The sequence below is a fragment of the Panicum virgatum genome, chromosome 7K (assembly GCF_016808335.1).
Source record: "Panicum virgatum strain AP13 chromosome 7K, P.virgatum_v5, whole genome shotgun sequence".
NCBI classification, from domain to species: domain Eukaryota; kingdom Viridiplantae; phylum Streptophyta; class Magnoliopsida; order Poales; family Poaceae; genus Panicum; species Panicum virgatum.
Genome location: NC_053142.1, coordinates 2,798,741 through 2,942,919, shown reverse-complemented (window position 1 = coordinate 2,942,919; position 144,179 = coordinate 2,798,741). Strand labels below are relative to the sequence as shown.

Genomic DNA, 144,179 nt, shown 5'->3' with positions numbered 1-144,179 from the left:
CGACGGTGCTGGAGGATGGGGCGGCACGACCGGAGCGGCACCGGCAGCGGCGAGTTGCGGCGGCGGGCTCCTGTGTGGTGGAGCAGGGGCGGGTGGAGCGCTAGGGTTGCGGTGGCGGCTGAGGATGGGAGGGTGAGGGAGGCGCAGGGCTGCGGGGCCAATTAAAGGGGGCCCCGGGCATCTTGGGGAGGCGCGCACAGGGAGAGGCCGGCGGGAAACGCGGCCGTGATCGCGGGCGGGCGTTGCGGGAGGAGGAGGACGATGCTGACGGCTGGGCCCGGGCTGGCAGGGGCGGGGCGCGTGCTCTGCGGGCTGCTGCGCGAGCGGGAGCGCGGGGCGGACCGGGCCGCGTGACGCGGGGCAGGCCGGGGAGCGGGCTGGGCCGGGGGAGCGGCCGGGCGCGCTGGGCCTCGCGGGATTGGGCCGCGCATGGGGTTTGCTGGGCCGAGCGGGGAAGAGAGAGGGGTCCGGGCCTGAGTTTGGTTTGGGTTGTTGGGTTGGGTTTTGGGTTCCTTTCCTTTTCTATTTCTTTTCCTTTCCTCTCAACTCAAAACTATTTGAATTCAAATGAATTTGAATTCAAACTCCTATTCAAACAAACAAAACAAAACCATGCACCAGCATGAATGCAACAACAAAAAATTAAACCTATGATAAATTTTAATTACTTAAGGAACAAAAATTTAGATTAAATGCAAGACTAACACAATAAACCTTAGAAAATTAAATAAAGCCAATTAAATTTATTTTTAAAATGCTGAAATTTAAATTAGGGTGTTACAGACCCTACCCCCTTAAAGAAATCTCATCCCCGAGATTTAGCTGGGCTGGCTAGCAAAGAGGTCTGGATATGTCTTGTTCAGCTCATCTTCTCGCTCCCATGTAGCCTCAGCTTCACTGTGATGACTCCACTGAACTCTGCACATCCTGATGCGCTTGTTCCGAGTAACCCTCTCTGATGTCTCCAGAATCTTCACCGGATGCTCAGTATAAGTCAGATCTTCCTGTACTGTAACACCCTAATTTTTAAATTTCAGCATTTGTTAATAAATTAATTGGCTTTAGTTAAATTTTCTAAGGTTTATTGTGTTTAGTTGGCATTTAATCTAATTTTTGTTCCTTAATTAATTAAAATTTATCATAGGTTTAAATTTTTGTTGCATTCATGCTGGTGCATAATTTTATTTGAGTGTGGTTTGAATTCAAATTCAAATTTGAATTCAAACTTTGTTTGAATTAGACTTAGAAAAGAAAAAGAAATAGAAAAGGAACCCATAAACCAAACCCAAAACTCAACCCAGCCCAAAACCCAACTAGCAGCTCGGCCCGGCCCATCTCGCCACTTCCCCCTCTCCCTTCCCGGGCGGCCCAGCCCGCGCGCCACTCCGGCCCAGCCAACCGCGCGCGCGCTCAGCCCGCTCCCCACTCGGTCCAGCCCATCCCGCTCCGGTCCAGTCTCCTTCGCAGCCCAGGCCGCGCGCACCGTTCTCCCCGCTGCCACTGACCCGACGACCCCACCCTGTCAGAGTCCCCTTCCTCCCGCGCCGTCCGCTCCGCGCAGCGCCCGCATCCATCTCGCCGAGATCTCCGGCGAGCTTTCCTTGCTGGCCCGCCCGCCGAGATCTCCGGCTTGCCTTTTTAACCACCCGCGTCGCACCAGGAGTCCCATCTCCCACGCTATCACCGCCCCTAACCCTAACACGCCACCACCGCCATTGCCGCCAGAGCAGAGCCGCTGCTCTACCGCGGCCACACCGCATCACCCCGCCCCAACCCTTGCAAACCGCCTCCTTGGATTCGCCTTGACACCCCGAAGCACCCCGAGCCTTTGCTCGTGACGCTAAGGCCGCACGCACGAGAATTTCTTGTGGGTTTCCGCCGCGGGTAAGTCGACCCGCTGCCGTAATTGCTCGCCGCCGGCGTAATTCGAGTCGAACTGACCCCAGGCACACCTTCACAGGACCCATCCGGACTTCATCGGTGGATCTGCAAGCCCGGAGGAGCCCTACAGTGCCCTGTCCACGAGCGCAACGTCGATCCCGCCACCGGTCAACGTCGTCGGCACCCCTACACGGCCGCCCCGCTCGATCCCGAGCCTCGGTAAGCACCCCCAGGTCGCCTTGCCCTTGTTGCCATAGATGTTTTGGCCCAGGACGCTCCCTAGGTACTGGTGCGCCGCTCGCCGGCGAAGCGCCGCCCCACCGAGCCGCCCCCACCGCCGAGCACCCTGCTACGAACCCCGCAGCCCCGCGCAACCACTTCTAGTGGGTTACGCGTGCCATGCGCATGCCTCAGAGCCAAACCGCGGCCCGAACCGGCCACGGGAGCGCCGGGATGACCAGCTCCGGCGAGCTCGCCGCCACGGAGCTCTGTTCCGGCGGCCAGCGCCGCCGCCCTCGCGTCCTTCTGTTCTCAGCCATCGGATCCAAAAGCGATGGCCACGATTAGATCTAGATCCAAACTGATCTTAGCCATCCGATCCAGATCCAAGCGCCCAGATTCAAGCGTACCCCTTCAGCCTGGCGTTTTTGTTAAAGAGCCCCTCGGTTTTCTTGATATCAACCCGCAGTCCACCTTTATTCAAAAATAATCTCAGTTAGGTCCTGTTTTTATCACTTTAGCCCCTAAGCTTTCCAGTAATAGTGCCCGCCGTCCCTGTCCTTGTATTTTTTGCACGTTAGCCCCTATAGCTACGCTTTAATTACGTTTTAGCCCTCGGTTTTTGCAGAAAAGCCCCTGGAACTTCAGTTCCATTACAAATAAGCCCCTAGAACTTGTTTTTAGCCTAGAAAATGCGTTTTAGCTCCGTTTTTAGCGTTCTTTATATCCACGCGATCGTTGCAACGCGTAGAATAGTTCTAGAATAGTTTTGTGCGCCGTTTTTGTGTATTGATGTACTGTTTCTTAGTTTTTGTTAGTATTTGCTTGTATGCTTATTTTGTGCATTGTTTTGGCCATGTGTTCGTGAGTAGACGCCGATCCAGTTGAGGAGCCCCAGTACCAGTACCCGGAGCAGCCGTCTTCGGATCAGTTTGAGCAGCAGCAGGAACAGTACGAGGAAGGCAAGTATAATATGAACAACCTATCACTTTAATTACAATTTCATACTGCATTTTAATACTGTATGCCTATAAGGACTTTCCTAGCCACTTTATATCCTTTATATATACCTTTGGGATGCATTTTTTGGTTAGTTGTGCTAGGTTGCTGCGCTATAACACACTCTGGTCCTTTTTAATTAAATTGATTAATGTTTTACTTGAACTTAAATTCTGAGAGTGGCACTCTGTGTGGCTTGAGTGGCTCACTTCTCGTTAAAAGATGTTTTTTTTAGAAACATGGTTTAGGGGGCCAGCACGGTGCTTACTGCCTGGTTGGCCACTCTCCATAAGGACCGGTTCATAGAGCGACAACCTGGGACAACAGCGCTACCACAAGGCTAGAATGGGATAGACTTGGCATAATAACTAGATCTTTTTGGTTTGGAGTAACTTACCTGCGGGGCAAGAGTAGTAAGCTTCAATGGTCCCTGCTCCTCCAGCTTGGTCTGTGCTTGGATTGCGCTCCTGTGCTTGTACCCCCGGAGGTGGGCCCCATCGTCGCCAACCTAACTCTCGCGGTTACGCCTTACCAACGAGATTCTTTTTAAAGGCCTCGTAGTGAGTCGCTGGCCATCTCACCTAAGGAAGTGTGATGAACAACTGGCGTAGCTCACGACTTGTGGGTAAAGATGTGCAACCTCTGCAGAGTGTAAAACTGGTATACTAGCCGTGCTCACGGTTATGAGCGGCCCAGATCCTCCTTTTGATTAGTGAAGTTATCTCCTTCCGACGAGGGAGGTGCTTCTCGGGGTTTACCTTGGTGGCTTGGTTTTGGTTTGGTTTCTCAGTAGTTACATGATTAAACTTGACTAATTACTATGTAACTGGGTTAATGGTAATTCATCAACTCGTAGTAAATAGTTTTAATAAAATTTTGCCAACACTTAAAAGCTAATGCAGTTGAGTCAGCCAGCCTAGAGCCTCATAGTTTGTGTTATACTTGTTGAGTACAAGTTGTGTACTCACTCTTGCCTCTTCTCTACTTTTTCCTCTTGGCTACGCTACTGCTGCTCAGTTCCTGCCGACACGAGGGAGTTCGTCCAGCGCTACCAGGACTACGAGGACTTCTAGGTGCTTCGTCTCCCAGTCGACGTCCCTGTGGCGCCCTGCTTCAGCTTTGGAGAGCTTTTATCGTATTTTGTACTTCGCTTCCGCTGTATCAGACATTTTGTCATTAATGTAATAAATAACATTCGTATTCGCTTTATTATGTCTTTTTACGTGATATGTGCTATGATATACTGTTCATTCTGTTGTATATACGTGTGACTTGATCCTGGCACGTATATGATTGCTCGGTTTATGTTCTTTTATAAACCGGGTGTTACAGAGTGGTATCAGAGCCGTATCGACTGTAGGACGAAGCCTAGATAGAACTGGTCGAGTTTTAGGACTTTTTCTCTCCAATCCTTGTCTGCTGAAACTATTTTACTATTATACCCCTTGAATTCTATGACTTTTTCCCGTCTTGCCTTGATTTCTCTCTCTGAAGAATAGATTTCGTAGATTTTGGCCTGAATCATCTGACCACCATGAGTACAAACTAGGTGACCCTTTTATAATAACACGATAGCACGTTCTGCGACGCGTTGTGTTAGTCGAGTCTTTTGCTAAACTCGGCTAAGTCGTGAAAATTGTCTGCTTGTTATTATGCTACATGTTTGATTTGGATTTTTGAATGATTGCATAGTTTAGTAGTTTAAATTTGTTTAAAGAAAATCACTCAGATGTTAAAGTTAACTAATTAATAAAATGACTTAGATCGTTGGGGGTAAAACCGTCAACTCTATCCTGTCTACTTTATCATGGCTGAGTCTTTTTCCGCTAAGAGTTATCATATCCATCTGAGTTTATTCCTGCAATATCCTCACTCGTGAAATCTTTTGTTCAAATCAGATGGTGAACACCAGGAGCACCGGTTCCGGTTCTGGCCAGCAGCAGGGTCAGAACAACCAGGGTACTGGGATCCCGATGCCTCCGCCCTTGACTCCGGAGCAGTACTTCCAGCTCCAGATGCAGATGATGGCTACCCTGAACAACACCGTTCAGGCTCTTCAGCACGCTCACACTCAGCCTCCGCCTCCTCCACCGCCGCAGCCTCGCGACAGGCGTGCTGAGTTCCTGAGGGGTCACCCGCCGACGTTCTCTCACACGTCCGACCCTCTTCAGGCTGACGACTGGCTCCGTGCAGTGGAGCGTCAGCTGGACATCGCCCAGTGCGATGACCGTGAGCGCGTCCTGTACGCAGCAGGACAGCTGCGAGGGGCAGCTTTGGACTGGTGGGAGTCCCACCCAGTTCACGACCGCGAGTCTCTCACCTGGCTCCAGTTCAGGGAGCGTTTCCGCAGCCACAACGTCCCCGCGGGCGTTATGAAGATGAAGCAGAAGGAGTTCCTTGCACTGAAGCAGGTAATCTTAAGTATAATCATTCAACGGTTTCTTTTGAGCTAATGCCCCTTGTTCTATCCTTATAAATCTTGAGTTAATCTTCCGATATCTATCTGTCTTTGTGAATTCAGGGGACTATGTCGGTCACGGAGTATCGTGATCGTTTTCTTCAGCTGGCACGCTACGCCCCTGCCGAGGTTGCGGATGACCGCAAGAAGCAGGAGCACTTCATGGAGGGTCTTGAGGACTACCTCCAGTACGCGCTGCTCAACCTCCGCTTCGACGACTTCAACCATCTGGTTGACAGTGCGCTCAACACTGAGCGTAAGCACCTGGAGATAGAGGACAAGAAGAGGAAGGTTGTCCCCGTTGCTTCCGGCAGCAACACTCGTCCTCGACTCCAGCAGCCCCAGCAGTACCAGCCTCAGTACCGGCCTCCTCAGCAGTACCAGCAGAGGCCACCGCAGCAGTACCCGCCTCGACAGCAGCAGGCAGGTCAGGGCCAGAGGTTACCGGCACCTCCGGCTCGTGCTCCACCAGCTCCACCAGCACCGCAGGCTCCACGTCCGGCAGCTCCTACCGGACAGCAGGCTCAGGGACCTCCTCGCACCTGCTTTCACTGCGGCCAGCCGGGGCACTACGCCAACGCTTGCCCCCGGAAGGCGCAGGCGGGACAGCAGGGGCGCCCAGCTCAGCCCAGGGCGCCAGCACAGGGCAGGGTGAACCACGTGACGGCCGAGTCAGCGGCCGAGGCTCCCAACGTGGTTATTGGTACGTTCATGGTTAATTCATATCCAGCTACAGTGCTTTTTGATACTGGTGCTACGCATTCCTTCATTACTCAGTCTTTTGTCGAGCATCATGGTATTCATACTAGCACATTAAAGAGGTGCCTGTTAGTATCTTCACCGGGAGGACAGTTGAGGTCTCACACTTACTGCCCGAGAGTCAGTGTTTCTTTGAGGGGAGTAGAGTTCTGTACTGATCTGATGGTGCTAGACACCAAGGGCATTGATGTCATTCTGGGAATGGAGACTCTGGCCAAGTGGGGAGTTCGAATAGATTGTGCTCAGAGGACAGTCTTGCTATCAGCTTCCAGTGGCCAAGAGGTTGTCATCAGTGCAGTAGAGCCTTCTGGATTTCTTCATCAGATGGAGGCTAGACCCACGGACGGTATTCGCGTGGTGTCTGAATTCCCGGATGTCTTTCCGGATGATCTGCCAGGTATGCCGCCTGAACGCGCCATTGAGTTTTGTATTGATCTCTTGCCTGGCACAGCTCCTATTGCAAAGCGGCCCTACCGTATGGCACCTATAGAGCATGAAGAAGTTAAGAAGACTATTGATGAGTTGCTAGCCAAGGGCTATATCCGTCGCAGCTTCTCTCCTTGGGCTTTTCCGTTGTTGCTGGTAGATAAGAAGGATGGCTCGAAGAGGATGTGTGTGGATTATCGGGAGCTGAATGCAGTCACTATCAAGAACAAGCATCCACTGCCCCGTATTGAGGATCTCTTCGATTTGCTTCGAGGTGCTCGTATATTCTCGAAGATTGATCTTCGTTCGGGATATTTTCAGCTGAGGATCCGTCCTGGGGATATTCCGAAGACGGCATTCACCTGCAAGTACGGGCTATATGAGTATACAGTCATGTCCTTCGGCTTGACTAATGCCCCGGCTTTCTTCATGCATCTGATGAACATGGTTTTCATGGATTATCTGGATGTCTTCGTGGTGATTTTCATTGATGATATTCTGATCTTCTCCAAGACAGAAGAAGAGCATGAGGAGCATTTGAGACTCGTATTGCAGAGATTGAGAGAGCATCAGTTGTATGCCAAGTTCAGCAAGTGCGAGTTCTGGATTGACGAGGTTCCATTCCTCGGTCATGTTATCTCTCAGGGAGGCATTGCTGTTGATCCGAGCAAGGTGAAGGATGTGCTCGAGTGGGAGACACCGCAGACAGTGAAGGAAGTCAGATCTTTTTTGGGCTTAGCTGGATATTATCGGAGGTTCATTGAGAATTTCTCCAAGATTGCGAAGCCTTTGACTTCTTTGCTGGAGAAGAATGTGGCTTTTGTATGGACTGATGAGCGTCAGATGGCCTTTGATGAGTTGAAGAAGAGGTTGACTACGGCGCCAGTCCTGACTCTGCCAGACCAGACGAAGAGGTTCACGGTATATTGTGATGCTTCGAAGGATGGTCTTGGGTGTGTTCTGATGCAGGAGGGCAGAGTGATAGCTTATGCTTCACGGCAGCTACGCCGGCATGAGCTGAATTATCCTACTCATGATCTTGAGTTAGCCGCAGTTGTGCATGCTCTGAAGATTTGGAGGCATTACTTGTATGGGCAGCGGTGTGATATCTACACTGATCACAAGAGCCTCAAGTATATTTTCACGCAGAATGAGTTGAACATGCGGCAGAGAAGATGGCTAGAGTTGGTCAAGGACTATGATCTGGAGATTCACTATCATCCGGGCAAGGCCAATGTTGTAGCAGATGCTTTGAGCAGAAGGAGTTATGTCAACATGGCCGTTGCTTTCCAGATGCCTCCAGAGTTATGCGAGGAGTTTGAGCAGTTGAGTCTGGGCTTCTTGCATCATACTTCCAGTGCAGCATTTGAGGCAGTACCGACTCTAGAGTCAGAGATCAGGCAGCATCAGAAAGATGATGAGAAGCTGCAGGAGATTCGTGAGTTGCTCAAGAAGGGCAAGGCTCCTCATTTCAGAGAGGACGATCAGGGTACCTTGTGGTACAAGAACCGGATCTGTGTGCCAGATGTGCATGATCTCCGGAAGTTGATTCTGAGTGAGGCCCATGATACAGCTTACTCTATTCATCCGGGCAGCACGAAGATGTACTATGATCTGAAGGAACGTTTCTGGTGGTATGGGATGAAGCGTTCAGTGGCAGAGTACGTGGCTATTTGTGACACCTGTCAGCGTGTCAAGGCTGAGCATCAGAGGCCAGCAGGTCTATTGCAGCCTTTGAAGATTCCAGAGTGGAAATGGGAAGAAATCACTATGGACTTCATTGTTGGATTGCCTCGTACTCAGAAAGGGTACAACTCCATTTGGGTAGTAGTGGATCGTCTGACGAAAGTTGCTCACTTCATTCCAGTGAACACTACCTACTCCGGTGCTAGACTTGCAGAGTTGTACATCTCTCGGATTGTCTGCTTGCATGGTGTGCCGAAGAAGATTATATCTGACAGAGGGTCTCAGTTCACTTCTCGTTTCTGGGAGCAGCTCCATGATTCGTTGGATACGAAGCTGCGTTTCAGTACGGCTTATCACCCTCAGACAGATGGGCAGACAGAGAGAACCAACCAAGTGTTGGAGGATATGCTGAGAGCTTGTGCTATTCAGTATGGTACTAGTTGGGATAAGTGCCTGTCATTTGCCGAGTTCTCATATAACAACAGCTATCAGGCCAGTCTAAAGAAGTCTCCCTTTGAGGCATTGTATGGCAGAAAGTGCAGGACTCCTCTCTATTGGGATCAGATTGGTGAAAAGCAGCTCTTTGGCCCTGAGATCATAGATGATGCAGAGCAGATGGTTCAGGCTGTGCGAGAAAATCTGAGGATTGCACAGAGCAGACAGAAGAGCTATGCTGATGGCAAACGGAGAGACCTGACTTTCAGTATCGGTGATTATGTGTATCTGAAGGTGTCTCCGATGAGAGGAATCCGCAGATTTAATGTCAAAGGGAAGTTAGCACCTCGTTATGTGGGGCCATTCAAGGTGCTAGAGCGGAAAGGCGAAGTTGCTTATCGCCTAGAGTTACCTCTCAGTCTCTCGGGAGTTCATGATGTCTTCCATATATCTCAGCTGAAGAGGTGTTTGCGAGTACCCGAGGAGCAGGCACCCCTGGATGGAGTCGATGTCCAGGAGGATCTGACTTATACTGAGCATCCGGTGAAGATTCTGGAGACATCAGAGAGGGTCACTCGGAACAAGCGCATCAAGATGTGCAGAGTTCAGTGGAGTCATCACAGTGAAGCTGAGGCTACATGGGAGCGAGAAGATGAGTTGAAGAAGACCTATCCAGAACTCTTTGCTAGCCAGCCCAGCTAAATCTCGGGACGAGATTTCTTTAAGGGGGTAGGGTATGTAACACCCTAATTTTTAAATTTCAGCATTTGTTAATAAATTAATTGGCTTTAGTTAAATTTTCTAAGGTTTATTGTGTTTAGTTGGCATTTAATCTAATTTTTGTTCCTTAATTAATTAAAATTTATCATAGGTTTAAATTTTTGTTGCATTCATGCTGGTGCATAATTTTATTTGAGTGTGGTTTGAATTCAAATTCAAATTTGAATTCAAACTTTGTTTGAATTAGACTTAGAAAAGAAAAAGAAATAGAAAAGGAACCCATAAACCAAACCCAAAACTCAACCCAGCCCAAAACCCAACTAGCAGCTCGGCCCGGCCCATCTCGCCACTTCCCCCTCTCCCTTCCCGGGCGGCCCAGCCCGCGCGCCACTCCGGCCCAGCCAACCGCGCGCGCGCTCAGCCCGCTCCCCACTCGGTCCAGCCCATCCCGCTCCGGTCCAGTCTCCTTCGCAGCCCAGGCCGCGCGCACCGTTCTCCCCGCTGCCACTGACCCGACGACCCCACCCTGTCAGAGTCCCCTTCCTCCCGCGCCGTCCGCTCCGCGCAGCGCCCGCATCCATCTCGCCGAGATCTCCGGCGAGCTTTCCTTGCTGGCCCGCCCGCCGAGATCTCCGGCTTGCCTTTTTAACCACCCGCGTCGCACCAGGAGTCCCATCTCCCACGCTATCACCGCCCCTAACCCTAACACGCCACCACCGCCATTGCCGCCAGAGCAGAGCCGCTGCTCTACCGCGGCCACACCGCATCACCCCGCCCCAACCCTTGCAAACCGCCTCCTTGGATTCGCCTTGACACCCCGAAGCACCCCGAGCCTTTGCTCGTGACGCTAAGGCCGCACGCACGAGAATTTCTTGTGGGTTTCCGCCGCGGGTAAGTCGACCCGCTGCCGTAATTGCTCGCCGCCGGCGTAATTCGAGTCGAACTGACCCCAGGCACACCTTCACAGGACCCATCCGGACTTCATCGGTGGATCTGCAAGCCCGGAGGAGCCCTACAGTGCCCTGTCCACGAGCGCAACGTCGATCCCGCCACCGGTCAACGTCGTCGGCACCCCTACACGGCCGCCCCGCTCGATCCCGAGCCTCGGTAAGCACCCCCAGGTCGCCTTGCCCTTGTTGCCATAGATGTTTTGGCCCAGGACGCTCCCTAGGTACTGGTGCGCCGCTCGCCGGCGAAGCGCCGCCCCACCGAGCCGCCCCCACCGCCGAGCACCCTGCTACGAACCCCGCAGCCCCGCGCAACCACTTCTAGTGGGTTACGCGTGCCATGCGCATGCCTCAGAGCCAAACCGCGGCCCGAACCGGCCACGGGAGCGCCGGGATGACCAGCTCCGGCGAGCTCGCCGCCACGGAGCTCTGTTCCGGCGGCCAGCGCCGCCGCCCTCGCGTCCTTCTGTTCTCAGCCATCGGATCCAAAAGCGATGGCCACGATTAGATCTAGATCCAAACTGATCTTAGCCATCCGATCCAGATCCAAGCGCCCAGATTCAAGCGTACCCCTTCAGCCTGGCGTTTTTGTTAAAGAGCCCCTCGGTTTTCTTGATATCAACCCGCAGTCCACCTTTATTCAAAAATAATCTCAGTTAGGTCCTGTTTTTATCACTTTAGCCCCTAAGCTTTCCAGTAATAGTGCCCGCCGTCCCTGTCCTTGTATTTTTTGCACGTTAGCCCCTATAGCTACGCTTTAATTACGTTTTAGCCCTCGGTTTTTGCAGAAAAGCCCCTGGAACTTCAGTTCCATTACAAATAAGCCCCTAGAACTTGTTTTTAGCCTAGAAAATGCGTTTTAGCTCCGTTTTTAGCGTTCTTTATATCCACGCGATCATTGCAACGCGTAGAATAGTTCTAGAATAGTTTTGTGCGCCGTTTTTGTGTATTGATGTACTGTTTCTTAGTTTTTGTTAGTATTTGCTTGTATGCTTATTTTGTGCATTGTTTTGGCCATGTGTTCGTGAGTAGACGCCGATCCAGTTGAGGAGCCCCAGTACCAGTACCCGGAGCAGCCGTCTTCGGATCAGTTTGAGCAGCAGCAGGAACAGTACGAGGAAGGCAAGTATAACATGAACAACCTATCACTTTAATTACAATTTCATACTGCATTTTAATACTGTATGCCTATAAGGACTTTCCTAGCCACTTTATATCCTTTATATATACCTTTGGGATGCATTTTTTGGTTAGTTGTGCTAGGTTGCTGCGCTATAACACACTCTGGTCCTTTTTAATTAAATTGATTAATGTTTTACTTGAACTTAAATTCTGAGAGTGGCACTCTGTGTGGCTTGAGTGGCTCACTTCTCGTTAAAAGATGTTTTTTTAGAAACATGGTTTAGGGGGCCAGCACGGTGCTTACTGCCTGGTTGGCCACTCTCCATAAGGACCGGTTCATAGAGCGACAACCTGGGACAACAGCGCTACCACAAGGCTAGAATGGGATAGACTTGGCATAATAACTAGATCTTTTTGGTTTGGAGTAACTTACCTGCGGGGCAAGAGTAGTAAGCTTCAATGGTCCCTGCTCCTCCGGCTTGGTCTGTGCTTGGATTGCGCTCCTGTGCTTGTACCCCCGGAGGTGGGCCCCATCGTCGCCAACCTAACTCTCGCGGTTACGCCTTACCAACGAGATTCTTTTTAAAGGCCTCGTAGTGAGTCGCTGGCCATCTCACCTAAGGAAGTGTGATGAACAACTGGCGTAGCTCACGACTTGTGGGTAAAGATGTGCAACCTCTGCAGAGTGTAAAACTGGTATACTAGCCGTGCTCACGGTTATGAGCGGCCCAGATCCTCCTTTTGATTAGTGAAGTTATCTCCTTCCGACGAGGGAGGTGCTTCTCGGGGTTTACCTTGGTGGCTTGGTTTTGGTTTGGTTTCTCAGTAGTTACATGATTAAACTTGACTAATTACTATGTAACTGGGTTAATGGTAATTCATCAACTCGTAGTAAATAGTTTTAATAAAATTTTGCCAACACTTAAAAGCTAATGCAGTTGAGTCAGCCAGCCTAGAGCCTCATAGTTTGTGTTATACTTGTTGAGTACAAGTTGTGTACTCACTCTTGCCTCTTCTCTACTTTTTCCTCTTGGCTACGCTACTGCTGCTCAGTTCCTGCCGACACGAGGGAGTTCGTCCAGCGCTACCAGGACTACGAGGACTTCTAGGTGCTTCGTCTCCCAGTCGACGTCCCTGTGGCGCCCTGCTTCAGCTTTGGAGAGCTTTTATCGTATTTTGTACTTCGCTTCCGCTGTATCAGACATTTTGTCATTAATGTAATAAATAACATTCGTATTCGCTTTATTATGTCTTTTTACGTGATATGTGCTATGATATACTGTTCATTCTGTTGTATATACGTGTGACTTGATCCTGGCACGTATATGATTGCTCGGTTTATGTTCTTTTATAAACCGGGTGTTACATGTACATCCACTCCATCCAGTGGTGCCTGCTCCTCGGGTACTCGCAAACACCTCTTCAGCTGAGATATATGGAAGACATCATGAACTCCTGAGAGACTGAGAGGTAACTCCAGGCGATAAGCAACTTCGCCTTTCCGCTCTAGCACCTTGAATGGCCCCGCATACCGAGGTGCTAACTTCCCTTTGACATTGAATCTGCGGATTCCTCTCATCGGAGACACCTTCAGATACACATAATCACCGACACTGAAGGTCAGATCTCTCCTTTTGCCATCAGCATAGCTCTTCTGTCTGCTCTGTGCAATCCTCAGATTTTCTCGCACAGCCTGAACCATCTGCTCTGCATCATCTATGATCTCAGGGCCAAAGAGCTGCTTCTCACCAATCTGATCCCAATAGAGAGGAGTCCTGCACTTTCTGCCATACAATGCCTCAAAGGGAGACTTCTTCAGACTGGCCTGATAGCTGTTGTTATATGAGAACTCAGCATAAGACAGGCACTTATCCCAACTAGTACCATACTGAATAGCACAAGCTCTCAGCATATCCTCCAACACTTGGTTGGTTCTCTCTGTCTGCCCATCTGTTTGAGGGTGATAAGCTGTACTGAAGCGCAGCTTCGTATCCAACGAATCATGGAGCTGCTCCCAGAACCGAGAAGTGAACTGAGACCCTCTGTCAGATATGATCTTCTTGGGCACACCATGTAAGCAGACAATCCGAGAGATGTACAACTCTGCAAGTCTAGCACCGGAGTAAGTAGTGTTCACTGGAATGAAGTGAGCAACCTTCGTCAGACGATCCACTACTACCCATATGGAGTTGTACCCTTTCTGAGTACGAGGCAATCCAACAATGAAGTCCATCGTGATTTCTTCCCATTTCCACTCTGGGATCTTCAAAGGCTGTAACAGACCTGCTGGCCTCTGATGCTCAGCCTTGACATGCTGACAGGTGTCACAAATAGCCACGTACTCTGCCACTGAACGCTTCATCCCATACCACCAGAAACGTTCCTTCAGATCATAGTACATCTTCGTGCTGCCCGGATGAATAGAATAAGCTGTATCATGGGCCTCACTCAGAATCAACTTCCGAAGATCCTTCACATCTGGCACACAGATCCGGTTCTTGTACCACAAGGTACCCTGATCATCCTCTCTGAAATGAGGAGCCTTGCCCTTCTTGAGCAACTCACGAATCTCCTGCAGCTTCTCATCATCTTTCTGATGCTGCCTAATCTCTGCCTCTAGAGTCGGTACTGCCTCGAATGCTGCACTGGAAGTATGATGCAAGAAGCCCAGACTCAACTGCTCGAACTCCTCACATAACTCTGGAGGCATCTGGAAAGCCACGGCCATGTTGACATAACTTCTTCTGCTCAAAGCATCTGCTATAACATTGGCCTTGCCCGGATGATAGTGAATCTCCAGGTCATAATCCTTGACTAACTCTAGCCATCTTCTCTGCCGCATGTTCAGCTCATTCTGCGTGAAAATGTACTTGAGGCTCTTGTGATCAGTGTAGATATCACACCGCTGCCCATACAAGTAATGCCTCCAAATCTTCAGAGCATGCACAACTGCGGCTAACTCAAGATCATGAGTAGGATAATTCAGCTCATGCCGACATAGCTGCCGTGAAGCATAAGCGATCACTCTGCCCTCCTGCATCAGAACATACCCAAGACCATCCTTCGAAGCATCACAATATACCGTGAACCTCTTTGTCTGGTCTGGCAGAGTCAGGACTGGCGCCGTAGTCAACCTTTTCTTCAGCTCATCAAAGGCCTTCTGACGCTCATCAGTCCACAAGAAAGCCACATTCTTCTCTAGCAAGGAAGTCAAAGGCTTCGCGATCTTGGAGAAATTCTCAATGAACCTCCGATAATATCCAGCTAAGCCCAAGAAAGACCTGACTTCCTTTACTGTCTGCGGTGTCTCCCATTCTAGCACATCCTTCACCTTGCTCGGATCAACAGCAATGCCTCCCTGTGAGATAACATGACCGAGGAATGGAACCTCGTCAATCCAGAACTCGCACTTGCTGAACTTGGCATACAACTGATGCTCCCTCAATCTCTGCAATACGAGTCTCAGATGCCCCTCATGCTCTTCTTCTGTCTTGGAGAAGATCAGAATATCATCAATGAAAATCACCACAAAGACATCCAGATAATCCATGAAGACCATGTTCATCAGATGCATGAAGAAAGCCGGGGCATTAGTCAAGCCGAAGGACATGACTGTATACTCATATAGCCCGTACTTGCAGGTGAATGCCGTCTTTGGAATATCCCCAGGACGGATCCTCAGCTGAAAATATCCCGAACGAAGATCAATCTTCGAGAATATACGAGCACCTCGAAGCAGATCGAAGAGATCCTCAATACGGGGCAGTGGATGCTTGTTCTTGATGGTAACTGCATTCAGCTCCCGATAATCCACACACATCCTCTTCGAGCCATCCTTCTTATCTACCAGCAACAATGGAAAAGCCCAAGGAGAGAAGCTGCGACGGATATAGCCCTTGGCTAGCAACTCATCAATAGTTTTCTTGACTTCTTCATGCTCTATAGGTGCCATACGGTAGGGCCGCTTTGCAATAGGAGCTGTGCCAGGCAAGAGATCAATACAAAACTCAATGGCGCGTTCAGGCGGCATACCTGGCAGATCATCTGGAAAGACATCCGGGAATTCAGACACCACGCGAATACCGTCCGTGGGTCTAGCCTTCATCTGATGAAGAAATCCAGAAGGCTCTACTGCACTGATAACAACCTCTTGGCCACTGGAAGCTGATAGCAAGACTGTCCTCTGAGCACAATCTATCCGAACTCCCCACTTGGCCAGAGTCTCCATTCCCAGAATGACATCAATGCCCTTGGTGTCTAGCACCATCAGATCAGTACAGAACTCTACTCCCCTCAAGGAAACACTGACTCTCGGGCAGTAAGTGTGAGACCTCAACTGTCCTCCCGGTGAAGATACTAACAGGCACCTCTTTAATGTGCTAGTATGAATACCATGATGCTCGACAAAAGACTGAGTAATGAAGGAATGCGTAGCACCAGTATCGAAAAGCACTGTAGCTGGATATGAATTAACCATGAACGTACCAATAACCACGTTGGGAGCCTCGGCCGCTGACTCGGCCGTCACGTGGTTCACCCGACCCTGTGCAGGCGCCCTGGGCTGAGCTGGGCGCCCCTGCTGTCCCGCCTGCGCCTTCCGGGGGCAAGCGTTGGCGTAGTGCCCCGGCTGGCCGTAGCGAAAGCAGGTGCGAGGAGGTCCCTGAGCCTGCTGTCCGGTAGGAGCTGCCGGACGTGGAGCCTGCGGTGCCGGTGGAGCAGCACGAGCCGGAGATGCCGGTAACCTTTGACCCTGACCTGCCTGCTGCTGCTGTCGAGGCGGGTACTGCTGCGGTGGCCTCTGCTGGTACTGCTGAGGAGGCCGGTACTGAGGCGGCTGGTACTGCTGAGGCTGCTGGAGTCGAGGACGAGTGTTGCTGCCGGAAGCAACGGGGACAATCTTCCTCTTCTTGTCCTCCATCTCCAAGTGCTTACGCTCAGTGTTGAGCGCGCTGTCAACCAGATGGTTGAAGTCGTCGAAGCGGCGGTTAAGCAGCGCGTACTGGAGGTAGTCCTCAAGACCCTCCATGAAGTGCTCCTGCTTCTTGTGGTCATCCGCAACATCGGCAGGGGCGTAGCGAGCCAGCTGAAGAAAGCGATCACGATACTCCGTGACCGACATAGTCCCCTGAATTGACAAAGACAGATAGATATCGAAAGATTAACTCAAGATTTCATAAGGATGGAACAAGGGGCATTAGCTCAAAAGAAACCGCTGAATGATTATATTTAAGATTACCTGCTTCAGTGCAAGGAACTCCTTCTGCTTCATCTTCATAACGCCCGCGGGGACGTTGTGGCTGCGGAAACGCTCCCTGAACTGGAGCCAAGTGAGAGACTCGCGGTCATGAACTGGGTGGGACTCCCACCAGTCCAAAGCTGCCCCTCGCAGCTGTCCTGCTGCGTACAGAACTCGCTCACGATCATCGCACTGGGCGATGTCCAGCTGACGCTCCACTGCACGGAGCCAGTCGTCGACCTGAAGAGGGTCGGACGTGTGAGAAAACGTCGGCGGGTGACCCCTCAAGAACTCAGCACGCCTATCGCGAGGCTGCGGCGGTGGAGGAGGCGGAGGCTGAGTGTGAGCCTGCTGAAGTGCCTGAACAGTGTTGTTCAGGGTAGCCATCATCTGCATCTGGAGCTGGAAGTACTGCTCCGGAGTCAAAGGCGGCGGCATCGGGATCCCGGTCCCCTGGGTGTTCTGACCCTAGTTGTTCTGCCCCTGCTGGTCAGAACCACGCCTGGTGTTCACCACCTGATTTTGGTCAAAAGATTTCACGAGTAAGGATATTGCAGGAATAAATTCAGATGGATATGATAACTCTTTGCGGAAAAAGACTCAGCCATGATAAAGTAGACAGGATAGAGTGGACTGTTTTACCCCCAACGATCTAACTCATTTTATTAATTAGTTAACGTTAGCATCTGAGTGATTTTCTTTAAACAAATTTAAACTACTAAGCTATGCAATCATTCAAAAATCCAAATCAAACATGTAGCATAATAACAAGCAGACCATTTTCACGACTTAGCCGAGTTTAGCATACGACTCGACTAACACAACGCGTCGCGGATCGTGCTATCGTATTATTATAAAAAGGTCACCTAGCTATACTCATGGTGGTCAGATGACTGATTCAGGCCAAAATCTACGAAAACTATTCTTTAGAGAGAGAAATCAAGGCAAGACGGGTAAAAAGTCAAAGAAGTCAAGGGGTATAATAGTAAAATAATTTCAGCAGGCAAGGATTGGTGAGAAGAAGTCCTAAAACTCGACCAGTTCTATCTAGGCTTCGTCCTACAGTCGATATGGCTCTGATACCACTCTGTAACACCCGGTTTATAAAGGAACATAAACCGAGCAATCATATACGTGCCAGGATCAAGTCACACGTATATACAACAGAATGAACAGTATATCATAGCACATATCACGTAAAAAGACATAGTAAAATGTATACGAATGTTATTTATTACAATAATGACATAAATGTCTGATACAGCGGAAGCGAAGTACAAAATACGATAAAAGCTCTCCGAAGCTGAAGCAGGGCGCCACAGGGACGTCGACTGGGAGACGAACACCTAGAAGTCCTCGTAGTCCTGGTAGCGCTGGACGAACTCCCTCGTGTCGGCAGGAACTGAGCAGCAGTAGCGTAGCCAAGAGGAAAAAGTAGAGAAGAGACAAGGGTGAGTACACAACTTGTACTCAACAAGTATAACACAAACTATGAGGCTCTAAGGTTGGCTGACTCAACTGCATTAGCTTTTAAGTCTTGGCAAAATTTTATTAAAGCTATTTACTACGAGTTGATGAATTATCGTTAACCCAGTTACATAATAATTAATCAAGATTAAACATGTCACTACTGAGAACCAAACCAAAACCAAGCCACCAAGGTAACCCCGAGAAGCACCTCCCTCGTCGGAAGGAGATAACTCCACTAATCAAAAGGAGGATCTGGGCCGCTCATAACCGTGAGCACGGCTAGTATACCAGTTTTACACTCTACAGAGGTTGCACATCTTTACCCACAAGTCGTGAGCTACGCTAGGGGTTCATCACACTTCCTTAGGTGAGATGACTAGCGACTCACTATGAGGCCGTTACAAAGAATCTCGTTGGTAAGGCGTAACCGCGAGAGTTAGGTCAGCGACGATGGGGCCCACCTCCGGGGGTACAAGCACAGGAGCGCAATCCAAGCACAGACCAAGACGGAGGAGCAGGGACCATTGAAGCTTACTACTCTTGCCCCGCAGGTAAGTTACTCCAAACCAAAAAGACCTAATTAGTAAGCCAAGTCTATCCCATTCTAGCCTTGTGGTAGCGCTGTTGTCCCAGGTTGTCGCTCTATGAACCGGTCCTTATGGAGAGTGGCCAACCAAGCACTAAGCACCGTGCTGGCCCCCTAAACCATGTTTCTACAAAAACCAATTTTAACAAGACGTGAGCCACTCAAGCCAACACAGAGGGCCACTCTCAGAATTATGTTCAAATACACCATTAATCAATTTAATTAAAAAGGACCAGAATGTGTTATAGCGCAGCAACCTAGCACAACTAACCAAAATTCAACCCAAAGGTATATTTAAAGGGTATAAAGTGGCTAGGAAAGTCCTTATAGGCATACAGTATTAAAATGCAGTATGAAATTGTAATTAAAGGTGATAGGTTGTTCATGTTATACTTGCCTTCCTCGTACTGCTCTGGCTGCTGCTCAAACTGCTCCAAAGACGGCTGCTCCGGGTACTGGTACTGGGGCTCCTCAGATGGATCAACGTCTACTCACGAACACATGGCCAAAACAATGCACAATAATAAGCATACAAACAAACTCTAACAAAAAAAAAACTAAGAAACAGTACATCAATACATAAAAACAGCACACTAAACTAGTCTAAAACTATTCTACGCGTTACAACGATCGCGTGGACATAAAGAACGCTAAAAACGGAGCTAAAACGCATAAACTAGGCCTAAAACAAGGTTCAGGGGCTTATTTGTAAGAAAAATAGGGTTCCAGGGGTTTTTCTGCTAAAACCGAGGGCCTAGACGTAATTAAACCTTAGTTCCAGGGTCTAGCGTGCAAAAACGCCAAGGGTGGACGGCGGGTTCAAAACTGGTAAAACTCAGGGGGCTACGCGTTAAAATCAGGACCTCTGCGTAATTATTTTTGAATAAGTTCGGACTGCGGGTTGATTTCAACAGAACCGAGGGTCTCTTTAGCAAAAGTGACAAGCCGAAGGGGTATCCTCAGATCTGATCTGTTGGATTCAGATCTGGCGGCTCAGATCTAAATGGGGCAAGATCTAATCTGGATCGTCCGTTTTAGATCGGGTGGCTCAGGACTTGGGCCGCGTGGGGCGGCGCTGAGTCGCCGGAGACCCAAGTCCCGCGGCGGCGCTGCGCGGAAACCTCGCCGGACTTCGGCGTTTTGGGGGTTCCAGGGCTTGGTTTGGGCCGGGGTTTGGCCGTGGAGCACCACCACGGCATGCGTCACTGTAGCGAAAATGGCCTCTCATGCCATATTTCAATATAATGTTATGGCGATTGATGACACACGCAACACTTGAACTAATGTGTTTGCTTAGATGATATACTCAGGCTTTTAGGTTCAAGTGATGACAAAGAGAAGAGAGGCGAAGCTAGGCCCGAAGGTTAGCGGACGGGGGTCGAGGGGGAGCCGCCCCTCGCGGGTCTCAGGGCAGCGCCCTGAAACCTAAAAGAAATCAAGTCACCGGTTGAACCGACGCCAAGCAAATTACACACGTCGGTGCATTGACTTGAGCACGTCTGGGAGTTTTAGTATCACCGGATGAACCGACATAATTGCTAATGTACTCATCGGTGCAATGACAGAGATGGCCTGCGGGCTAGGGTTTGGCACCGGATGAACCGACGATAGGAAGTTTGAATACGTCGGTGCAATGGCAGAAGCAGACCAAGGAAAATGCATACATCGGATGAACCGATGATGCACCGGTTAATGGCGTCGGTGCAGTTGTCCAGAGAGTTTGTTTTTCAAGGATCAGAGGACAGTTGCACTCACCGGTTAAACCGACGCTAACATTACATACACCGGTCGATTGCGTCGGTTGATTGCCCGTACACGTAACGGCTAGTTTTCAGTGGGCAGTTTAGTATCACCGGTTAAACCGACGATGGCGATTTGGGGAGCATCGGATTAACCGGTGTTAAGCACATTTCTGGCAGCTTTTCTCCAACGGCTATATTTGCTTGTGCTGCCTATATATACCCCCAAGGCCGCACCATTTGAGTGTGCTGGAGTTCAAAGAAATATACAAGAGCTAAAGATCATCTCCAACCACCATAGAGCTTCATTGTACATCATATAGGCTTAAGCACACTTGTGAGAGTGCTTAGTGCTTGTTTAGGCTTAGTTCTTGAGAGAACTAGCTTGAGAGAAAGTCTTGCTGCGGCAAGCAACTTGTGTACTCGTCGTGTGACCCTCCGACTTGGTGTGGAGTGGCAACGACACTTTGTGCGGGGAAGGAGGCCCCTACTTGGTGTTAAAGCTCCAAGATAGTGAAGACGGTGCCGTGGTGACGCTTCGAGATAGACGGTGGCGGTGACCTCGTCTTTGTGACTTGGCGTCACTTAGCCTTTGCTTGTCGGGAGCCTTGGAGGCGTGGCAAGACGGTGATCAAGCGAAGAGACTCGGCATCCCACTTGTTCTTTGTGAGCAAGTGGCCGTGGACGTAGGGAGGGACTTTGGTGTCCTAACCGAACCACGTTAAATCGTGTGTCTTGGTGTCTTCACGGGAGTTTGCATATCCTCTCCCTTACCGCTTTACTTACCGCATTACGTTTCCGCATTTACTCTTTCTTGCTTACCTTTACTTTCCTAGTTAGTTTGATTAGGATTGGCTAGGTTGCAAGTCTTTTGGGGTAAGTAGAGGGTAGCATAGATAAACCTTAGTCATAACTAGCATGTGTAGGACGTGTTAGGTTTATCTTATGCAATTAGATTGAGCCCTAGGATAGAAAAGCGATTAGCGACCCTATTCACCCCCTCCCCCTCTAGGGTCGGACACCCCGGTGATCCTTACAGTCACCCACTGGAGGCAACAGGGAGGCGGTTCGGGGCACGGAACGGCTTGCGCGGCAGCAAAGGCGGCTCTGCGCGGTGGAGCTCACCGGCGCGCCCGCGTTTGCATGAATCAGAGCATAATCCAGGGCGCAACCGGGACAGTAGGTCGGGAAGGGACTTACCGAGGCTCTAATTTGAGCTGGGGTGTTGTGCGGGGCGTTGGCGTCGAGCTCCGGCGGTGGAGGCGGGCGGCGTTCGTGGAGGGATCTGGAGGAGGGCGCCTTGAGGCTTCTGGTCCCGGTGGCTCGACGCAGAGGGACCCGGCGGTGCTGGAGGATGGGGCGGTGCGACCGGAGCGGCACCGGCACCGGCACCGGCGAGTTGCGGCGGCGGGCTCCTGTGTGGTGGAGCAGGGGCGGGTGGAGCGCTAGGGTTGCGGTGGCGGCTGAGGATGGGAGGGTGAGGGAGGCGCAGGGCTGCGGGGCCAATTAAAGGGGGCCCCGGGCATCTTGGGGAGGCGCGCCTAGGGAGAGGCCGGCGGGAAACGCGGCCGTGATCGCGGGCGGGCGTTGCGGGAGGAGGAGGACGATGCTGACGGCTGGGCCCGGGCTGGCAGGGGCGGGGCGCGTGCTCTGCGGGCTGCTGCGCGAGCGGGAGCGCGGGGCGGACCGGGCCGCGTGACGCGGGGCAGGCCGGGGAGCGGGCTGGGCCGGGGGAGCGGCCGGGCGCGCTGGGCCTCGCGGGATTGGGCCGCGTATGGGGTTTGCTGGGCCGAGCGGGGAAGAGAGAGGGGTCCGGGCCTGAGTTTGGTTTGGGTTGTTGGGTTGGGTTTTGGGTTCCTTTCCTTTTCTATTTCTTTTCCTTTCCTCTCAACTCAAAACTATTTGAATTCAAACTCCTATTCAAACAAACAAAACAAAACCATGCACCGGCATGAATGCAACAACAAAAAATTAAACCTATGATAAATTTTAATTACTTAAGGAACAAAAATTTAGATTAAATGCAAGACTAACACAATAAACCTTAGAAAATTAAATAAAGCCAATTAAATTTATTATTAAAATGCTGAAATTTAAATTAGGGTGTTACACCGTTCCTTGACCACCTAGATTAATGTCTGATTTTATTTGGACATTAATCGCTGCTAGAACGCTTAGGATCTTATACACAATACAACTTGTTTTATAAAGAAAAGGTGTGTGTATGTGGGAAGGGATAAAAGTGGAATTTTTCGAAAGATGAGTCTAGACGGGATGGATGGCATTTCTGTGTGATTTGCCGATTGGTGTGCTCGTGCTTGTGTGGCAGGGCAAGGAAGGGAGATATCCATCTTGTCGCAACTAAGGACCGAGTTGGTGTGTCATCTCACCTAACTCCTCTATCGTGCAAACCACTCGACCGTTGTATGGGCAACGGCTTAGCATAAACCCCACTAGTTAGTCTGATAGCCAACAGGGGAGCTGAGAGCAACGGGTGATCAAGGAGAAGGGATTAGCTCTGTGTGACTTATGCCCCGGTTAGAACCTCTGTGATAGGTCGATAACCCCTTTGTGCATCCCGTGATGGCTAGTCAGGTCTAGCTAAGGTGGGTAATGGCTTTGTTGGGATCTGCACCGACACTAAGGTGATCGAGTTACGGTACCCCGCTTGTGGGTAAAGTTGCACACCTCTGCAGAGTTAAGAATCTATTCGAATAGCCGTGCCCACGGTACTGGGCGAGTTACGGTGTGGTCACATAACTAGTGTTTCTTCTGGGAATGGATGGGTTGGTGTGAGTTATTTTGGAAAGTGTCCGGCAATTGTGCCGTGTGCTATGGCGGATGAGGAGTCCGGTAGCAGCTTAAAACTTGGATCCTGTGTGGATCAACCCCTTATGTTACTTGGTATAAGAAAACTGGTTTTTGGAAAAGGTTTTCTTTCACATGAACCCTGCATAAAATATTGCTTTCCGCAAATCAAGCCCTAGCCTTATCCTTGATTTACTCTATGCATTATATTCTGTTTATACCCCTCCGTGGGTGTGGTTGGACTTGCTGAGTACGTTTGTACTCACCCCATTCTTTATTTTTATAGAAGAAGATCCAGACTTTGTACCTGACGACGTTGAGTAGGGGTACCGTTCTGCACCCAGCCTTGCCTGTGGATTAGGGTCACCCGCAGGAGATACCGCATGGCGCAAGACTCTGATGACTTTCTTTTTATATTTAATGTCGTTGCGTGTGTGTGGATTGTAATCCTCGCGATAGTGGCGCTTCTCTGCTCACTACCACGTAGAGTTGTACAGTAATGAACCATCTGATGTGATAAATGTGTCATCAGCCTCCTGGGACTGATGTTTGTAACACATTTAAGTCTTCTCTTATGAGGGGACGCTTCACAAAGCAAAAAGTTCCTTACTGCTGCATTCATGGCAGAGACAAAGGTCATTGGACGAGTGAGTGCCCCCTCATCAAGGAGAAAAAAGAAGAGTTGGATCGAGCCGCAAACACAGAGCAGCCGCCGAAGCCCGTCAACTATACCCACACCAACTAGCCGCAAGGCCCGCCATCGCACATTCAGTGGCAGCCTTCGCATCAACCTCACATTCAGTGGCAGCCTTCGCATCAACCTCATTGGACTTCGGCATATCCCACCCTCTCACCATTCTTCCTAACTTTCCATTATAACCCCACATACACCCCTCCAGCCCTCCCAGCACCTTCGGCGCCCCAATTTCCGCAAATCCAAACCCCATCGGTGCCACATCAAGGGTGGCGCCCACAACCCCAGCCACAAGCATCCAACTATCTCCCTCCACCCCTGAAGCTAGAACCTGGCACGATCCTAGAGAGAGCCAATGATCCTGTCGGAGGCACGGTAAATGTCATCAATGCCATCTCCAGCGGATCGAATGAGCTAGTGCACGAGACAAAGCGTCAGAGGAAAGAATACCTCCGCACCGTCTCGCATGTCTGCGAGGGCACGCATTTCCGCACTCCCTGGTCCCATATCCCGATCACCTTCTCCGAAGCCGATCTCAGGCTTCAACACTATCCGCATAACGACCCCTTTGTCATCCGTGCAAACATTGGCAGAAATTCTGTACACTTCGCAGGAAATGACATAGGACGGATCCTTGTTGACAATGACAGCTCTGCAGATGTCCTCACTTGGCAATGCTTCGTGAAGATGGGTTTCTCAGAGAAGAACTTGCACAAGTCTCAATACCCGCTTATTGGCTTCGGGGGCAAGAAAATCGAAGCCCTTAGAAAAATAGAATTGAATGTAACCTTTGGCGAAGGCAACACCCAGTGAACAGAGCTTGTAACCTTCGACGTGGTAGACATTGCCTACCCATACAATGCCATCTTCGGCCGCAACAGCATCATCAAGTTCACAGCAGTCATCAACCAAGCATACTTGTGCATGAAAATCCCGACAGCTGGAGGAGTCATCACGATCCTCGGCAACCAAGAAGAAGCCAGGAGATGCGAAGACAATGCAGCATGCGCCATGAAAAATGTGCACGCAATCAAAGCCGTCAACAATGATGGCGAAGAAGAGGAAGCGAAGCCACTCAGTTCTGAGCGGCCCGAAAAAGAAGGGGTCATGCCGGCTGAGCACACCAAAAAAGTTTTGCTCTACGAAGATGTTCCGGATCGCACAGTAACGATAGGCAGAGGCCAAGAAGATGTCTTCACATGGTCATCTTCGGACCTGCGAGGAGTCAGTCGGGAAGTCATGGAGCATGAGCTGAGTGTAGAACCGAAGGTTAATCCGCGTAAAAGCAAAGTTCAAAAGTTACTTGATGTGGGTGTAATCCACGAAGTGCAGTACCCAGAATGGCTGGCTAATGTAATTATGGTTCCAAAGAAGAATGGAAGTTGGAGAATATGCATCGACTTCACCACCCTCAACAAGTTTTGCCTGAAGGATGAGTTTCCGTTGCCGCGCATCGACACCTTGGTAGATGCGGCGGCGGGGTCGGAGATGTTAAGCATGCTAGATTGCTTTTTCGGCTATCACCAAATCTTCATGAAGAAGTCAGATGAGGAGAAGACCAGTTTTACTACTCCCTTCGGCACTTTCTGCTATGTAAGAATGCCTGAGGGGCGTCGCAACGCAGGGTGCACGTTCAACAGAACAATCACAGCAGTACTCAACACCCAGCTGGACAGAAATATCTCTGCGTACGTCGATGATGTCGTCGTTCGAAGCAAAAAGTGCGAAGACCATATCTCAGACCTTTGAGAAACCTTTGCTAACCTTCACAAACATGGGCTCAAACTGAACCCAGAAAAGTGTGTCTTCGGAGTCAGAAGGGGAAAGCTACTAGGATGCATGATCACAGAGAGGGGCATCAAGGCAAATCCAGTAAAGATTGAAGCCATTAGAAGAATGCGACCACCTTCGACCAAGGAGGAGGTACAGAAGTTGACAGGCCGCCTAGCTTCGCTAAACAGATTCATTTCGCGGTCCGCAGAAAAATCACTACCTTTCTTCAAGGTGCTAAAGGGCACAGAAAACTTTCACTGGGGCACTGAGCAAGACAAAGCCTTCGAAGATCTGAAGAAGTACTTGGAAAACTTGGCGGTAATGACAAGCCCTTCGCCTGGAGCAGAGCTCTTGTTATACATCGCAACTTCAAGCTGTTATCGCCATAAATTAATAGGGTTAATTTATGGGCCGAAAGCAAGATGGGCTTAAAGCAGAAGATTAAGAAGGCTTGTAAATCGGCTCCTGCGTGAGCATTTGGGCCACATGGGCCATGTATCCTTAGATTTAGTTCAAGATTAGAGATAGAGTCCGATCGGGACAAGATTAGTTTAGATTGTTTCCCAAGTCTCCGGACTATAAATATGTACCCTATGTTATTCATGAAAGAAGAACGTCATCACGTCTCGCAAACAATAACTCTCGGCGCATCGCCACCCCTAATCTTAGGGTTTTCATCCAAGTAAGCGCCATGCTGCCCTGATCGCTTCTTGCGATCAGGGCAGCATTGTTCTTTCTTTTACCTTGGTATTACTCGTACTGAAGCGTTTTTGATGGCGAGTAATGCTAGTTATCTTGATGTTCGTAGCATGGCTTTTAGTAGATCTATCGTGCTTTGTTGCTTATCATCTACGAATATCATGTTGTCTTTACGCGATCATGTCATCATCTTATACTAGCTCTCGTTGCGTAGAGTTAGTTGCGTGAAGGCAACACCCTGCTTCTTTTATGTCTAGTAGATCTAATCTGTTATGATTTGCTCTTATCTTTAAGAGTTGGCGTAATATCTGTTAGATTAGGCCTTGCAAACGGGTTGGATGATCCGGTGGTGTACTAGATGCTTTATCTTAGCCTTAATAGGGATTGTTCCGGGAATCGGCTCTTGCTAGTTCTTAGGCCTCTGTTTTGGGTTATGGTTTAGTTATTTGTTACGTTCATTAGGCCCAGTCACGTGTAGGATGTTCCGATCTAGCAGTGAAGCTTTTACCGTCGTGGATTAGATTAATTAGATTTAATTGAAGCAACTTCACAGTTATTTGCTTTATTCATCAATATCCGGATAGTTGCAGATCCAATCTGACACCGGGACTCGATTGGCTCTTTAAAGCCGATGCAAGAGTCATCCCGGGGAGCCGACCACGGCTCGGACTTATGTTTACACGTGTCTTTGTATGCAGGAAACTGTTTGAAGCACGTTCGCACCCTCCTGATCGGGTATAGGTCAGGTGGCACGCCCGGCTTTCTACGGAATCTCCGGGCGCGTGACGGAATTGCGGGCCGTCGACGAGGGAGCAGTGCCTGCCAGCGCCCCGGTAACCTCCCGGCTCTTCGTGTTGCCTGTCGCTGCTCACCGGTGGGTTTCGACCGACAAAACATTCTGGCACGCCAGTGGGACCTTCATCAACGACATCGCCCACCACAGAGATGACAGGAGCTCAGGACCAAGCATCGGTTCTGCCGGTCACCAAACCTGTCACGTATGAAGAGCTGACTACAGAGCACATGCAAAAATATGATGAGATCAAAGCTCAGTTCGAAGCCGATCTCATCCGCTCTTTTGAGAGGACCCGCAACCATGGCATCAGGTGGAAGGGGTTCTCACCAGAAGGCGCTCTCGACAACGTTGATTTGTCTGTGCCGTCGGAGGAGCGTACCAGGGCCCTACGTCAGGAGATGAACTACATGGTGGCTCACACGCTTCATCGGCACTCAGAAAGCCTGGTAAACGAGCTTGAGCTCGTGGCACATCGCGTTGTCCAGGAGGTGATCAAGAACCAGTACTCCCCATCGGGACCAACTCTGGGGAGTCACAGGGGGGAAGCTGCATTGCAAACCAAGCCGCCAGTGTCCTACTCGCTCGCGGCAGCAGTACAGCAGAATTCGCCGATCTACGTCGTCCACAAGATCGGCGGCGATCCTGGAGAAGGCCAGTTCCTCACCGAGCCACCCAAGGAGATCCCGCACGGCTACACGTGCACATACATTCCTGACAGCGTCAGTCCAACACGCTCGGTGCAGTTGGTAAACCCAGGAGCTTCTGGAGCGGACACAGAGAAACAAGCGTGGTTGGCAAAGTACGCTACCGGGCCGAGTGCTGAGCCATCGGCCCCAGGAGTTCTTAGTGTGGAGCAGGTCAGTGCAATACTGAGGGATCAGTTTGGCATCCTGCCCAAGAGAAAAGCGATCGGCTATTCCAAGCCGTATCCAAACGACTACGACTTGATCCCATTGCCTCCCAAGTATCGGCTTCCTGAGTTCACCTAGTTCAGCGGGTCAGAAGGAGCCAGCTCCATAGAGCATGTGAGCCGATACTTAACATAGCTTGGGATGATCTCCATGTCGGATCCGTTGAGGGTCCGGTTCTTCGGCCAATCTCTTACAGGCCCAGCTTTTGGATGGTACGTGTCGTTGGCTCCGAATTCTATTCGAACTTGGAGGCAGCTAGAAGATCAGTTCCATACCCAGTATCACTCAGAGGCTGCTGAAGCTAGGATTGCCGACCTCGCCCAAGTTAGGCAGAAGCGAGGAGAGACTGTGTCGGAATACATACAATGCTTCAGAGAGGTCAAGAACTGATGCTACTCATCGCGCATCACAGAGAAGGAGGCAGTCGATTTGGCTATTCTGGGACTCGCTAAGCCGATCAAGTATCTGGCTTTCCAATTGGAGTTCACATCTCTGGCGCACCTGGTGCAGAAGCTTACTGCATATGAGCTTTATCATCCTGAGCTGTACCAAGACAAGTTTAAGCGCCATGTGAACATGGCCCAGGCGGATGAATCTGATGACTCTGGCGAGGAGCAAGAAGTGGCCGTGGCAGAGTGGACTCGGGGGGCAAACCCTGTCCCGTGCAAGTGGGTCAAACAGCAGGGGCTTGTGAAGGGCTTCAACTTCGACGTGACCAAAGCAGAGCAGATATTTGATCTGCTCCTCAAAGAAAAACAGCTGAAGCTCCCAGAGAATCACAAGCTGCCAACCGCACAAGAGCTGCAGGGAAGGCTGTACTACAAATGGCACCACTCGTTCACTCATGCCACAGGTGAATGCAAGGAGCTGCGTCGTCAGATTCAATCGGCTATCGAGCAAGGCCGATTAATCCTGGCTCAACACACGATGAAGGTTGACATGAAGCCCTTCCCACAAGCCAACGTGGTAGAGTTGTCAGACTTCACTCTTGCGGGCCAGGATTTTTCATTCCAGATCAACATGGCGGGGCCTGTACGCCGTCGTGACGAGCAAAGGAGAGAGGCCGTTTCTGGCAAACGGCCCCAGGATCAAAATGAACCAGGGCGACAGCATATTACTGAAGAGCAAGTGCGTCACATCCGTAATCAGCTTCCTGCTTCCGATCGGCTTCTAGAAAAATATGAGTATCAGCACAAGCTGCGTCGCCGATATCAATATGAAGAAGAGGAGTATGAGCACCGCACAGGGAGGACGCTGGGAAGGCACCAGGCTGTTCGCGACCACTGGCATTGCCCGTTCTTCAGGTACTGTTGGAATTCCGGCATGAGCCGATTGCCTACTATACATGATTGCTTGGAGTGCAGGCCTCGAGGACGCCAGCAGGACGAGACATCGGTGTTCCAGCGCTTAGGGCCCAGAGCATGTCATGATGACCGTGTGAGGCGGCCATCCAGGGGTGATTCCGAGCCAGAAGAAGAAGACAGGTACCATCGCCCACGGTGGTGTCCTAACGGGCTTAATCGCTCGCAGAAGCGCAGAGTGAAGCGCTTGCGCAATCTCGAAGAGGCAGAAGCAAAGAACCTCGACGTGCTAAGGAAGGCGCGTCCGGATCTCGCGGAGCAAGTCAGGCGATCACGAAGGGAGGAAAGGCGCCCTCCAAGAAAAGAGTGGCGCCCCAAGCAGACAAAAGCCGATGAGAAGCCATCGGCTGATGTGAACATGGTGTTCGTGCTCCCTTTAGAGTTTCGGGCACCCCAACCAGAGGATTTGCCTGTTGCACAGTTGGATCTTGGCCCCCGGCTGATCATCTTCGAGAAGCCAAAGGAAAAAAGCTACAAACATTTGAAGGGGCTGTATCTCAAGGGCTTCATCAATGGCAAACCCGTTAATAGGATGCTGGTTGACACCTGTGCTACAGTCAACCTGATGCCATATTCAGTGTTGCGCCTGTAACACCCTAATCCAAATTTCAATAATTAATAATAAATTTAATTGGTTTATTTAATTTTCTAAGGTATATTGTGTTTAGAATGGCATTTAATCTAATTTTGTTCCTCAAGTAATTAAAATTTATCATAGGTTTAATTTTTGTTGTTGCATCATGCTGGAGCATTGTTTTATTTGTTGAGTGCTTGTGTGAATTCAAATTCAAAATTGAATTCATTTGGCTTGAGTTTGAGTTAGGAATAGAAATAGGAAATAGAGTTAGAATTAGAAAAGGAAAAGAGGTTTGGAAATAGAGAAAACAGTGAACCCAAAACCCGGCCCAAACCCTCTTCGCAGCCCAACCCGCACCCCTCTCTCCCTCTCTTTCCGTGGCCTGTCCCGCTAACCCAGCCCAGCTTGAAACCCGGCCTGACCCAGCGCTTCACCTCTTCCACCCGCGGACCCAGCCACTACCTCACGCGCGGCCCAGCATCCGGCCCAACACCCCCGTGCACCCAGGCCGCTCCCCCAGCGCGAGCTCGCCCGCTCCACCCCGGCCTGCTCTGCGCCCGCGATCCCGCAGCCCGCATAGCCCTCTCTCTCGCTGCGCCCCGGGCCCGCTCGTCAGCTTCCACCTTCCTCCGCGCGCCCCGGCCGTGCAGCAACGACCCGCCGCGATCTTCGCCGTGGCTCCGCCGAGCACGCGTCCCCAAGATCCCTGGCGCCTTCTTAAACGCCCCAGCCCGCACCCCCAGGAACCCTATCTCCACCTCTGCGGCAGCCCCTAAACCTAGCTGCCGCCGCACCGCCCAACTCCGCCGTGCCACCGCTCTGCGCCGGAGCAGAACCAGCACGCCGCCGAGATTCCATCGCTCCGCCATGCTGCAGCCTCACCGGAGCCACACAGCAGCTCCACCTCGAGCCCAAGAAGTTTCCCGAGCCGCAGTCCCCGACCCCGGACCTCAACCGCACCGGGAATTTCTCCGGAGCGCCGCCGTAGGTGAGTCGGCCTCCGCTCGATTCCTTGCCGCCGTGGCGCGCCTGATCCCGCTGACCCCTCTGCTTGCTTCACAGTGATGCCACGCATCGACCCGTGCCACCCAGAGCCCCAGAGGAGCCCCGCAGCACCCTCCTCCGCGAGCGCCGCCCGCGAGCGCCGCACGAACTCGTCGCCGGTTCTCTGCGCTGCGCAATCCGGTCGTCTCGACCCCCGGTGAGCCCCAAACCCACCTCCCCTCTCTGCTACGCGGGTTGTTTTAGCCGTAGTACACCCTAGCCACCCGAGCTCGCGCACTCCGGCGAGAGCCGCCGCCGCAGCGCCTCCCAGCCGCTTGCACGCCCTGCTACGACCATCGGAGGCCCACGCGGATGCCCTAGGTGTTCTACCCATTCCGCGCGCAGTCTCTAGAGCCTAGCCGCACTCGTTTTCGTGCTCAGATGGCCAAGTTTGGCCGGTCCGGTGATCCCCAGCCGTGCGCCGCCGCGGGGACGCCGTCTCCGGCGAGCAGCGCCGCCGGCCCGTGTGCTTTTTTCCCTTGGCCGTTCGATCTGAAATCGATGCACAGGATTAGATTTAGATCTCATCGAATCAGAGCCTTCAGATCTCGATCCAACGGCCCATAATCACAGATAACGGTTCGGCCTGGGATTTTGGTTAAAGAGACCCTGAAGTTTTCTTTATTCAACCCGCGGTCCAGCTCTATTCAAAATTAATTCCAGTTAGGTCCCTGTTTTAACAGTTTAGCCCCTGAGCTTTGTAGATTTCGAACCCGCCGTCCAGGCCCGCTGATTTTGCACTCTAGCCCTTAGATTTAATGGTTAATTACATTTAGACCCTCGGTTTTTGCAGAAAACCCCCTGGAACCTTAGTTTTCTTGCAGTTTAGTCCCTGAACCTTGTTTTTAGCCTAGAAAATGCGTTTTAGCTCCGATTTAGGCGTTCTTTATATCCACGCAATCGTTGTAACGCGTAGAATAGTTTTAGACTAGTTTAATGTGCTGTTTTATGTATTGTTGTACTGTTTCTTAGTTTTTGCTCTTGTTTGCATGTATGTGTATATGTGGACTTGTTTTGGCGTTGCGATCGTGAGTAGATGTTGAGCTACCGGAGGAACCCCAGTACCAGTACCAGGAGCCATCTTCTGAGTAGTTTGAGCAGCAGGAACAGTTTGAGGAAGGCAAGTATAACATGAACAACCTATCACTTTAAATAAATTTTCATACTGCATTTTAATACTATATGCCTATAAGGATTTCCTAGCCACATTTATCCTTTATATATATCCTTGAGATGCATTTTGGTTAGTTGTGCTAGGTGCCGCGCTATAACACATAATGGTCCTTTTAAATTAATTTGATTAATGGTATATGCAACTTAATTCAGAGAGTGGCCCTCTGTGTGGCTTGAGTGGCTCACTTCTCATTTAAAATGGGTTTTTGTTAGAAACATGGTTTAGGGGGCCAGCACGGTGCTTACTGCCTGGTTGGCCACTCTCCATAAGGACCGGTTCATAGAGCGACAACCTGGGACAACAGCGCTACCACAAGACTGGAATGGGACGGTCTTGGCATAATAATTAGGTCTTTTTGGTTTGGAGTAACTTACCGACGGGGCAAGGGTGGTAAGCTTCTATGTCCCTCGTACTGAGTGGCCTCGTCGATGACACCCACTAGACCTGCTCCATAGTCATTGATCCAACCCTCGCGGTTACTCCTTACCAACGAGATTCTTTGTAAAGGCCTCGTAGTGAGTCGCTAGTCATCTCACCTAAGGAAGTGTGATGAACAACTAGCATAGCTCACGACTTGTGGGTAAAGATGTGCAACCTCTGCAGAGTGTAAAACTGGTATACTAGCCGTGCTCACGGTCATGAGTGGCCCAGATCCTCCTTTTGATTAGTGGGGTTATCTCCTTCCGACGAGGGAGGTGCCTCTCGGGGTTACCTTGGTGGTTTCGGTTTGTTTCTCAGTAGTAACATGTTTAATCTTGATTAATTACTATGTAACTGGGTTTATGGTAATTCATCAACTCATAGTAATTAGTTTTAATAAAATTTTGCCAAGACTTAAAAGCTAATGCAGTTGAGTCAGCCAACCTTAGAGCCTCATAGTTTGTGTTATACTTGTTGAGTACAAGTTGTGTACTCACTTTTGCCTCTTCTCTACTTTTTTTTCCTCTTGGATACGCTACCGCTGCTCAGTTCCTGCCGACGCGAGGGAGTTCGCTCAGCGCTACCAGGACTTCGAGGACTTCTAGGCGTTCGTCTCCCAGTCGACGTCCCTGTGGCACCCTGCTCAGCTTTGGAGAGTTTTTATCGTATTTGTACTTCGCTTCCGCTGTATCAGACATTTTTGTCATTAATGTAATAAATTACATTCATGCTCGCTTTATTATATCTTTTTACGTGATATGTGCTGTGATATACTGTTCATTCTATTGTATATACGTGTGACTTGATCCTGGCACGTATATGATTGCTCGGTTTATGTCCTTTTATAAACCGGGTGTTACAGCGCCGGTTGGAGCGTTCTTCTGCCGACCTAATCAAGACCAATGTGATGCTCAATGACTTCAACGGACAACCATCAGAGGCAATGGGGGTTCTTAATGTGGAGTTGACAGTGGGCCGCAAGACGATCCCGACCTCATTCTTCATCGTCAACAGCAAGAGTACTTACACGGTATTGCTTGGGAGGGATTGGATTCACGCCAACTATTGTATCCCTTCCACAATGCATCAGTATCTCGTCCAGTGGGATGGTGATGAAGTGGAGGTGGTCCGTGCTGATGACTCCAGCGAGGTCTCACTCGCAGACATGAATGCTTGGGATGCGGAAGGACAAGAGCCGATCTCAGGGATCGCCCTGGAAGATTGTGATCGGATCGAAGGCCAAAAATGGACTGAGGCTGGTCTTATCCACTGGCCTCACAGAGTAGACGCATCCTGGCATGCTACGGGGTGTAATAGAGATAGAGAGGCCGGTCCCAGCGACCGGCCCCAAAAAATAGAAAAATCCTGTTTGGGGTCGGAATTCTTACATCATGTACATACGATGGCCTGCTCTGGCAGTTGGCCACTCATCGACTATTTGGTTCCGAATGATAATGGAAGTATAGAAGCGGCCAGCCCGTGTGGTTGGCCAAATAATTTTTCTTGTCATCTCCCTGTGTTTGCCACTGATCTTGAGGATAATGAGGACTCGCCTGCATTCGCAGCTGGTTTTTCAGATGACGGCAAACTAGGATATGGGTTCACGTCAGCTGATGATTTGGAAGAGGTTGACATCGGTCCTGGGGATAAGCCACAGCCGACATTTATCAGCAAGAAGTTGGATCCGGTCTTGCGTGAGGAGATGATTGCACTGCTGAAAGAGTACCGGGATTGTTTTGCATGGGACTACACCGAGATGCCCGGTTTGGACAGAAGCATCGTCGAGCATCGGCTCTCGCTCAAGAAAGGGTTTCGGCCGTTTCAGCAACGAGCACGTCAGATGAAGGCCGAAGTCCTAAAAGAAGTCAAGAAAGAGGTGGAGAAGATGTTGGATGCTGGTTTCATCAGGCCGTGCCGGTATGCAGAATGGATCTCTAGCGTGGTACCGGTATAAAAGAAGGATGGCCGATGGCGTGTCTGCGTCGATTTTAGAGATCTCAACAGAGCGACGCCAAAGGACTAATACCCGATGCCTGTTGCAGAGACATTGATCAATGCAGCTGCCGGCCACAAAATGATGAGTTTTATGGACGGTAATGCCGATTACAACCAGATCTTCATGGCCCCAGAAGACGTGCGCAAGACTGCGTTCAGAGTACCAGGCGCGGTCGGCTTGTTCGAGTACTTGGTTATGACCTTTGGATTGAAAAATGCTGGTGCGACGTACCAACGTGCCATGAATTACATTTTTCATGATCTCATCGGCAAACTGGTAGAAATCTATATTGATGATGTTGTGGTCAAGTCCAAATCAGCTGGGGGCATCTAGAAGATCTGCGTCAAGTTTTGGAGCGAACTCGAAGGTTTGGGCTCAGGATGAACCCAAAGAAGTGCGCTTTTGGCGTATCGGCCGGTCAATTTTTGGGATTCCTGGTGCATGAACGGGGAATCGAGATTGGCCTGAAGAGTCAAGAAGCTGTGAAGACGATGAAGCCACCTACTACAAAGAAAGAGTTGCAAAAGCTCATCGGTAAAATTAACTTTGTCAGACGATTTATTTCTAATCTGTCTGGGCGCATTGAACCGTTCATGGGTTTAGTGAAGATCAAATCCGATGATGAGTTTCGCTGGGGGGCAGAACAGCAGCAAGCTTTCGATGAAATCAAAGAATATTTATCAAAGCCTCCAGTGTTGGTTCCTCCTCAGCAAGATAGGCCGTTCTATGTGTACCTATCCGTGGGTGACACTTCCATTGCTTCGGTGTTAGTCCAGAAGCACGACGGCCAGGAGAGGGTGGTTTTCTACCTCAGCAGGCGCATGTTAGACACCGAGACCAGGTATCCTGAAATCGAGAAGCTTTGCCTTTGCTTATTCTTTACATGTACAAAGCTTTGTCATATTTTGCTCTCGACGGAAACAATTGTCATATGCAAATCGGATGTCATAAAGCACATGCTGTCGGCTCCTGTCCTGAAAGGCCGGCTTGGAAAATGGATGTTTGCATTGTCAGAGTTTGATATTCGATATCAGCTTGGGAAAGCAGTCAAAGGACAGGCACTGGCGGATCTTGTTGCAGACAGGATCAGCACTGATATTGATACACTATTTATTCGTGCTTGGGCTATGTTTTTTGACGGATCGGCTTGTGATGATGGGTCCGGTGTGGGAATTCTGTTGGTGTCGCCTCGAGGGGCGACTTACTCCTTTTCCATCAGGATGACTGCCCCATGCACCAATAATTTGGTGGAATATGAAGCCGTTCGCAAAGGGATGGAACTGCTTCTCGAAGCTGGTGCAGAAGCAGTGGAAATTTTTGGAGATTCAAAGCTGGTGATTTCTCAGCTCACGGAAGAATATAGATGTGAGAGCGAAGCTCTTTTTCCGATATGGATGCAGTGCTGTGAGTTGATGTCACAATTCAGGTACATCAATTTCCACTAGATACGCAGGACTCTGAACAATGAAGCCAACGATTTGGCACAGATGGCTTCTGGGTACAAGGAGATAGCCGATGGAGTCGATGTGGAGGTTCAGTTTCTAGAACCCGGAGACTGGAGAGCCGATATCTTCAATTACTTGAAGGATTCGGCTCGGGGGGCACCCAGGAGGATAAGACTCAAAGCTATGAAGTATGTTCTGATAGGGGATGACATATTCTACAGGACCTTAGAAGGACAACTACTTAAATGTCTGGGACCTTCAGAGTCGAATCGGCTCTTGCATGAGGTTCATGAAGGAACCTGTGGTACTCACCAATCGGCTCATAAGATGAAGTGGCTGATTAGGCGATCGGGTTATTACTGGCCCACTATGCTTGAAGATTGCTTCAAATATTACATGGGATGTTAGGCATGTCAGAGGTTCGGCAAAATTTAGATAGTGCCAGCATCAGTAATAAATCCCATCATCAAACCATGGCCATTCAGAGGTTGGGCCATGGACATGATTGGTCAGATCAACCCGTCATCTAGCAAAGGTCACCAATGGGTCTTAGCTGCTACAGATTATTTCACAAAGTGGGTAGAAGTAGTGCCCATGAGGTCAGTAGCATCAAGAGATGTGATCAGCTTTGTCAAAGAGCACATCATTCACAGATTTGGGATCCCTCAGACCATTACGACTGATGGAGGATCGGTCTTTATATCAGAGGAATTCAGAAGGTTTGCCGATGACATGGGGATTAAGCTGATCAGATCATCTCCATATTATACCCAGGCTAATGGACAAGCTGAAGCATCCAACCAGAGCCTCATCAAGCTCATAAAGAGAAAGATCGATGAATATCCTAGGTGCTGGCATGAGGTGTTGTCAGAAGCTTTGTGGGCGTATCGTATTTCATGTCACGGGTCCACCAAGACATCGCCGTACCATTTAGTCTACGGCCAAGACGCTGTGCTGCCATGGGAAATTACGGCTGGATCAAGGCGTGTCGAGTTTCAAAATGATCTATCTGCTGAACAGTATGCAGCCTTGATGAATGATAATGTGGAGGACCTGACAAAGCTAAGACTTTGGTCATTGGAGAAGATTAAGGAAAACAAGGCTAAAGTTGCTCGTGCATACAACAAGAAGGTCAAGCCAAAGAATTTCCAGGTTGGAGACTTGGTTTGGGAGGCAGTATTGCCATTAGGAACTAAAGATAAAAAGTATGGCAAGTGGTCTCCAACTTGGCACGGGCCGTACAAGGTTGATCAGGTTTTGCCTGGGAATGCATACATGCTCGAGGAATTGGACGGCGTCAAGTTTCCTGTTGCTGTCAATGGTCAACACTTCAAAAAGTATTCCCCGAGCATGTGGGAAAGCGAGTAAAAAGAGCGGATGAGATCCATCTGGCTGTAATCATGAAAAGGCCAACACGTTGAGTTGGCCGGTAAAAAATAAAGGGAAAGATATAGGCCAACACGTTGAGTTGGCCGGTAAAAAAAGGGAAAGAAATAGGCCAACACGTTGAGTTGGCCGGTAAAAAAAAAGGAGGCCAACATGTTGAGTTGGCTAGTAAAAATACATATGAGAAGCAAGACAGCCGATGTGTGACCATCGACTTAAGGTGTTTTTAAATGAGTACAAGTTTCAGGTTTTAACAGGCGACATCAAATGTTTTCTGAATAGTCCTACTAGTTCAGAAATCTTTCTATGGCATGGATGGCTTCTGCACGTATAGCGTCAGCTCTTGCTATGATTTCTTCGTCGTCCTTGTCATCGCCTGATATTATCTGACGACTCAAGGTGCTTATTTCTGCAAACTCTGCCTGTATTTGTTCAGTCATTTCTTTTACTTCCTGCTTGGAGTTTGCGATCGAGGCTTTCTCCTCTTGGATTAGTCTTTGGGTATTGCGGACCTTTTCTTCAAGTTCCATCAGTTCCTTTTCCAAGAGGTTGAGTCGTCTTGTGTTCTCGGAGATATCAGCTTTAGCATCCAGAGTTGCTTTCTTTTGGTTGAGGGCTTGGCACTTTTGAGCTATGTCAGTTTTCAGAGAGACTTGAGAACGACGTGCTTCTATTCTTTGTTGAGCTGCCTTCACCTCTGCCCGGAAGAAAAGGAGATGGCCGGCTGGCCAAAGTTTGACTTGAAGTGATTCTGGAAGTTAGGATTCTATCTGCTCAAGAATTTCTTTTATCTTGCTGGAATCATCAATCAGAGTAGTGATCGGAGCAGATAGTAGATCATTGATTAGTTGAAGCTGATGTGCCAAATTAGCCGATTGCTGCAAAGATGATGTTTCTGCTCCAGGGACAGTCAGACCCATTGATGCCGAGTCAAAGGAAAGCAAACCTGAAATATCAAAGCTCTATGGACATATCTGGAGTTAGAGCATGATACATTTATGAAGCTATCGGCTGGTTCAGAATTGGTTCTCATAAAAGTTACCTGTTCTGAGCAGGAAGTGATGATCGGTTCAGGTGTAGCCGATCCGGTTGGATTGGAGGTGACAACAGGGGCTTCGACTGTGTTAGCCTGTTCGTCATGCACATCCGTCAGAGCATTTAAAGTGTCAGTTTCAGGGATGTCTTCAGTTGCATCCTGGAAATAGAACTACAGTCAACCAGAGTACATGTGTATGCAATAAGGAAAGTTTTAGAAAGACGAGTTACCTGGTTGGTGTTCGACTCTGATGGACTTGGGGAAGCTGGTGCTGGTTTCTTGATGACTCGCCTCGTAATCATCTTCCTTTTCTTGGTCAAGACTCGAGGGGCAATGCTTGCAGGAGTTTATCTTCGTTTGGAAGCCGACTGAAGTAAGTCTAGCTGAATGATCATTATCACATTCTTCATTGGTGATGATCCCTTGCAGAAGAGTACATCAGGGGCGGTTGGAAGAAAGTGGAATGGCTCCCCTTTGCTGGTCATAGGTATTGGACCATCTTGTTGCTGCCAACAGGGTGAGCAGGATTAGCCAAGAGAAAGGGACAGAGGACTTGGAAGGAATAAAGTGCACAGATTCAATACCTCTTCCTTGGGGATTACATATTCAGGATCAATTTGCTGCAGTCGAGGACCTAGAGCTTTCCTGAATACATGTGTTTTCCACATTCCCCACCATGTGCTGAAGCCAATTGATGAGGAGGTGAAGGACAGATCGGCTGATATTGGAATATGGAGGTCATCGAACATGCTGTAGCATCTTGAACTGGTGAGACCGTCAGGCAGATCGGCTCTGCTCTCCACCAAGTGGTGAATATGGAAGTGGGGAGGGACCTGTCCTAGGCCAAATTTCCGAGCTGCTATGACTGGTTGGTAATTTTCATAACCTGGTTTGATAATTCTATTGGAAGTGCTGATGCCAGCAGGAAGGAAGCCAGGTCGGATCATTAAAGAATATAGATGCCGAGTGTTGTCGTTATCGGCAAAGTTATCTAATCTGAAGGCAGTTGGGTTTTCAAAGGATTCGGATTTAGTAAATGGGAAATAGAGGGGATTCTCTAAGCCTTTGTAGAAGACTCTGAACCAGTTTCCTACATCTGTGGAATTCAGTTTACTGCCAGGAAGACTGAATAAAGCTTGGCCATAGCTAGTACATCTAATTGGTTTGCCACTCTCATCAGGAAAAGAGTTTTTGGTCAGGCCTCGGAAGTTTGGGATATGGTGCTGAAAGTACAGTTGTGCCCACAACTGAATAAACCACCAAGGGCCTCCAGTTCTCAATTTCTTTTGGTTAAGCAGGTTAGATGTCATCAAATGGAGATATCTGTATGTTTCTCCAAGGAAAAGTTTGCCTAGGCCGGTGTGATTGCCATGGGCCAGGTGATAGGCCAAGGGAAGATAGTTCTTAGTTGGAGCTAAAGAAGGACCACAGAAGATGAAGTGCTCTAGCCAAAGATTTAAGAAGGCTATGTGTTCCTTTTCAGTCACTGGACCTTTTGTTTTCATGTGCTGACTCATGTAAGTGCCCCAGTTCGTGCAGTTTGCCTTGGAAGAAAGTTTGAAGGGGACTTCTGCCATTTTGTGAGCAGCAGGATTAGGAGAACTAATGTCTAGGCCAGTGATCATGGTGACATCTAGCAGAGTGGGAGTCATGGGTCCATGACCAAAGAGGAAACAGTTCAGAGCATCAGACCAAAAATAGCCGATGGTTTTTAGAAGATTTTCATCTTTGTCAAGGGGAGATAGTGATAAGCTAAGTGCATCGGCTATGTTCAAATCTTGCCACAAGGGCATATAAGCTTTTGCTACTCTGTAGTACCATGTAATCCAGCTCTCAGGGGGGTTAGGCCAGGCTCTTAAGCAGTCGGCCCAGAGGTTCAGATCGATGTTTTGACTCACAAAAGGGATCATATTTACTTCACAAGAGATCAAATCTATGGGGTTTTCATGGGTTCGTGGGCCAAGACAGAAAGATTTTGGGTTGGAAGGGTGCGGCAGAAGAATGTCTGACACCTGAAGTTTAGAAATTCAGAAGTATGCATATGGTGTCATGTTTCAGAGTTTAGTGTTTCAGAGGCTTGATAAGCTGAAGAAAACTAAAGGATTAGGCCGAATATTACCTTCAGGCCGCAGATTGCTGTATCATCGATTGAAGAGTTTGTTGTCTGAACTGCAGAGTCTGCCATGGTTCAGATCCGTTGATTTGGGGTTTTGTTGCTGTGGGCTCTGATTCGAATTCCGGGTGCTTGGAGAGTTCTTGCTTGAATTTGTAGAGATGGGTTTTCGAATTACGTTCGGATTTAAGAGTTTGTTTCGAGCTCGGTTCAAGGTGGAAGTGATACTCTATTCTTATGCGGGTTGCTTCTAGTTTGAATTTCGTCAGCTCTTGGATATTTATAGAAGCCTGATGCGTTGCCATCGGCTTTTTTGGAAAGTACATCAGTACACAGTAATTGAAGGAAATTCGATTTCATTAAAAGAAAGGTTTCTTACAAGAGAAAACCGATTGTTACAAAGGAATTAATCCTTCGGCTTTGTGATCCTACCCCTACGATGCTACCTACTTCTACTGCTCGTAGGTACCTAGTACCTACGGCGCTTGGGGCTCCGGGCCGGCGCATCTCCGTCGTCGTCACTGTCGTCGTCGTCGTCGTCGCTGCTGAAGGCACTGCTGCCGCCTTCGGACCCAAGGTCGCTCCAGCCGTCGTCGCCGCCGCTGTTCTCTTCCTCGCTGTCCTCCTCGGAGGACCCGAGGAACCGAAAGTTCTTTCCGCCCATCGGCTCGTCATCGTCGGAGGGGGAGTCGATCTCCTCTTTCGAGGAGGAGTCGACTCCGTCTGAAGAGGGGTTTTCCTCGTCACCGCTCTCTGACTCCTCCTGGAACAGGAGCCGGAGGTCTTCTCCCTCGGTCTTGGGCTCGTCTTCCTCAGAGAGGACCCCGAAATCGAACTCCTCTGCATCCCAATGCAGAGGAGCCAACGCTTCATACGCTGCTGTCGGATCCCACTCCGGCGTTGGCTCCCGACTCTCCGGGATGGAGTCGATGGAAGAAGCAGGGAGGGGGGAAGAAGAAGGAGAAGAAGAGGAGGAAGAGTCTCCGAAGGAGTTGGAGTCGGAGGAGGAAGAGATTGCCATGGCTACTGGTGCTGGAGGACTGGGGTTTTTTTGCGCTACTTGGCTTTGGGAGGAAGAAGGAGTTTGCCGTGGAGAAGAGCCGATTCGGGGTGAGATTAAATAGTGAAAAGATGGAAGACGGATCGGCAATTTCACATTCTACGAGGAGCCAGTTGCAGAGACGTTGCATCTTCCTTGGTGGTTGCAGTGTGTTTAATGAGCATTAATGGGAAGATGAAGCGACGGAGTGGTTTTGGAACTATCATTGCCAAAACCAGGGGGGCATGTGTTATCGCCATAAATTAACAGGGTTAATTTATGGGCCGAAAGCAAGATGGGCTTAAACAGAAGATTAAGAAGGCTTGTAAATCGGCTCCTGCGTGAGCATTTGGGCCACATGGGCCATGTATCCTTAGATTTAGTTCAAGATTAGAGATAGAGTCCGATCGGGACAAGATTAGTTTAGATTATTTCCCAAGTCTCCAGACTATAAATATGTACCCTATGTTATTCATGAAAGAAGAACGTCATCACGTCTCGCAAACAGCAACTCTCGGCGCATCGCCACCCCTAATCTTAGGGTTTTCATCCAAGTAAGTGCCATGCTGCCCTGATCGCTTCTTGCGATCAGGGCAGCATTGTTCTTGCTTTTACCTTGGTATTACTCGTACTGAAGCGTTTTTGATGGCGAGTAATGCTAGTTATCTTGATGTTCGTAGCATGGCTTTTAGTAGATCTGTCGTGCTTTGTTGCTTATCATCTACGAATATCATGTTGTCTTTACGCGATCATGTCATCATCTTATACTAGCTCTCATTGCGTAGAGTTAGTTGTGTGAAGGCAACACCCTGCTTCTTTTATGTCTAGTAGATCTAATCTGTTATGGTTTGCTCTTATCTTTAAGAGTTGGCGTAATATCTGTTAGATTAGGCCTTGCAAACAGGTTGGATGATCCGGTGGTGTACTAGATGCTTTATCTTAGCCTTAATAGGGATTGTTCCGGGAATCGGCTCTTGCTAGTTCTTAGGCCTCTGTTTTAGGTTATGGTTTAGTTATCTGTTACGTTCATTAGGCCCAGTCACGTGTAGGATGTTCCGATCTAGCAGTGAAGCTTTTACCGTCGTGGATTAGATTAATTAGATTTAATTGAAGCAGCTTCACAGTTATTTGCTTTATTCTTCAATATCCGGATAGTTGCAGATCCAATCTGACACCGGGACTCGATCGGCTCTTTAAAGCCGATGCAAGAGTCATCCCAGGGTGCCGACCACGGCTCGAACTTATGTTTACACGTGTCTTTGTACGCAGGAAACTGTTTGGAGCACGTTCGCACACTCCTGATCGGGTATAGGTCAGGTGGCACGCCCGGCTTTCTACGGAATCTCCGGGCATGTGACGGAATTGCGGGCCGTCGACGAGGGAGCAGTGCCTGCCAATGCCCCGGCGACCTCCCGGCTCTTCGTGTTGCCTGTCGCTGCTCGCCGGTGGGTTTCGACCGACAACACAAGCTTCGCGGTGAGTACGGCATTAGTCGAAGAGAGAATGGTCGAAGGCACCTTGAAGCAGTTACCAATCTACTTCGTATCCGAAGCCCTAAATGGATCGAAGTTGCTCTACTCTGAAATGGAGAAGATTGCCCATGCAGTGGTAATGGCAGCCAGGAAGCTTCGCCATTATTTCCAGAGTTTCAAAATCAAAGTTCCAATATCTTTTCCCCTTTGGGACATTTGAGAATAGAGAGGCCTCAGGAAGAATCGGGAAATGGGCAACAATGTTGGCATCGTACACCTTTGATTTTGTCTCGCGAAGCGCAATTAAGTCCCAGGTCTTGGCAGATTTCGTTGCTGATTGGACACCGTGTTGTCAGTCGAAACCCACCAGCGAGCAGCGACAGGCAACACGAAGAGCCGGGAGGTTGCTGGGGCGCTGGCAGGCACTGCTCCCTCGTCGACGGCCCGCAATTCCGTCACGCGCCCGGAGAATGTGTGGAAAGCCGGGCGTGCCACCTGACCTATATCCGATCAGGAGGGTGCAAACGTGCTCCAAATAGTTTCCTGCGTACAAAGACATGTGTAAACATAAGTCCGAGACGTGGTCGGCTCCCCGGGACGACTCTTGCATCGGCTTTAAAGAGCCGATCGAGTCTCGGTGTCAGATGGGATCTGTCTACATCCGGATATGATAAAATAAGCAAATAACTGTAAAGCTGCTTCAATTAAATCTAGTTAATCTAATCCACGATGGTAAAAGCTTCACTGCTAGATCGGAACATCCTACACGTGACTAGGCCTAATGAACGTAACAGATAACTAAACCAGAACCCAAAACAGAGGCCTAAGAACTAGCAAGAGCCGATTCCCGGAACAATCCCTATCAAGGCTAAGATAAAGCATCTACTACACCACCGGATCATCCAATCCGTTTGCAAGGCCTAACCTAGCAGATATTACACAAACTCTTAAGATAAGAGCAAACCATAACAGATCAGATCTATTAAACTTAAAAGAAGAAGGGTGTTGCCTCTGTGCAACTAATTCTATGCAACAAGAACTAGCATAAGATTGAAACGTGACTGCACAGAGACAATATGATATTCGTAGATGAAAACCAACAAAGTACGATAGATCTACTAAAAGCCATGCTACAAACATCAGGATAACTAGCATTACTCGCCATCAAAAACGCTTCAGTACGAGTAATACCAAGGTAAAAGCAAGAACAACGCTGCCCTGATCACGAGAAGCGATCAGGGCAGCATGGCACTTACTTGGATGAAACCCTAGGATTAGGTGTGGCGATGCGCCGAGAGTTGTTATTTGCGAGACGTGATGACGCTCTCTCTTTACGAATAACATAGGGTACATATTTATAGTCCGGAGACTTGGGAAACAATCTAAGCTAACCTTGTCCCGATTGGACTCTATCTCTAATCTTAAACTAAATCTAAGATACATGGCCCGTGTGGCCCAGATGCTCACGCAGGAGCCGATTTACAAGTCTTCTTAATCTTCTGCTTTAAGCCCATCTTGCTTTCGGCCCATAAATTAATCCTGTTAATTTATGGCGATAACACATGCCCCCCTGGTTTTGGCAATGATAGTTCCAAAACCAATTCGTCGCTTCATCTTCCCGTTAATGCTCATTAAACACACTGTAACCACCAAGGAAGATGCAACGTCTCTGCAACTGGCTCCTCGTAGAATGTGAAACTGCCGATCCGTCTTCCACCTTTTTCGCTATTTAATCTCACCCCGAATCGGCTCTTCTTCACAGCAAAACTCCTTCTTCCTCCCAAAGCCAGTAGCGCAGAAACCCCAATCCTTCACCAGTCATGGCCATCTCTTCTTCCTCTGGCTCCAATTCCTTTGGAGATTCCTCTTCTTCCTCCTCCTCATCTCCTTCTTCTTCTTCCCTCTCCGCCTCCTCCATCGACTCCATTCCGGAGAGTCGAGAGCTGACCCCCGAATGGGACCCAACAGCAGCCTATGAGGCGCTGGCTCCTCTGCACTGGGACGCAGAGGAGTTCGACTTCGGGGCCGCCTCCGAGGAGGACGAACCCACGACTGAGGGAGAGGAGGACCTCCAGTTCCTGTTCCAAGAGGAGCTGGAGAGCAGCGAAGATGATGCCTTCTCCTGGGAAGGAGCCGACTCCTCCAAAGAGATCGGCTCCTCTTCCAGCGACGACACGGCGGCAGGAGGAAACCCCCATCAATTCCTCAAAGCCCCCATGGAGGGGAGCGAAGAAGGAAGCAGCAGCAGCGGCGGACAAAGCAGCAGCGGCGGCGATGGCAGCGGCAATGGCATCGGCGACGACGACGACGACGATGATGACGATGGCGGAGACGCACCATCGCGAAGCCCGAAGCGCCGTAGGTATTCAGATACCTATGACTAGTAGATGTAGGTAGCGTCGTAGGGGTAGGATCACAAAGCCGAAGGATTAATTCCTTTGTAAAAATCGGCTTTCCTTGTAATGAACTTCCTTTTAATGAAATCGAATTTCTCTTTAATTCCGTGTATCTTCTTTTACTTCCCAAAAAAGCCGATGGCAATGCATCAGGCTTCTATAAATATCCAAGAGCCGACGAAATTCAAACTAAAAGCAACCCGCAGAAGAATAGAGTAATACTTCCAGCCTGAACCGAACTTGACGAACTCTCGAATTCGAGTGTAATTCGAAAACCAAGCTCTATAAATCCGAGCAATACCTCTCCAAGTAGCCGGAATTCGAATCAGAACCCTCAGCAATCAAACCCTAAGACAACGGATCTGACCCATGGCAGATTCTGCAGCTCAGACGACAAGCTCTGCAATCGATGACGTGGCAATCTGCAGCCTGAAGGTAATATTCGGCCTAATCCTTTAGTTTTCTTCAGCTTACTAAGCTTCTGAAACTGAAACTCTGAAACATGACACCATACGCATACTTCTGAATTTCTGAACTTCAGGTGTCAGACATCCTTCTGCCGCATCCCTCCAATCCAAAATCTTTCTGTCTTGGCCCACAAACCCATGAAAACCCCATAGATTTGATCTCTTGTGAAGCAAATAGGATCCCATTTGTGAGTCAAAACATCAATCTGAACCTCTGGGCCGACTGCTTAAGAGCCTGGCCTAACCCTCCTGAGAGCTGGATTACATGGTACAGCATAGTAGCAAAAGCTCACATGCCCTTATGGCAGGATTTGAACATAGCCGATGCACTTAGCTTATCACTGTGACCCCTTGACAAAGATGAAAATCTTCTGAAAACCATCGGCTATTTCTGGTCTGATACTCTGAATTGTTTCCTCTTTGGTCATGGACCCATGACCCCTACTCTGCTGGATGTCACCATGATCACTGGCCTAGACATTAGCTCTCCTAATCCTGCTGCCCACAAAATGGCAGAAGTCCCCTTCAAACTTTCTTCCAAAGTCAACTGCATAAATTGGGGCACTTACATGAATCAGCACATGAAAACAAAAGGTCCAGTGACTGAAAAGGAAGACACAGCCTTCTTAAATCTTTGGCTAGAGCACTTCATCTTCTGTGGTCCTTCTTTAGCTCCAACTAAGAACTATCTTCCCTTAGCCTACCACCTGGCCCATGGCAATCACACCGGCCTAGGCAAACTCTTCCTTGGAGAAATTTACAGATATCTCCATTTGACGACATCTAACCTGCTTAACCACAAGAAATTGAGAAATGGAGGCCCTTGGTGGTTTATTCAGTCGTGGGCACAACTGTACTTCCAGCACCATATTCCCAACTTCCAAGGCCTGACCAAGAACTCTTTCCCTAATGAGAGTGGCAAACCAATTAGATGTACTAGTTACGGCCAAGCTTTATTCAGCCTTCCTAGTAGTAAATTAAATTCATCAGATGCAACAAACTGGTTCAGAGTCTTCTACAAAGGACTAGATAATCCCCTCTACTTCCCATTCACTGAATCTAGATCTTTTGAGAACCCAACCGCCTTCAGATTAGATAGTTTTGCCGATGACGACAGCACTCGGCATCTATATTCTTTGATGATTCGACCTGGCTTCCTTCCCGTTGGCATTAGCACCTCTAATAGAATTATCAAGCCAGGTTATGAATCTTACCAACTAGTTATAGCAGCTCGGCAATTTGGCCTAGGACAGGTCCCTCCCCACTTCCATATTCACCACTTGGTGGAGAGCAGAGCCGATCTACCAGATGGTCTCACTAGCACAAGATGCTACAGCATGTTTGATAATCTCCACATTCCAATACCAGCCGATCTGTCTTTCACCTCTTCATCAATCGGCTTTGATACTTGGTGGAACATGTGGAAAACTCATGTCTTCAGAAAAGCTCTAGGTCCTGGACTGCAGCAAATCGAGCTTGATTATGCAATCCCCAAGGAAGAGGTACTGAATTTATACATTCATCCTTGTAAGTCCTCCATCCTTTGCATGACTAATCTTGCTCATTCTGTTAGCAGCAACAAGATGGTCCAGAACCTACGACCAGCACTGGGGAGCCATTCCACTTTCTTCCAACTGCTCCTGATGTACTCTTCTGCAAAGGGTCACCACCAATGAAGAAAGTGATAATGACTGCTCAGCCAGACTTACTTCAGTCGGCTTCCAAGCGAAGACAAACTTCTGCAAGCGTTGCCCCCCGAGTCTTGACCAAGAAAAGGAAGATGATCACGAGGCGTGTCATCAAGAAACCAGTACCATCTTCTCCGAGTCCATCAGAGTCCAACACCAACCAGGTAACTCATCATTCAAGAACTTTTCTTTTATACATATGTACCCTGGTTGACTGTAATTTTATTCCCAGGACGCAGCCGAAGACATCCCCAATGCAGAAAGCCTGGAACAACATGAGATGGCTGCAACTCCTGATGCACTGATGGATGCAAACGAGGAACAAACCGATACAGTCGATGTTCTCGACGTCAACACAAGCTCTAACAGGACAATTGCTCCTGAACCGCCCAACACTTCCTCAGAACAGGTAACATTGCAAAACCAATTCTGAATCAGCCGATAACTCCATAAATGCATCTTGCTCTGACTCCAGATATGTCCATAGGATTTTGACATTTCAGGTTTACTTTCCTTTGACCCGGCATCAATGGGTCTGACTATCCCTGGAGCAGAAACATCTTCTCTGCAGCAATCAGCTAACTTAGCACATCAGCTTCAACTCATCAAGAATCTTCTATCTGCTCCGATCACTACTCTAGTTGATGATTCCAGCAAGATAAAGAACATCTTCGAGCAAATACAATCCCAATTCCCGAAGCCATTGCAAATCAAGCTATGGCCAGCCAGCAACCTTCCATTCTTTCGGATAGAAGTGAGTAAAGCACAACAAAAGGATGAAAGCACGTCGCTCTCAAGCTTCTCTGAAAGCTGACATTACCCAAAAGTGCAAGGCCCTCAACCAGAAGAAGGCAACCCTAGATATCAAAGCTGACGTGTCTGCCAACATGAACCGACTCGACCTCCTGAAGAAAGAACTGGCGGAACTCGAAGAAAAGGTCCGCACCACCAAGGAACTCATCCAGGCCGAGGAAACTTCCATTGCAAACTCCAAACAAGAAACCCAGGAAATAGCCGAGCAGATACAAGCAGAGTTTGCAGAGATCAGCACCTTGAGTCGGCAGATAGTTACAGGCGATGACAAGGATGATGAAGCGATTGTAGCACGAGTAGACGCCGTCTGTACTGAAGCCATCCATGCCATAGAAGAATTCATGAACCAGTAGATAGGCTCAAGAGAGAATTAGTACTGCCTGTTAACCTGAAACTTGTAACTGTTTTAAAAACATCTTAAGTCGATGGTTAGACATCGGCTGTCTCACTTTTTATATATATTTTACTAGCCAACTCAATGTGTTGGCCCCTTCTCTTTTCCCTTTTTTTTTACTGGCCAACTCAACGTGTTGGCCTATCATCATCATTTTTTTTTGCGGCCAACTCAACGTGTTGGCCTGTCATCATCATTTTTTTTTGCGGCCAACTCAACGTGTTGGCCTGTCATGATTACAGCCAGATGGATCTCATCGGCTCTTGTTACTCGCTTTCCCACATGCTCGGGAAATACTTCTTGAGGTGTTGACCGTTGACAGTGACAGGAAACTTGACACCGTCCAATTCCTCGAGCATGTATGCATTCCCAGGCAAAACTTGATCAACCTTGTACGGCCCATGCCAAGTTGGAGACCATTCACCAAACTTTTTATCTTTAGTTCCCAACGGCAATACTGCCTCCCAAACCAGGTCTCCCACCTGGAAATCCTTAGGCTTGACCTTCTTGTTGTATGCACGAGCAACTTTAGCCTTATTTTCCTTGATCTTCTCCAACGACCAAAGTCTTAGCTCCGTCAGGTCCTCCACGTTGTCATTCATCAAGGCTGCATACTGTTCAGTTGATAGATCATTCTGAAACTCAACACGCCTTGATCCAGCCGTGATCTCCCATGGTAGCACAGTATCCTGGCCGTAGACTAGATGGTACGGCGACGTCTTGGTGGACCCATGACATGAAATACGATATGCCCACAAAGCTTCTGATAACACCTCATGCCAGCGCCTAGGATATTCATCGATCTTTCTCTTTATGAGCTTGATGAGGCTCTGGTTGGATGCTTCAGCCTGTCCATTAGTTTGGGCATAATATTGAGATGATCTGATCAACTTAATCCCCATGTCATCGGCAAACTTTTTGAATTCCTCTGATATAAAGACCGATCCTCCATCGGTCGTAATGGTCTGAGGGATCCCAAATCTGTGGATGATGTGTTCTTTGACAAAGCTGATCACATCTCTCGATGCTACTGACCTCATGGGCACTGCCTCTACCCACTTTGTGAAATAATCTGTGGCAGCTAAGACCCATTGGTGACCCTTGCTAGACGACGGGTTGATCTGTCCAATCATGTCCATGCCTCAACCTCTGGATGGCCACGGTTTGATGATAGGATTCATCACTGATGCTGGCACTATCTGAATTTTGCCAAACCTCTGACATGCCTGACATCCTTTATAATATTTGAAACAATCTTCAAGCATAGTGGGCCAGTAATAACCCGATCGCCTAATCAGCCACTTCATCTTATGAGCCGATTGGTGAGTACCGCAGGCTCCTTCATGAACCTCATGCAATAGCCGATTTGACTCTAAAGGTCCCAGACATTTAAGTAGTAGTCCTTCCAAGGTCCTGTAGAACATGTCATCCCCTATCAGAACATACTTCATGGCCTTGAGTCTTATCCTTCTGGGTGCCCCCCGAGCCGAATCCTTCAAGTAATTGAAGATATCGGCTCTCCAGTCTCCGGGTTCTAGAAACTGGATCTCCACCTCGACTCCATCGGCTGTCTCTTTGTAGCCAGAAGCCATCTGTGCTAAATCATTGGCTTCATTGTTCAGAGTCCTGCGTATCCAGTGGAAATTGATGTACCTGAATCGTGACATCAACTCACGGCATTGCATCCATATCGGGAAAAGAGCCTCGCTCTCACACCTATATTCCTCCGTGAGCTGAGAAATCACCAGCTTCGAATCTCCAAAAATTTCCACTGCTTCTGCACCGGTATCGAGAAGCAATTCCATCCCTTTGCGAACGGCTTCATACTCCACCAGATTATTGGTGCACGGAGCAGTCATTCTGATGGAGAAGGAATAAGTCACCCCTCGAGGTGACACCAGCAGAATTCCCACACCGCACCCATCATCACAAGTTGATCCGTCAAAAAACATAGCCCAAGCACGAATAAATAATGCAGCAATATCAGTGCTGATCCTATCTGCAACAAGATCCGCCAGCACTTGTCCTTTGACTGCTTTCGCAGGCTGGTATCGGATATCAAACTCTGATAATGCAAACATCCATTTTCCAAGTCGGCCTTTCAGGACAGGAGCCGACATCATGTGCTTTATGACATCCGATTTGCATATGACAATTGTTTCCGCCGAGAGCAAAATATGACGAAGCTTTGTATATGTAAACTATAAGCAAAGGCAAAGCTTCTCGATTTCAGGATACCTGGTCTCGGTGTCTAACATGCGTCTGCTGAGGTAGAAAACCACCCTCTCTTGGCCGTCGTGCTTCTGAACCAATACTGAAGCGATAGAAGTGTCACCCACGGATAGGTACACGTAAAACGGCCTATCTTGCTGAGGAGGAACCAACACTGGAGGCTTTGACAAATATTCCTTGATTTCATCGAAAGCTTGTTGCTGTTCTGCCCCCCAGCGAAACTCATCATCGGATTTGATCTTCACTAAACCCATAAACGGCTCAATGCGTCCAGACAGATTAGAAATAAATCGTCTGACAAAGTTAATTTTACCGATGAGCTTCTGTAACTCCTTCTTTGTAGTAGGTGGCTTCATCATCTTCACAGCTTCTTGACTCTTTAGGCCGATCTCGATTCCCCGTTCATGCACAAGGAATCGCAGAAATTGACCGGCCGACACACCGAAAGCGCACTTCTTTGGGTTCATTTTGAGCCCAAACCTCCGAGTCCGCTCCAAAACTTGACGCAGATCTTCTAGATGCCCCCCAGCCGATTTGGACTTGACCACAACATCATCAATATAGATCTCTACCAGTTTGCCGATGAGATCATGAAAAATATAATTCATGGCACGTTGGTACGTTGCACCGGCATTTTTCAGTCCAAAGGTCATAACCAAGTACTCGAACAAGCCGACTGCGCCTGGTACTCTGAACGCGGTCTTGTTCACGTCTTCCGGGGCCATGAAGATCTGGTTGTAATCGGCATTGCCGTCCATAAAACTCATCATTTTGTGGCCAGCAGCTGCGTTGATCAATGTTTCTGCAACAGGCATCAGGTATTCGTCCTTTGGCGTGGCTCTGTTGAGATCCCTAAAATCGACGCAGACGCGCCATCGGCCATCCTTCTTTTGTACCGGTACCACGCTAGAGATCCATTCTGCATACCGGCACGGCCTGATGAACCCAGCATCCAGCATCTTCTCCACCTCTTTCTTGACTTCTTCTAGAACTTCGGCCTTCATCTGACGTGCTCGTTGCTGAAACGACCGAAACCCTTTCTTGAGCGGGAGCCGATGTTCGACGATGCTTCTATCCAGACCGGGCATCTCGGTGTAGTCCCATGCGAAGCAATCCCGGTACTCTTTCAGTAGCGCAATCATCTCCTATCGCAAGACCGGATCCAACTTTTTGCTGATAAAAGTCGGCCGTGGCTTATCCCCAGGACCGATGTCAACCTCTTCCAAATCATCAACTGATGTGAATCCGTATCCTAGCTTGCCGTCGTCTGAAAAACCAGCTGCAAACGCAGGTGAGTCTTCGTTATCCACAAGATCAGCAGCAAACACAGGAAAATGACAAGAAAAATTATTTGGCTAACCGCGCGGGCTGGCCGCTCCTATACTTTTATCATCATTTGAAACCAAATAGTCGATGAGTGGCCAACTTCTAGAGCAAGCCATCGTGTGTACATGATGTAACAATTCCGAACCCAAACAGGATTTTTCTATTTTTTGGGGCCGGTCGCTGGGACCGGCCTCTCTATTCTTATTACATCCCGTGGCATGCCAGGATGCGTCTACTCTGTGAGGCCAGTGGATAAGACCAACCTCAGTCCGTTTTTTGTCGCTTCGATCCGATCACAGTCTTCCAGGGCGATCCCTGAGATCGGCTCTTGTCCATCTGCGTCCCAGGCATTCATATCTGCGAGCGAGACCTCGCTGGAGTCATCTGCATGGACTACCTCCACTTCATCGCCATCCCATTGGACGAGATACTGATGCATTGTGGAAGGGATACAACAGTTGGTGTGGATCCAATCCCTCCCAAGCAATACCGTGTATGTACTCTTGCTGTTGACGATGAAGAACGAAGTCGTGATCGTCTTGCGGCCAACTGTCAGCTCCACATTAAGAACCCCCATCGCCTCTGATGGCTGTCCATTGAAGTCATTAAGCATCACATTGGTCTTGATCAGATCGGCAGAAGAACGACCCAATCGGTGCAGCACAGAATACGGCATCAGGTTGACCGCGGCACCAGTGTCGACCAACATCCTGTTCGCAGGCTTCCCATTGATGAAGCCCTTGAGATACAACCCCTTCAGGTGCTTGTAGCTCTTCTCCTTGGGCTTCTCGAAAATGATTGGAAGTGGGCCGAGATCCAGCTGCGCGATGGCCAATTTCTCCGGTTGCGGTGCCCGAAACTCCGATGGGAGCACGAACACCATGTTCACATCAGCCGATGGCTTCTGATTGGCTTTTGTCTACTTGGGGCGCCACTCTTTTCTCGGAGGGCACCTTTCCTCCCTTCGCGGTCGCCTGACTTGCTCCGCGAGATCCGGACGCGCTTTCCTCAGCACATCGAGGTACTTTGCTTCTGCCTCTTCCAGATTGCGCAAGCGCTGCACCCTGCGCTTCTGCAAGCGATTAAGCCCGTCAGGACACCACCGTGGACGATGGTACATGTCTTCTTCTTCTGGCTCGGAATCACCCCCGGATGGCCACCTCACACGATCACCATGACGTGTTCTGGGCCCTAAGCGCTGGAACACCAATGTTTCATCCTGCTGGCGTCCTCGAGGCATGCACTCCAAGCAATCATCTATAGTAGGCAATCGGCTCATGCCGGAATTCCAACAATACTTGAAGAACGGGCAGTGCCAGTGGTCGCGTATAGCCTGACGTCTTCCCAGTGTCCTCCCTGTGCGGTGCTCGTACTCGTCCTACTCCGATTCGTATCGGCGGCGCAACTTGTACTGGTACTGGTACTTTTCCAGAAGTCGATTAGAAGCTGGAAGCAGATTGCGGATGTGACGCACCTGCTCTTCGGTCACATGCTGCTGTTCCAGTTCGCGTCCACCCTGCGGCCGTTTGCCAGAAATGGCCTCTCTCCTCTGCTTGTCATGGCGGCGCATGGGTCCCACCATATTGACCTAGAACGCCAAATCCTGGCCCTTGGATCTGAAATCTGACAGCTCCACCATGTTAGCTTGTGGGAAGGGCTTGGTGTCAACCTTCATCATGTGTTGAGCCAGGATTAATCGGCCTTGCTCGATAGCCGATTGTATCTGACGACGTAACTCCTTGCATTCACCCGTGGAATGAGTGAACGAGTGGTGCCATTTGTAGTACAGTCTTCCCTGCAGCTCTTGTGCCGTCGGTAACTTGTGATTCTCTAGGAGCTTCAGCTGTTTTTCTTTGAGGAGTAGATCAAATATCTGCTCTGCTTTGGTTACGTCAAAGTCGAAGCCCTTCACAAGCCCCTGCTGTTTGACCCACTTGCCCGGGACAGGGTTTCCCCCCGAGTCCACTCCACCACGGCCACTTCTTGCTCCTCGCCAGAGTCGTCAGATTCATCCGCCTGGGCCATGTTTACATGGCGCTTGAACTTGTCCTGGTACAGCTCAGGATGGTAATGTTCGTATGCTGTGAGCTTCTGCACCAGGTGCGCCAGAGATGTGAACTCCAACTGAAAAGCCGCATCCTTGATCGGTTTAGCAAGTCCCAGGACAGCCAGATCGACTGCCTCCTTCTCTGTGATGCGCGACAAGTAGCATCGGTTCTTGACCTCCCTGAAGCACTGTATATACTCTGACACAGTCTCTCCCCGCTTCTGCCTGACTTGGGCGAGGTCGGCAATTCCAGCTTCAGCAGCCTCCGAGTGGTACTGGGTATGGAATTGATCTTCGAGCTGCCTCCAAGTTCGGATCGAATCCGGAGCCAGTGATGCATACCATCCAAAAGCTGGGCCTGTAAGGGATTGGCCGAAGAACCGGACCCTCAACGGATCCGACACTGAGATCATCCCAAGCTGCGTTAAGTATCGGCTCACATGCTCGATGGAACTGTCTCCCTCTGACCCGTTGAACTTGGTGAACTCAGGAAGCCGATACTTGGGTGGCAGTGGGATCAAGTCATAATCACTTGGATACGGCTTGGAATAGCCGATCGCTTTCCTCTTAGGCAGGATGCCGAACTGGTCTCTCAGTATTGCACTGACCTGCTCCACACTAAGAACTCCTGGGGCCGATGGCTCAGCACTCGGCCAGGTAGCGTACTTTGCTAGCCACGCTTGTTTCTCCGCGTCTGCTCCAGAAGCTCCTGGGTTTACCATCTGCACCGAGCATGTTGGATTGACGTTGTCAGGGATGTAGGCGCACGTGTAGCCGTGCGGAATCTCCTTGGGTGGCTCGGTGAGGAATTGGCCTTCTCCAGGATCACCACCGATCTTGTGGACGACGTAGATCGGCGAATTTTGTGGTTTTGGAGCCGCAAACGAGAACAGCAATACCGGCCTAGAATGCAGTGCAGCTTCCTCTGTGTGACTCCCCAGGGTTGGCCCCGATGGAGAGTACTGGTTCTTGATTATCTCCTGGATGACGCGATGCGCCATGCGCTCGAGTTCGTTCATCAGGCTCTGAGAATGCCGATGAAGCGCATGGGCCACCATGTAGTTCATCTCCTGACGCAGGGCTCTGGTGCGCTCTTCTGATGGCACAGACAGATCTACATTGTCGAGAGCGCCTTCTGGTGAGAACCCCTTCCATCTGATGCCATGGTTGCGGGTCCTCTCAAAAGAGCCGATGAGATCGGCTTCCAGCAGAGCTTTAATCTCATCATACTTCTTCTTGTGTTCAGGAGAGAGCTCTTCATATGTGATGGGCTTGGGAGCGGGTTCTTGATCTTGAGCTCCAGTCATTGTTGCAGTGGACGTTGTTGCCGAGAAGTGTCCCACCGGGTGTGCCAGAATGTGTTGTCGGTCGAAACCCACCGGCGAGCAGCGATGGGCAACACGAAGAGCCGGGAGGTTGCTGGGGCGCTGGCAGGCACTGCTCCCTCGTCAACGGCCCGCAATTCCGTCACGCGCCCGGAGAATGTGTGGAAAGCCGGGCGTGCCACCTGACCTATACCCGATCAGGAGGGTGCAAACGTGCTCCAAACAGTTTCCTGCGTACAAAGACATGTGTAAACAAAAGTCCGAGCCGTGGTCGGCTCCCCGGGGCGACTCTTGCATCGGCTTTAAAGAGCCGATCAAGTCCCCGTGTCAGATGGGATCTGTCTACATCCGAATATGATAAAATAAGCAAATAACTGTAAAGCTGCTTCAATTAAATCTAGTTAATCTAATCCACGATGGTAAAAGCTTCACTGCTAGATCGGAACATCCTACACGTGACTAGGCCTAATGAACATAACAGATAACTAAACCAGAACCCAAAACAGAGGCCTAAGAACTAGCAAGAGCCGATTCCCGGAACAATCCCTATCAAGGCTAAGATAAAGCATCTACTACACCACCGGATCATCCAATCCGTTTGCAAGGCCTAACCTAGCAGATATTACACAAACTCTTAAGATAAGAGCAAACCATAACAGATCAGATCTATTAAACTTAAAAGAAGCAGGGTGTTGCCTCTGTGCAACTAATTCTATGCAACAAGAACTAGCATAAGATTGAAACGTGACTGCACAGAGACAACATGATATTCGTAGATGAAAAGCAACAAAGCACGATAGATCTACTAAAAGCTATGCTACGAACATCAGGATAACTAGCATTACTCGCCATCAAAAACGCTTCAGTACGAGTAATACCAAGGTAAAAGCAAGAACAACGCTGCCCTGATCACGAGAAGCGATCAGGGCAGCATGGCGCTTACTTGGATGAAACCCTAGGATTAGGGGTGGCGATGCGCCGAGAGTTGTTGTTTGCGAGACGTGATGACGCTCTCTTTTTACGAATAACAAAGGGTACATATTTATAGTCCGGAGACTTGGGAAACAATTTAAGCTAACCTTGTCCCGATTGGACTCTATCTCTAATCTTAAACTAAATCTAAGATACATGGCCCGTGTGGCCCAGATGCTCACGCAGGAGCCGATTTACGAGTCTTCTTAATCTTCTGCTTTAAGCCCATCTTGCTTTCGGCCCATAAATTAATTATGTTAATTTATGGCGATAACACACCGTCAGCACCTTCGCAGAACCCTCCGGTCATTGAAGCAATCTGGCAGTTAGAATGTGACGGAGCCTATTGCGACAATGGCTCAGGGGCTTCGGCAGTCCTCACAGCACCTTCGGGCACTCAACTCAAGTACGCAGCTAGGCTGGATTTTCCAGGATGTACAAACAATGTCGCTGAATATGAAGGTTTGCTTCTAGGCCTTCGCAAAGTAAGAGCACTTGGGGCGAGGAGGCTGTCCATCAAGTCTGACTCCAATCTCATCACAAACCACATTGGCAAGACATACAGAGCACTCAAACCAGAGTTAGCGAAGTATCTGACAGCTGTCCGCAACATGGAAAAATATTTTCTGGGTTTTAGTGTGCGAAGCTTCCCTAGAATACAGAACAAGCAGGCAGACGTCCAGGCGAAGGTAGCAGCAGAGGACGACCCATTGCCACCAGATGTGTTCTTTGAAATAAACATGAGTGGTTCGGTAAATTGTGCCGAAGAGCCAGCAAAGTTTGTCAATGCCATTTCAAGCGAAGTCTGGAGGTCAAAAATAATGGCTTACCTTCGGGGACATTTTGTACCGGAGGACGAAAAAGAGGAAAAACAACTTGCCCTTCGAGCGCGAAGCTATTCGATAGTCAATGACACATTGTACTGAGGGGGTGTCTGTGCACCATTGTTGAAATGCATCTCGCAAGTCGAAGGAAGGCAATTGCTGCAGGAAATTCACGCAGGAATGTGCTCTTCGCACATCGGAACAAGGGCTCTAGTGGGAAAAGCTTTTCGCGAAGGGTTTTACTAGCCCTCGGCCGTAGCGGATGCCCACGAAATCGTGCGCACTTGCCCGAATTGTCAGAAGCATGCCTATAACACCCGGTTTATAAAAGGACATAAACCGAGCAATCATATACGTGCCAGGATCAAGTCACACGTATATACAACAGAATGAACAGTATATCACAGCACATATCACATAAAAGATATAATAAAGCGAATACGAATGTTATTTATTACATTAATGACAAAATGTCTGATACAGCGAAAGCAAAGTACAAATACGATAAAACTCTCTGAAGCTGAGCAGGGCGCCACAGGGACGTCGACTGGGAGACGAACGCCTAGAAGTCCTCGTAGTCCTGGTAGCGCTGAGCGAACTCCCTCGCGTCAGTAGGAACTGAGCAGCAGTAGAGTATCCCCAAGAGGAAAAAGAGTGGAGTAGGCAAGAGTGAGTACACAACTTGTACTCAATAAGTATAACACAAACTATGAGGCTCTAGGTTGGCTGACTGACTACATTAGCTTTTAAGTCTTGGCAAAATTTTATTAAAGCTATTTACTACAAGTTGATGAATTACCATAAACCTAGTTACATAATAATTAATCAGAATTAATCATGAACTACTGAGAACCAAACCGAAACCACCAAGGTAACCCCGAGAGGCACCCCCCTCGTCGGAAGGAGATAACCCCACTAATCAAAAGGAGGATCTGGGCCGCTCATGACCGTGAGCACGGCTAGTATACTAGTTTTACACTCTACAGAGGTTGCACATCTTTACCCACAAGTCGTGAGCTACGCTAGTTGTTCATCACACTTCCTTAGGTGAGATGACTAGCAAACTCACTACGAGGCCGTTACAAAGGACACGTTGGTAAGGTGTAACCGCTAAGGAATCAGGCTCCGCAACGATGGTAACCACCTCGAGGGGTACGCAGACCAAGCCTCGTAGCCTGGCCTCCATTGAAGCTCACCACCCCCCATGCCCTGTCGGTAAGTTACTCCCGAACCAAAATGACCTAATTAGTAAGCCAAGACCGTCCCATTCCAGTCTTGTGGTAGCGATGTTGTCCCAGGTTGTCGCTCTATGAACCGGTCCTTATGGAGAGTGGCCAACCAGGCAGTAAGCACCGTGCTGGCCCCCTAAACCATGTTTTTAACAAAACCAATTTTAACGAGAAGTGAGCCACTCAAGCCACACAGAGGACCACTCTCAGAATTAAGTTGCATATACCATTAATCAAATTAATTAAAAAGGACCATTATGTGTTATAGCGCGGCACCTAGCACAACTAACCAAAATGCAACCCAAAGGATATATATAAAGGATATAAAGTGGCTAGGAAATCCTTATAGGCATACAGTATTAAAATGTAGTATGAAAGTGTATTTAAAAGTGATAGGTTGTTCATGTTATACTTGCCTTCCTCGTACTGCTCCTGCTGCTGCTCAAACTGGATCAGCGTCTACTCACGAACACATGGCCAAAACAAGGCACAACAATAAGCATACAAGCAAACACTAACAAAAGCTAAGAAATAGTACATCAATACATAAAAACAGTACACTAAACTAGTCTAAAACTATTCTATGCGTTACAACAATCGCGTGGACATAAAGAACGCCTAAAACGGAGCTAAAACGCAAAATCTAGGCCAAAAACAAGTTCCAGGGACCTATCTGCAACAAAACTGAAGTTCCAGGGGGTTCTGGGCAAAAACCGGGGACTTATACGCAATTAACCCATAGACTCAGGGGCTAACGCGCAAAAAGTCGGGGGCTGGACTGCGGGTTCTAAAAGGGAAAAGTGCAGGGGTTTAAGTGATAAAAACTGGGCCTAACTGTAATTATTTTTCAAAAGAGGTGGACTGCGGGTTGATACTCAAGAAACCGAGGGGCTCTTCTGCAAAACCACCAGGCCAAACCGGTATCTTCAGATAAGGGCCGTTGGATCATGATTTGGCGGTCTGGATCAAACCGTTACGGCGTTCTAATCTTGAGCGTCAGAGATGGATCGGACGGCCAGGACAGTTGGGCGCACGGGAACGCGGCGGCGCCGTCGCCGGAGCTCTGCTCCGCGGCAGGGGATCGCCGGAGGAAGCCATCCCGGCGTCCTAGGGGTCAAACCGAGCGGGTTTTGGGTCAGGCATGATCTACGCGACACGCGTGATCTACCTGAGGCGACATAACGATGGATTGGGGCTCGGGGCGTGGTGCTCGACGGCGATGGCAGCCCTGGGTGGCGAGATCTCACCGGAGTGCGCGCGCAGGGCTCACCCATGCTGGAGTGGCTCTGAAAGAGGGTCATGGAGTTGTTGCGGAGCTAGGGGAGGCTAAAGCAGGGTTCTAGCGGCACCGCAGAGGGCTAGCTACAGCGGCCAGCATGACGGGCGTCGACGGAGCGCCGGCGAGCGGCGTTCCGCACGCCAAGGTGGCCAACGTGTCCTAATTACCAGCGCAAAAGGAAGGGCGGGTCGTTGTGATGCTCACCGAGGGAGAAGGTCGAACTAGAGGGCCGCGTAGGGTCGACGGCGACATAGACTGGCGGCGGAGACGCGGCTCGATGGAGCGTGCACACGGAAATTCCCGTGTAGTGCGGGGTCGGGGTCGGGGAAGAAGAGGTCGACGGCGCACCTGACTCCAAGGCGAAGTCGTGGCGTCGACTTGCGGAGGTGGAGCAGCGGCAGAAGAGCATGTCCACGGCGGCGCAGGTTCTCTGCTCCGACTCCGGGAACACGGGCGGTGGCGACTTAGGGTTTGAGGCGGCGGCGGGGCGAGGATAGGGGGAAGGAGGTCGCGGGGGCGTTTAAAGGAGAGGTGCCGGGGATCTCGGCGTGGGAGCAAGGAAGGGAAGGCCGCGAGGATTGCGGCGAGAGGATCTCGGCGCAGTTGCGGTGGAGAAGACGGGGCCGACAAGCAAGCCCGGGCGGTCAGTGAGGGGAGGGCGACGCGCAGCGCGTGTGAGGGAGCGTCTGACGCGTGGGCCGGGGCTGTCAGTGGCGGGGCGAGCACGCGAGCGGGGTTGAGCGGGCGAGCGAGCGCGCTGGACGAGCTGGGCCGAGCATGCGCGGGCGGGTGCTGGCTTGCAGGTGGGTCCGGGGGTGCGGCTCAGGGTGGTGCTGGGCTGAGCGTGAGAGAGAGGTGAGCCGGGCCGCGGGGGCTTTGCGTGAGAGAGGGGAAGCGCTGGGTCGGGCCGCGCAGAGAGGTTGGGCCGGCTGGGGTTTGGCAGTTTGGGCTGGTTTGGTGCTGGGCTGGGTTTGGGTCTTCCTTTTCTATTTCTAGTTTTCTCTCTTCTTTTTCTTTTCCAAACTTCACACAACCTATTTGAATTCAAATTTGAATTTGAATTCAACTCTAGCACTCAAACAAATAAAACAATGCTCCAGCATGAATGCACAACAAGTTAAACTTAAAATAAATTTTAATTACTTGTGGAACAAAAATTAGATTAAATGCAAGACTAAGCAAATTAAATCCTAGAAAATTAAATAAAGCCAATTAAATTTATTATTAAATACTGAAATTTAATTTAGGGTGTTATAATGCCCATTATAGCAAGTTCCCACCCGAAGAAGTCCATCTCATACCACCGGTCTGGCCCCTCGCACGATGGGGCATCGATATGTGGGACCCCTGCCAACAGCGCCAGGCAACTTCAAGTATGCAGCAGTCGCTGTAGAGTACTTCTCAAAGTGGATCGAAGCTAAAGCTATCCGCGACATCACGGCCACCACATTGCAGAAATTCTTTTGGCAGAATATTGTATGCCGCATCGGCGTACCCAAAGAAGTCACAGTAGACAATGGCAAATAGTTTGACTGCACAACATTCAGAGCATTCTGCCAGCAATTGGGCACCAAGCTGTGCTTCGCCTCAGTGTACCATCTGCAGTCGAATGGGGTAGTAGAAAGAGCAAATGGAATCATCTTCTCCGGAATAAAAAAGAGCATCACAGAACAACCGAAGGGTAAGTGGGTCGATGAGCTGCCAAAAGTAATTTGGTCTCATAACACGACAGTGTCAAGGGCCACAAAATTCACTCCCTTTAAGCTCCTCTATGGCGAAGAGGCCATGACACCAGAAGAACTTCGCCACGGGTCTTATAGGACCGAAGCACCTGACGAAGACATCAAGCCAACAATCGATACGATCGAAGCTATCAGAACACAAGCGGCAATCAACCTTGGCAGATACCAGGAGGAAACCCGAAGGTGGCGCAACAACAAGGTGAGACCTTGGGAAATTAAGGAAGGTGATCTCGTCCTTCGACGTATCCCAAAGAGCAAGCAACAAGGAAAAATGCACAGCAAATGGGAAGGACCATTTCTGGTCGATTCGATGGCAAGGCCTGAAGCCTGCAGGCTTCGCACGCTTGAAGGAGTAGAAGAGCCATACTCCTGGAACAAAGACATGCTCCAACGTTACTATGTCTAGTCTCACGTTGTTTTTCATTTTTGTAACAAATTGTAATGATATTCAGTTTGAACAATGTATTCAAGGGCCCATACTCTTTTCCTCACAAGGGAAGTCTTCGCGCAATCGCTGTGATTGCCGAAGGTGTGAGGTTTTTAATGAGGCGGCAACCCCGTGTAACCCCTTGTGAAATATAAACAAGGTCCCCATAAAAAACTAGCCAGTGAGAAGGCACCGAAGCATCTATCCCCCTTCGTCGAAGCGAAGGGGGGAGTCATCGGTGCGTTCTGCGTGATTCACACTTCTAGAAATGAGCCCAGGACTCGTGGAGCTCAATGGCCCGCAGCACCCTTGGGCTTCAGTTCTTACCTTTTCCCAGTTGGAAAAGACCTTCCGCGCAGAGCGACGAAGGCATTGAAAGTCCCTCCGTGTCAAAGAACCGAGGGCATGAAAAGTCCTATCATGCAAAACCCGAAGGCCAAGGGCTTGCCTAAACATGCTAAAGAGCCGAAGGCCCCTAAAAATAAAAGTCCCTCCGCGCCAAAGCGCCGAGGTCATGGAAAGTCCTATCGTGCGAAAGCCGAAGGCCCAGGGCTTGCCTAAATGTGCTAAAGAGCCGAAGGCCCCCTAAAAATAAATGTCCCTCCGCGCCAAAGCGCCGAGGGCACGAAAAGTCCTATCGCGCAGAAGCTGAAGGCTAGGGCCACCTAAGCAAGCAAAAGTGCCGAAGGTCCTCCTATCGAAAGACCTTCGGAACATAGTTCCCAAGGCACATACAATTGAATCAACAAATATAGCGCGCCTCACTCCTCCAAGAACGCAAAAAGGGGGGTGATGCTTCGCAAACAAACATGATTACATCCTCGCAGTTGCGAGTCACCTCAAACAAATAACAGTGGCTCTTCGCAAATTAAATTAAGGCTTCGCCAAATAAATGTCCCTCCAAGAGCACAAAAGGGGGGTGGTGCTTCGCAAACAAAACAAGGTGCGCCCTCGAAGGGACGAAGATGGCTTTGCAAAAGTCGAAGACCTACATTTTCCATATAACAAAATCCGCCCTCCAAGAACGCAAAAGGGGGGGGTGGCGCTTCGCAGTTAAAATACAATGCGTCCTCGGAGGGACGAAACATTACATCAATAAAGGTGGCTCTTCAAATACAGAAGTTACACGTAGGGGCTTCCACCAATATTACACAGGGCCATCGGCCACTCACTCTAAAATTACAACAGATTATTCCTCTTCGAATATAATGCGGTCCAATTCATCAATGACATTGCGGACCGCGACGTCTATTATTTCTTCGGCAAGATTCCGGAGATAAACTTCGAATCTTGGCCCTGCAATAAATGAGTGCTCCCATCAGTCGCCATGAACGAAGGCACCTTCTTTGTACATGAAGCAATAGTCCCCATGGAATTCATCCACGGGCTCCGCCTTTGGCTCAAGCAGCCCAGCAGGTGGCAAATATGGAACATCATTATTCAACATGCGCTTGATTTCGCGGCGAATAAAACGTTCGCGAAGAATCTCATGGTGCTTCACCGCGTCACGCGTAAAAGTGTCAAAAAAATGCTTCGATTGTGCGTTGCGTCGGTTATAAGCACGCTTTTTGATCAGCCAGAACTCAGCGAAAGTCAGCCAAGGCCTGTTCGCATTAAACTTGCGCCACATAGCACCAAAAACAACAAAGTTCCCACATTTCATCCGTAAGGGTAATATACCTTCGGCGATCTGCGCAGGTTCCGACGCAGGGTCCTGCGCAGTCACCGAAGGCATTAATCAAAAGTTATAATTACATTTCACTTAAAATTACATCTTTCAAACGGCTCACACCTCTCCAATGTCTCCGCCTAGGCCAGTACCAGTCTCGCCCTCGGCGTCTCCATGATTTCCGGGTGGGGACCTTCGCCTGAGATTCAACACTTCGGCGGCCCATTCTATTGCCTTCTCTTGTAGCTAAATAAAACGGGTGTCAACACCAAGTGGGAAGAGTCGAAGGCAACAACGAGCAAATAGCGGACCTACCTGAGCCTTCATGCATTCGCCTTCATGCGCAACCGGCTCTCGCCCTCTTTCTTGGAAGAATGTAGCCATGAAATTCTTGGCAATGTTGCGAGGAAGAGCTGATAGCATCTCTGGATTCACCTCTTCGGTGGATGGCCACTGCACGCCGGGATCATGAAGAATGCGAAGTTTCGCCTTGGACACGAAGGCTTCGCCTCCCGCCGGGGCTTCGAGAAGAGAGCACACCGCGGCTATGAGCAAGCGTGCGGCGACACCGGCATTCAGCTTACCGAAGAACTGGCTGCCGCAGTCGGTCATGGCCACACAACATCGCAGCCAGCAGAAGAGCTCGATGAGTTCAACAGAGTTCGCGTCCTCGCCAGCCAACAGCGGGGCTTCGATGCCGAAGCGCTCCAGAAGGTTGTGTACTTCGCGTTGAAGGGGGGTGGCTTTGTTGTCCACAGCCCGCCGGAAGGCTCTCACCAGCTCTTTGGCCTTTTTCCGGCCCTCTTCGGTAGTATTGAAGGCATCTTCGACAGCAGTGGCTTGTTTACGCGCCTCATTTAGTTGCTTGATAGATGTCTTTGCCCTGATGCGCACGGAAGCAAGTGATGCTTCGAGATCTTTCTTTTCCCTCTGCAAGGCAGAGACCATCCTTTCAAGCTCCGCAACCCGCAAAGAGGCCCCCACCTCGGCCTCCAACTGCCTTCGGGCGCAGCGGGCAGCCACGAAGGACTTCAAAGCAAGGTCCTCCGCGTACTGCAAGGCATTGGCCGCCCAATCTTTTTTCCATCAGCGGGAAACAGAAGGACCCGCTGGCCTCCGCTAGAAACTCGCGTTCCCGATCACAGCTCTCGAATTGGAGACTACCGACGACCTGGCCCCCAATGAGCTTCGCTCCAGAAGCACCAAGGGCCTCAGCCACCTCAATGAGATCGGCATTGCCGACAAGTAGATGCTACTGTCACCCGAAGAGCTAGAGCTCATGCCCGACGAAGAGACGGCGGCCTTCTCGGGAGCTCCACCCAGAGGTTTGCCTCCGCCGTCGTCGCTGGCCGCCGAAGAAGACTCGGAATCATCCCGGACATTGGTTTCGGCGGCAGCGCCTGTAGGGGGCGCATCAGGGATCGTCTAGGGTGGCCGCGATTCGACTTGGATGGGGGAAGCATTGCACCCCTCGTCCTCATCGCTCTCCTCCACCATCGCACTGTACTCCAGCGCGGGCGCATGCCTCACAGTGATAGGAGCCACCGCAATCAGAGCAGGGGCGGTAGGAGATGGGCGAGGGAGCTCTTCGCGATGCCCCACCTCCACATCATCTTCGGAGCTGCCTTTCGACTGGAGCGGCACCGAACCAAGGATGGAATCCAAAAGCTTCGGACGCTTAGGCGCCCTTGCGCCGGCGGCCTTTCCTTTTCCTCACCGCTTCTTCTTCTCGAGGGCGCTAGTAGCACCCGCACCACCACCAGCCTTCTGCTGCTTCTTCTCTTCGGCCTCCGCCACCACCGCCTCGGCCTCGCGGCGGGGAGGATTGATCTGAAAAAGCTAAAAACTCAGTTCCTCCTAGTGCCACCGAGCTTCTCCACCAATTGCTTGTATTCGACGTTACCTACGGGGCCAACGAATTCGTCAGCGGCAATCTCGATAGCCTTGGGATCAACGTCTGAAATCAAAGGCGAAGACAACGAAAAAAACAACGCACCTTCGCGGCGGAGGCCAAAACACTCTGTAAAGTCAGGCATCGGGATGCCCTCAATCCACTTCTCTTCGGGCGCCCAGGAGCTGACCGCCCACCCCTCCCGAATGGTGAAGCACTGACACGCCGAGAACTCTTCGACGAGATCCTAGGTGCTAAAGCTTTTCACCACCACCCTCAACAATGCCACAAAAGCATTAGCCTCCGCAGTGTCCGGCAATGCAACCACCGGGGTCTTCGGCAGAAGAGGGATCTTCGCGACCCAAAGGGGGCTGGAGTTCGTCTCCGGGTCTAGGCGGATCTGGTGATAGAACCAAGAGTTGGTCCACTCCGCAGGCCACTTATTCCGGTACGCTGGGATGGGGCTCGGGGCTGTTTGCCTAAAGGCGAAGGTTTAACAGCCATACTGGGGCTCCCCGTCGCCGCTGCTGCCATCCTTCTTGGTCACAACAATCGTCTTCGGCTGATAGTGAATGCGGAAGACGCACGCAAAGGCTTCGGCGGTAGGCTCGACCCTGCCTGTCTTCGCAAGCCACACAAAGAGATTAAGCCTGACGAAGGACGTGGGCGTCATCTGATGAAGGTAGACCGTGAACAATCGGAAGATGTCCACGATCACCGGGTCCAGCAGAAAGCGAAGGCCAGCAGTGAAGAAGTCGCTGAACACTACCACTTCGTCCGGTTCGGGCCGCGCCGAAGCATGATCAGTAGGCGGTGCCCGCACCTGGCTTCGGTCGACCAAGCCACGAAGGATCATCCCCTCCAGGACTTCTGGGGTCACGTGGTTGTATCCCAAGGCACGAGTGGGAGGCGGCTTCTCAGTCGATCGAGACGCCATCCCCTCGAGCGAAGCCATGGTGAAGGCACAACAAAGAGCAGAAGGCGAAGGGCAGGGGAAGGCAGAGAGAGCTGAAAGTGAAGGGCGAATGCAAGGAAAGCTCGCGCATGATTCAGGGCTCGCAGAACCCCCCCCCCCCACCAGTCCTTTTATAGACAGGGGCGCGCCCCGGGAAACGCACAATGTCATGCGAAGTTACAAGACTGCCCTCGCCTCCAAGGTCAAATAATAGTGCAGGGCAGCCATCTAACGGTAAATTTAAGGGGCATTCTCGTCTTCACACAAAGCGACGACGCCTCGACTTCAAAAAAAACCCTTGTTTCTTTTGACACTGCAGGAACCTCAAACGCTCGCGGGCGAACGTCCGAGGGGTGGCGCTTCGGGGGCACGACTTCGCTCGCGCACCGGTCGAGGCCTCAGCCGCTCCAAGGAACAGCTGTGGCCTCGAGGGGCTATTGTTGGGGATGCCACCTTCGCCCATCGCCGAAGGCAGTCATCTGCAAGCAAGGAAGTGGAAGAAATAGCGAAGCGAGCTGCAAAGGCGAAGAGGACGCGCGCGGAGGCCTTGGAGCGAAGGGTACTGAGCAAAGGCCGGTCCCGCCCAAAGAGAAGCGAAGAGGTGACGCGTACAGTGAAAGTGCGGCACGCACAGCGAAGGGACGTACGGCGAAGCAGTTCCGAGAGCCTCTTCGCCGATGCAGCGAAGACCCTCGATGGCGAAGGGACGCAAAGTGAGGCGGCCCCACTGTCAGAGATCTTACGGAGTGTCAAGATGTAATTCCACTAAGTTGTGTCGAGTGTTGTAACATTACGAATTTGCCCAGGGAATATTCTCTGATGCTGGCGGTTAGGGGATAGTTAGGGGGATTTTGGCCAGGGAGTAGTTGAGAATTTGGGCTATAACTACCCCTCCCCTGTAATTGTGTTGGATAGATTGAATACAGAGCAATTATTCTGTCACTTTGATTCTCGTGCTGCCATTGTGCTGGTTCCTCCCTCCTCGGGGCTTCGCCTTCCTTCACTAGGGCTGTTGTGACATCTTCGTCCCGGAGAGTGTCCTACACCAACACCGATGACATGTATGCTTGCCTTCCCAGGCGTACAGGCGACGAGGATGCTTTCCATGACGGCATAAAACCAAAGATTGATCCACCACACCGCCCCAATGCGAATCCTCTATACCATCGGGAAGGGAACTAATCGATGAACGCTACAAAAATGACCAAAAATCTAAGAACGATAACTAATGATCAAACAAATTCAGACCATATTACCATGATTAGAGTCATGTAGATTCAGAGCATGTAAAGGCAAAACCCTATCGCATTCTTTCCAAGATCTACACCAGACTAATCAAGCCGAAACCCTAGTGGGGACGATAAAAAAAATAAACCCTAGAGGGGAGAGTAAAAAAACCTCACCGGAGGAACTGGGCTTGATTTGCCAGAATCCGAGTCGTTGCCGGCGTTCTCCGAGCCTCCATCGTTCTCAGATGCGGCATGCCGTGCAGTCGAGTCGCGGGACGCAGACACCGACCACGCGACCGAAGAACCAGCGCTGCGGGTCACTCGCCTCGACGGCCCTCCACCTCCGGTCGTGGCCCAGCACCGGCTCTTGTAGAAGACGCACCGGACGCAAGGGGTCGCCGAGCAGCACTCGAATGGATCTGTCTGCTCCTCCGTCGGGGCCGGCGAGCTGATCTCGAAAGAGCTCGTTGGAGTTGGGGCCCTCAGACCCGTCGGAGATGGACTGCGGCTCGCACGGCCACGCCTCGCTCCGGCCATCCCCCTAGGGCTGGAATGGCGTCGGCCGAAGGCGTACTGGCAGGGGGAAGGCGGGCGGAGGGCGACTGAGGGCGGGGGAGGGCGAGAGACGGGAGCGGGGGAGACGAATGGACGCCGGTGACTCCAAGAAGGTTGACCGCACTGTTATGAACCAGCTTCCGACGTGGGCCGGGCGGTAAGCACACCAAATTGGGCTGATCGGTGGAGTAACCCGCCTATACAACAGCAACCAAACAAGCCTCCCCTTCTCTACATATACAGCCCACCTAGTTAGCCTGGAGACCAAACACAATCTACAGTAGGCCTACATACACCTACCACCCAACCAAACACCAAGGCCTTCCCCCATTTAGACTGCCTTGGGCTGCCCAGGCTACAGAACTAAGCCTGGCTAGTCTAAGTCCAACAACCAAACAGCCCCTAAAGTGATGATTGAAAGAAGCTTGGTTAGTGTAAGGCTCTCTTGTTTGCTTATGTTTGTGAACAACATGGGCACCAATTTTGATGCCATTTCTTTCAGGGTGTAGCCTGCCTGTCTGTTTGATGAAATGTGATGGAGATGATGTGGGTTCTGAAGAAAATGAAGTTGAGAAATGACAACCTCTTCCCGATGAACAAAGGACTGAAGATGATCCTGAATCGTCATGGCTTTGATGTCAAACCAGAGATGGTGAGTTCACAAGTTGCCTTCCTGAACGTGGACATAAAATGTTTTGAGCTCTGTGCTTTAGCCTCCCTCTCTTTTAGTGTTACACATTAACAATCTGATAGTTTGTACATGTGTGCACATTGAATCCTTAATTGTCCCTTCCAAAGCTTACGATTTAATATGTTACATAAAATATCATTTACATTTTTTCTTCTGATTATTAAAGAATGCTCATTTTTACCCAGGTTAAACAACAACAACAACATAGCATGAAAGAATTATTCTGATGGCATGCCTCTTGCTGGATTGTGAATATTGTGATGTGAAAAACTAAAAACCCTTGCGTTTGGCTGATTAACACCTTAAGGATGTGTCTAGCATTAACTTCGAAGTGAAGCTGAAACCTTAAGGTGTTTCAGCTGGGACTTGATGTTGTGATGGCACTGAAGATTATGTTACCCTGCTGAAACAACTATGGCTGAGAAAGCGGTAAAATAGCAACAATTTCAAAACATATTGCATTCTATGATCACTTGGTATTCATGTAATGGACCGAAAACTTTCTTTCAGATGTTTACACATGTTGAGGCGTTGAAGTTTGAGAAGGATGCAGATAAATTTGAAGCTAAGACCAATATGGGCATTTGCTTGAATGTTTACAATGAGATGGTGGAAGATTCGCAATGGTACAATATCTATGCCTTAATCTTTCATGTTTAGGTAAAAATACTTTCTTTACATTTATTATTTCCATATCTCTGTTTAGTGGGTTAACTGAACCTAAAAGAATGTGAGTTAGCTGTAAAATGGTAAAAGACTTCTCCATATAAAAAAAGGAGTTAAATGCACACTTGGTACTGCACCTGATCATTTGGTTCGGGTCCGGTCAGAAAGAGCCCTTCGCCAAAGGCAGAGCATGGCAGCAGGATTCGAGCAGAGCAGCAACTGCAACCTAGCCTGTATTCTAGACTTCTGGTTAGTTCAATATTTCTTTTGTTGGTTCCAACTCTTTTTTCCTATATAATTTTGTGTTGTTCTATGTTGACACAACTAATTAGTTACATGTTGTATTAGGTCTGTTTTCAATAATGCAGTTAGAATTAGCATTTATGTATGAGTTTATTTATTGCTTTATGCTGCAAAATACCCATATCTTTGTATGTGTGTATAAATGTATATGCATATGCCGCGACTATGCCTTTTGAGGTTATGAATATTCAAAATTAAATGAACCATAAATTGCTCAAAACTCACACGTATGCTACCACGCAAACAAGTAATAATGATCACCATACTTAAGCTCAACTAATCTCAACAAGGAAATAGTAATTACCAACGAACGCTTCCATCCCTATCAGGTAATCCACATACACAAACACCACACCCTAAATTTCTCTCCATCCTTGTGTACTTTCTTGATTTCTACAACACTAAAATCCCATCACACCTTGATCCTTAGTGGAAGCTGGTTGGTGCAGACAGCTTACTGTCTTTCTCCTTTCCGTCCTCCACCGAGGAAACCGAATTGTCCTCGTCCTTCACAGCCAGGAACACCAGCAGGGCAAGCAAGGGATAGCTGATGGTCATAAGCCCCCAGTTCACAATCAGCTGCGATACCAGAGACGTCTTTTGCCTGTCGACTTGCCATGCCACAGCCGCTCCCGCGCTCTGCACCCCCTTGTAGAACCCGACGTACCTGCATCAAAGTTGAAGAGTGGTTCAGAAAAGAGTTTTTTATTTTGTTTTATCCCCGCAAGCACCAATGCTTCAAAGATGGTTCAACAAGAAAATTGTTTGTTCTGTGTCTTTCTCTTCCCCATTTTCAGAAAGGTTGCTAGTTGCATATTACTTATTCAGAGTGCTGTCAGAGATAGGTGTTTTGGAAAAGGCCTGTAGGAATAAGAATCTTTGAGGGGGAAGCAGATAAGAATCGCTATCCCGAAGCTTTTGAAGATTGTTGTTGGAACTTGGAAGTCATTAGTTATCAGAGATGATTCATCATCTATGATGATGTGCTGGTACCTTAAGCATGACCTTCATCATCCAATAAGTGGGAAAAGGAAGCTAAAACTGAAACTCTGTTTTCACCATCCTAAAGATGAACTTTGGCATCTAACAAGATATTGCAAGGTGACTGCTGGTCATAAACTTTTAGCGTATACTACATCTTAAACATGTTGCGGTGCTCCCTCTTAACAAGTAGTATCTTTTTTTTTTTTGAAAAACCAAGTAGTATCTTTTGGGATGCTCTTTACACAATACCAGAAGAGTCTGATATCCCGCGTCTCCAGTCACATTGTTTACATGAAAAGGACACAACGAATTTCAAGTTTTGACGATTAACATGGTAGGGTGGCATCATGGGTTGGGTCGCTTAAACTGGTCAGTAGTCAAATGGAATCTCCAGTCGAGACGTATTGAATTTGACTAACAAGGAATCTGGAAGTACTTTATCCGTTCCGAATTAAATCAATGCTTAATTCAATTTGCTATGGTACTGGAGGTCATGGAACTCTTCAGACTGGTGACCAGGGCGCTATCTATTTTCATGAATATATACTACCACAAAGACATATCAGATTTTATTAAACCGTGTTTTGCAGTTTAGTGCAGCACTCTGTCTTTGTTATGCTGCCTAAGGGAATCCTGAACGAATTGTGAGTTTCAGTCAATTTTTGACTAAGTTATTGAACTGTATGTAGCTAGAAAAGAAAGAAAAAGGGCGGATTGAGTTGGTACCTGCTGAGGACTTCGGAGTCATTTGCCAGGGCCCCAATGATCCAGTAGATAAGGCTCTGGAACATGGCGTCCAGCAGGCCGTAGCTGAAGTAGAGCAGGAATGGCCCGGCGTACCGGCGGCCTTCCTTGAAATCGATACGGTCGGCCAATTCGCCATGGTTGTACTTGAGCTGGTTGGCCAAGCCGCCTCCCCAGATGGCCGTCCCGACGAGGGCGACGGCGAGGACCCCGACGAGCCCCCTCTTCCTGCGGCTGGCGAAGCCGAAGTCGAGGAAGTAGCCGATGCCGGCGGAGCCGAGCATCTGCGCGCCCCAGTAGAAGACGTTGTTGAGGCCCTTGGTGCGGATCGTGAAGAGGGCGCCGTTGACGTGGTTGAACTGGTAGGTGTAGAAGAAGTTGCTCGCCCAGGCGGCGGGGAGCACGAGCAGCATCCTCCAGTTGGCGAAGAGCTTGAGGATCTCGGCGCCCTCGGTGGCCGGCGAGGAGAAGGTGACCCGGGTGGCCTTGGTGCCGTCGCTGCGGACGATCCGTGCCGGCGGCAGGACGAGGACGGTGAGCGCGGCGCCGACGAGCATGAAGGCCATGAAGCCGATGTAGGTGCCGTCGTTGACGCCGACGGGCTTCTTGTCGTTGCGGTTGTAGTTAAAGGAGAAGGGGAGGAGGCCGCCGAAGACGCCGCCGAGGTTGAAGAGGCACCAGAAGAGGGAGATGTAGGTGCCCCGGCGGTTGGGCGGCGGGTAGGAGGTCATGATGGCGCCCTGCGCCGCCCAGAGGAAGCCGGCGCCGGCGCCGAGGATGGCGCCGGCCGCGACGGGGAAGGCCTGGGTGGCGTGGTGGTTGTAGTAGAGGAAGGAGCCGGCGTAGAGCGGGTAGGTGAGGGCGCCCAGCAGGAGCGTGACGCGCGGGCCGAGGAGGTTGTGCGCGGCGCCGCCGAGGACGCCGAAGACGGCGAAGCAGGCGTAGAGGGCGGTGTTGGCGTTGTCGGCGGTGTCATTGTCGACCTGGCCGCCGCCGCCGAGGCCGGAGAGCGCGTTGAACATGCCCGGGCAGCAGAAGCAGATGAGGCCCAGCAGGGACACCTGCGCCAGCGGCGAGTTGTACCGGAGGAGGCCGCGCTTTGCCGGCACCGCCGGCGGCGGGGCCTCCACCTCCGTCACGGCCATTGTATTGTACTGGATGGGGAAATTAAATCAGGATCAGTGAGGATGCATGGAGACGAAGAGCAGGAGCGAGGGTGCAGGTATATATATAGATCGAGATGGATCTGATTTGTTGGATTCATCGTTGCATTGCAAAATCGCGATGTTAGTTTTGCGTGGCCGGCATTTGGGGAGGGAAGAAGAAGAGATGAACAAGAACCTACATCTGTCTGACATTTGGAGGGATGCCCTGCAGTATGATAATTTATTTCTACATTGGATATACGTATGCTTCCACGTTTGTCATCTTTACTAAAAAAACAGAGTACTGCAGTTCATAAATTTTGTATTTATATATGTCAAGGTTGCTACATGCATGGGTCTAAAAGATTCTGAGAGTACCAAACCATTGTTCCAAAAGCATATAAAAAGAAAAACTTTACCACCTCCTCCCTCTCCTTTGAAATGTCAGTCAACTTTTCTCAACTTTCACCAAGTTTATAAAAAACATAGCATTTGCAACATCAAATTAACTTCACCTAATCGACTAGGAAATAATATGTTTCAATAGTAAATATATAATATATTCAGTATTGTAGATGTTAATATATCTTTTATAAACTGGTCAAAGTTTGAGAAATATTACCTGTCAACAAAACTCAAACGAATTACATTCTCGATCAGATGGAGTAGTTTTTTTAATAAAACAACATTTATACACATCAGAAAAAAAATAGAAGAAAACATTTCCTTGAATATTGAATTTGTTTATTTTAAGTAAAAAAATATTGTGGGGCCACTCGCATACTACATACCGTTTAGACGACATGCAAGTGAGGATGTGTTTGGTTGGTCAAAAAATTTGGTTTTTGGTACTGTAGCACATTTCGTTGTTACTTGACAAATAATGTCTAATTATGGACTAATCAGGCTTAAAAAATTCAGCTCGGGCTAATCAGTTGGACTGTGTGATTAGTTATTTCTTCAACTATATTTAATACTGTATGTATGTTTTCGAAGATTCGATGTGACAAATACTGTGCAAAAATTTTTGAGAACTAAATAGGGCCTGAAATAGTGGCCGGGCCTAGCTTTATCCCCATCAAGAATTCAAGATTCACTGGCATCGACCTGGCTCGACGACACTGAGGACGAATTAATTAAGCTAGCAGATTAAAGTATCCCTGCTGGATGATTACCTCGAGACGCAGCATTCACAGATTCTTCAGTTGGGAGCTTTGGGCACGATCGCTACTGCATCTTTGTCCGTCCTTCGGTGTGTTTAGTTCGCGAAAAAGTTACTATAGCATATTTCGATTTTATTTGGTAACTATTATTCAACCATGAAATAATTAGTCTCAAAAGATTCGTCTCGTCATTTACAACCAAACTGTGCAATTAGTTATATTTTTTAACTACATTTAATACTCCATGCATGTATCGTAGGATTCGATGTGATGTGCGTCAGTGAAAAATTTTGAAAACTTTTCGCGGAACTAAACACAGCCAAGTAAATCACATTCGGTACTTCTTTGGAGTACAAGACAGCAGCCAGCTAGGCTAGCTAGGTTGATCGACCGATGCAAGCTGAGGTCGCACTTGACGCCATACATGGATATAGGGTGTCAATACCCTCAAGGACTCAAGTGCACCTCCAACCCTATTTCTCCATAATTAGATCTTATTTCAAAAAATTAATATAAAATTTTAAACTAAAGATGATTGGAACACCTAAGGTTTACTAAATTGCACTCCTAATAAATAAAGATGATGTGCAAGCCTTGCCGCTTGATTCTGAAATCCAAATTTGATGATGCATCCAAATTTGATGATGCATCAGCTCACGTGCTAGCTTTCTCCGTTCTGAAATATAAGATATATTTGGTTTGTTCTATGTGAAATTGTTTTAGGTTTTTCAGATCAGCATCAGATCCACGTACATTGAACCATCTAGACAGGGCCGACTCTGTAGTTTCAAAATTCCTTGGGTAAGAAAAAGATAGGAGCCTGTTGAACCAATTTTATCTTCGGCAAGAAAAAAGATAGGAGCCTATTGAACTAATTTTTAGTATTAAAATTACAATATATTGCATGAATAAGAAAAATTACTTTGCAATATATATAGCTCATAAAATATAACAATACTATAATAAAAATAAGAACAATAATCATTATGATTACCTCGAATAAAAATAATACTTGCTTGATTTGTCTGTGTCTGTTGTCCGCCGTCCTTGCCGTTGCCGGTTGCTGAATGAGGAGCGAATCACATCGGTGTCGATGTATCCTCTCCTCATCTAGAACCCAGAATAGCGTGAGCATGTGGGCAGGGTGCCATGGTCGTGGAGGCGGTAGGAAGAAAAACGGAACTTCGAAACATACTTGCGCTCCGTCGATGGTTAAGTTACAAGCCGGAAGACTTCCTTATGGCTGTACGTTATGGCTAGAGGTGGTAAAGGACCTCAAATTTTAACTTAGATAATCTAAGGCCGGGCCTTAAAAGAGTGAACCTCTTATCTTATTCAATTTTGAGCTAAAAAAATATAACAAACAAGTTGGATTGTGAAGAGAGCACTAGAGCTATGATCCATTACCACACCTAACATGACCTCCTGAGGTGGTTTGTGATGGTTATTATGCCAAATAGAAAATTATATATCATAATTACCGATATAGTCTTGGCCTTCGGCTCCATGGCCCCCAGCGGGCGCAGTCCGCCACTCCCTTAGAGCCGGTCTGCATCTAGATTAACCTCTAGAAAACTTTTATTTATCCTGGAGCATTGATTGCATTAAACATTTTTTCTATAGCAGAACATTAACAAAATTTTTAACTAGCGGAACATTTATCTTATTTCGAATACCTTTCAAATAATTTAACTTGTGCAACATTTTTCTCCCCTTATAACTAACGGGTGGAGCATTCACAAATGTTGGTGAGAAAATATTTATGAATCTATAAAGGCATAATGTGCATATATATAGTAAGCAAAAAATATTTATGAATCTATGAAGGCATAATGTGCATATGTAGTAAGCAAAAAATATTTATGAATCCCCTTAGCTGCAGCCGGTTGTTACGCTCACCAAAACAACATTTGATTTTTTGCATGAATTAGCCAGTCGATAAGTTGGTATGTAGTGCCTAAATGTAGCTCGAGGACATTGAATCCGTTTGTCATTCACCATAACGACATGTAATATGATGGGTGATTGAAATCATAGCTTGTTGCTAGTTGTGCTCTGGAGTTGACGTAGTCGGACCCTAAGGGAATTAAAAGTTCAAAATTGTTGATTTATATATCTTCTCTGCGAAGAAGAAGCAAATAAACTGTGAGGGAAATACAGAAAATTCAAGTGATTGCGCGTGTTTGTGAACGTCTGTGCTATGTTTCGAAAAGAAACTCAAGCGATGGTGTACACGGGATGGCAAGATCACGCATGAGCAGTTTTGGAGGTGGCCATGGAGTTGTGGTCTCCGGTATCGGTGACCACCCGAACAGACTCAAAACGCAACCTCGTCATGCCTATGATATGAGGCGCCTTGCTTTTTGATTGCTTGCGATGCATCCTCGTCTTTTTAATCTTTATAGTTCTCGGGCTGAATATCGCTCCTATCTTCAAACGAACTCCAGTTTGATGTTTTTAAAAAAATTTCGGTTCAAGAGACAATATTTGTCAGTTTCTGAATTTAATCCACCCCTAACTGCCACGTGGAGGCCGTTATGGGGCCAAATGGCACCGCAAAGTCGACACAAAGAAACAAGAATTGACCTCCTCCGTCTCATGAATGAATGTCTGATGATAGCATCCAAGAATTGAATTGCTTCAGTAATCAAAAGATCCCTTGGGTTCCTTTCAGAGTTTACGTGGCAATGCCAGTGCCGGCCCTCCATTTCTCTTCACCACAAGCCCCAATCACTTTCAGATTCTGTCCCATCTTTCAACTGGCAAATACACATATCATAGGCACGCCGGCTGCAGCAAGACAAAAATGGTCTACAAAATTACAAATGCTTTCATACTCAATCCCACGTATTATAACAAACATAGCCCTACCTGCCGGGAACCAAGCAAGCATTAACAACAAACAAAAAATCACTGCGTATAAGCTCTTGTGATTGCCCTAAAAAAATAGCAGGCTGCCTGCCTGCAAAGCTTTTCTGTTCTCTGAAAGTCAAAGTGACCAGCCAGCCACGGCACCTAATAGACTTTGAATCAATCAAGAGGCTCCATGTAAAACACAGTTGCACATATTGTTCTCTACTCCATCTTAGTAACCAGCCACTAAATCCTCAGAAAGTTACCACAACACATGCCGCAGTTTTGACTTTCTGTTGTCTCAATCTCAGGTAACTAATTATATAAAAAAAAATCTCAGGTAACCAAATCTTATATCCGCATCCAACACAAAATAGAAACAATTGAAAAAGAAGACATAAACACACAGCATGTGCGGCAAACCACATGTAGGTGTTGCAGTACAAATTCAGAAGGAATAATAAAGGTAACAAATAATGCCTGCCATGCAGGACGAGCTTCAGGTTAGATGTGTTACAAAGTTATATGTGTTTCCCTGGGTATTATTTCGTGAAGGCATAGCATGTATATACAATTACTGCACAAAAGATTTAGACGGCACAAAGTGAGCACTGGCTTTAAGAAAAATAAATAACAGATAATTGCTAAGCAAACTCCCGGGATTCCTTGGAAGATCCTCATCAGAACCTGCAGAGTGCAAATTTCTGTTGTTCATGATCTTAGTCTAATATGAGCTAATGACTGAAATTGACAGTAATAAAAATTCTCTTTCGCCTGCATGTTGACAAGTAATGCACGAGTTGCCCTGCAAATGGTGAAATGATTACACCACTCTTTTATACATAACACTAACAAAGTTGGGGCCTGCAGATGCTGTCGCTATCATCTAAATGGGTCAACAAAATGGCTACAAGCATAGCTTAAATGAGTCAACAAAAAGACAAATGCATCCCGTTCCATCCTTATCCTACTCTCTTTCTGCCATCAGCACCAAAAGAAAATGGTACCTTTTCATTTTGCTTGTCAGCCATGCCTTTCTTTGTTGTCAACCATCAACACAAAGGGCACGGAATCATAATAGTCAGGATTTTACTAGCAATAATGATTAGCTTAGCTGATAGCTTTCTATATCTACAATGGCAACCTTACAAGTGAGAAATTGTTTTTTACTCTTAAGTAGTGATGAAAAGATGTTACCCTGAAACAACTTGCTACCAATTACCAATTCATCATCATACATGACAACTACCGATACACAGACAATTTGGTGCTACTAGATAATAATCTGCAAGCAGTCACATAAAGAAAAAAATAAAACTTTAGGACGGCCACACATGGTTCACTACTCTAGGGCATATAATTAGACATACCAAATATGCGGTCCCTTCTAGGAAAAGAAAAACAGCATAACCATTGCTATAACTGTATCATCAATCTTTCTGAGAAATTTCGAATGTCATGCACTGGGACTTACCTTAAGGACGAAAAGAGCTTGTGGACTGCATCAAAAATTTCATCTGCAGTGCCCGTGGCATTTATCTGCATGCAGTTGAGCAGTTTTAATGTTAGAAGTACTATACCCTCAAGTTGACTTACAGGGAAAACCATTATACCATGTATATCCCTGGTTCATGTCCCACTTGCAGCAATTTAGCGACTTAGCATATGCAAGCCATGTTCCCGGGATGATCAAAACACAGTTGCTCATCTAAAATCTAACCAATAAGTAGATTTCACTTTTCCCCAAAACAAAGAAAGTTGAGGTTATACAGCAGCGCAAACAGTTATCGAAGAAATGCATCACATCTGTTTAATTTTGTGTTTCAACACATGCCGCCATTTATGCTTCTCTAATCATATTCTTTTTGAGTACATACACTGACATTAGATAGATTCCGGAATACATATAGAAATTTTACAGTTAGACAAAGAAGTTTTATCATTCAGCTTTGCAACAAAAGGAGTTCGAGCAATGTAAGATATAGAGTTGTCCTGTTTGCATAGCTGTGTGCAGAATAAAACAGTTTACTTACCTTGCGAACCTTTCCCCTAGAAGAATAGTAGTCAATAACAGGAATATTCAAACTCTCAAACACTTTTAGACGCGTCTTGATTGTCTCAATGTTATCATCAACCCGCCCCTAAAAGGCATATGTGAGAAAATGACAAAATAATAGAACAAAAGGAAGGGATTGACATAACTTAAGGTTAAACTTAGTGTATTCAAATTCGTATTGCCATATTTCAAAAACCTTCAGTAGATTTCTGCTAAATATTTGTTATGCGCCTTAGATTACTGAGCTAAATAAGTTGTTTTTTCTTTTTTTTCCTTATAATATATGAATAGAATTCTATTTTCAACCAGGGAACATGATGCCTCACACTATACAGTGAGAAAATCATGCTTACTTTGAGTAAATATCAGCCTAGAGTTCAGCAGCGAAGCATGGAGACTAACCTGGTTACGGCCTAGAAGGCGTTTTACCATCTCATCCTCAGGACAGTCAAAGAAAACCACAACGTCCGGTTCTCTTCCAACCTGATAGTTTTTGGTGCACATGCATTGATGTATTAGAATTGAGAACATGTATGAAGGAGTATTAATTTACATAGTACAGAGCAAAAAACAAACTCAGGTGTCGTGCTGGTCTTCTTAATAACTGACTGCACCAGCACTAATTGATATAAGTACTCCAAAAGAATGCATCATTCTCAAGCATCACAAAGTGATTTGTACAATTGTTATCATCTGGTTATTCATAAGACATACTAGTAATAGAAGTCTAGGCCAGCATGCATGCTGAAGTCAAAAGAGTAAAGTCATGTCTGCTTAAGTTATTAAATAAAGTGAGCAGCTTTAAACAGCAGAAAGGTCCATCCATGTGAAGTATTGTCAAACAAAATTCAACCAGAACTAATGAAATGAACATGACAGAGCTTGTAATTGTTTATCCACAAAGTCAGTTAGTAGCTAGTCCTGAACTATCAACGCAATGCAATGCAGGGGTCAAAATTGACTTACAATTCTTTCAAAAGCGATTCTGTTTTCCTCACACCTTGGGAAGCCATCAATAAGAACCTTATTGGCATTGCTCGTTTCCATAGCTTTCCTTATGAGTTCCACGGTTATCTCTGATGGGACGATCCTCCCTTCCTTAATGGTGTCCAGGATCAACTCCCTGAAGTGTAACCATGTGTAGTGATGAAGCAGTGCACTGAAATCCTTTGCACAGGAAGGGCATCCAAAGACTAACAGGAGATCATGTGACAAGATACTATTACCCTTTCTCACTGCCAGATGCTATTTCATGGCGCAGAAGGTCACCAGCGCTCAAATGGGCAAATCCGAAATCCGAAGCAATTTTGGTGCATTGTGTTCCTTTGCCACTACCAGGACCCCCTACAGGCCGGAATTGATTGTTGAATCATGTGGTTATACAGCATTGGACCAACAGGAGTCAAACTTGAAATAGCATCGGTTTGACATTCGTGGAGTGCAAGTATGTCTCTAGTAAATACTCGTGTGGGTTTTAGGGTCCATATATGTGGGGCCAAAAGTGCATATAAAGTGCATTCAGGGGGCAAAAAAAAAACAAGAAGAAGAAAAAGGGAAACTTTACCTAAGACGAAAGCAATGAACGGCTTCTGGGAATTGCCACAATCACTTCCCTGGAGAAACAAGATCCAGTGAATCGATCACTCACACGCGAGAAGCAGCCTATTATGCTGCCGAAGGAAACAGCAATGCATATGTTTGAGAGGAAACACAGACTTACAGCTTGGGACGTGAAGAGCCGTGCAAGACGATTGACAGCAAGAGGTTCCTGCAGCAGACAGATCCGAAGACCATAAGCGCAGAGGGGGTGACCACACGAGGTGTTGGACGGAATGCGTGCGGGGCGGGAGATGGGGGTAAAACCGTAAAAGAAAAGAAAAGATGGTACCTCGCTGGGGAGGAGGTGGCGGCGGCGATGCTGGCAAGAAGAGGCGGCTGTGGAGGAGGAAGACGGCGGGGATCGGAGAAGGAGAGCTCGCCGCCTCCGCCACATCTCCTCGCAACGCACGCGCTAGTGGAGCTCTTCCCCTTCCAGTTTTCGCTCGGTGGCTGCCGTCTCCTCCTTCCTCGTTTCCTCCTCTGGCTCCTCCCCTCTTTTTCTCGTTCCGTTTCTCTTCTTTTCTCTGTCTATCTATTTCCCTGAAGCACAACACAAGCTCTCATCAGAGTTAATTGAGGCCCACAGTTTTATGGGCCCGCGGCCCATGGGCCCCTCTTATCCCTTTTCTTTTTCATTTTTCTCTCTAGCACTACCGCACGAGCATTCACTTGAAAACAGATTAAAATTCAAGTATGTAACTAATCTCTAGCAATGTATATATATAAATATTAACAAAAGCATTTCCTTCTAAAAACTGGAAGACTTTAAAAGTGGTAGCGCATGAACATTTCCCAGAAATTTCAGGTTATGCAAAACGGAAAACGATGGAAATCTGCTATGAAAATACATCAGGATGGTATGTTCAGAATAGAAATAAGTTACTGATGTTTGAATACTTCATATATATCCAGGATAATATGCAGGAGGAACATCCAACAAATATATAATGTCAAAACGGCAATGCCATTGTCAAATCGATAAATAGTCAAACTTTAGATCAAAGCACCTAGATAGATATCTAAAAAAATCATCGCAATACATTGATTTCAACAGAGCAGGGCACGCTAGTATCTCCAATTTCAGCAGACCACACTATACCTGATCATATCTCGGGCCGAGCCACGTTCAGGCCGGGTTGGAAGAAACCCAACCTGTTTTTCTACTGGCCCAAGCCTGACCCGAGCTCCGGGCTAAAAAACCCTAACCCAAGCCCGCGCGTTCTTTTCTTTTTATATTTAAAAAAAATCAAAATTTCAAAAATATATGTCCGTTTTGAAAAATTTCAAAACTATCCCCGGTCGCCCTATGGGGGGCGACAGGCTCTAGATGTAATTTTTTTTTTCTTCAAATTTGCAACCATGGTTGGAAAAAAAAATAAAAGGGGGGCCTGTCGCCCCCTCCCAACGGGCGACAGGGGGGCCTGTCGCCCCCCCTCGGGCGACCGGTGGCCCCCGCCCACAGGCACGACAGGGGGGCCTGTCCCCCCCCCCCCCCCCACGGGCGACCGGGCTATACCCCCTATATAAGCATCCGACCCCCATTCCCTCCTCATTTGAGCCCGAAAATTCCACCAAAAATCCAGAAAAAAAGAGAGGGGTGAGGAGAAAGAAAGCGGCGAAGCCTTGCCGGATTCCGCACTTGTGATCTGCAGGTTAGTACATTTAGTTTATGTATTTTTCCATTGGTATTGTAGAGTAATTTAATTTAATTAGTGCTATAGTAGAACCATTTAAGTAGGAGTTTAATGATACTTTAGTTACGTAGTAGTAAATTAGTTTAGAAAATTAGTACTACGCACTTATTATTACAATTGCAGTACTATTAGAGACGTGTTTATAAATTAATTACGATTTAGAATAGAATTTGGCATATGCAGTATAGAATTTGAGTGTCATCACGTAGTTATGAATACTTATACGTTGTAGTTGAATTCCATACTTAGTTTTTACGGATTATTGAATAAGGTAGTGAAGTAAAGAGTATAACTCGATAAGTATTCTGTGATATACAGATATGTCGAGCAAGATGCAGTTTCAAGTATTTTATGGTGACTACAATGTTTTGTATGGGCCAAATGAAGTAGACCTTTCTGCCTTTAAGTGCACATCTAGCGCCATAGATAAACCTTTGAAAAGGAGTTTTGGTTCCATATGTAAGTGGCTGCAGTGTGGGTTCCGTGTTGATCCGTTGACACATGTGATGACCGTCCAGTCTCTTGTTAATTGGGAGGTAGAAAGTGATTTATGGGAATTGATGATAGTACACAGCACTGATGACTGGCAGAAGTACATGCAAGCAGCTCTAGAGCGTGGGTGGCCTCTGGCCATTCTTGTTCAAATCCGGGGAAGAGAAAGGACACAAAATGAAATCCAACCTGATGCAGATCAAGCAACTCCGAGTATTCGAAGAGAGACCAATTATGTTGAGCAAGATGAATCAGAGAGATAAAGAACCAAAACATGGGACCACAAGGCCTTGCTGATGAGGGAGAGATGATACATAGCATGTGGACGAGATGGAGGCAGAAGACCAAACCGCAATAGAGATGGAAGAATATGAGGGCTCATTGATGACGAGCAGTACTCATTGCCAAAAGAGTGGAAGGAGCATAGTTTTGGCAGTCATGTCGCAGAAGACGTACGAAATCAGGAGTGGGAGTACAGAGGGAACGAGGTAGTGCAAGGTGCAACATATCCAACATTGAAGCCGTAAAAGATGCTATGAGACTATGGGCAATATCATTGAAACGAGGAATTCCAGAGTCGTAAAGTCTGGCAGTAAAGGAATATGAGGTGAAGTGTGTGAATGATGGATGTCCATGGCGAGTACATGCATTCAAGGAAAAATGGAAGTCGAACTGGAAATGTTCCATTGTGACAGAGCACACTTATTTGCTGTCAGAAGTTCTTCCCTCGCATCGCAATATATCATGCGACTTTGTTGCCAAGCAAATATATGGGTTGATTATGGACAACCTAAATTATGAGCCAAAATGATTGTTCGACACATTGAGCAGATCTTACCAGTACACCATTAGTTATTTGAAGCATGGCGGGCTAAACAAGGGTGTTCGAGATGCGGTTCAGCACATACGAGGCATTCATATGATAACCTACCTCGTATGTTATCCCAGGTTGCTGCTAGAAATCCTGAAAGCTTTTATGACACATACCTCGTACCAGCCGTGACTAGGGGGCAAAGAATTATGCAACGAGCCTTCTTTTGCATAGGTGATTGTGTTAGAGCATTTTAGTTTTGTCTTCCGGTGATCTGCATTGATGGCACATTTTCTGACTGGAAGGTATAAAGGTCAGATACTCACCGCAATCGGGGGTAGGATTGCAACAACCAAATAGTTCCGCTCGCATTTGTATTTCTTGAGAATGAGAACTTAGAAAGTTGGTATTGGTTCCTTGAACGAGTGAATGTTCATGTTGTTGCTGCACGTCCAGATGTGTTGTCTTATTAGTGATAGCATGCAGGTCTGCTGCAATCAATACTAAAATTGCAACGTGGAACTGCGACAACGCCTCCCTTAGGCCCGATGTCCAAAATAGGTGGTGCATTAGGAATATGGTGCAAACTTCTATGACCACTTCAAGAACAAGGATCTTAAGAACCTGTTTAAGAGGTTGTGCACCCAAAATCAACAGAGACAATTCAATGCATTATGACAGATGCTTGATCAGTTTACTGCAGAGCTAGTGAAGGTAAGGGCATCAGGAACAGGCACGAGTCAGGCTGCAGAGGCTAGGGATTCAATTGAGAAGCCATTTTCACACTGGATTCGAGGTGCACCTAAGGAGAAATGGTCATTCCTTTATGATACCAACGAAATACTGTATGGTATTCAGACAACGAACCATGCAGAGTGTTTCAATATGGTTATGCGTTTTTGTCGTGCCTTTCCTCTTGTGGGAATTGTTGAGTTCATCATGTATGGGTGCATGAAGTATTTCAGAGAGCGTTACATGGCTGCAAGCATAAACATCAGCAACTCCCAAATTCAGTTTTGCACAAGAGTGACACAATATATGCAAGAGAAGATTGAAAAGGCCAAACTGCACCGCGTCATATCGACAGATACAATGGAGCATAGATTTGAGATTCTATGCAAGGATAGAACTGGTCGTGGTATCCGTAGAGATAGGGTGGTATAGAAGAGTTTGATTACAGTAGATGGCAATGCCTTCTGCTCTTGCATGAAGCCTAAGTTATTGCATTTGCCATGCTCGCATCTCATTGCGGCATGTGCAGAGTCTGGGTTGCAGCCAGGAGTATTTGTTTCACCTTACTTCAGCAAGGAAGCAGTTGTATCCACCTGGAGACATGAGGTATACGGGATTGGAATAGTGGGACCTTTCATTCAGGAAAATGAGAATAAGATGTTTATTCCTGATCTAGCCACTAAGAAAGGCAAAGGCCGCCGTCAGACACGTCGTATTCGGAATGGTATGGACGAGTCCGAAGCAAGCAAGGCACAAAAGCGTTGCAGCCAATGTGGAGCATTGGGTCACAACTACAAGAAGTGTCCTCAGAATGCACTTCATGATGTTGCTGACGTCGGTCCTTCCGGAAATCCCAGAGATGGAGCACCTCCTACGTTCAGACGACCATCGGCGAGAATTGCTCGTGGAAGGCATTCGGTGTCATGATCCACAATTGTATCGAACATATTTGTAATATGTAGTAATCGTGCGTCCAGTTTGTATGGAACATATCTGTAATGTATAAATATCGTGCGTCTAGTTTGTATGGAACATATCTGTAATGTATAAATATCGTGCGTGGAGTTTGTATCGAACCTATCTGTAATATATAGTAATCGTGCGTGGAGTTTGTATCGAACCTATCTGTAATGTATAAATATTACGCGTCCAGTTTGTATGAAACATATATGTACCTATGTGTTCTCATATATTTTTGAATGCAGGTATGGAGATGGACTCCTTGCTAGACCCAGTTATCGACTCGAGCCACAGGTCTTACTTTGCAGCAGTTGAGCACCGAGCCCTAGAGGTGCTACGTCCTCGTCCACCCGGGGAGGCGATCTCTATACACCATGATTGGTGTGACAGGTATGTAATGAAATATTATTGTTTATCACATATGTATTCATCGGTATTCCTTTGTTTCGACAATTTTGTTTATTGCAGGTTATGTGAGGCCGGTCTACTGACTCTGAGCCGTCTTGTTGAGGGTGGGCCTATTCAGCTCGACCGATCCCTCTTGACGGCGCTCGTTGACAGATGGAGGCCGGAGACACACACGTTCCACCTCCCGTGTGGGGAGAGGACTCCTACGCTGCAGGACGTGGCCTACCTCCTCGGCCTCCCTATCGTCGGGGAGGCTGTAGGTCCGCGTGTGGTGGCGGCCTCGTGGAAGGATGACCTGGAGGCCCGTTTTGCCCTGGTTGACCGCGTGGAAGAAGCAGGTCCGATCAACCCGCACCCGCGAGCAGCAGGTCCTTCGAAGACCTGGTTCCTACAGTTTACAGTATGTATTCATTCCATATTTAAATTTAATTATTACAATTCACATGTTCCATTGTCAGTTGAAACCATTAATCTTAATTGTTTATGCAGCCTGCCCTGTTGGCTGCGGATGCCGACGAGTACAGTGTGACCAGATCGCTGGAGGCGTACCTACTTTGGTTGTTTGGTTACATCATGTTCAACAACACTCATGGCAACTCGGTCGATAGGATTCTCCTTCCGTATGCACGGGAGATTGTGGATGGGGACGAGGACGTACCGCCCTACAGCTGGGGTGAGGCGGTACTTGCAGCCACTTACCGTGGACTCTGCGACGGCTGCATGAAGACACATGGGAACGCTATCCTGGCAGGGTGCCCACTACTGCTACAGCTTTGGTCGTACGAGAGGCTAGCCGTTGGTCGGCCCATGGTCAGCCACGAGCCTTACCACGGGGCCATGTACGATGACGAGGAGGACGACAGGCCCACTATGGTAACTATCTGGATCTGGCGTCAGGTACGTTCGCAACAAATCTAATTTTATTATTAATTGTTACATGATGCATTAGCGCACTTTTAATTTTACTTATTCGGAATGCAGAGGTCCTGGGCGCATGCGCAGGTTAGACGCGCATATCCTGAGTTTGTTTTCGAAGCTCGACATGCTGACGCCCGAGGACGTTGTCTGGGAGCCTTACAGCCCAGAGGCTGTGGCTACCCGTGCACCAGCAGGCCTGTCTTCGCACTGCTTCCGTGAATGCGAGCCTGTGGCTTACTACAGCCGTCCTGGTTTATGACATTGCGGTTGAGGCATATTGCCCCTGGAGAGTCAGGAGACAGTTTGGGCAGCGCCAGGAGTTTCCGGAGCCCACCGCGTTGGAGCGTGTCAGTCGCCAGGACCACAGGTAATTATGAATGAACTTGGCTCGTATATTCATGTCGAATCTAATGATTCTTCGTGGTCCACTTTTGTAGGTTGTCAAGGAGTGGCTTGCCGTGCTCTGATGATTAGCTCACCAAGATACAGCCGTGGGTGGACCAATGGGAATAGGAAGACGAGCACTTGGTCCATCCAACAGGACCACACACAGACAGCTCCTTTAGAGCTTACCTCACCTGGTACTTACCCTGGACTCGGGCTCGTCTGGTTTATGTTGACACTCACCCGCAGCTGTGACACCTCAGGTGTCAATACTTTTAAATCCAATCAATACACCTTAGTTAAAGTTAAAAGAAAAATTTGGGAAACTAATTCAAAGAGAAAGGACCAAATAAAATACAAATCATACAAAAGAAATTAAAGGAAAAAGAGAAAGGAGTGAAAAAACTACTAAAATTTTAATTCAAAAATGTGCACAAAATTTTTGTTGGCTCATGAGAGGTATTTCAATTGACATGTGCTCAATTGAACTTCAGCCAAAATCAAGTCAAAAACTGATTAAAACTGAAGTCCTTTTGTGCAAATATGTAAATGAACCAATAGTTCAAATGTGAGTTTCAAACGAAAATTTGCATAACACAAAAGTTGTAGATCTTGAAAAGTTATGCAAAAATGGTATTCAACACTTTCCCATTTGAGCCCTCCAATTAGGAGATAATTTTAGTTTACCGAGAGGTCCCTGGAAATTTCAGAAATCGCAAAAGAGCCCCCATCTCCATCTCTCTCTCCCGGCTGGCTCTGTTTCGCCCGCCGCCCGCCGTACGCCGCCGGTGGACTTCGTCCACCGCGCGCACCGCGGCCAAATGGACCCGGGGAAACCTCTCCACGCCACCTGGCCCGCCCCTTGGCACCTCCTCGCGCGCACACGCGTCCCAGGCCGCTCCCGAGTCGCCACGACACCCCGGCCGGCGCAGCGCCGCTGCCTCCTCCGCCCGCTCGCCGTCGAGTCGCCCAGGACCAAATCAACCGCCCCCAGTCACTGCATTCCTCTCCCAGGAGCTCCTTGGCCTATAAAGACCCCCAGCACCCCACAGTTGCGCCCCTTCTCCCTCTTCTTCCTCCTCCCGCCGCTCCGCCATGGCCGCCGAGATCCAGCTCGCGCGGACCGGCTAGCCCAGCCCCACATTGCCCCCTCCGACCACCGCAGGAGCTTCGCCACCTCCCAGTTAAGCTCCACGCGCGTGGAATCGAATCCAAACCCCCTCCCGAAGCCGTTCCCCTTTTGCGCCGCCGCCGGCGAGCTCAGGCTCACCGCGGACCGGCCAGCTCCGGGGAAGACCGAGCCCGACAGCTACCCCAGAAAGCATCCACGAGCTCACGCGGTGCTCGTGCGCGCCTTGTTCCCCTACCCCGAGCCCTCCTTCGCCTCCAGCGCCGGCGAACCGAACAACCGACCCGCCATCAACGCCGACGAGCTTGAACCTGTGCTCCAAACGCTCGAACGTCGACCAGGGTAGGTGTTCCTCGATCCTTTCTCCCCCACGCGCCTCCCCGTGGCAGCCCCGGTAAGCCCTGCACCGCAGAACACCACCGGCAAGATGCCACGGCGGAGAAGGCCGGCGAAGGACCCCGGTTGTAATTTCTTTTTTCCGTTCAAGGGTGTCTCTGCAAGTTTTACAGTGTATACCAGTGAACTTCTAAAATGCGAAACAAATCACAGAAAAATCAGAAAAATGCAAACTCAACTGATCTGGAATCCTTGTAACAAAATCTACAAATTTTGTAACATTCACATTTGCAGAAACTCAGCCGAATTTAATCTAGGGAAAAGAATAAGAAAACCACCTTATGCATGTTCATGAAGTTCTACCCATCAAATGACCTTGATTTTTGGATATGTTATCACTAATGGAATTTTAATATCACAGTAAAAAGATGACACCAACCCAAAACAGTTATCATGTTGGAACAATCAAGATTCTCTAATCTGTTGTTAGCTTTCTCGATTTAATTCTGGAAAATATGCACATGAACTTGCCCTGGAATTTTTACTGCGTGCATGTAAGACTAAAACACTGTTAATACCTAAATTTAAGATTTATTAGAATTCATTTGCTATATACCATGATTTATGCTTTTCTTATCAACTTAATTCCTTATATATAGTTCTTATGCTCAGAAAAATACATGTTTATTTCTGGAGTCTCTTTTTAGCTCTGTGTTCCTGTCTAAGAATTTTGAGCTGCATTTACTGAGTTTTGCTTTGGTGAATAATCATGCTTAGCATCTTAGGGCTAGATTTACTATTTTTGTTCTGAGTAATCTACAATGTTTCTGATCATTATTTTTGGGCATGATCTTGTTTAGAGTATGTTCTACCTGTGATAAAAAGTTCAGATGCAATACTGGTCAAATGCATCTTGAGAAATTTATGCAAACTCATGTTAAGTTAACTGAATAACTAATTTATCATAGTGAGTTAAATCTTGAAAAATTTTCTGGAGTATGTTTAACTCAGGACTAGTCTCTGGTAAAAATTTGAGAACCAAATACTTAGTAAAACTTTCTGTAGATTTAATCTTTGTTGATGGCTTGCTGTTTTTAATCTTTTTATCACCTCTGCTATATAACTGTATAAAATCTGGAAAAATTTCAGTACTGAGTTTATGCTTTGAAGTTGCTTGCATAAAATTTGTAGCACCCAGAATCCATGTTGAACATTCTGTACAAAAAGATGAAGTAACTAGAGTAATCCATTTGCATGAATAGTTATAGTTCTTGCTCTATGGTAGATGCTGAAATTTATACCCTGAATGTTCAAGTTTGAATCTGAGTTACTTTAGTGTTTCATCACTAGCTTTTTAGTAGTTGTGTTGTTAAGGAATAATGAAAGCATGCTATGTGTTGAAATTAAAAATGAAAACCCAAAACCCCACTCATTCATGAATAACCGTAGTTATGTTTGCTACTCTATAAACGATTGCCCATGCAATGAAATGTGAAATCATTACTAAATTAACTTTCATGGACTACAACTTTATCGTGAAGGAAAGAAATTATATCCCTGAATAACTCAAAATCTTGCATTGCATATAGAAACGGTTAACCTCGCGGACGGAGACTACGAACTGGTGCCCGCGGACTCTCGTGCGGAGCAGGAGGTTAATCTGAACTGTACTAACTTGTCCCAAGACCTGGGCCAAGCCCCAGAAGCTTTTCTACCAGACAGTGCCCAAGAAGGCAAGCCCCGGAGCATAATCCCACTATTTTTTTTTTGAATTATCATTCTGCTATCTATTTATTAATGTATGGTAATAGTTGGTTTTCTGCATTTGAGTTCTCTAGGCGTTGATCGAAAACCCTAGATGCATGATCCATAGGAACCTATGTTTGATACCGGATCTTTTTATCGACTAGTTGCCATGCTAAATAAGTACGGTAGAAGTCGAGTGGTTTCCTGCCCCTCGCGAGCAAATAGGAATTGTACCGACTTTAATTCCTGTTGAAATGTAAGGACAACGGGCGGGGTTGTGTACTTGTGATACCCCGCTGGTGTAGTCAAAAATGGCTAAGGTCGCGGTGTGTGGCTCATTTCGCTAAGCGTTTGAAAGTACTAGTCACATACCGAGAAATATGGTAATCGGTAAGCTTAAGTACCTGATTGGACCGGCGAGTGGAACGATCTCGCACCCTCCTGGTAGAAGTAGGGTTTATTTTTATGTCGCGACGTACGGGTGCAGAGTGGTCGGACTCTGTAGTCGGGGAGGGTGTTCCGGATCCACGGACTGGAAAGAAAGGGGAAAAGTAGCGTGGGCGGGAGCGAAGTCGATCCCCATGCGTGTGGTCTAGGTTCCCCTGGCCAGGTTGAAATTCGATTCAGAATCGTCCGCCTCTCACGGCATGAGATTGCTTAATGATTTCGGTCACATAGAGTAACAAGTGGAATATGATGATGATAATACTGCTGGTTGATTAAATGATTGCTCTACCATGTTTGTGTAGAGTTAGATGCAAATTAGAATGGTTAATCCAACTAGAAGATGGCTAGATAAAATCTGAAAATAAGGATCAACACTTAGCGGCATTTTTTGGCAAACAAACCCCACCAACCAAAAAGCCTTGCATGTCTAGTTACCGGACTATGTTATATCCGGAGACGGGTCAGTCTTGCTGAGTAATAGTATACTCAGCCTTGCTTGTGGCACTGTTTTTCAGGTACTAACTTTGAAGATCTGTTTGCGAGTCTTACTTGGCCTTGCACTCTGCCTCCGGGTTGGTCTGTTGAGTGGGATGGCCCTTCAGCTGGTGCTAATCACCCTCCCGCTGAGTGACGCATTCGTACGGGCTTTACCGATGCATCACGTTATTTCGTTAGTTATCTTTTAATGCTTCCGCTGAACTTTGAGACTTGAATAATTTGAGGAGTTGGAACTCCGTAGTACTTCGCTAGTCTGAACATGGTTTGTAATAAATTTTCTTTCCGCTGCAATCACTCTGAGATGTATGAAATGGTTTGTGTTGTAATCTCTGGGCTCACCTTCGTGTGAGTGTTGTCTGCTGATCCTGGAATAGCGTGGCTTTTATCGAGGCTTCACTCGAGGAACTACCGGTGAGTGCCAAATTGGGTCAAAGTTGCTTAGCAACGAAGATCAGTGCACCCGGGCCCAGTAGTTTTGGGTGGTTCCGCCACAGCTGGCATCAGAGCTCGCAGACAGCCTACCAGGGATGGCAACCTCGGTTTTCACAACAACAACTTAAAACTTGACTTCAAAGCTACTAAAGTTTTGAAAGAGTTTAGGATCTCCAAGGACAAGTCTAGGACATAAAGCCCTAGGGAATCTTATGGGTATAATCAGGTGGCTTATTTTGTATTGCTAACTTCCAGCACCTTACTTCTCAGTATTTAAATCCTGTAATTTAAATTCTGCAACTACATCATCGCCACGAAGGTATGCTTACTCAGTCAGCTGAGGGAGTCTGACCTTCCCGTCGGTGATGCGAGCCGAACGCTGGAGCTCAAGCAGTGGCCTACTTGAGCTGCTGCCCATATACCAACTTCGGTTGAGTATATGGGAGTAATGGTTCGAAATTGGAATTCAATTCCCCGTCAAAGACGGTACTCAGTCAATACGTTGTTTCGATAACGTATGCTTAACGTTGTCCATACGGCGGTAATGGTATGGATGCCGATTCTATAGTGATCGGTAATGTATGGGGACGCTTTCGTGAGTGCTGGCACGAAAGGTTCATTTTATATGCTGTCAATCTTCTGCAGGTACGCTAACTCGAAATCGAATTATAGGCTATCTAGCTATATCGAGTAGCTATATAGTGAGAGACGTAATATGTATGCCACCAAAGTCATTGCGTAAGACCAAGGTTACTTGGCAATTTTTTTCCTTGGTGAGGACGTATAGGTTCTGCATTCATTCTCAAAAAGATTAGCAAATAAATCTCGGGGGAAATCGCAAGCAAATCCGTTAAAACACTATCCTAGGGAGTATCCAGAAAGTCTGCAACCTGGTTTCCACGAATTTTAACCTTCTGATAAGTTACTCAAATCGACTTGGGGTAGTAAGACTAAATGATGTTTCCTAAGTTATCAAGCTTCTGTAAAAATTTGAAAATTTTTGAAGCCTTCTAGCATGGTATTTGTATTTTTGGATCAACCCTGTGTAAAACTGTTAACTCTGAACAGTCTATACAACTGAAATTTTTCGACCTTTATAAGTTGTTCAAACTAAAAATCGTTCAACATGAAAGTTGTAGACAACTAAGTGATGAGCTTACCATAAAAATTTGAAGAATTTTTGACGTCTGGATTGAGAGTTATAGTCAAAATACACCCACTCTGGACACTCAGTTTTCCTGGTTGACTTCACTCTGAATACCTGAGCATATCACCCCCATGGAATCCGAATTGAGCTTAGTGATGACTAGGTGAATTGTTCCTTAACATCAGAGGGACCTTGTGTAAATTTTTGAGAATTTTTGAAGCAAGTTCTCTACAGTTTTTGGCCATTTCTTTCACTGTTCCAGAGTTAGTAGTTCTTGTTACCATCAGCTGATCCATCGGTCTTTTGTTGGGACAGATGGAAGAGCTGCTGGTCGTTGATGCGCAGGGGCACGTGCACTCCGCTTGCCTGCACTGGGACGGGTTTCCCCGCCGTCTTTGGGAGCTTTTGAGTGCAGCCGGTTACCTCCAGCCACCGGTTTACGATGGCCACAAGTTTGTGGAGGACGGAGTTCGTCGCTGCAGTGTGACGATGGTGATCCCGCAGCACCCGCTCAACGGGTGGGAGCCGATCGTGACTCAGATGGTCGGTCACTACCTGCTGGACACCTGGGAGCTTACCGCCATGAGGGCGATGACCACCTTTTGCTCTTTGCGCCCTCTGGAGGTGGTTCTGACCGCGTTCGGGTTGTTCCCTACACCTGACCCGGCAGACCCGCTTTGGCTCGACCGGATGGCACATGTGGACGTGGTCGCTACCCTTGACCCGGTCGGGGCACTTCGGACGACAGCGATGTGCTTGGATGGCCTTTACAGACTTCACACTTACCAGAGTTACGCCGTCGCTCAGTTGGTGGACCACGCTCAGGCCTTGCACCTGGCGGTCCAGCTGAGAGATGGGCAGCTTCAGGAGGCTAGTACCGAGCTCGAGAGCAGGGCTACTCTTATCGCCCAGCTCCACGGCCAGGTTCACGAGCTTCAGGACACTGTGTCGGATCGTGACGCTACGATCAACTTCCTGGAGGACCAGTTTCACGACCTGCAGCTTGAGATGGACGAGGCTCAGGGGCAGCTCCACGCGATACAGCACGCGCAGGATGCCCTTCACGCACCTCCCGACGAGATGCAGGTGGACGAGGAGGACGAGCCCCAGGAGATAGAGGGCGTTTCAGAGATGGACTCCGAGGACCAGGCGCCGCAGCCCGCACCGGTTGAGGTTCACACTCCCGCGGCGAGTGAGGCATCGGTCAACATGTAGACCGAGGCGCTGTTTCTTAGCTTTTGTAGACTCCTCTTAGTGTGGCCTACTTTTGGATCATGGCTACTAGGCTAACTTAGAGTTGAGTAACCCCCTTAGTACTGATGTTAGGAGTGACCAAGTAGAAAGGAGAGAACGATGGATGTAATGAACCCCTAATGCTACTAGTGTTAATTATCAGTGATCTGCAAAAAGCTGAAGGCAGCAGTTAGTTCGAATTTTTATCCTCTTTTCCTTTCGGATTTAGCTCCTGAGTTGAATACCAAAGTTGTTCCAAATTTCATCAGGAACCTGCTCGCAAAATTTCAGCCCAAACGGATTGGTATTGCAGGAGATAATCGCAAATTACAGAAGCTCCGTTTTCTGTGAAGCAGAAAAACCAGAGGAGGAGTAATTGAATTTTTCGACTAAACTACTCTGGAAATCTGACTTTGTGATGACTACCAAAGTTGTAGATCATGAAATTTCCTATCTCTTGTAAAAATTTCAAGTCCATATCATGTACCGAACTCCAGTTGTGAGCGTTTTCGTATCGCTGGTCTTGCTGCACAACCCGATTAAGCAATTTCCAGTACTTCCATGTCATTTTGAGTTGTATATTCTATTTGAAATGATGATAATGATGAGCCTAAGGCAAAAGTACTCACATTTCAGATGGTTGGATCAACTCGAGGCACCCCTAGTGGTTTTGGAGCCGGAGGGAATGGCGATCCACCTCCACCTCCTCCACCAATGGGTATTGCTGAGGTTCTTGCTGCCCAGACAGAGATTTTGCGGCAGTTGGTTCAAGCTCAGCAACAACCGCGGGGTGGGCATCATGCTCATCACGCACAAGAGGCGAGCTACCAAGATTTCCTCAGCACTCAGCCTCCGCTGTTCAATAAAGCGGATGAGCCTCTGGACGCTGACGCTTGGATTCGCACGATCGAGTCCAAGTTTTCTCTATTGACTACTCCTTGTTCCGAAGCGAACAAGACTCGCTATGCCGCGCAGCAGCTTCGCGGATCAGCTCGTATGTGGTGGGATCATTACCACGGGATGCTACCGGCTGATCATGTGGTGAATTGGAATGAATTCAAATTGGCTTTTCGAGATCATCATATTCCAGCTGGACTTCTTGACCGTAAGCTTAACGAGTTCTTGGCCTTGACTCAGGGCACTCGTACCGTGGTGCAATATGCTCAAGTATTCCATCAATTGTGTCAGTATGCTGGACATCATGCCGATACCGACGCTAAGAAGCGTGAGCGCTTCCGTCGAGGCCTTAGTACCAAATTAGAAGAGAGGCTAAACCTTGTCCGAGCAGACTCATTCAATGAATTGGTGAATATGGCCATATCTCAGGAGGATCTGATTTCTGCACACCGCGCTGAAAAGAAGCGCAAGGCACCTGCTGGACCCTCGAGTGCCTCTGCACCGAGGTATCGTATTGTGCAAAATAACCCACCCGCATCCTCTCAGAAGGCCCCTCAGCCAGGGCGTTGGATTATTAGGCCTCCTCAACAGCAGCAGCAGACTCGATTCGGGCTTCCCCAGCAAGCTCGATTTGCACCTCAGCAGCAGCAGAACGGCCCTAGGCCAAATGCTCAGCCAGCCGCTCGCCCTGATAATAATAACCGCTGTTTCAGATGCGGGAGTCCGGATCACTTTGCCAAGATGTGCCCCCAGGCGGGACAATCTCAAGGGCAGGCTTCTCGCAGAAATGATCAGCACAAGGGCAAGAGGCAAACCATTCAAGTCAGGCAGGGCCGACTTAACTTCACCAACCTTGCTGACCTTCCTGAGGGAGCACCAATCATGTCGGGTACATTCTCTATAAATCAACACCCCACCGTCATTTTATTCGATTCTGGTGCATCTCATAGCTTCATTAGTTCTAAATTCGGAGCAAGGGTTGGGTTAGATTTCTGTCACACGAAAGGTTCATTCATGATATCTACTCCGGGTGGTAAAGTCGCATCAAACCAAATTGTTCATAATGCGCCACTTAGTTTGGGTAGTAAAACTGTTCCTACCACCTTGATATTGTTGCCACTAGAAGGTATGGACATTATACTAGGAATGGATTGGATGAAAAGACATGGGGTAATGTTAGATATCTCTTCCCGAGCCGTTGAAATAAATTCTCCAACTCATGGTCATTCGGTTCTATATTTACCACATCATCAATGTCACAACTCTTGTGCCTATGCCATGAAAGATATTCGTCTCGAAGATATTCCGGTAGTCCGTGAGTATGTAGATGTTTTTCCAGAAGATTTACCTGGTATGCCGCCAGACCGGGATATCGAATTTGTCATTGAACTTCAGCCTGGTACAACACCTATTTCAAAAAGGCCATACCGAATGCCGCCTAAAGAATTGGCTGAACTAAAAATCCAGCTACAAGAACTGTTGGACAAGGGTTTTATCCGCCCAAGTGCTTCACCTTGGGGCTGTCCAGCATTGTTCGTAAAGAAGAAGGATGATAGTCTGAGGTTGTGTGTTGATTACCGGCCTCTCAATGCGGTGACCATCAAAAATAAATATCCACTTCCCCGCATTGATGTATTGTTTGATCAATTGGCTGGAGCAAAGATTTTCTCCAAGATTGATCTTCGTTCGGGTTATCATCAAATTAAAATCCGGCCTTGCGATATTCCCAAGACCGCCTTCTCAACCCGATATGGTCTCTATGAGTACTTGGTTATGTCTTTCGGTCTCACCAATGCTCCGGCCTATTTCATGTATCTCATGAACTCGGTATTTATGCCGGAACTTGACAAGTTTGTCGTGGTTTTTATTGACGACATTCTGATCTATTCCAAAGATGAGGTAGAACATGAGCAACACCTGCGCATTGTTCTTCAACGTCTCAGAGATCATAAGCTGTACGCAAAATTCTCCAAGTGTGAATTCTAGCTGGACACAGTCAAATTTCTGGGTCACACTATATCTAGTGAAGGCATTTCAGTTGATCCCAGCAAAGTACAAGAAGTGATGGACTGGAAACCTCCTACTTCAGTTCATCAGATCCACAGTTTTCTCGGCTTGGCAGGGTATTACCGCAGATTTATTCCGGACTTCTCCAGAATTGCTAAGCCCATGACAGAACTACTAAGGAAAGATGTCAAGTTTAAATGGAACACGAAGTGTGATGAAGCATTCCATACATTGAGAGCACATCTAACCACTGCACCAGTCTTGGCTCAACCTGACAACAATAAACCATACGACGTTTATTGTGATGCTTCAGGCACTGGTCTTGGTTGTGTTCTAATGCAAGACAATCGGGTGATAGCTTATGCTTCCCGAGCTCTTCGGCCACACGAGCTAAATTATCCCACTCATGATCTGGAACTAGCCGCCGTTATTCATGCTCTCAAGCTTTGGAGACATTATCTTATGGGCACTCATTGCAATATCTATACCGACCATAAGAGTCTCAAATACATTTTCACTCAAAGTGAGCTGAATATGAGGCAACGAAGATGGCTGGAATTAATTAAAGATTATGATCTGGAGGTTCATTATCATCCGGGCAAGGCGAATGTTGTAGCCGATGCGCTCAGTCGCAAGGTTCACTGCAATTGCCTATCAATGGAGTCATATAATGACACATTGTGTGCTGAAATGCAAAGGCTGAAATTAGAAATTATTCCTCAGGGCTCTTTGAATCATATTTCGGTGGAACCAACACTCTATGACCAGGTCATCATGGCACAATTACACGACAAAAGTGTTGGTATCATCAAGCAGCAAGTAGTAGAAGGTGAAAATAAATATAAGTGTTTCCGAGTGGACCATAAAGGAATTTTGTGGTTCAAGGATCGCCTAGTCGTTCCAAAGAATCATGACCTGCGGAAACAAATCCTGGACGAAGCACATCTCTCTAAATTCTCTATTCATCCGGGCAGCACCAAGATGTACCAAGATCTCAGGCAAAATTTTTGGTGGACTCGCATGAAGAGAGAGATTGCCAAATATGTCGCAGAATGTGACACCTGCCAGAGAGTGAAAGCTAGTCACTTGAAAGTTGCTGGAACTCTCCAACCTCTACCGATTCCGTCTTGGAAATGGGAAGATATCAGCATGGATTTCATCGTGGGCTTACCAAATACTTCTCAGCACCATGATTCCATTTGGGTCATTGTTGATAGGCTCACAAAGACTGCTCATTTTATTCCAGTGCATACTGAATATCGAGCCAAGAAATATGCTGAGATCTATATTGATCGGATTGTCTGCCTACACGGTATACCAAAAACAATTATATCGGATCGTGATCCTCAGTTTGTGGCAAGGTTTTGGGAGCAACTTCAAGAGGCTCTCGGAACTAAATTAATTCGAAGCTCAGCTTACCATCCACAGACTGACGGACAGACCGAAAGGGTGAATCAAATTCTTGAGGATATGCTTCGAGCATGTGTCATCCATTATGACAAAAACTGGGACAAATGTTTATCCTTGGCTGAGTTTTCTTATAATAACAGCTATCAGGCCAGTCTGAAGATGGCACCCTTCGAGGCCTTGTATGGTCGACGGTGTCGAACTCCTTTGAGTTGGTCTCAGACTGGGGAACGTCAAATATTTGGACCCGAATTAGTGGTCGAGGCTGAGGAGAAAGTCAAAATAGTACAAGCTAATCTCCGAGCAGCTCAGTCTCGGCAAAAGAGTTATTTCGATAAAAGAAGGGATCCTTTGAAGTTCATGGTTGGTAACCACGTCTATTTACGAGTGTCTCCAACTCGAGGCGTTCAACGTTTCGGAGTTAGGGGTAAGCTCGCACCTCGCTATGTCGGGCCATATGAAATCATTGAAGAATGTGGACCCGTGGCTTATCGTTTGCGACTTCCTTCACGACTTGCCGCCATCCATAATGTTTTCCACATATCCCAACTTAAGAAATGTGTTCGAGTTCCTACGGAAATCATTGATCAACATGAAATTTTAGTGGAGCCCGATCTCTCATATACCGAATATCCACTCAGAATTCTGGATCAAAAAGAGAGAGGTACTCGTCGAAAGGTGGTAAAAATGTATAAAATTCAGTGGTCTCATCACATCGAAGAAGAAGCCACCTGGGAGACGGAGGATTATCTTAATCGACATTATCCGGGTTTCATTAGCTCCACCTCAGGTATATCATTTTCCCCGCCTCAATTCAATCATCCAATCTCGGGACGAGATTCTTTTTAAGGGGGGTAGGTTGTGACACCTCAGGTGTCAATACTTTTAAATCCAATCAATACACCTTAGTTAAAGTTAAAAGAAAAATTTGGGAAACTAATTCAAAGAGAAAGGACCAAATAAAATACAAATCATACAAAAGAAATTAAAGGAAAAAGAGAAAGGAGTGAAAAACTACTAAAATTTTAATTCAAAAATGTGCACAAAATTTTTGTTGGCTCATGAGAGGTATTTCAATTGACATGTGCTCAATTGAACTTCAGCCAAAATCAAGTCAAAAACTGATTAAAACTAAAGTCCTTTTGTGCAAATATGTAAATGAACCAATAGTTCAAAATGTGAGTTTCAAACGAAAATTTGCATAACACAAAAGTTGTAGATCTTGAAAAGTTATGCAAAAATGGTATTCAACACTTTCCCATTTGAGCCCTCCAATTAGGAGATAATTTTAGTTTACCGAGAGGTCCCTGGAAATTTCAGAAATCGCAAAAGAGCCCCCATCTCCATCTCTCTCTCCCGGCTGGCTCTGTTTCGCCCGCCGCCCGCCGTACGCCGCCGGTGGACTTCGTCCACCGCGCGCCCGCGGCCAAATGGACCCGGGGAAACCTCTCCACGCCACCTGGCCCGCCCCTTGGCACCTCCTCGCGCGCACACGCGTCCCAGGCCGCTCCCGAGTCGCCACGACACCCCGGCCGGCGCAGCGCCGCTGCCTCCTCCGCCCGCTCACCGTCGAGTCGCCCAGGACCAAATCAACCGCCCCCAGTCACTGCATTCCTCTCCCAGGAGCTCCTTGGCCTATAAAGACCCCTAGCACCCCATAGTTGCGCCCCCTTCTCCCTCTTCTTCCTCCTCCCGCCGCTCCGCCATGGCCGCCGAGATCCAGCTCGCGCGGACCGGCTAGCCCAGCCCCACATTGCCCCCTCCGACCACCGCAGGAGCTTCGCCACCTCCCAGTTAAGCTCCACGCGCGTGGAATCGAATCCAAACCCCCTCCCGAAGCCGTTCCCCTTTTGCGCCGCCGCCGGCGAGCTCAGGCTCACCGCGGACCGGCCAGCTCCGGGGAAGACCGAGCCCGACAGCTACCCCAGAAGCATCCACGAGCTCACGCGGTGCTCGTGCGCGCCTTGTTCCCCTACCCCGAGCCCTCCTTCGCCTCCAGCGTCGGCGAACCGAACAACCGACCCGCCATCAACGCCGACGAGCTTGAACCTGTGCTCCAAACGCTCGAACGTCGACCAGGGTAGGTGTTCCTCGATCCTTTCTCCCCCACGCGCCTCCCCGTGGCAGCCCCGGTAAGCCCTGCACCGCAGAACACCACCGGCAAGATGCCACGGCGGAGAAGGCCGGCGAAGGACCCGGTTGTAATTTCTTTTTTTCCGTTCAAGGGTGTCTCTGCAAGTTTTACAGTGTATACCAGTGAACTTCTAAAATGCGAAACAAATCACAGAAAAATCAGAAAAATGCAAACTCAACTGATCTGGAATCCTTGTAACAAAATCTACAAATTTTGTAACATTCACATTTGCAGAAACTCAGCCGAATTTAATCTAGGGAAAAGAATAAGAAAACCACCTTATGCATGTTCATGAAGTTCTACCCATCAAATGACCTTGATTTTTGGATATGTTATCACTAATGGAATTTTAATATCACAGTAAAAAGATGACACCAACCCAAAACAGTTATCATGTTGGAACAATCAAGATTCTCTAATCTGTTGTTAGCTTTCTCGATTTAATTCTGGAAAATATGCACATGAACTTGCCCTGGAATTTTTACTGCGTGCATGTAAGACTAAAACACTGTTAATACCTAAATTTAAGATTTATTAGAATTCATTTGCTATATACCATGATTTATGCTTTTCTTATCAACTTAATTCCTTATATATAGTTCTTATGCTCAGAAAAATCCATGTTTATTTCTGGAGTCTCTTTTTAGCTCTGTGTTCCTGTCTAAGAATTTTGAGCTGCATTTACTGAGTTTTGCTTTGGTGAATAATCATGCTTAGCATCTTAGGGCTAGATTTACTATTTTTGTTTTGAGTAATCTACAATGTTTCTGACCATTTTTTTTGGGCATGATCTTGTTTAGAGTATGTTCTACCTGTGATAAAAAGTTCAGATGCAATACTGGTCAAATGCATCTTGAGAAATTTATGCAAACTCATGTTAAGTTAACTGAATAACTAATTTATCATAGTGAGTTAAATCTTGAAAAATTTTCTGGAGTATGTTTAACTCAGGACTAGTCTCTGGTAAAAATTTGAGAACCAAATCCTTAGTAAAACTTTCTGTAGATTTAATCTTTGTTGATGGCTTGCTGTTTTTAATCTTTTTATCACCTCTGCTATATAACTGTATAAAATCTGGAAAAATTTCAGTACTGAGTTTATGCTTTGAAGTTGCTTGCATAAAATTTGTAGCACCAGAATCCATGTTGAACATTCTGTACAAAAAGATGAAGTAACTAGAGTAATCCATTTGCATGAATAGTTATAGTTCTTGCTCTATGGTAGATGCTGAAATTTATACCCTGAATGTTCAAGTTTGAATCTGAGTTACTTTAGTGTTTCATCACTAGCTTTTTAGTAGTTGTGTTGTTAAGGAATAATGAAAGCATGCTATGTGTTGAAATTAAAAATGAAAACCCAAAACCCCACTCATTCATGAATAACCGTAGTTATGTTTGCTACTCTATAAACGATTGCCCATGCAATGAAATGTGAAATCATTACTAAATTAACTTTCATGGACTACAACTTTATCGTGAAGGAAAGAAATTATATCCCTGAATAACTCAAAATCTTGCATTGCATATAGAAACGGTTAACCTCGCGGACGGAGACTACGAACTGGTGCCCGCGGACTCTCGTGCGGAGCAGGAGGTTAATCTGAACTGTACTAACTTGTCCCAAGACCTGGGCCAAGCCCCAGAAGCTTTTCTACCAGACAGTGCCCAAGAAGGCAAGCCCCGGAGCATAATCCCACTATTTTTTTTTGAATTATCATTCTGCTATCTATTTATTAATGTATGGTAATAGTTGGTTTTCTGCATTTAAGTTCTCTAGGCGTTGATCGAAAACCCTAGATGCATGATCCATAGGAACCTATGTTTGATACCGGATCTTTTTATCGACTAGTTGCCATGCTAAATAAGTACGGTAGAAGTCGAGTGGTTTCCTGCCCCTCGCGAGCAAATAGGAATTGTACCGACTTTAATTCCTGTTGAAATGTAAGGACAACGGGCGGGGTTGTGTAGTTGTGATACCCCGCTGGTGTAGTCAAAAATGGCTAAGGTCGCGGTGTGTGGCTCATTTCGCTAAGCGTTTGAAAGTACTAGCCACATACCGAGAAATATGGTAATCGGTAAGCTTAAGTACCTGATTGGACCGGCGAGTGGAACGATCTCGCACCCTCCTGGTAGAAGTAGGGTTTATTTTTATGTCGCGACGTACGGGTGCAGAGTGGTCGGACTCTGTAGTCGGGGAGGGTGTTCCGGATCCACGGACTGGAAAGAAAGGGGAAAAGTAGCGTGGGCGGGAGCGAAGTCGATCCCCATGCGTGTGGTCTAGGTTCCCCTGGCCAGGTTGAAATTCGATTCAGAATCGTCCGCCTCTCACGGCATGAGATTGCTTAATGATTTCGGTCACATAGAGTAACAAGTGGAATATGATGATGATAATACTGCTGGTTGATTAAATGATTGCTCTACCATGTTTGTGTAGAGTTAGATGCAAATTAGAATGGTTAATCCAACTAGAAGATGGCTAGATAAAATCTGAAAATAAGGATCAACACTTAGCGGCATTTTTTGGCAAACAAACCCCACCAACCAAAAAGCCTTGCATGTCTAGTTACCGGACTATGTTATATCCGGAGACGGGTCAGTCTTGCTGAGTAATAGTATACTCAGCCTTGCTTGTGGCACTGTTTTTCAGGTACTAACTTTGAAGATCTGTTTGCGAGTCTTACTTGGCCTTGCACTCTGCTTCCGGGTTGGTCTGTTGAGTGGGATGGCCCTTCAGCTAGTGCTAATCACCCTCCCGCTGAGTGACGCATTCGTACGGGCTTTACCGATGCGTCACGTTATTTCGTTAGTTATCTTTTAATGCTTCCGCTGAACTTTGAGACTTGAATAATTTGAGGAGTTGGAACTCCGTAGTACTTCGCTAGTCTGAACATGGTTTGTAATAAATTTTCTTTCCGCTGCAATCACTCTGAGATGTATGAAATGGTTTGTGTTGTAATCTCTGGGCTCACCTTCGTGTGAGTGTTGTCTGCTGATCCTGGAATAGCGTGGCTTTTATCGAGGCTTCACTCGAGGAACTACCGGTGAGTGCCAAATTGGGTCAGAGTTGCTTAGCAACGAAGATCAGTGCACCCGGGCCCAGTAGTTTTGGGTGGTTCCGCCACAGCAGCCACACCAGGCGAGGCCTCAGGATGGCTATGCCCGGCACCACGTGGAGGCACTAGCTGGCGCGGTGAGTCTCTTGATCATATTTGCATATATATATATATATTAATATTCATAAGATAATTCATGTGTTTCTAACTGTTCCTTTACTGAATGGATGCAGTTTCGCCTTTGCAACATGATGGAGACGGACTGCTCGACTTACCTGACGATTGTACGTGCCAGATCCCCAATGACCCAGTTTGAGCAGACAGAGGCATGGTCGAGGCAGCGTGACCAGTTGCGTCAGGTAGTGCACAACTTGGGAAGCTGTGTGCAGTACGAAGACAGCCACGGGTCGTCCCAGGCCTCATCGTCATTCCCGTGTCCGTCGACCGTGCCCGGGCCGACGTTGCAGTTCTTCCCAAGTGCAGGTAACGTACATATCTCTTTAAAATTAGATCAAGTGTTCCTACATATTTACTAATATCACAAACAGGATACGATCCAGCTACTGCGTTCGGCCATACTAGAATGTTTAGAGGGACAGCACCAGTTGGCGGACCGTATCCAGGGATGGTACCGGGGCCACAGATACCGGCCTACACAGGTTAGTTTATATTTCGTATTTCGGTTTCTACATGTCATGACGAAAGACACGAGCGTACGCTAACATTCGAATTTTATGCGTAGGATTCTACCCCGATGCGAGCGCCAGACCTTCTTCTTCCTCCTTTCGACCAGATAACGAGGGCTTCACCTTAGACGACCTCGACAGCTTGACTCCAGAAGAGCCTGCCGCGCAAGGTGACCCCGATGTCTTGGGGTATTCATAGCTAGGAGGAGCACCACTTGGGATCTCTCAGCAGCAGACACCGCAGCCCCTTGCGCGTTCTGAGCGACAGGTGAGGTCTCCGGATGTTCTCACCTACTCCGAGGGCCATGTCCGTGCCCAGCAGAGGGCTAAGAGGGTCCGACGCCCTAGGGGTGGTTAGATATATCTGATGTTTGTATCTCTGATGTTTATTTGTAATGAGATAGCTGTGGACCGTTTATTTGTATCCGATGTTTATGATTGTGCTAGTTTACTTGTCATTTGTTTCTATAGATACTATTGATGTGAACTTGTTATGTTTGTGGGTTCCATAATACTCGTGAAATAAGGGAAGTTCTTGCGAATTTTTTTCGTGATTTAATGAAGGATAAGTTAGGTGCGGTAGGAGTTAGCGGCCGAGATCCGGTCGACGATGATGACGACTACACGCTCGAATAGCTCAAAATAGGAACCATAGTGTATCTAGCTGCGAGTACGAGATCACAGGTTGCCACTGCTCAGCACGGCGATCATGGGTTTCCCAAATGTCGCATTCTTTGCCCAGACATACGTGACAAAAGACGACAACCCAATAGCAGTGCCCTTCCACCATTTCAAAAAGATGTGACAACACGGCAACCACACCAGCTCACCTTCAAAGCAGTCTCTCTGGCGAGGACGACGGACCTGTCATTCTACAGCGAAGGTCTGTGGCGTATAGTGGGGAAGGCGGCATCTAGGCACGATCGACCGAGCGGCAGCAATGCAGTGCTGTGAGTCTGCATGCACAGAGATGCATCGAGTAGTCATTTCGAGAATCGAATCTAGCCTTTTCAGTGTTAGGTCAGCTAGCCTCTTCACTGTGTTGTCATGTAGGCTTTTTAGGTGCATTTACACTCCACACTCTGGGTATCAGACCTTTGTGCGCCTATAAATACTCCGAAGTTTGTGAACTCCCAGCAGCACACAAACACCAAAGCTCATTGTATACCCAATGTCTGGAGGTGGGTCTAGCGGGAAGAATTACTACGGTTTTGGGAAAGGAAAAGGGGAAAGAAAGGGAGACCCCATAATATGGGAGGGGCCTCTTGGACCTGATTCCTTTCCGGAACCAGTGTTTGAGTTTCCGCCACGGCACAAGAGTGAATTTAACAATGAAACTCCTCTTCGACAATACGATAACCGTAGAGAACCGTGGCCAAAATGTAGACATGGTGAGGACTGCTTAGTGCAGATGTGCATCGACGGGATGGATGGCGGTCGGCGTTTCTTTAAATGTTCACACGCATGGGTAATACTCGGTTGTTTCATTTCTTTATCTTCAATGAGACACCTTACATGAAATTTGTTTTGCAGTCTTCCGATGCTCCAGAAAACTGTGGTTTTACTAGGTGGGTCGATCCTGCACCAATTGATTCTATTCAGGAGTTCATCGAGTACCTTCAGATAAAGATCTTTGATCTGGAATGCAAGGTGAACCATTATGAGGAAGTGAGCGAGGGTAACAAAGACGACGAAGATGATGATACCAGCAATGCTGCCGATTCACAGGATGAACCATGCACTATTTCTTACTGCAACTGCCCTTGTCACAAGAAGAAGGGCCCTGCGCCTCCAGCACCACCGCCTGCACCACCTGCAATGGGTGGATACTGCGGAGAAGGCTCAACGCAGTTTGCTACGTGGGGGTACGGCTACTAGGACTACCCTAGTGCTAGTGACATGCTGCATCGTTGTGTTTATTGTGTTTTGTTTTAAATTACCTAAGGCATGTTAGGTTAGTCCGGAATTTGTTTACCGTAGTTTGCAACGGGTTCTGCCATGCCACTGCATGTGTGATGTGTGTTTCATTATCGTTGTATTATGATGTAAAATTTGATGGTTCACATTATGTAATGCATTTCTTAGTTCTTATTTCTTATCATTATATTAATTAAATGTGCGCTTTTTAGTATTCTAGTGACATGAAAAGCTCCAAAAATATTAAGGACAAGTTCAAACATTTCAAAGATTCCCGGCTACAACTGTAAATTAATGGTAAAAGTTACAACACACAGAGTCAAGCTCTCAACTGAAAACATAAATAACTAATTGCAGTGGCATGTGCACGCGACAAGGTAATTTCTTGTTGCATCTAAACCTACCATGCCTTATGGAATGCAAAATGCCGGGATTACATGGTACTACTCTACTGAGTGCACCGAGGATATTTGCCCTTCCTAATTGCTTCGGGGCCGGCTTCCTTCGCACGGTGTGCCCTCTCTCGCTTTCTCTCCCTGTCAGCTTCACGTTCGACCGCCGCCTTACGATCCACCTCCTCCATCCTCTTGCGGATCTCTTCTTGCTCTTTCTTGCGCTTCTCCTCTTGCTGTTCCTCGTGCTTCATTCGGCGCCAACGTTCTGCAGCCCACCTTGCTTGTTGTTCGACAAAGTCCTTTGCCTGCTGCGACTGCACGGTGTCGAACCACTGCATAAAATCACAAAGAGGCGGAGGAGACTTTGTCCAACAAAAGTTAGAATCATAACTCAATGTTAGATCACAAAGAAAAATAGTGTATGTTGTCCTGCTACCTTGGCCCGGTCTTTGCCGTATCGCTTAGGTGGATCATATTCGTAGTTCTCACACATAAAGAAGCTCATGTCGTAGTCATCTCCTAAAACCTCAGATTGCATGAACTTGCATAACGAACCGCATAAGTACATTGGCACATCAATTCCTTCAGGTACGGTGGCTACACACTTGCTCCACGGAATGTAGGTTGATCCCGACGAAGACATTGGCGCTATAGTGTGGTGCGCCAAATGACGAACAATGATTTAAATAATGCACATATCGTATACCAAATCAATACGTGAAAATATAGGTACTGTCATAATTCTATTGTCTTATGCTGCTATATCAATAAGGTATTGTCATAATTCTATTCTAATGCATAATTAATTTAAAAACAAGTCTGTAATAGTACTCAAATTGTAATACTAAACAAGTGTTCTAAAGCACCAAATCTAATTCAGCTAATCCGCTAATTAAATTAAATTGTTATACAATATCAACGGATTCATACGGAAGTTACCGGTAGATCACAAGTGCGGAATTCGGCAGAGCTTCGCCGCTTTTCTTCTCCTCACCCCTCTCTTTTTTCCTAAATTTTTAAGCTCAAATGATAAGGGAATGACGGCCAGGGCTCTTATATAGGGGGGAGGGACCCTGTCGCCCGTTGGGGGGGCGACATGCCCGCCTTTCATTACAAATTTAAAGAAAAAAAATTACATCTAGGGCCTGTCGCCCCCATAGGGCGACCGGGGGGTATTTTTGAAAATTTTCAAAACGGACATTTATTTTTGAAATTTTGATTTTTTTTAAATATAAAAAAGAAAAAATCCCCAAGCCCGCCTGATGTGTGTCCCCACAGCCCGCAGGCCAGCCCGTGGGCTGTCACCAACACAGACATCTACCCCTTATTTCATAGAGAAGAGTGCACAGAATTCAATTGACATATTAAAAATTACAAACGAGGAATCAGAAATGCATATTACAGTTTACAGTTCATAAATAGCAGTGTCACAAGCTCACAAGTCAGCATTACATGAATAAAAACGACAAGTCTCCAACTTGCAAATTGTACATAACATGTAACAGCACAGGACAGTTTCTTGAGGCTTCTCATTCAGGACCAAATTATTTATCATCAATAATTGTAGCTTCTTCTTCTGTGCTAGTAGTGGATGCTACAAAGAAAATAAAACTGTGGTAGGAATAGTAGGAAACATGTTCTCAGTAGAAAAAAGTTAGTAGGAAACTGAGATCTACTATTCTGCTTACTACAAAAATGAAATCGCAGATGAGAGAACAAAGAAGCCATTACCTATGACGTGGTGCCCTGCTGTCTGCCAGGAGAGTGGGCAACGGGAAGGGGAGGGGCTTGCCGAAGAGGGCGAGGAGGTGACTTGCCGGCGTTGCGACGGGTCGGCTTGCCAGAGAGGAGAGAGGGGGCGGCTTGCCTGGCTGCTGTCTGCGCGCGTGCAGCGTGCGCCGGCGGCCAGGGGATGGGGGCTGGTGGTTGTGGAAGGACAAATGGGGAATTAGGGTTAGAATTTAGAAACAAGTAGCTATATGTCGTTTTGATTGGGCTGGGCCATAAGCACATGGGTTGCAGAGAATGGGTTTTTTTTTCGGGTCGTCGGGCCCCGCAGGCTGAAATTACAGCCCGAGTCCAACCCGAATTTCTTGTCGGGTTAGAAAAAATGGCCCATGTCTGGCCTGTGTATTTTTCGGTTCGGTTCGGATCGGGGTTTTTCCTGGCGGGTCGGATAGGGAATATCGGGTTGGGCGGCTCATGATCAGGACTAGGACCTTATTTAGTTGCAAAATTTAGGGATGGCACCTGCAGATGCGGGTGCGGGTTTGACAAAAACCCGCCCACAGGCAAACCCGCGGGGCTGGGGAAAACCCGCCCGCAGGTAGACCCGCGGGTGCATTTCTGCACCCGCACCCACCGGATTTCGGGCGGGTTTCGGGTGCCCGCGGGTTTGGCAACAGCTATAGCAAGAATGCACAAATTCCTCAATTTGAATAGTCACACATCACATTTCAAAAGTAATAAAAGCAAGCTAACAATAAATCCATATGTTCAATGTAACAAATCATAATTCAGCTGGTGTTCCTCGGGGCTTGCAATTGCAGGTTGCAGATCAGCTTGTCGATCGCCAGCTGGGGACGCGAGAGCTGGAGGTCTGGGCGCCAGCCTCTTGGGCCGCCGGGATGGGGAGGCGGCGGGCAGCTGCAGCCTGCAGCTTGCGGCCTGCCTGTGCCGCTGTGCGGGTGGTGTCTCACCGGCCGCGAGCTGGAGCCTGGGGGCGCGCGGGCCGAGGGCTGCAGCATGGAGGCCTGGGCACCTTGGCTGCCGCCGGCTAGTTGCTGGGTGTTGACGCGAAACGATCACACACCAGGCCCGAGAGCCCTGTACGTCAAACTCGGACTGCACTTGATTTAAACCAAAGCGTGACAGTCAATTTGACCTGTAAATTGATAAGAAAACAGCAAACAGTCAAATTCAAGAGTGTATCGGCTGGATTTCCGAATCACTCTTACGAGTCGTATCGGCAAGACTCTGCCGATACAGAAAACGACAGCAGATCAGGTATAAAAAGCATGTAATAAAGGCGATCTACAGGGAATCGGCAATGAGCTGCCGATACCTGTATGCAACTAGACGGCTAGATCTTGAGCCGACACATGCCAGGTGACAATGTACAAACCAACGAATGTGTGGATCTGGACAAAGCTAAACTTATAATCTATCTAATCAGCTTTACAAGGTTTATCGTGATAAACAAGGAGCTTACAGCCGATTAAACAGATCACTAAGCCGGGTAGTTTGTAAATAAATCTAAACGAGAAAACAGCGATGCGCCCGAGATCAAAGCTTAGATAAATTCAGTAAATTTTGAATAGATCTGAACGAAGCCACAACGATGCGCCCGAAAGCAAAAGCTCAGATTTACTCGGTAAACGAAGACTTACCAGCAAACCAAGTCGCTCGAATGTGAGGCGTCCTTGATTAGCTTGAAAGAACTCACAAGAAAAAGAAAAAGGATGACGAAGTCGCCGACGAGAAAGTAAATTGCAAGTAATAAAGTTGTGTTTGTTGTATGTGTATCAATCTTTACAATAGCCGGGGGGCTCATATTTATACCCCACGCTAACACAATTCTAGCCGATTACGGCAAAGCACAATTCTATCTTAAGAAACAAAACTATTCTAATAAACAAAACACCACCTTCCGAACCAAGGTCGTCTCGATCCAAATCCGTCCATCAATGCTGAGACACCTAATCGGCACCAAATCGTGATCGATCCCTTCTTCCTACAAACCAGCACCATCTTCGCAGACTGATATCTCTTTTCTTATTCCCTTTTGACGCATGCCAAAAATGGTGTCAACACATGCTGTAACACCTTAGGTGTTAATCACCTATAGTTAAGGCTAATCATGTGTTTGATATCGTCATTAACACTAACCGTGCATGCATAAAATCATTTAAATACATTTTGTTAGCTTGTTAACACATGAAATGATGTCTAGGTTTCAACCCAATAAAACATGCTTTAAAAACAACTTTTAAATTCTTGTTCAAATAAACTTTTGCCTAAAACCAAAGTTGTAGAGTTTGGAGTGGTGAAAAACTTTCGTGTTATGGTTTTTCAAGTTTCAGCACAAAATTTGAAGAAAACTTTTGATTTCACTTTGAAAAGGACACTAATGAGTTGGTTTCAAAATTTCAAATTTTAAACTATGATTTAATATTCAAATGAAGTTTTGCCTGAAACAAAAGTTGGAGGAAATTAAATTTTGAACAATTTTCATTCTTAAAATTTTTCGTGTTTCAATGCAAAAATTTGAGAAAACCTTGATTGACAAACAGGTCTCTGAATTCTTATTTCCTCGCACTTCAGTCCCTAGCTCACCTCTCTCCCTCCTCACTGTGTTCTCCCTCATGCCGTTCGGCGTTCGTGCACCGGCGCCGCCTCACGGCCGGCCACGCGCCGAGCCCCCGGCCAAACCGCCTCGCGCGCCCCCGGTATCGCCCAAAACCGTTCGCCCTGGCGCCCTCCCATGCTCGCCACACGCCCCGCCGTCCTCTGCTCGCCACGACGCCGAGGATGGCCGTTGCCACGCCGTTGCCTTCGCCACCGCTCAAGTCATCCATATCCGAAGACGAAGACAACTCCGAGTTCCCCTCTCCGTTCATCGCGCTAGAGCCAGTGTCCGACTTCCCCTCCTCCTCTACCCAGAGCGGGAGCCGCCAGCGCCATGGCCGCCTCCCCTTTGAGCTCGCCGCGGAGCCCCTTTTTCCGACCCACCTCTGCCCCGAGCTAACCCCACAGTGAGCTTCCTCTCACCGTGGCGCAGCTCTCCGACCTCTCCCCGCTTGCCCAACACCGCCAGAGCACCGCCACCATCACCATGGCCGCCGCCGCCCCCTAGGCCGCCGCTGAGCTCCCTCCTCCACCCCTTCTCCTTCCAAACTGACCCCCTAGCTAGCTTCCTCTCGCCCCCATGAAGCTCCACGGCAAGGTCCCCGTCATCCAGGGTCGTCGGAGCGGCACCGCCGCCGCCGCCTGGAGCAGAGCTCCATGGCCGGCCCGCCTCCGTCCACCCCAGCCCCAACCGCAAGCACCCATAGGTTCTCCTCTCCCTTCTCCCCCATGGGGCCCTCGCCGCCAGCGAGCCCTGCCGCCGGAATCCGGCCCGGAACCGCCGCCCCTACTCTGTTCTCCGGCCAAGAGCCTATTCACGAGTCCCAAATCTTTCTGAGCCCCTTTCTGCAAAATCCAGGGGCCTAAACATAATATTAGATTTGTTTTTAACTTTTTGCAGTGAGTTTGTAAATCCAATTACAAATCGTAGAAAAATCCTAAAATAGCAAATAAAGACTTTTTGGAATCCTTATCAAAACCTCTACCCTATGGAACCATAATATGACATGTTTTATTTAGAAATTTTTGCTGCAAAAATAGATTTATGATTAATAGTGCATAAAGACTAGTTGTACTTATCTTTTTCGTAACCAATGTTTGGAGCCAAGTCATACTATGAAAGTTTTATGGTAGAATGTACATGTGATTATAGTGTTACTATAAAAATTTCATGGTCATTTCTCATGTTTAGCTATAGTTTTAATTAAATCTTGATTTATGCCTAGGTTAAATGGTTTTATTTCTCCAAGTTGTTCTACTATGTTTCATGAGTTGAAACTTTTAAATTACCTTTACTTTGGTTCCTAGTTGCTATAGAAAAAGTTTGAGAATTTTTTTAGTTATACCTAACTAGACCAAATGATTTTTGTTAAGAAAAACTACAATAAATCAAGGAAAATAATTTCTATGCCTGGAAAAATATAATATTTTTACTAGAACTTCTCCTTGAGTACATAATCATGACAGTAAAGTTTGAGCCTCTGGAACTCAGTATAACTATTTGTATAATTTAAACTTGATTAATGTAGCTATCACTTGCTTTATTATGCTAGAATAGATCCTTTTGTAATTTGTAAATGCGTAATTGAAGTTAGTAGCATGCTAAATTTTGCAACCAACTGGTTTAACTTTGTTGTCATCTGCAGTGCCTAGTTAAAATGTTTAATGGGTTTTTCGTTTAGCAATTGGTGAGGTGTTGCCTTAATCGTGTTTAATGCCTGTATAAGCTATCTCTCAATATCTATGGTTCTGTTAATTCAAAAGCATGCAGTTCCTCTAAATCATGCTAACCCTGTTAGGTTGTTGACGCTTCTTAAAGCATCAATTTATGTACCGCAAGCGCACGGATCGTGTAGCTTTTCCCTTAGAGTATTTCCCCAAGGTTTATCAATCCACGGAACAAGTGTATTACTATGCTTAACTAAGCACTAATGATGTTGGTAAAAGATCTATATTGAGTGTTTGAGTGTGAAATAGATCTAATCTAACCAATCTAATCTAATCTAGACTAGTGAGCAATGATAGATGTGTGCACAAGATATGAATCGCATTTGTCCATAGGGTCTAGGATCACTAGAGATGTAATCACCGAGCAACGAAAAACAGATCTAATCTACCAAAGGTGTGTTCCAAGATCAAAACCATTCCCTCCCGCATACTGTCACTACACGAGGATAATCGGTAACGAACAACAAGAACACGATAGTTGATGTAATCTAAGTAAACCATGCAAGAGCAAAGCAAACCCAAAGCCAAGTCGCGAACTATTAGGCATCAAAGCATCATCAACAGGAATCGTGATAGATCAATCTCATAAAGGATTCGGCAATTACAACTCAAGATCTCCTTACAACCCCATGAACAAACGAGGACTTTACCCCATGAAGCTAAGCAAAGTGTAGTCGATCATGGTGACGAAATCTCCGGCAAGGGATGGATCCCTTGCTGTCCTCCAACTTGCAGCGGCACCGAGGGACGATGAGGCCTCTGGTGTCGCCTTTCTCTTGTGTCTAACTCGAATGTATCTCTGGATGCTCTTCTCTGCGATCTCTGCGTGATGCCTCCGCGATCCCCTCTTTGACGGCGGCTTCGGGGTATTTATAGGCAGATATGGTCGGTGGTTTTGGTAAAACATAGATTAGGGTTGACGCATACTTCGTGCTGAAGAAAACCAAGACCGATTGGGCTAGGCCGGCCGGCCCAATGTAACACCCTAATTTAAATTCCAGCATTTATCAATAAATTTAATTAGCTTTATTTAATTTTCTAAGGTTTATTGTGTTAGACTTGCATTTAATCTAAATTTTTGTTCCTCAAGTAATTAAAATTTGTCTAAGTTTAAAAATTTGATGTTGCATTCATGCTGGTGCATGGTTTTAATTATTTGAGTGTGGTTTGAATTCAAATTTGTATTTGAATTCAAACTCTGTTTGATTTAGATTTAGAAAAGAAAGGAAATAGAGAGAGAAAATAGAAATAGGAAAGAAAACCCAAAATCCAACCCAACCGAACCCTGAAGCCAGCAGCCCAAACCGGCCCAGGCAGCCCGGGTCACTTCCCGGCCCAAAACCCCGCCCCCTCCCGCTCGCCAGCCAGCGCCGCGACGCGGCCTGCTTCGCGCCGTAGTCCACGTCGCCCTCCACTCCGCCTGGCCCACCTGCCAGCGCTGGGCCCACCCGTCAGCCGCAGCCCGCGTTGCCCGCACGCGCTCCCCGCCCCGCCACTGACCGCCCGGACCCACTCAACAGGGTCATCCCCTTCCCCTCGCCGCGCGCACGCAACGGAAGCCGCGATCCCCGCTCGAGACCTCGCCGGTTTCCTTCTTGAGCGCGCCCGCCCGAGATCCCGGGCGCCCCCTTTAAACCCACCGTGACCCCCCTTGCACCCCATCCACACCACCGCCGTCATAGCCCGAATCCCACCGCCCTTGCCTAGCTCCGCCGTAGCAGAGACTCCCCGCCACCGCGGCTACGCAGCTCCGCCGCACTGGAGTCCCGGACAAGTCGCTCAGGAGCATCACCGTGGGACCAGGATCATCCCCGAGCCCTTCTTCTCCGCCCTCGGCCCCGCTGCGCACGTGAATCTTCGTGGAGAAGCGCCGCCGATCCACCCCTGCGCCGCCGCGTCTCCACCTCGCCGACCACCTCGCGCCACCTCCCCGTCCGATTCCAAGCTCGGTGAGCCTCACAACCACCCGCCCGTTCATTTGCGCTAGATGTTTTGGCCTGGGACGCCCCCTAGGTGCTGGTGCGCTGCTCGCCGGCGAAGCACCACCACACCGAGCCGCCCCCACCGCCGAGCACCCCGCTACGAACCCCGCCGCACCTTGCCTTCCACTCCAGTGGACTACGCGTGCCTCCATCATGCCCCACGGCCAAACCACGGCCCAAACCGACCCCTAGGGCGCCACTTTGGCCCTCTCCGGTCACGCGCCGCCGCGGAACAGGGAGTTCCGGCGAGCCGCGCCGCCCCCACGCGCCCGATCCGCCCTGGCCGCCCGATATCGGATGGACGGCCGAGATTAGAACGTCGCCCCCTTTGATCCTAGCCATCAGATCTGGATCTGACAGTCCAGATTTGAGCGTACCGCTTCGCCCTGCCCACTTTGTTAAAGAGCCCCCCGGGTTCCGAGTATTCAACCCGCAGTCCACTCATGTTCAAAAATATTTACAGTTTAGCCCAGTTTTTAGCAAATAACCCCCTGAGCTTCTTTAAAATAGAACCCGCCGTCCTTTGCTGTTGATTTTGCGAGTTAGACCCTGGAGTTAGTGTTTAATTGCGTTTAGGCCCTCGGTTTTTGCAGAAAAGCCCCTGGAACCCTGTTTTTATTACAAATAAGCCCCTGAACCTTGTTTTAGGCCTAGTTTACGCGTTTTAGCTCCGATTTTAGCGTTCTTTATATCCACGCGATCGTTGTAACGCGTAGAATAGTTTTAGATTAGTTTGGTGTGCTGTTTTTATGTATTGATGTACTGTTTCTTAGTTTTTGTTAGTGTTTGCTTGTATGCTTATTATTGTGCATTGTTTTGGCCATGTGTTCGTGAGTAGACGTTGATCCATCTGAGGAGCCCCAGTACCAGTACCAGGAGCAGCCGTCTTCCGAGCAGTTTGAGCAGCAGCCAGAGCAGTGCGAGGAAGGCAAGTGTAACATGAACAACCTATCACCTTTAATTACAATTTCATACTGCATTTTAATACTGTATGCCTTTAAGGATTTCCTAGCCAGTTTATATCCTTTAAATATACCTTTGGGTTGCATTTTGGTTAGTTGTGCTAGGTTGCTGCGCTATAACACACTTTGGTCCTTTTTAATTAATTTGATTAATGGTTTACTTGAACTTAATTCTGAGAGTGGCCCTCTGTGTGGATGAGTGGCTCACGTCTCGTTAAAAGATGTTTTTGTAGAAACATGGTTTAGGGGGCCAGCACGGTGCTTAGTGCTTGGTTGGCCACTCTCCATAAGGACCGGTTCATAGAGCGACAACCTGGGACAACAGCGCTACCACAAGGCTAGAATGGGATAGACTTGGCTTACTAATTAGGTCTTTTTGGTTTGGAGTAACTTACCTGCGGGGCAAGAGTAGTAAGCTTCAATGGTCCCTGCTCCTCCGGCTGGTCTGTGCTTGGATTGCGCTCCTGTGCTTGTACCCCCGTGAGGTGGGCCCCATCGTCGCTGACCTATCTCTCGCGGTTACGCCTTACCAACGAGATTCTTTGTAACGGCCTCGTAGTGAGTCGCTAGTCATCTCACCTAAGGAAGTGTGATGAACCTCTAGCGTAGCTCACGACTTGTGGGTAAAGATGTGCAACCTCTGCAGAGTGTAAAACTGGTATACTAGCCGTGCTCACGGTTATGAGCAGCCCAGATCCTCCTTTTGATTAGTGGAGTTATCTCCTTCCGACGAGGGAGGTGCTTCTCGGGGTTACCTTGGTGGCTTGGTTTGGTATGGTTTCTCAGTAGTTACATGATTAAACTTGATTAATTACTATGTAACTGGGTTAATGGTAATTCATCAACTCGTAGTAAATAGCTTTAATAAAATTTTGCCAATACTTAAAAGCTAATGCAGTCAGTCAGCCAACCTTAGAGCCTCATAGTTTGTGTTATACTTGTTGAGTACAAGTTGTGTACTCACTCTTGCCTCTTCTCTACTTTTTCCTCTTGGCTACGCTACTGCTGCTCAGTTCCTGCCGACACGAGGGAGTTCGTTCAGCGCTACCAGGACTACGAGGACTTCTAGGTGTTCGTCTCCCAGTCGACGTCCCTATGGCGCCTTGTTCAGCTTCGGAGAGTCTTTATCGTATTTTGTACTTCGCTTCCGCTGTATCAGACATTTTGTCATTATTGTAATAAATAACATTCATATTCACTTTATTATGACTTTTTACGAGATATGTGCTATGATATACTGTTCATTCTGTTGTATATACGTGTGACTTGATCCTGGCACGTATATGATTGCTCGGTTTATGTTCTTTTATAAACCGGGTGTTACACCCAAGGACTCCAGGCCGGCCGGCCTGGGCCCTTTCTGGTCCCTTTCGGTCCCATCTTTCACGTGTTGAATCTTCCTCTTATTCCTCATCTTAGCCCAGTTGTAACCATGCGTCAAAACATCTCCGAAAATGTCCAATTTCCGGTCAAAATGCAACATGCTCCAAAATCCAAGACAAAATCGAAAACGGTCAAGTTCGGGTGCCAAGTGGCGGGTTAGTACATGAATCAACCCGAAGAATTTACCAAAACAACTCCTAATCATATAGTAAAATGGGTACTTAAGGAGCGCCAACATTCCCCCCATGCTTAGCTTTTGCTCGTCCTCGAGCAAATCAAATCATCAAATCCTTCCATGGATTGCTCAAGAGTTCTCGAACTGCAAAATTTACTTATGCAAACAAGTCTAACAATATTTCTTCAAACAAAGGTCAGAGGAGCAGCGAGGATAATCATATCATGGGCATTTAAAAACTCATCCAATATTACTCCACAACTCTTACCTTTAGCCGGCAACTCGAATATCGACAACACTTGCTTTTCTTGCCATCCTTAGAGGTTTTTCTCCTTTTTTTATTTAAGAAACAAAATACCCTGCACCAAAGGTTAGACAAAAAATTCTTGCACAAGTCCTTTCATGTCTATCGATAAAAGTGGCTATCCTATTATTATTTGCAAACTCACGTCTCCCAAAAGTCTCTCAAGTGTAAAGTGGGGCTATAGGTGAGGCTTAGCAAAGTATATACATATATTGTCAAATTAAGAAAACCTTCTAATGATTGCTTACCTTCCGAGCCAATGATCATGAGAGTTTCTCCATAATGTAAAGGGTTCAAGGGTAAGAAGATTTAGAATGGTGGACATGTGCAAAGGCATACAAAAAGATTGACTTCAAGGCACAAGCTTTTGGATGATAGGATTTTAACTCTCGACTTGTTAAGAACTTGATCAACCTTATGCTTGTAGGGGTTTTATTATTTTTATGAAATTAAAATCCTCCAAATCATGCCTTACTCGCAAGCGTAATCAAAACCAAGTGCTAGATCAATGCTCAAGTGTGGGTATTAACATGAACGAATAATTTACTAAACTCCACAAATACGAATTAATTTTCATGACCACGCTCGTGAACAATTGCTTTTAAAGAAAATAAAGTAAAACTGAATGCATAAATAACATTGCACAATCCAACAAAAACAAAGACTCTTTTTATTTTGTTTTCATGACTCAACACTAATTTAAGACTCACTATTGACACTCCTCAGCGCCCCCGATTTATATACCGCAAGCGCACGGTTTCGTGTAGCTTTTCCCTTAGAGTATTCCCCCAAGGTTTATCAATCCACGGAACCAAAGAGACAAGAAACAATCTACTAGCATAGAGATTCCTTTGTGTGAGATGGTGAAAACGAATCTAATCTACTAAAAACGCGACAAACACCGAAGGTAGCAAGAGAAAGTTAGAGATAACCAATCTAGATCACCTAGATCATGCATATGTTGTAGTTCCAGCTAGATAAAGTGAAGTAAGGTAGATGTGAATCTTAATGAAAAGCATCTTTAAACTCAAAATATCCAATCCGATCCCTCGATACCCCACCTACTTAGTGGCAACGGCCTGTCACGATGCCACACCTTTCAACAAAGATACCCTGAAGCAAGTCGAACCCCCTTTGGTAGTTCTGCCATGAACCTCTAGCCACCATGATAGATCATGCTAAGCGATCTATCTCGATAATAGATCTAGGATGAAGCGAACCCAAAGAAAAGAACGAAATCGAAAGAGAGAACATGGTCGCTAAACATTCAGAATCACAAATAACTTCACCATGAATGATAGTACATCACAAGGTCACAACCGGGGCCCTACCTTGATCTTGATGATCCTAGCTCCAGAACTCCGACGTGGTCTTCCTTGCAAGGTTCCCACGTCGGCTAGGGCAAACCCTAGACAACTAGCATGACCCTCGGCTCTCCGAGAGGTGTCCCTCTATCTTCTCTGCTCCTTGGCGTCGTCTCCCAAATTGATCTCTGCGTGAACCTTGGGGAGGGGTCTTTAAATAGCCTCAGGGAACCCTCGGTCAAAGGGGAGGTCGAACCGACCTAAAAAAGGGCTGGGCCGGCCGGCCCAATGAGCCTAGGCCGGCCGGCCTGGCACTTTCCTTCGCCGGCTCGTGCTCATCTTTCTCCCCAAGTCTCCTAGAATCTTCTAGAGTTTATGTCTTTCACGATTGCACCCCTTTAGACGTTGTTATCTTCGAGATTTCTTCGAGGAGAAGGATAGGATGGAAAATCCTTCCTTAAATATCTCTTTGCTTTGCTTAGCCCCGAAGTATCATGATCTTATCTTGTGGGTTTTGTCTTTTGGGCTTCATTGGAGGGTGGATGTGCATGAACAGGCCTCTAATCATCATGGCCTTCGATCCTTTGTTCGGGCTTTGGCCTTCGTCATTCTTCGTGTCATCGCGTGATCGTGGGCCTCACCAATTTCATGCTCCAAAATTGGTCAAAAACCTGCAAAAACGAAGTACCTCCAAAATATATGTGCAAACGTGAAAACGACCAATAATTGGGCTGAGGTTAGGATGGTTAGTGATTTTGATATTGAATTCATGCCATTATCAAAGTTAAACAGGGGATAAAATGGATACTTAAGGAGCGCCAACATTCCCCCATGCTTAAACCTTGCTCGTCCTCGAGTAAGTCTTTGATAAAAATCAGCGCTGCCTTTCAGTGTCCAATCCTTGCACTTGATCATACACGAGAAATCACAATGCTCCCAAAATTTTTTTTTGCAGTTAATAGTTCAAGTTGTAACCAGCTTTTTCAATGTGGAAGGTAGATACAAGTTAAATGCTTCCCCACAATTATTAAGCACATGCTGTCAATATTAAACAAGTCTCAGAATTAAGAAAGTAAGTTCCATAAGTAATGCTAAACCAAGATCAATAATTCAAACCTCATTGCAATTTGCTCATGGAAACTCTCAGCTCATCTTGTCTCTCAATCTTGCTAGAACTACCTCCTTTCTTTCTCTCATATGTATGTGTGAGGCTTTATTTGGAGCTCTAGAAAGGCTAGTCCTAACAAAAGATATTATAATCAAGATATTATCAAAACAAGAAATACTTCTTATGGATTTACCGAGACTCATCAAAAAGACCATTGGAAAATAATTTCTTTGTGGAGAGGGAGAGAATGGAACACACACTTTAGATGGTGGACATGTGCAAATGGCAACGGTTGATCCCAAGGCACAACTGAAGTCCTTGTTATCGGATTGCACATGGTTGGAATAATTGAGTATAGAATAATCTTCAAAGTACCTGGAGTTTAATGAAGCTAAAGGAACCGAGGAGCTTTTCATCATCATTCATTTTTTTTCTTTTCTCTCTTTCTTTTTTTTTTCTTTCTTTTTGCTCCTCAGAACTGTTGGCAACACAATGCACTTACTCCACCTCCCCCCCATGCTTGAACGTTTGCTTGTCCTCAAGCAATGAAGTGATGATAACTTGATGGAGTGAGTGCACAAAACCTTTATCAATTCTCTGGACTCAACTTTGGAATTTAATGGAGCATCTCCTCGTGAAAGATTGAAGCCAACAGAGGAGGAAAAGGGGCAGGCCGGCCGGCCTAGGGGTGTTGGGCCGGCCGGCCTACTGCCTGTAGGCTTCCACTTCTTCGGATTTTTCTTCTGCGAACTCTTTAATGCTTCCCAAGCTTATGTTTTACTGAATTTTGCTCTTGATTCCACTGTTTTGCCGTCGAAATAAATATATACTCAATATATAGGTTGTGGTCAAGGAGGTGTTTCACAAAAAGATGTTTTTGGTTAAGGGTGGATATCCAGCGAGGTTTGCTATGTTCCCAGTATAGAAACTCACAATGCATGGATAGAATGGCTAGCAAAAGAGAGGTACGCAAAAATACGGAATGGTCAGCTTCTTAGTCTCGTACCAAAGAAGATAAATCCTGAATTAATTCACCTGAAAATAATTCTTGCTCTATGGTTTGTTATGATATATCATTTAGGTTTGTGGAAGGGTAGAGCAATTGCAAAAGGTATCATTGACAAGGTTAGCTCAAAATTAAATCTAAATTAAATTTTCCTTGACAAGCTTAAGTAAGAGAGCAAGAATAAAAGATATGGGTCTTAATTTATCATAACCTCCACAATTGAATTAGCCGGCATTTAATTAATTTTCAGATCATGTTAGAGAGAGCATTAGTTTAATCATGCATAAACCAAGCACAAGAAAGTAGACAAAGCGGCAACGATCATCATATTTTAACATGGCACAAACTTTCTATCATCATTACTAACCATAACATTAAAGCATAGGTGATGCATTTATTTATCATGGTGATGAAAGTAAAAGAAAGCAAATTGCACACATGCTGAAATAAATAAATAGAAAATTGCTACGCACACAAAAGTTGCACACATGCTGAAAATAAATGAAAAGAAATAGAAAAATCTAAACCACACGCGCGAGCATTTTATTCATGGTCATGCCGTCGATCAATCTCCTTGATTGGCTCTTGCATTGTATCCTTGATCATAATACTGCTGAAATGCTCCTCCATTAAATTGTTCTGGTGGCGCTAGGCCTAGAAGTCCCATTTGATATGCAATTCCTGCAATTCCATCTTCTAGTTGTGTTGTATGCCTCCGGATGGCATCTATATCTTCCATGTTTCTTCTCGCATAGGCACCCATGATTCTCATTCCTTGTTCCGGTTGAGGGAGGTCAAAATATTGTGCTCCAAATGACGGGTCGGACATCTCTCCTTGACATGACGAGGGTGGGTATTGCTAAACAGTGGGGGTGCCGCCACAGCGTGCCCCCATGCTTGTTCTTGGCTTCCTTCCCATTGACTCATCCATCCTTGCGGGTATCCCTGTCCACTTGATGCACCTTGAAATTCATTCCTCCAATAAGCGGAACTTGGCGGTGGAAGGTTTACTTCCAAGTCTTCTTGTTGTGCCGATGCCGATGTCCCTTCAATTAACCTTCCTCTTTTTGATTTCTTCACCTTTTTTCCAATATTTTCAACTCGCCAATCAGTCCTCCCTCTTGCAAATAATTTTAGCCTTTGATTGGGGAGGGAAATATCTATCTCAGAAATAGTGAATCCCTTCTTTTCATCCCCTCCGATATAATGACCTTGCCTCAAATGTTCAATCCCAATATCTCTTCCCGGGACATAAAATTTTTGGGTCACTCATAACCTCGGATTCATGGCTCGGGCTATCATTGTGAGATAACATCCTGAACCAACTTCTCTCGTGCCGGATGATGCTTCACAAAGCCACCTTTCAACCATGATGTTGGTGGGATCAATTACTTGCTTCTTCACCAATGCAGCATACATCCAATTTAATTCTTGGTCGGTGACCTTCGATTCTCTCATCCTCCCGAGAATTCTCTTGCTCAACCAAGAGTGGAATATTTGGAGGGTCACATTACTTATATTTTTCCTTTGGCGGTTGACATATTTTGCTATCTTTTTCCAAAATTCATCAAGCTCTCCATCTTCAACTTGCACCATTTCATATGCATTACTTTTGAATCCGAGCAACCTTCCTATTTCTCCATAGGTGATTACTTTCTCTTCATTCTTGAGCCAAAATTTCAGACATGAAACTTCTTCATCATCCACCACTTCCGTTGATTTTTCTAATGTCATGAACATCTCAAGAGCCACTTCTTCTTGCATATCAACCATGACACCGTCGGAAAATAACTTCCAACCGATGTTCTCCAAGATCTCATAGATGTCATGATGAAATCCTAGCTTCACCAATGCTTCATCATCAAAATCATAATTTGCTCGCAGTCTTCCCTTCATGAACTTGAGCCTTTCTTCTTCTTCCTTCGACAAGATAATAAACCCATATTCTGAATTCTTGGGCTTGTATGGTGGTGGTGCGGATGAACTTGTCGAACGCCGTGGAGGAGGTGGTATCCCTTCGGTGAATCTCATGGAGGAGCTTCTCGAGTCTCTCATCCCACCAAGGAGCAGCATGTCACTCCTCGGTGCGGGGTTGTCTTCCTCCATGCTCCGCGGAGACTCGGAGACCGAGTGCCTCCGCGAAGAACTTGCCGATGCGTCGGATGTTGATGAATGCGTCCTTCTCCTCCCGACGATGAACTTCATGAGGCCACTCATGGTGACTCCTTGCTGCACACACTCAAAAACAAACACACCGGGGGTTTCTTACCGGCGGGAGAACAATATATCGAAGAGTGGAACAAACTAGGAATTGTGGTGAATTTTCTGGGATCTTTGGAGTAGTTTTTGGTGGACGAATTTTTTCAGGGCTCTAACTGATGTTTCTGGGCGAAGAACTTGAAGAACATAAGCAAGGAAATGAGTGAGGAGTATACCTGCCAAAGGGGAGCACCAGAGGGGTTAAATAGGGGCCAGGCCGGCCGGCCTAGGGGATTCCTAGCTCCTCTCCACTTCAATTTTCTCTGGTGGCTTCCTGGTGCAATTATTCGCTTCTGTCCAGTACATCTTGCATGCTTTGCACCGTCCAAATCCTGTGAACCACTCCTTCTTTGCCTTTGATGTCCACTTGCAACATTTTTTCTCCACTTTGTGTCATTCACCTTGTCCCATGCTTCATCATGCATCACATGGTGCTATCTTTGCTGAAAATCACATGTCCTCCCATGCATGGCTGCTCCCTCCTTTGAATTATTTGCATGTGGTGGTAGGTAGAGAGCACAACTCTTTCCCATGAACTCACTTTGATCAATGGATGTTGATCAAGCACATAAACCCTTTCCAAATCATGCTTAGATGTTTAATCCTCCTCTAACTTTGAAATTTCAGAATTGATTCAAAGCATGCAATGAGTTTAAATGAATAATTAGAGGGGAATTGAAACATCTTTACATTTGTAAGTCGAAAAAATATTTCCCGACTATATTAATTTTGATTGCACCGGAACCGTTCACTTTCATGAATTGATAGTGAACAATCTCGAATTCAATCGTGGGTCTTGGGTTTAGGTTCTAATTTTTGCCAAAATGAGAGAGAGAATTTTGAAAAAGAGAACAATTAAGGTTAGGAAAATTCTAGCCCTATGGTAATGAAACTGAAAATTATCTCTATGTTTGTGCGAACCTACGTATCAAGAATTTAAGTAATATAAACATAGCGCGGCTCTATTCGTGTGTTTAATCTCAACTTGGTCTGGCCGTCATGGACAGAACGGTCGCCAAAAATAGGTATAGAATTTTGGATGTGGCTTTCTCAAGAAGAGGCAAACAAATCATAGGATGGCTCATGTCATTGGTTTAAAATAAGAAATAACATCAGAATGACCGAGCGAATAAAATTCCAAATCGAATTGTTCGACCGAACGACCAATTATTCAAAAGTATATCATTTTCTTGCGTAGCAAAATTCTCAACTCACTTACCTAATCCTTTCGCGGGTTGTCCTCCCGGCAGCTTATTCTTGACTCGACGAACGGGTTGAACTCCCGGCAGCTTTATTCTTGACTCGACGAACGGGTTGCCTCCCGCAAAGCGCTTCATTTATAGTCTAATAGCTAGACTTTCTTCTTCTTCACTTCGGACCAACGCTCGGTGATGGCGCTGTAGTCTTGGGTACCCACTTCCGCACAATCCTTGGTGCGGGTTTGTCTTCTACGTTAGTCTTCTTTTTGGTCTTCACAGGCGGGCTTTTAGCTTTCTTCTTGACGGGTGCAACGATCTTATTTGTCGCGATGGATGCGACGACTTCTATCTCCTTCTTCGCTTCCTTCTTGTTCGGCTCTTCTTCTCTCTTTGGCTTCTCCTCTGTGACACGTCGGTGAAGCGAAACATATTTGACATTGATCATGTTGCATACCTCGAGGCGTGGACGAAACTTGAATTCGCTTGTGGTGCCATTGATGTCGAACTTTATCTCCCCCTTGCCAATGTCGATGTTTGCCCTTGCGGTCTTGAGGAAAGGCCTCCCAAGTATGAGAGGCGCCTTGCTCCCTTCTCCCATATCGAGAATCACAAAGTCAATGGGGACTAAGTGTTATCCAATCTTCACGGGCACGTCTTCGGCGATTCCCAAAGGATAGCGAACGGAATTGTCCGCTAACTCTAGGCACATGGCTGTGGGCTCCGGCTCCGGTAAGCGTAGCTTCTCGAACACATTCTTGGGCATGACGCTCACACTTGCACCGAGATCACAAAGTGCTCTTTCGAACATAAGAGATCCAATGGAACACGGGATGGTAGGACATCCGGGGTCCCTCTTCTTTTCAGGAGCTTCATTAGCGATTGCCGCGCTACATTCCTCGGTTAGCTTGACAGTGCTTGGCGGTATCTCGCGCTTGTTTCCCATGATGTCTTTGAAGTAGCGATAATACGTCGGAACTTGTAGAGTGTGACACCCTAGGTGTCGGCACATTAGTGTTGCATACCTTTTATACATCATGTGCTTGTTTTGCTTGGAAAAGGACCTTTTTGTAATTAGAAAAGGTTATATGTGTAATATTGATTTTATGCAAGGGTCTTTCTATAGTTTAATTTGAATTGAATGTGTGATTATAGCTTTTGTGGAGGGTGTTTTTGCATAATGTGGTGTAATCATTACATGGCAGGAAACTTTTCAAATCAGCCCAAGTTTGAAGTGAAATTTCATTGAAAAAGACAAGTTTCCTTTGAATTCAAATCCCTCTTATGTTTTCAAATTTAGCTCTTGAATCTTTGATCAAATAAATTTTTGCACAACATCAAAGTTGTAGACCTTGAAAAGTTGAACAACTTTCATGTTGGGCACTTTTTCATTTGAGCCCTATTTTAAAAGTTATCGCTAGTTTATAGACTGGTCCCTGGAATTTTTGGAAATTGCAAATCAATCCTTTTCCCCTTCCTCCAGCCCTCTTCCTCTGTTTTCCCCCGCCACCGCTGTGCAGCGCCGTCGCCGACACAGGGGGGAGCCTGCCCGGCCATGTTCTGAGTCGCGCTGGCGCCCACGCGTCGAGCTGCCCCTCCTCCACCGCCCATTGCCTCGCGCTGGAGCTCCCCTGCCGTGCCACGCCGCCCAGAGCCGCCGCGTGGCCGCCACCTCGCCGCCACGGTGGCAAGCCCGCTGCAGAGGCCGCCGCCCTCTCTTTGCGCGCGCCCGGGCACTACAAAAGCCCCAGCAAGCTAATCTATTCGCCCTTTCGCTTGCTCCTCGCCCCCACGCCCCAGAACAGCGCCGCCGCCCCGCTTGAACGCCGGCGAGCTCACCCCGCCGTCGCCCCACTATTCCAGAGCTGCTCCGCGCAAATCGACCATGCAAATAGCTTTGCCTCCCTCTCACGCAGCTCACGGGCTACTTCCCGTCGACCATCTTCCACCGGAGTTACCCCGCCGCCGTAGCCGAGCTCCGCAAGCCGCCGCTCGCCGTCGACATCCACTTTCCCGACCACCCCAGCCTCGATTCCAAGCACCCAGAGGTGCGCCTTGGACCCCTTTAGCCCCCACTCCTGTTTCCCCTCGCCGTCGGTGATCCCCTCGCCGGGAAACGGCCAGTCAAACTCCGCGTTCCCCCTCTGACCCGGCCCAGGGACCTCGGGTTGAAAGAAAAGAAAACCCAGGGTGTTCTTTGAATAGTCAGTGACACATTTGAATAGTGCTCTAAGGACTTCTTTGTAATTTCTAGCTGAGAACTTTGAAATTCAGTAGAAATTCGTAAAATAGCAAATCTTGATGTTCTGGAATCCTTGTGTAAAGCTCTTTGCAGTAGAACCATAATATGGTAGGTGTTTGTTGCAAGTTTTTGCTGTATAAATGGTTTTGTGTCACTAGGTAAATAAATACTAGATGTTTTATCTTTTTCTTAACTGATGATTGAAGCCATCTCTTGTAGTGAAACTTTTATGGTAGTTTGTTCTTGTAACACTAGTATGGCTATAAAAATTTCATGATCAGTTCTCTAGTGTAGCTATTTATTTGTTTTAATCCTTGTTTAGTAGACTTAATTTATGTTAAATAGTTTATGCTGATGATAAATCATGAAAATATTTCTGAGTGACCTTTTTGAATAGATTAGCTTGTACATAAAGTTTGAGCCTCAGTTCATGACTAGAACAGGAGCTAAAAATGAATCTTGCTAATCTGATGTATGTTTTGTTTATTTTCTCAGAATTAATTCTTTATAGATAAAATCATGAAAAATTCACAGTTGCTAGTTCATTTCTGTATCGACCTTCTTTTAAATTTTGAGCTTCTAGTTTGCTATAGTTTGACCTGTATAATTCAAGCTTGTTCTAGGTGTTGTCTGAATGAATGGTTTGTTGTGAATAAATGGCTACATGTTTTGGCATGAGTTTTACAGGGTAGCTTAATCTGTTCATGTTCTGTTTAGGGTAATTTTTTCTAATTTATTTCTGTTTGTGCTTTGAGTTGTTTATTTATTAGCAAACCCTGACTTACTTGTTATAGGAAATCACCCCCACTTGTTTATGAAGTTAGTAAACTTCATTTGTGCTGTTGATCATGATGCCTTGTGTAGTTAGATTTGTTAATTAGCTACTCTATAAACGATTGCCCATGTGTGTTTATAATACTGTTCTTGCATTACATATAGATACGACTGCTTTATTCGGACGGGACGTACGAGCTGATCCCGGATTCCGAAGGAGGTGATCTCGAAGCTCAAGCAAACACCGCCGTACTAACTGAAGCCCCGGACCAAAGTTCGGAAGAGCCTAGAGCTGAAATAGTTAGTGACTACTGAGAAGGCAAGCCCCGGACATAACCTATATTTTAAATTAATACCATTTACTGTTATTATTTACTTGTGCATTTACAGTTCTTAGGATTTGAATTGAAACCCTAGATGCATGATCTTAGGAACCTATGTACTGAACACTAGACCTGAGTTCGAATAATTGCTAAGCTTATAGGACCGGTAAAAGTCGAGTGATTGCCTGTCACTCGCGAGCTTTATAGGAACCGCTTGTTTACTTTCTGTTATCAATATAAGGACGACGGACGGGGTTGTGTTCGATATCATGACTTTATGTGAGACCCCGTCTGTGTTGATGAACTTGCTAAGGTCGCGGTGTGTGGTAGTGCTGGTTAAGTTTTTGAACGTACTAGCCACATGCCGTAAATATGGTACGCGGTAAGCCTAGTAGCCGATTGGACCGGGGAGTGGATATACCTCCCACTCTCTCTTAGGGATAGGTTTTGTTTTTATGTTGCGCAACACTACGACTTCGAGGGACAAGGTTCGGCCTTGGAGCCCTGTAGTCGGGGAGAGTGGCACTATCCACAAGCCGGAAAGAAAGGTCAACGGTTGTTTGGGAATGACCCGATGGTGTTCCAGACGTGTGTGTTAGGTTTGCCTAGCCAGGTTAAGAAATTCGATTCGAATCGTCTGCTTCCCACAGTTTGGGACTGCTTGATCTCTTTGCCACACAGAGTAATAAGAGCAACATTATGATATTCAATTTTGATGTTTGCTTAAATATCTACCATGGTTGATTAGTAGTTGCTTACATAGAATGGTTAATCTACTAGAATCTTGAAAGCTAAAACTTGAAAGTAAGGATCTACTCTTTATTGCTTTTCAGCAAAAAGGAAACCAGAGCCTCACAAACCCTGCATAGTCTAGCTAAAGTGGGCTTAGTATACCCGTTGACGGTTAAGTCTTGCTGAGTATTAGAATACTCAGCCTTGCTGTTGAAACCCTTTTTCAGGTATGAGTTTTGAGGAACAGACCGCTAGCTTGACCTATCCTTGCTCGTTGCCTCCTGGCTGGTCCGTAGAGTGGGATACGTCTTCGACCGGCAATGACTATGACGAGTGATACCATGCTTGGGCTAGCCTGGTATCCTTTTGCGACGTGTTGTGGCCGTCGTGTTTTATCTTCCGCTGTCTAAACTCTGAACTTAAGTGGCTTGTATAACGGTTTTACTTAAGTTGGTTTTGTAATAATAGGTTTGAACTGGTTTGTAATCATTACTATGTCTGTGTTGTAAAAGGGTGGTTGTAATATCTTTGGACTCGCCGTCGTGCGGGGTATGCTTGTTCGATCCGAGAACCGGTGGTTGTATCGGGATGTTACCCGACAGACCAAGGATTGTTCTATTTGAAGTGCGTTTGAGCCGGTGTTGCCTTTATGGTGATGGCCTGCGCACTTAAGCCGGGATAATTCAGGTGGTTCTGCCACAGCTGGTATCCGAGCTACAAGTGTACACTAGAGGTGTTGGAACCTTAAAAATCATTTTTCCTATAAAATTGGAACAACAAAGAATTTCGGAAAACTACGTTGGATTCGTTAAGGGTTGTGGATAGAACGTAAAGTCCTAGGGAATTTATGGGAATTACTAGGTGGCTATTTATGTATGGTTTATGTTATCTGACTTCCAGCACTTTACTTTTTGTCAAACCATACTCACAAGCAACTCTTAATTCCTGTAACGACGCACCTACGTTGAGGTAAGAAGGTAAGGATCCTCAGTCAGCTGAGGGAGTCTGACCTTCCCGTCGGTGATGCGAACCGAACGCTGCCCTCAAGTAGTGGCTTACTTGAGGTGCTTCCAATATACCGACTATTAGTTGACTATATTGGAAGTAAAGTGTGCTCAGTCAGCTGAGGGAGTCTGACCTTCCCGTCGCGATGCGAACCGAACGCTGCGCTCAAGTAGTGGCCTAATTGAGCTGCTGCCAATATATCGATCTTGGTCGACTATATTGGGAGTAAAGGAACTTGTGAATACGCCACTGAGTAGCGTATGTTAACGTTGGCCATACGGCGGAAATTGTATGGCTGCCGCTTCTATAGTAAGCGGTAATGTATGGGGACGCTTTCATGTGTGCTGGCATGAAAGGTTCATTGGATATATATATGTTCTGTCAATCTTCTGCAGGTACACTAACCGCGGTTCGATAAGATAAGAACGGTTAGAATGTATCGACTAGCTATATAGGGAGAGCCGTATTTATGTATGCCACCGTGCTAACCACGTAAGCCCAACCATAGTTGGCAATTGTTTATCTTGTGAGGAATGAACAGGACGTGCATGCATATTTGGTTGATGTTGCTTTGGTTCCTAGTGTTTGAAGTTGTTACATGAGCTTTGTAAGGAATTTCAGTATGAATCCTCATAGATAAGTGTTAGTGTGCTTAAACCATAAGTGGGTTAGATTTTGATTTTAGAAGCATGCTTGTTAAATGCTTAGACTTTCTTGGATGAAAAAGATGGTTTTGAGTCATGCCTTCATCCTAAGCCCCATCTTGTTGTATTAAGGATCTTTGCATACCTTAGAATCTCAAATGATGAACCAGTACCGATTGTGGTTTATTATTCTCTGAATTTGGAACCATATCCTCTTTTGATTTAGAATCACATTTGCTTTACCGCAGTCTTCTTAAAGCTTTATTTGAGAAGTCTTGAGATAATCGTATTACTCACATTTGAATCCTTTTTGATTCAGATGGCGGCTTGTCCCCAGATCTGTTGGGATGAGGAGGGAAATGCTCATACCGACTGTCTGTACTGGGAGGGTTTTCCGAGGATTCTGTGGGATACACTTCGTACCTTTCACTACCCAGATCCACCCCAGTACACGGGACGCCAGTTTTCTGAGGATGGAATTCAGAAGAACCGAGTTACCATGACCATTCCTCAGCACCCACCTTGGATTGGCCACCTATTGATATTGAGGTGGTGGGATATCGTTTGGTGGACGCCTTTGAGACGGCAGCTCTCAGAGCTATCACTACTTTTTGTGAGCACCATCCTGAGGAGGTAGATGCGTATCCTATTGGTTTGTTTCCAGCAGTCAATGCTGGTAATGCAGAGTGGCTCTTCAGGACCACACACTTTGGGCACTTAATTGGAGATATAGCTGAGGAGACTTTTCAGGCAGTAGTCAGATATATGAATGCGCAGTCTCACTACCAGATACTTCAGCAGCGACACATGGAGCAGGTGATAGACTTAGCTCAGTCCTTCCAGCGAGGTCTTCGTTTGAGGGATACTCAGATTTAGGGACTTCAGGATGCCGTTGCTGGTAGGGATCATGCCATTGCACAGTTTGAGCATCAGGCTTTGGAGCATGGTGCTGAGATAGTGCAGCGTGATACAGTGATCGGTTTTCTTCAGGGGCAGGTGCATGAGCTTCAGGTAGATTGGGCTGATGCTTTGGCCCATATTGGTGTGCTCCAAGAGCAACTAGATGTTCCAGCCGCGCCTGCAGCAGCAGAAGAGGATCCAGAGCAGATGGAGGGAGTTTCAGAGATTGCTTCAGAGCACACGCTTGCTGAGCCTAACCCTCAGCCGGACGACTCTTCTTCCGGCAGAGCCTCTTCTGTGGGCAACCTCGACGACTTCTAGGCACCTTAGACTTGTCCTAGATAGCTTGTGTTTTCTCTTGTTGTAGCATATGTACATAGGGAAGATGATGTTGTAAAATAGCCCTAGGGAGGAGTACCACTTGTTGTATTATATGTGGTAAGGGTGTAAAATGCTAGGTTGTATGAAAAAGGCTACTTTGGATGTAATATAAGTAGCGACTACCAGTTTGAAAATCATGATCTTCCTATTTGCCAATCTCTTCATTTGTGCATTTCTAGGCCGTTTGATGAACACTAAAGATGTTGCAAGTTTTTGTGGCATGTGGGCTCATCAAGTTTTAGCCTATGAAATCTGTGAGACTATATTTTTAGTCCAATCATTTCTATAATCTCTATTGATTAGCAGCATAGCACAGAACGATGAAGAGTGAATTGCTAGATTATCTTCTTTACCCTTTTGCTCTCAACGTTGAGTATCAATACGATGGAGCATGAAGCCATCTAACAGTTGACCAATTCTGAGTTTTATGGGTTGCACAAATATGTGCTGTGCATATTATGCTACACCGCATTTAGTTAATTTCTGCTGATTTTATTTTGATATCCAATGTTTGATCACTGCATTTACCATTGATTTTGGGAGCAAGAGAAATGTATCTAATGGATGTCTTCCATAATTACAGATGGTTGGTCAAACTCGTGGAACGCCTGAAGGCTTCGGTCGTGAGAGTGGCAGTGGATCTCAGTAGCCACCGCCACCACCGTCGAATCTGCACGAGTTGATGGCCATGCAGACTGAATTACTTCGCCAGTTGGTCCAAGGGCAACAAAATCAGCCACGCCAACAGCATGGAGGACGGGATGCTCAACCCGCGGGTTATTAGGAGTTCTTTGGTACCCAACCTCCACTTTTCAGCCGAGCTGATGACCCATTGGACGCTGATGCTTGGCTCCGTACAATCAATTCCAAGTTTGCTCTGTTAGCGGTACCGTGTGCTGATGCAAACAAGGCCCACTTTGCCGCCCAGTAGCTTCGTGGTCCTGCACGTATATGGTGGGATCATTATTGTGAGATGCAGCCTGCTGAACATGTCATCTCTTGGGAGGAATTCCGAACTGCCTTCAGATAACATCATATTCCTGAGGGACTGATAGAGAGAAAGTTGAATGAGTTCTACAATATGCACAGACCTTCAATCACCTGTGCCAGTATGCAGGCCATCATGCTGATACCGATGCCAAGAAACGTGATCGTTTTAGTCGTGGTCTCACTACTAAGCTCAAAGAATGCCTGAACCTTGTTCAGCCCAACACTTACAATGAGCTGGTCAACCTGGCCATTACTCAAGAGGACTGTATTGCTGCCCATCGTGCTGAGAAGAAGCGGAAGGCACCAACAGGACCCTCGAGTGCTCAGCCACCGAGATATCGTCTGGTGCAGAACACTCCACCCAGACCTCCACAGAGAAATGCCCCAGTGGGCAGGCTTGTCTTTAGGCCGCCTCAGCAACAAGGAGGATTCAGACCTCCAGTGCCTCAGCAGCAGCAGCAGCAGCAGTTTAGCCCAAGGACAAATGCCCCACAGTTCAATAGTGGGAATGATAATAATCGATGCTTCAACTGCGGCAGTACTTCTCACTTTGCCAAGAATTGTCCACAGCCCAGAAGGAATAATCCAGGGCAAAACTCCAACCAGAACAACAACAAGGGCAAGGGCAAGAGGCAAATGGTGCAAGTCCGGCAAGGGCGAGTTAACTTCACTACTCTTGCAGACCTTCCAGAAGGAGCACCAGTCATGACGGGTACTTTCTCTATCCACAATAAACTCGCAGTCATATTATTTGATTCTGGTGCAACGCATAGTTTTATAAGTGCCAAATTTGGAGCAAGAATAGGATTGGACTTTTGTCATACTAAGGGATCTTTTATGATAACAACCCCTGGTGGGAAGATAGCTTCCAATCAAATCACTAGATATGTGCCAATTAAGCTGGGTAGCAAATTGATAAAGACAGATTTGATCCTGTTGAACTTAGAAGGCATGGATGTTATTCTGGGCATGAATTGGATGACTACACATAAAGTACTATTAGATATCTCTTCCCGAGCTGTCGAGATAGATTCACCATATCAAGGAGCCACCATACTCTATCTACCACAACGAGAGTGCTTCAACTCTTGTGCCTAAGATACAAAAGAAATTAAACTTGAAGATATCCCTGTTGTGTGTGAGTATGCGGATGTATTTCCAGATGATTTGCCTGGAATGCCCCCTGATAGAGATATCGAGTTTGTTATTGAGCTTCAACCCGGTACCGCCTCTATTTCTAAGAGGTCGTACCGAATGCCTCCAAATGAGTTAGCAGAATTGAAAGTCCAACTGCAAGATCTTCTTGACAAAGGCTTTATACGTCCAAGTTCTTCACCCTAGGGATGTCCAGCCCTGTTTGTGAAGAAGAAAGACAATAGTTAGAGGCTATGTGTTGATTATCGACCACTCAATGCGGTCACTATTAAAAACAAGTATCCTCTTCCCCGCATTGATATCCTGTTTGACCAGTTAGCTGGAGCCAAGGTATTCTCTAAGATTGATCTGCGTTCTGGCTATCATCAAATTAAGATCAAGCCATGTGATATTCCAAAGACTTCTTTCTCGACCAGATATGGATTATATGAATATCTGGTTATGTCTTTTGGTCTTACCAATGCCCCAGCATATTTTATGTACTTGATGAATTCAGTCTTCATGCCGGAGCTAGATAAATTCGTCGTGGTATTCATTGACGATATCTTGATCTACTCCAAGAATGAAGAAGAGCACGAGCAACATTTGCGTATCGTTCTTCAATGATTACGAGATCATCATCTTTATGCCAAATTCTCCAAGTGTGAATTTTGGCTGGATAGTGTGAAATTCTTAGGCTATACTATCTCCAGTGATGGTATATCCGTTGATCCAACTAAAGTACAAGAAGTGATGGATTGGGAATCTCCTACTTCAGTTCATCAAATTCGCAGTTTTCTTGGTTTAGCTAGATACTATCGTCGATTCATCCCTGATTTCTCCAGAATAGCCAAACCTATGACGGAGTTATTAAAGAAGGGAGTGAAGTTTGTTTGGAATGATAAATGTGAAGAAGCCTTTCAAACTCTCAAAGCTCGGCTCACTACTGCTCCAGTGTTGGCTACACCGGACAGTACCAAACCTTTTGATGTCTATTGTGATGCTTCTGGTACGGGACTTGGTTGTGTGCTTATGCAAGACAACCGAGTAATTGCTTATGCATCAAGAGCTCTCTGGAATCATGAGAAGAATTATCCAACACATGATCTGGAGTTAGCAGCTGTTATACACGCCCTCAAGCTTTGGAGACATCATCTTATGGGAACTCATTGTAATATTTACACTGACCATAAGAGTCTCAAATATATCTTCACTCAAGCTGATCTCAACATGAGACAGAGACGCTGGCTAGAGTTGATAAAGGATTATGATCTAGAAGTGCACTATCATCCAGGAAAGGCTAATGTGGTTGCGGATGCACTCAGCCGCAAGTCACAATGCCATTGTCTATCTGTAGAGCCATTCAATGAAACTCTATGCCAGGAAATGATGAAGTTAAACCTAGAAATGGTACCCCAAGGAAGTTTGAACCATATATCTATTGAGCCTACACTTCGTGATAGCATCATCATGGCACAATTACATGATGAGGGTATCAAAATCATCAAGGAAAAGTTATCCCAAGGTGAAGCAAAGTACAAATGTTTCTGTGTGGATCATAGAGGAGTTTTATGGTTTGAATCTCAACTTGTTGTACCCAAGAATCATCAGCTTAGAAAGCAAATCCTTGATGAGGCACATCTATCGAAGTTTTCGATTCATCCCGGTAGTACCAAGATGTATCAAGATCTTAAACAAGATTTCTGGTGGACTCGAATGAAAAGAGAGATCGCCAGATATGTTTCTGAGTGTGATGTATGTCAAAGAGTTAAGGCTAGTCACTTGAAAGTAGCTGGTACTCTCCAACCTTTACCCATTCCATCCTGGAAATGGGAGGACATCAGTATGGATTTTATTGTCGGTTTACCCAACACTTCTCAGAAGCATGATTCTATTTGGGTAATCATTGATAGACTCACCAAGACCGCTCATTTTATTCCAGTGCATACAACTTATTATGCCAAGAAGTATGCAGAGATTTATCTCGATCAGATTGTCCGTTTGCATAGAGTTCCAAAGACGATCATTTCTGATCGTGGGGCTCAGTTTATTGCACGTTTCTGGGAGCAATTGCAAGAATCCCTTGGAACAAAATTGATTCGTAGTTCAGCTTATCATCCACAAACTGATGGGCAAACTGAACAAATCAATCAAATCCTTTTAGACATGCTGAGGGCATGTGCTATTCAATATGGCAAGAACTGGGACAAATGCCTAGCACTAGCTGAATTCTCTTACAATAACAGTTATCAATCCAGCTTGCAAATGGCACCATTTGAAGCGTTATACGGTCGAAGGTGTCGAACTCCTTTGAGTTGGTCACAAGCTGGAGAACGCAAAATCTTTGGGCCAGATTTAGTCTCTGAGGCAGAAGAGAAAGTCAAAGTTGTCCATACTAATCTTAAGGCAGCCCAATCAAGACAGAAAAGCTATGCAGACAAAAGAAGAGATCCTTTACAATTCGAGGTAGGGGATTTCGTATATTTGCGAGTATCTCCTACTAGAAGTGTTCAACGCTTCGGTATCAAAGGAAAATTAGCACCCCGATACATCGGACCGTTTGAAATCATCGAAACTTGTGGACCAGTTGCCTACCGACTTCGTCTGCCTTCTCAGTTGGAAGTGCACCAGAGTACCTACTGAGATCCTTGAAAAACAAGATATCGAGATTGAATCCGATCTATCTTATACGGAGTATCCAATCAAGATTCTTGACACCAAGGAAAGAAGTACTAGAAGGGAGAAGATTAAAATGTACAAAATCCAATGGAATCATCATACTGAAGAAGAAGCTACTTGGGAGACTGAAAATTTTCTCCAAAGAAACTTTCCCGACTTTCTTAGAACAAATCCAGGTATCAAACCTTTCCATTCTTAGTCTTCCTGTAATCTCGGGGCGAGATTCCTTTTAGGGGGGAAGGCTGTGACACCCTAGGTGTCGGCACATTAGTGTTGCATACCTTTTATACATCATGTGCTTGTTTTGCTTGAAAAAGGACCTTTTTGTAATTAGAAAAGGTTATATGTGTAATATTGATTTTATGCAAGGGTCTTTCTATAGTTTAATTTGAATTGAATGTGTGATTATAGCTTTTGTGGAGGGTGTTTTTGCAAAATGTGGTGTAATCATTACATGGCAGGAAACTTTTCAAATCAGCCCAAGTTTGAAGTGAAATTTCATTGAAAAAGACAAGTTTCCTTTGAATTCAAATCCCTCTTATGTTTTCAAATTTAGCTCTTGAATCTTTGATCAAATAAATTTTTTGCACAACATCAAAGTTGTAGATCTTGAAAAGTTGAACAACTTTTATGTTGGGCACTTTTTCATTTGAGCCCTATTTTAAAAGTTATCGCTGGTTTACAGACTGGTCCCTGGAATTTTTGGAAATTACAAATCAATCCTTTTCCCCTTCCTCCAGCCCTCTCCTCTGTTTTCCTCCGCCACCGCTGTGCAGCGCCGTCGCCGGCGCAGGGGAGAGCCTGCCCGGCCATGTTCTGAGTCGCGCTGGTGCCCACGCGTCGAGCTGCCCCTCCTCCACCGCCCATTGCCTCGCGCTAGAGCTCCCCTGCCGCGCCACGCCGCCCAGAGTCGCCGCGCGGCCGCCACCTCGCCGCCGCGGTGGCAAGCCCGCTGCAGAGGCCGCCGCCCTCTCTTCGCGCGCGCCCGGGCACTACAAAAGCCCCAGCAAGCTAATCCGTTCGCCCTTTCGCTTGCTCCTCGCCCCCATGCCCCAGAATAGCGCCGCCGCCCCGCTTGAACGCCGGCGCGTTCACCCCGCCGTCGCCTCGCTATTCTAGAGCCGCTCCGCGCAAATCGACCACGCAAATAGCTTTGCCTCCCTCTCACGCAGCTCACGAGCTACTTCCCGTCGACCATCTTCCACCGGAGTCACCACGCCGCCGTAGCCGAGCTCCGCAAGCCGCCGCTCGCCGTTGAAATCCACTTTCCCGACCACCCCAGCCTCGATTCCAAGCACCCAGAGGTGCGCCTTGGACCCCTTTAGCCCCCACTCCTGTTTCCCCTCGCCGCCGGTGATCCCCTCGCCGGGAAACAGCCGGTCAAACCCCGCGTTCCCCCTCTGACCCGGCCCATTGACCTCGGGTTGAAAGAAAAGAAAACCCAGGGTGTTCTTTGAATAGTCAGTGACACATTTGAATAGTGCTCTAAGGACTTCTTTGTAATTTCAAGCTGAGAACTTTGAAATTCAGTAGAAATTCATAAAATAGCAAATCTTGATGTTCTGGAATCCTTGTGTAAAGCTCTTTGCAGTAGAACCATAATATGGTAGGTGTTTGTTGTAAGTTTTTGCTGTATAAATGGTTTTGTGTCACTAGGTAAATAAATACTAGATGTTTTATCTTTTTCTTAACTGATGATGGAAGCCATGTCTTGCAGTGAAACTTTTTTGGTAGTTTGTTCTTGTAACACTAGTATGGCTATAAAAATTTCATGATCAGTTCTCTGGTGTAGATATTTATTTGTTTTAATCCTTGTTTAGTAGACTTAATTTATGTTAAATAGTTTATGCTGAGGATAAATCATGAAAATATTTCTGAGTGACCTTTTTGGATAATTTATCTTGTACATAAAGTTTGAGCCTCAGTTCATGAATAGAACAGGAGCTAAAAATGAATCTTGCTAATCTGATGTCTGTTTTGTTTATTTTCTCAGAATTAATTCTCTGTAGATAAAATCATGAAAAATTCACAGTTGCTAGTTCATTTCTGTGTAGACCTCCTGTTAAATTTTGAGCTTCTACTTTCCTAAAGTTTGACCTATATAATTCAAGCTTGTTCTAGGTGTTGTCTGAATGAATGGTTTGTTGCGAATAAATGGCTACATGTTTTGGCATGAGTTTTACAGGGTAGCTTAATCTGTTCATGTTCTGTTTAGGGTAATTTTTGCTAAATTTATTTCTGTTTGTGCTTTGAGTTGTTTATTTATTAGCAAACCCTAACTTACTTGTTATAGGAAATCACCCCCACTTGTTTATAAAGTTAGTAAACTTCATTTGTGCTGTTGATCATGATGCCTTGTGTAGTTAGATTTGTTAATTAGCTACTCTATAAACGATTGCCCATGTGTGTTTATAATACTGTTCTTGCATTACATATAGATACGACTGCTTTATCGGACGGGACGTACGAGCTGATCCCGGATTCCGAAGGAGGTGATCTCGAAGCTCAAGCAAACACCGCCGTACTAACTGAAGCCCCGGACCAAAGTTTGGAAGAGCCTAGAGCTGAAATAGTTAGCGATTACCGAGAAGGCAAGCCCCGGACATAACCTATATTTTAAATTAATACCATTTACTATTATTATTTACTTGTGCATTTACAATTCTTAGGATTTGAATTGAAACCCTAGATGCATGATCCTAGGAACCTATGTACTGAACACTAGACCTGAGTTCGAATAATTGCTAAGCTTATAGGACCGGTAAAGTGGGCTTAGTATACCCGTTGACGGTTAAGTCTTGTTGAGTATTAGAATACTCAGCCTTGCTGTTGAAACCCTTTTTCAGGTATGAGTTTTGAGGAACAGATCGCTAGCTTGACCTATCCTTGCTCGTTGCCTCCTGGCTGGTCCGTAGAGTGGGATACGTCTTCGACCGGCAATGACTATGACGAGTGATACCATGCTTGGGCTAGCCTGGTATCCTTTTGCGACGTGTTGTAGCCGTCGTGTTTTATCTTCCGCTGTCTAAACTCTGAACTTAAGTGGCTTGTATAACGGTTTTACTTAAGTTGGTTTTGTAATAATGGTTTGAACTGGTTTGTAATCATTACTATGTCTGTGTTGTAAAAGGGTGGTTGTAATATCTCTGGACTCGCCTTCGTGCGGGGTATGCTTGTTCGATCCGAGAACCGGTGGTTGTATCGGGACGTTACCCGACAGACCAAGGATTATTCCGTTTGAAGTGCGTTTGAGCCGGTGTTGCCTTTATGGTGATGGCCTGTGCACTTGAGCTGGGATAATTCAGGTGGTTCTGCCACATAGAGCGTCATAGAGCGGCATATTGATGCTCAACCTGCGTACCATGTCAACAAATTTGTTGAATTTCTCATCTTCATGTTTACCTTTGCGGTATCATGGCCTTGGCGGTAGAATCTTGGTGTCTATATCATCTAGCTCAAGCTCCGTCTCTTCGGTGACTATCTCTGGCATAGGAGTAGGTGCCTTCTCCTTGATGATGGTTTCCACTTCAACTCTTGGCTTAGGCTTCCTTGCTCCTGCTGCATGTTCGGGTTCTTCGGTCTCCTTTCCCGAGCGAGTTTGAATTGCCTTTGCCGTCTCCGGACTTTGAGGTTGCCCCGGCAATTTTCCTTCGTTGCTAGATAAGCGTCCGGCGAGCTGGGCTACTTGCGTTTCTAGCATCTTCATCATGTTGAGTACTTGAAGGTTAGAGCTCCCGACCTCCGTCACCTTGCCATCAATGTTCTCCAAGATCTTGTCCATAGCCTTGAACTTGGTGACGGTGTCCTTGTTGATCTTGCCTTGCTCCTCCATGAACTCCTTCAATTGTATACGAAGAGGCACCGAGTTTTGAATGGAAGAGCTTGCATTAAATTGGGGTATACCTTGCCCATAGCGGAAGTTGGTCGGCGGAATCCATTCTCCCTTCTTCATGTAGTCGAGCATCTTGGCTTCCTCTGGGCAATTCTTTTGGACATGGCCGTACTCTCCACATTCTTCACATGTAGACCTTGCTTCGGCCGCCTTCAAATCGATAGCTTGGGCTTCTCTCTTTTCCACTTCCATCTTCTCCAACCTTCTCATGAGCGAGTCGATCTTCCCTTCTAGCACTTCTTCGCGTTCCACTTGTAATACACTCTTCGCGGCGCCCACGGCTTGGAGTGGTTGTAGGGGCCCCGATGATGCCCATGCGTCATTGTCCGCCACCTTCTTGAATAGCTTGAAAACTTGAGTGAAGTGGCGCCTCCTTTGGACTTGTTGGTGGAGTTGCTTGAGGTGAAGATGATGAACCATCGGCTTCAACTTTTGGATCTACTAGTTCCGGCTTCTTTGATCGTGCTTCTCATCTCCTTTGCCTGTAAATTTTTTCTGGATCATCCACAAAATTTTCGGGTTTGTTGGAGAGGCTCCCGTCCATCTCCTGTTAGGGGTTAGTGAAAAAGAAAAAATATATACGAGATCTAAAAGATGAATATACAAGATCTAAAACATAAAAGAAAAATAAAGCAAAATAAAAAAAAACTCTAGATTAGATTGATTTTCGTGGAATAAATCCGTTTTTTTAGTTAGCTCAAAAAAAAGAGATCTAAAAAAAAGGTCAAAAAGAAAAATCAAGAAATATTTACGAATGCAAGTAAGATTGGATCTTAAATCGAGGGTTCCCCGGCAACGGCGCCAGAAAAGCTTGTTGACGCTCCTTAGCGCCCCCGATTTATATACTGCAAGAGCACGGTTTCGTGTAGCTTTTCCCTTAGAGTATTCCCCAAGGTTTATCAATCCACGGAACCAAAGAGACAAGAAACAATCTACTAGCATAGAGATTCCTTTGTGTGAGATGGTGAAAACGAATCTAATCTACTAAAAACGCGACAAACACCAAAGGTAGCAAGAGAAAGTTAGAGATAACCAATCTAGATCACCTAGATCATGCATATGTTGTAGTTCCAGCTAGATAAAGTGAAGTAAGGTAGATGTGAATATCAATGAAAAGCATCTTTAAACTCAAAATCTCCAATCCGATCCCTCGATACCCCACCTACTTAGTGGCAACGGCCTGTCACGACGCCACCCCTTTCAACAAAGATACCCTGAAGCAAGTCGAACCCCCTTTGGTAGTTCCGCCATGAACCTCTAGCCACCATGACTACAAGATCATGCTAAGCGATCTATCTCGATAATAGATCTAGGATGAAGCGAACCCAAAGAAAAGAACGAAATCGAAAGAGAGAACATGGTCGCTAAACATTCGGAATCACAAATAACTTCACCATGAATGATAGTATATCACAAGATCACAACTGGGGCCCTACCTTGATCTTGATGATCCTAGCTCCAGAACTCCGACGTGGTCTTCCTTGCAAGGTTCCCACGTCGGCTAGGGCAAACCCTAGACAACTAGCACGACCCTCGGCTCTCCGAGAGGTGTCCCTCTATCTTCTCTGCTCCATGGCGTCGTCTCCCGAATTGATCTCTGCGTGAACCTTGGGGAGGGGTCTTTAAATAGCCTCAGGGAACCCTCGGTCAAAGGGGAGGTCGAACCGACCTAAAAAAGGGCTGGGCCGGCCGGCCCAATGAGCCTAGGCCGGCCGGCCTGGCACTTTCCTTTGCCGGCTCGTGCTCATCTTTCTCCCCAAGTCTCCTGGAATCTTCTAGAGTTTATGTCTTTCATGATTGCACCCCTTTAGACGTCATTATCTTCGAGATTTCTTCGAGGAGAAGGATAGGATGGAAAATCCTTCCTTAAATATCTCTTTGCTTTGCTTAGCCCCGAAGTATCTTGATCTTATCTTGTGGGCTTTGTCTTTTTTGCTTCATTGGAGGGTGGATGTGCATGAACGGGCCTCTAATCATCATGTCCTTCGATCCATTGTTCGGGCTTTAGCCTTCGTCATTCTTCATGTCATCGCGTGATCGTGGGCCTCGCCATTTCATGCTCCAAAATTGGTCAAAAACCTGCAAAAACGAAGTACCTCCAAAATATATGTGCAAACGTGAAAACGACCAATAATTGGGCCGAGGTTAGGATGGTTATTGATTTTGATATTAAATTCATGCCATTATCAAAGTTAAACAGGGGATAAAATGGATACTTAAGGAGCGCCAACACTCACTCTCAGACATGTGAAATTAAAGACACGTACACGACGAACTTTCGAGTAAACAAAGACTAACAAAATTGAATCTACGAGTCGTCACACCTTCCCCCCCCATGCTTAAATTATGCGGCGTCTCGTCGCAATGATATAAAAGACAGGTGTGACGCTCGTCGGTGTTCTCAATGGCACCTCGGGCAATTGCATCTTGGGCGCCCTCCTCCTTGCTTTTGTAGATCTCCGATCATCCCGAATAACTTCCTTATGTTGCGGACAAGGAAGTTGTAGTCTCTCTCAACCAAGCTCTCGATGTCGTCCATCCTTCGATCCATTGCCACGATTCGATTGTGGCACCTATCAATGGTGGCATGGAGGTCCACGATTTCATTGCGGCACTTGACACAACACCCGAAGTGATGGCCGCCGCGATTGGGGCTGTCATCTTCGGGCTCGTCGTCATCCTTCTTCTTCTTGCCGCTATCACCTCCGGAGTGGTCATCTTCTTCCCTTCTCTCCTCTTCGGGCCACCCTGGCCAATCATCATCGTAGTCACGACCAGTGGCACCCCATGAACTGGGGCTCATGATGCTCTCCCAATCGCTGTCTCCAGCATAGTCCTTCGGCTCCGGGGTGTGCTCGACGTATTTTTTCCTTTTAACTCCGAGAAGGCACAAGGAACGCTAGGTGCGGGTGGCTTTTTGTCTTGTCGCTTCTCGCCTTCGTCTTCGTCGCTGCTGATGATGACGACCACCCTTTGGGCTTGAGCTAACTTCTCGTTGTACCATTGAAGGCCCTTCCCTCCGACGCTCATCCTTGCCTGAGTATTGAATTTCTTCGGAGGGGCTTTTGCCTCACATCGCTTTGCTTCGACAAGGAGGGGCTGCGCACCGGTTGCCGAGATGGGACTAGGCGTCTTTGGCGTGGGGGTGTCGGGCGTCCAACCCCTCTCCTCGATCTCCATTGCTGCAATCATGGCTCTTGCGCTCGCTGGACCGGCCATTGTCGAAGTCTCTCACGAGGTGGTGGTGTAGATTGAAAAGTATGAGAGAATAGATCTAACCCGCGCCTCTATTTATATCCCGAAAAGACTTGGACGAGAAGTCCAAAATCTCTTCGGTTTTGGCATGCAAAATCTATAAGGCACAGGTTTGAAATTTCCTTATCTCGTACCTACCAAAAATTGAGACCGATTCGCACACGAGGAGGCTTAGGCCGGCCGGCCTAGGGGTGTTGGGCCGGACGGCCCAGGGGGTTTTTCATCCCCCTGGACTCCAAATTTTTCCGAGGTGCACACCTATAAATTAGAAGCCTGTGTTTTACTCAAAGTTCGTCCAGAATAGAAATAAAACTATGAAAATAAAATCTAAAAGAGAATATTTACAAACTTACCTTGCTTAACGTCGTTAGGCTTGACGTTCCGGTTCCTCATCCATGGTGTATATGTCAATGTAATGAAGAGGCATGACGTCGGGCTCCAAGAATACCTTTAGTCGCTGTCTGTTCACCACATATTGGTCGCCTTTCGCATCCATGATTGTCACCGCTCCCATGGGTGAA

The 144,179-nt window shown here is 47.1% G+C and overlaps 2 protein-coding genes and 1 long non-coding RNA gene across 7 annotated transcripts; 1 reads left to right on the top strand and 2 right to left on the bottom strand.

The window, feature by feature from the left end:
* Positions 1-68,989: 68,989 nt before the first annotated feature.
* Positions 68,990-70,546, top strand: LOC120642847. Its single transcript, XR_005662752.1, has 3 exons — positions 68,990-69,539; positions 69,764-70,007; positions 70,089-70,546. It is a non-coding gene; the product is annotated as an uncharacterized LOC120642847 (long non-coding RNA).
* Positions 70,547-70,795: 249 nt separating this feature from the next.
* Positions 70,796-73,605, bottom strand: LOC120639566 (UNC93-like protein 1). The gene is made up of 2 exons (XM_039915429.1): positions 72,258-73,605; positions 70,796-71,214 (listed from the first exon to the last, which is right to left on the bottom strand). Exons 1-2 carry the CDS (start codon positions 73,418-73,420, stop codon positions 70,974-70,976), a joined length of 1,404 nt encoding a protein of 467 aa, XP_039771363.1. The 5' UTR covers positions 73,421-73,605; the 3' UTR covers positions 70,796-70,973.
* A 3,622-nt stretch (positions 73,606-77,227) lies between these two features.
* LOC120639565 (UMP-CMP kinase 2-like) lies at positions 77,228-108,907 on the bottom strand. 5 transcript variants are annotated; one of them, XM_039915426.1, is made up of 11 exons: positions 108,685-108,907; positions 81,381-81,631; positions 81,213-81,260; positions 81,057-81,105; positions 80,719-80,836; positions 80,459-80,615; positions 79,895-79,975; positions 79,470-79,577; positions 78,911-78,975; positions 78,211-78,241; positions 77,773-78,123 (listed from the first exon to the last, which is right to left on the bottom strand). In XM_039915426.1, the coding sequence occupies exons 2-11, from the start codon at positions 81,483-81,485 to the stop codon at positions 77,950-77,952; spliced, it is 936 nt and encodes a 311-aa protein (XP_039771360.1). In that variant the 5' UTR covers positions 81,486-81,631; positions 108,685-108,907; the 3' UTR covers positions 77,773-77,949. The 5 variants fall into 5 exon arrangements, 3 of the variants coding, with proteins under 3 accessions (XP_039771361.1, XP_039771360.1, XP_039771362.1); XM_039915427.1 differs by lacking the exons at positions 77,773-78,123; positions 78,211-78,241 and adding an exon at positions 77,228-77,373; XM_039915428.1 differs by lacking the exon at positions 78,211-78,241 and having other exon boundaries at positions 77,791-78,123.
* Between the last annotated feature and the right edge of the window lie 35,272 nt (positions 108,908-144,179).

Excerpts from the sequence above, each read along its gene's own strand:
- LOC120639565 (XM_039915426.1), bottom strand. The coding sequence starts at position 81,485 with ATGTGGCGGAGGCGGCGAGCTCTCCTTCTCCGATCCCCGCCGTCTTCC. Across the intron at positions 81,261-81,380 it reads GCCACCTCCTCCCCAGCGAG|GAACCTCTTGCTGTCAATCG; the intron begins GTACCATCTTTT and ends TGTCTGCTGCAG. Across the intron at positions 80,616-80,718 it reads GCATCTGGCAGTGAGAAAGG|GGAGTTGATCCTGGACACCA; the intron begins GTAATAGTATCT and ends GTTACACTTCAG.
- LOC120639566 (XM_039915429.1), bottom strand. The coding sequence starts at position 73,420 with ATGGCCGTGACGGAGGTGGAGGCCCCGCCGCCGGCGGTGCCGGCAAAG. Across the intron at positions 71,215-72,257 it reads GACTCCGAAGTCCTCAGCAG|GTACGTCGGGTTCTACAAGG; the intron begins GTACCAACTCAA and ends ACTTTGATGCAG.